Source organism: Solea solea, chromosome 18 (assembly GCF_958295425.1).
Source record: "Solea solea chromosome 18, fSolSol10.1, whole genome shotgun sequence".
NCBI classification, from domain to species: domain Eukaryota; kingdom Metazoa; phylum Chordata; class Actinopteri; order Pleuronectiformes; family Soleidae; genus Solea; species Solea solea.
In genome coordinates, this window is record NC_081151.1 from 3125103 (window position 1) to 3269281 (window position 144179).

At 42.8% G+C, this 144179-nt stretch overlaps 5 protein-coding genes and 1 long non-coding RNA gene across 12 annotated transcripts in view; 4 read left to right on the top strand and 2 right to left on the bottom strand.

Annotated features, from left to right (window-relative positions):
* Positions 1–1045: 1045 nt before the first annotated feature.
* On the bottom strand, positions 1046–7490 carry mocs3 (molybdenum cofactor synthesis 3). 2 transcript variants are annotated; one of them, XM_058614602.1, is made up of 13 exons: positions 7247–7490; positions 5895–6027; positions 5717–5809; positions 5001–5121; positions 4327–4405; positions 4117–4230; positions 3918–4026; positions 3770–3832; positions 2833–2996; positions 2682–2729; positions 2062–2158; positions 1865–1972; positions 1046–1308 (listed from the first exon to the last, which is right to left on the bottom strand). In XM_058614602.1, the coding sequence occupies exons 1-13, from the start codon at positions 7340–7342 to the stop codon at positions 1151–1153; spliced, it is 1383 nt and encodes a 460-aa protein (XP_058470585.1). In that variant the 5' UTR covers positions 7343–7490; the 3' UTR covers positions 1046–1150. The 2 variants fall into 2 exon arrangements, with proteins under 2 accessions (XP_058470585.1, XP_058470584.1); XM_058614601.1 differs by having other exon boundaries at positions 5895–6030.
* A 1340-nt stretch (positions 7491–8830) lies between these two features.
* Positions 8831–15092, top strand: qpct (glutaminyl-peptide cyclotransferase). The gene is made up of 7 exons (XM_058615444.1): positions 8831–9009; positions 10593–10739; positions 10950–11231; positions 12606–12773; positions 13125–13224; positions 14530–14646; positions 14733–15092. The coding sequence occupies exons 1-7, from the start codon at positions 8881–8883 to the stop codon at positions 14936–14938; spliced, it is 1149 nt and encodes a 382-aa protein (XP_058471427.1). The 5' UTR covers positions 8831–8880; the 3' UTR covers positions 14939–15092.
* Positions 15093–17874: 2782 nt separating this feature from the next.
* Positions 17875–63188, top strand: LOC131444470 (connector enhancer of kinase suppressor of ras 3-like). Of its 4 annotated transcripts, XM_058614803.1 has the most exons (25): positions 17875–18165; positions 31774–31937; positions 36711–36913; positions 38322–38409; positions 41721–41762; positions 43212–43331; positions 43485–43544; positions 44728–44796; positions 44901–45047; positions 46202–46326; positions 46857–47044; positions 47125–47211; positions 48365–48621; positions 50450–50487; positions 52335–52377; positions 57764–57817; positions 58256–58295; positions 58726–58895; positions 59968–60041; positions 60220–60291; positions 60383–60447; positions 60546–60670; positions 60768–61131; positions 61797–61987; positions 62065–63188. In XM_058614803.1, exons 1-25 carry the CDS (start codon positions 18114–18116, stop codon positions 62263–62265), a joined length of 3039 nt encoding a protein of 1012 aa, XP_058470786.1. In that variant the 5' UTR covers positions 17875–18113; the 3' UTR covers positions 62266–63188. The 4 variants fall into 4 exon arrangements, with proteins under 4 accessions (XP_058470786.1, XP_058470787.1, XP_058470788.1 ...); XM_058614804.1 differs by lacking the exons at positions 50450–50487; positions 52335–52377; positions 57764–57817; ... (7 more) ...; positions 61797–61987; positions 62065–63188 and having other exon boundaries at positions 17881–18165; positions 48365–48881; XM_058614805.1 differs by lacking the exons at positions 17875–18165; positions 31774–31937; positions 36711–36913; ... (10 more) ...; positions 50450–50487; positions 52335–52377 and adding an exon at positions 55635–56055.
* Positions 63143–66745, bottom strand: LOC131444471 (uncharacterized). The gene is made up of 3 exons (XR_009233733.1): positions 66509–66745; positions 63680–63827; positions 63143–63420 (listed from the first exon to the last, which is right to left on the bottom strand). It is a non-coding gene; the product is annotated as an uncharacterized LOC131444471 (long non-coding RNA).
* On the top strand, positions 64462–85747 carry scaf8 (SR-related CTD-associated factor 8). The gene is made up of 20 exons (XM_058614802.1): positions 64462–64619; positions 65462–65545; positions 77052–77096; positions 77284–77445; positions 77568–77724; positions 77816–77943; positions 78028–78204; positions 78295–78374; positions 78464–78584; positions 79159–79287; positions 79410–79519; positions 79863–80056; positions 80148–80248; positions 80538–80651; positions 80820–80976; positions 81247–81377; positions 81506–81647; positions 81727–81759; positions 81900–82121; positions 82219–85747. The coding sequence occupies exons 1-20, from the start codon at positions 64590–64592 to the stop codon at positions 84243–84245; spliced, it is 4344 nt and encodes a 1447-aa protein (XP_058470785.1). The 5' UTR covers positions 64462–64589; the 3' UTR covers positions 84246–85747.
* Positions 85748–101827: 16080 nt separating this feature from the next.
* The window catches only part of tiam2a (TIAM Rac1 associated GEF 2a), a 64746-nt gene continuing 22394 nt past the window's right edge, over positions 101828–144179 (top strand). The window contains exons 1-14 of one of the 3 annotated variants that reach the window (XM_058614799.1): positions 101829–102039; positions 122853–122947; positions 123539–124723; positions 128216–128681; positions 128828–129000; positions 129633–129857; positions 132815–133000; positions 133205–133348; positions 137749–137805; positions 142352–142531; positions 143627–143731; positions 143832–143910; positions 143997–144086; positions 144178–144179. The exon at positions 144178–144179 is cut by the window's right edge and continues 214 nt beyond it. In XM_058614799.1, the coding sequence (XP_058470782.1) occupies positions 123545–124723; positions 128216–128681; positions 128828–129000; positions 129633–129857; positions 132815–133000; positions 133205–133348; positions 137749–137805; positions 142352–142531; positions 143627–143731; positions 143832–143910; positions 143997–144086; positions 144178–144179 (2886 nt within the window). In that variant the 5' untranslated portion in view covers positions 101829–102039; positions 122853–122947; positions 123539–123544. Of the gene's footprint in view, positions 102040–119065; positions 119387–122852; positions 122948–123538; positions 124724–128215; positions 128682–128827; positions 129001–129632; positions 129858–132814; positions 133001–133204; positions 133349–137748; positions 137806–142351; positions 142532–143626; positions 143732–143831; positions 143911–143996; positions 144087–144177 lie in introns of those variants that run through there. The other 2 variants (XM_058614800.1, XM_058614801.1) reach the window with 2 other exon arrangements.

Consider the following 144179-nt stretch of genomic DNA (forward strand, 5'->3'; position numbering starts at 1 on the left):
ATTTACCACATTTTAAAAACATAATATTCCACCTGTATAACACATATTTTATACTGTGTTGAATACATTTAGATTTTTACTTATTTTAGACCGATATCGATAACGAGTATCAGCTGAATTATTTGTTTTACTGTTAAAACATCTTGTTACTTTGGTTTGAAAGGTGCAATATAATGTCTATAATGTACAATAAACATTCTATTTCAACTTTTTTCTATAGTCTTAGTGTTAATATTGTTATATATTGTACTTTTTTTGGTAATGCATGTTTATTATTTATTATCTTTACTGTCTTTGCTGCTTTAACAATGTAAATGTCCTATCTTATGTGCATTAAAACCACAGTGTATAATAAAGGTGCTACTGTATGTAGATTATTATATATGTATGTTTTGTTTCTACTCGTTCTCCTTTTCAGATATTTTTAAAAACAGTTTCCAGTATTTATCCTGTTCTAATTAAACCTATGTGCGCTCCTTTGTGCTCCCTCTGGAAACTGAACGACCTCTCCCCAAGTTTGGTCTGCTTAAGATCGTTTAATAGTGCCTTCATTGAGGGTATTTGAACTGTTTTTTGCATCACATGTGCTGGTTCTGCGAGCACAAAAGCACGTTCTCAGGGAAAATAGTAAACACTGCCAACAAGCTCTTACGATAACAACCTTAGGCACCGATCTGGGTAGCCTAGAAGTCAAAGCAGAGAAAATTCTTTCCGATCCCTGGCACCAACTCTTTGACTACCTACAGGCTGCAGGTAACTTTGTCCAGAAAACAGTCGATTACCTCCTTACATAAATACCTGAAGGGCAACATTAGATGGTGATTTCTGTGTGTGTGTGTGTGTGTCTTTGTGTCTGAACCTGAACAGTGACAGTTTAGTCCAACGAGTTAATCAGGAACAAATGTAATTTGTTTTTATTGTATTTATTTACAAAATTCAAGGCCTCCCCGTGCAACACTGTGACATGTGAGAGGAGTGAGTCGGGTTTAATTGTGTCTACTTTAAAAAGTGTAGGTGTAATGCATGAGATACAGATGACTCAACATGTTTTAAAGCTGCTTTATTGTTACATATAATGCGTGCGGTACATTGTACAGACGAGAACTCTGCACTCGAAACAAAGACGCTGAACAGAACCCAGTGTTCTGCTCTAATACTGTGGGAATTTGGGATCGATTAGCCTTGCCCACGCCATCAGTCCTCCGCAGATGTCTTTGACTGTGATACCGTCCAACTCGGATCCGCTCATCTCCTCCAGAACCTGCACCGCCTTCTGAGAGTCATTGCCCAGCTTACAGATCACGTACACTGCAGGGAACCGCAGAGAAGAAAGCACACACGACGAGGGACTCAATATTCAACCGAGCTTTAGATTTTACATGTTTGAACGAACACACGGACAACGAGAGTTAGGCACACGAGAAGAAGTTCAGTGGCACTGTCGGATAAATGTTTACGACGACGCAGCCTTGAGTGTGCAAGAGTGAAAGATAGTAGTCGATCAAGGCTGCAACGAGATAAAAACTCACCGGGAAAGAAAAGAATTGCTGACGGGCTTAAGTTTACCACATTCATTCATTAATGAAGCATTTACCATACAAATAAAGGCTTGCTAGTATAGAAAGAATAGTTTCTCTGTGCCTAAAACTCACCAAATCTATATTTAATCCAGTTGACCACCGAAACAAAGTTGTGACTATTAATTGCTCTAAAGCAGGGCCAGCTGCTCCGGTTGACCGTTCTATGTTTTGGAAAAAAGATGTTACCTAGCAACGTCATTACAACCTTCTACTAGGTGTCCTGAATATGCACAAGCGGCTCTTCCTCTGTGTTCCTGGATGCTGGTGGTTTTCTGACAGATTACCTGGAGGCCTGCGGTCGCCTGGCATCTGCTGTCGTAGCCGAGCGATCGTCTCCCGAAACGACCGGATGTCTTCGCTCTTTCTCTCCTCCAGACGTGAGAGTGGGACGTCTGGCACCAGCATAAGGACAAGAATCAAACTAAGGCTGGACAAAGAGAGAGTGAGACTGCGTTTGTGTCTCCATCGACAAAAAGGATACTGAGAGAGGAGGGCAGGTGGCATATGTCAACCTCCACAAGAGGGCGCACGTCCAGCAAAAGATGGGGCTCTTTCTTAGCCAGTATAATTTGATAATCCTGGAAATATAATAAAAAACAGCACTTAATGCACTTACACAATCTTTGATTTATGTCCACAGTTTGACAGGAAAACCAAAATTACCCAAATGCTGCTTGGATTCCAACTCTATTTTTTTTAGAATAACACGACCATTTCGACTGCTTTTCCTTAAATCACAGGAAACAACGCCGTTTCTATCCGGAGACCTTTTACACAATCTCTACAGCCCAATCAATCATGATCCCCATCTCTGCGCTTAATGACTCAGCGGGGTTTTGAAAGCGCCAATGCTGCAGAAATATAAACAGATGCAATCCACTGCCACTTGCTCGCCGTGCCAAACAGAACGTGTTATTCTTTCCCATAGAAAATCTACAGGAACATTTTAAGTCATTTCCCGTTCGGGGCTGGGTCGGCACCGAGATGTAATCACGTAGTTTATGAATGCACATAAAAGAACTGAGAAAATTGTGAGCAATCGGCACTAAATACGGGGAGTCACGCAGTGGCCGAGTGTTCTGGAGGACATGTAGGGCCTACCTGCACTGAGATCCTCTGATCCCTGGAGAGGAGGTTGAGTCTGCGGCACTGAAACGCACAAGAAATCAGGCAATAAGAACATTTTCCCACATCCAGTTGATGTAGGAAATACTTCAAAAAAGAGAAAAGAGGTTCATCTATAACAACCAACCTTATCTGTGGCAGCAGAGCCACAAAACCTCTCGTAGTCCACCAGCGTAGTAACACTGGGGTTCTCTCCACACACGGCACAGTTTGCCTGCTTGGGCCGCAGCTTGATGGACCTAAATCTGGCGTCCTGAGCGTCAAACATCAGCAGCTGCTGGCCAAAGGACGCTGGAACGATCAAAGTCAAGGAAAAGCTTGGATGGATGGATGGTGCAAAATACAGCAAAATTCCAAATACTTCATCTTCAGAAAAGTTGTGACACATTCTCCAAATACTAAATGGAATTTGTTGCATTAATGAACCTTAATTTAACAGATCAAAGTACAAAGAAAAGATTTTCAGTGTTTTCACTGTATTTTGCAAGTATATAAAAACAAATTTGTGCCAAACTGCACGACAGAATTCACATTTAGTTAAAAAACAATGTTTCTCAACGCAAGACTGCAAATAATACAGGTCTTCCACCATCTACAGACCAAGATATTAGAAAATATTCAGGTAGTCGAGGGAAAAACTACATGGATATATAAATATGTGTGTGTGGAATCCAGGCCCTCAGGAGGTGCTATAAGAGAAACTGCTCTGCTATTATGTGATGGATGTAAACACATGGGCACACTTTGAAGTACTTAAGAAAATCCTTGCCACTTTACATAGTCCATCACTGCATCAGGAAATGAAACCTGAAAATGAAATACACAAAGAGGAAGTCCATATGTTAACAGTCCAGATCTGTCCGCTGCTGAAAATGTACAACGACCACAGAAACAACAACGACCACAGACCGTTGAGTAGCTGCAACAATTATATCTTCAATTCTCAAACAATTCAAATTCTAATAAAAGAAAGCGATGATGTGACCTTGTGATCATGTGACCTTGTGATCATGGCAGCTACTGCATGTAACGTGGTGGCTAAACACTGCAAAGAAAAAGGATACTTCCTTGTCCAGATGCAATCTTGATGACTTCCAAAGCTTGCAAGCAGCCCATTATCCCTGGAACTAAAGGAAAAACGGACGACATTACAAAGAAACCGTCATTTACAAAGACTCGTCGTCTGTATAACGTTACAGAAAAAGGACTCACCCACTCCTAACACCCCTCCGTCAGAGCAGTTGGTCACTGTCTCTGGAGGTGGCGGCACTGGGTACAGACATCTATAGCAGGGGCCTCCGTGATAATTATACACCGTCAGCTACAAACACACACACACACAAATCATTTCTTTACTGGAAACTGGAAACAGCGACGAGGGCAACAAACAAGGGCTCTCTTACTTACTTACCTGACCCTCCATCCTAAGTGCACTCGCCGACACCAGAGGTTTGTCACTGAGGACGCAGGCGTCGTTCACAAGGTAGCGAGTGGGCACATTGTCGGAACAATCGGCCACAATGTCATACATGAGGTCAGCGGGGTTAAGGCGTCAACACAGAGTTTATGATGGGCAACGATGAGCTGCACTGAGGGAATATTCATGACTTTTTGTGGCAGGATACTGTTGAATGAGCTGCAGGGCATTTCCTGGCGATAGCTGCAGGTGGTAGGGAATACACTCCACAGTGGAGTTCAACCTGCACCCAAAAATAAATATAACTCATGGCAGAATCATGCTGGTGTTTTATTTAAACCGAAAGCAAATCACAAAACAACAACATGAAAGCCTTGAATGTGACATTGGGTCTGGGTCACATGTCTCTCCTCTCTCCCCCTCTAACTTCCTGCTCTGTGTCTGTGATATAACAAATAAATAACAAGTGTGTAATGTGTACACAGAAAGACTCATGAATGAAAAAATGAACAATAAGAAAAGAAAGAGGATGTGTACTGTATGTCATAAGTCAGTGAAATGGCGCCCCCATGTGGCCGCTGCTCTACACTGCACTGTGTGTGCTAACCACAGTAGGCCCCACTGTGAGGGAGAGAAGCCGCCTCTGAAATAGCATGTTTACACAATATTTGCAGACTGAGGAGAAATACACGACCAAATATACGCTGCGGTGAGACTGGAGTGCGCCAGCATGCATTGCACAGCAAACCGCCGTGCATATAAATGCAGCTGTGTGAAGAGAAATTAATCTCTCAAGTGATCTCCAACACAGGATATATAAGAATACAATTACCCCTGAGCTGTGTGCACTGTATAGTCTGAAACGACATGTGGTGTACCTTCTTAATGCAGTGGCTGCAGACAGAGCCTTGGCCCAGCCCTTGTTCTCCTCGCCATGCAGCACCTGTCTGTGCAGGTTACTGAGCTCCACCTCGTCATAGTCGAGCAGACCCAGGCGTCCTGGAGAGACAGTGATGAACAGGTCAGTCTGAAGCCATTTACAGCTAAACTGATTTTGTCATTTTCTCCCAAAGGTGTTATAATAAACACGGCTGCTCCCTTTTCCTTTCATTTTTCCACTTATCCCCACTTAGTTATGCAGTAATCAAAAAAGAAAAGCAGTCATAAAATAAATATAGCTTCTGAATACACTGAACAAGTAGATGTACTATATATGTACTTTATTTACAAGCATCTGGAAGTCAGACTGTTAATTTTAGATAAACTTGGCCTCTCACACCTAATGTCTAAATATTGTTTAAAGCAGGGGCCTCAAACTGAAACCACTGAATGTCTAGTCTGGTCAGGAAGGGGTCGATCAAATGAAAAAAAGTCTAACTTTTTGACATGAAAGTGTTTATTTTGAAATGGAATGAAATACAGTTCACAATAAAAAGCGTATTTATGATGCAAAATTAATCTGTAGATGAAGAAATATTTAGATATAAATGGTCGGTCCACATAAAATCAATTGGGAGACCTATGGTTTAAAGGCATTTATAGAAGATTTAATAAGTTGTTTCATTTATCACAAGGTCATGATTAGGTCACCTACCGATGCCCGCTGCAGCGAGATACAGTGCCAGCGGGCAGCCTAGACCTCCACAGCCAACAACCAGCACGGATGTCTTGGATAAGTTGAGTTGACCTGTGGAACGGTCAAGACGTTACTCCGATGTGTTCAGTGACACAGAACAGAATGTTTAGACTTACTGACTCTACATCAGCCGTACCTTGAACACCGAGCTCCGGTAGAAGCAGTTGTCTGCTGTAGCGCATGATGTCGTCATTGCTGAGGGCCTGTGTGGCTTTCAGCCGGGATAGAGGCGTCACTTTTTTGTGCAGCTCCAGAACTGAGGCACGACTCTGCTGATACCAAACCATGGATAATTATTATTTCAAACAAAATACTGTAGTTTGTAGACTTGAGCTATTAGACCCACATTATTATGTCTGTAGCTGTTTATAAACATACATAATAAGACACAACTTGATAAGCTTCACAGTTCCTTTGACTTTTGCGATGGATGGAGGGATATGATTATATAATGATATGATATAGAATTGTATACATTCATATAGTATAATAAAGACTCATTAAAATAGCTATTGTTTGGGCTACAGTGTAAAACCCACTGATTTGTAAATTTGACGATTACACTAGCTTTTTTCACTTTGTGTGGACATTTTTACTGCACATTTTAAGAGAAATTTTAAGTTAAAAGTCCCACATGTGCACTTTTTAATTGAAAAAATTGTGACTTTGAGATGCAGTAAAAACATACATTACTCACTACTAGCACTAGTGCATCTATGATTACTAGCATGCTGTAAATCAAACATTTTAGCTGTACAGGTTGAGAAATTTCAAATTAAATGTCCCACATTTGCACATCTACAGGTTGAGAATATTTGTTTTCAATTAAAAAGTGCCAATGTGGGACTTTTAACTTTAAATTTCTCTAAAACTGCACAGTAAACTTTCCAATACACTAGTAGTCATAGATGTCCAGAGCACAACTTTGTCAGTCTTTTCCAAAACTTTTCTGTTTTTATTACATATTAGAGTTTAGAGTGTTTTTGATTAAAAGGTGCCAATTTTAACTTAAAACTGCACAGTAAAAATGTCTGATTTCCAGTACACAAGTTGATATCAATGGGCTGAACACACACTTTATCAGTCTTGTTTAGAACGTATAGAGAACTCTCTTTATACTGTTGCTCCAAGTCCAGTTAATAGGGGTATTTGTATGTGGGTATTCATTATTTTCCCATTCAAACGTGCTATTAAACGTGCAGACAGACATACAGACAGACAGACAGACAGTACTTATCCTAACAAATCAGCTTGATTCATTGGTTCACAAGCTTTTCACAGTAAAAGCCTTTGCAAAGAGGCGTTCAAATTCAACGTCAGACAGTTTGAGCACAGAGGAACGAGTGTTAGACAGACTGAGAGAGACCGTGTAATACTACTACCGTTCTGAAAGTAGGTGGTTTATATATAATATAATATATAATATACATGTAAACTGCTGTTTAAATAAACGCCAATTTGACATGAAACGTAAAAGAACGTTCAGACCTCTTCCAGTTGAGCCAGTTTACTCTTCAGAGCAGCGATCTCCTTCTCTTGCTCTTTGAGCTTCGCTTTCAGAAAACAAACCTCCTCCTGAGACATGGCTGCCGGAGAGCGCAGACACACGAAACAACCGCAATAAATGCACGAAAAATAATAATAATAACGCAGACTGTCAAAAAATAGAAGACACTACTTTCTTCGGAACCGGATGTTTACAAGCGTCGCATGAGGCAGCGCACTTCCGGGTTGACCAAGTGAAACGTAACCACGTGGTAGATGACGTAGAAGCGCTGATCATACTCTGGTATTGAATAAATTAAGGAATAAAATAAAGATAAATAATATTTATTCATTAAAATGTATATAAATCATCATCATTAAATAAATATGTGTTTATATGATTTACTCACTAACCCATTGATCATGTAGACACAATTAAAGTTAGACATCTGTAACAGGTACTTGTAGCAACACTGAGAACCAATAAATATGCTAAAATTAGGATTAGATGAGATTATTCCAGGTAAAAATGTATGGGGACCAGCATTGAAAGCATGTGATGCGTTCATTTAGATTAAATTAGATTATAGCGTCATGTGATGTGGCCCTCAAATGTTGGTTAGTATGTAGGTATTATATTCTTTGTGTGGACACTCATAGACATAATGCATTCCCTATCCCCTAACCCTAACCTTAACCATCACAACTAAATGCCTAACCCTAACCTAAACCTACTTCTAACCAAACCCTAAAACCAGGTCTTAATCCTTTAAAGCTGTTAAAAGATGTGTGGACCAGGCAAATGTCCTCACAAAGTCTAAATGTCCTCACAAAACAACCACAAAGGTTGTTAGGTTTGTTTGACAGTTGGTCCTCACATCATGTGTAAACAAATCCAGGTCCCCACAACATGTGAAATACCAGCAACACACACACTTGTTTTTATACCTTAGTGAGGACACAACGTGGACATAATGCATTCCCTAGCGCCCTAAACTAACCTTAACTATCACAACTAAGTGCCTCATCTGAACCCTTACCCTAACACTAACCTACACCTAATTCTAACCATAACCCTAGAATTAGGTCTTAACCCTGAAAAAGCCCTTTAAAGATATGAAACACATACTCATAGTCTGGTTTCCATTACTTCAGAGGACATTGCTGTACATTAATTTCCTGGAGTTTTACTCTAACCTTAACTCCAACCCAAAACCACACTTAACCTTAACCCTTACCTCACCCTAATCATACAGCATGTCTTCAACTTTAATGTACAAATGAACGTTAAGGGGTCTTTACTTGTTTGTCGCCATACAGAATTCAAGTCCTGTTTAAACAGACTTAGGTCCCCACAACATGAGAAATACCTGCACACACACACACACACACACACACACACAGCTTAATGCCTCTGCATTGACTTCATTAATTTGCCTTGACAAAGCTTTATTTAACCAATTGCATGAGGATTTTTATGAGTGTTTAAGCCAGATGAGGTCCCGAGGAGGTAACACACACACACACACACACACACACACGGTGACGTGTTGTTGAGACCTGCCTCCTGCATTCACATGGTCAGAATCAGATGCTCCTTGCACGGCAGACGAGAGACTACTCACACACACACAGGAATGTGGAGAGCAGCCATGGCTGAGCGGAGCCGCTACTTCTCCTTCTCCTCAGTGCGCGTGCTTTCCGCCGTGGCCGCCTGCGTGACACTCATCCACTTCTCCGACGCCATTCCCTGGACTCAAGAAAAGGTAAATAAATGAATGGAGAGAGAGTGTGTGTGTGTGTGTGTGTGTGTGTGTGTTGCTGTACACGCTGTGTGTTTGTGAATCATGGTGTGGCTGAGCCTCTCTGCCTGGCTCACATGATTGCTTTGCTTTAAGTCACAATTATTTTTGGAATACCAGTATGAATGAGTGCACACATATCCACACTTTTATTTTTAAATAGAAATATAATGAATTGTTTGAAAACTTTGTTGTGATCTCTGCACGTTTCCTTTTTAAAAATATTTCTTTATAAAATACAGTGCAGTCTCCATATTCAGCTCCTATACAGTGTATAGGTGTATATGATGAATGTCATATAGCGCTGTGTATAGTATATACAGCGCTATATGATGACATCCATGGTGTTCAATCCATCCTCTGCACAGTTCTTGTTGTGTACAATCTCCTGGGATGCACCTGGGTATGCCTGACCACTAATGTCCCTCATTTATGTTCATCTTACTTACCCCTCTCTTCTCCTTTCCCCGTTGCTATGGCAGCACAGCCATCATCATCATTGGTCCTCCAATTGCAGAGCTTGATATTTATAGTCCTTTAAGTGGACCCCCCCAACCCCATAACCCTCTCTGAGCTCAGTGGAGCCCCAGCTCTTTAAAGGACCGCCGCGTACTTGTGACCACATAATGATAACCGTTGTGTGCACTGCTGTAATTACATGAGTCAGCCAATAGTGGTATGTTGTTGTCTCATATTTTCTGAAACAGGAATTCATTTGAAATGAACAGACGTTTTAGACATTACTTCTGCGATTTCCCTCGATGATAAAGTTCCTTCTGAAAACTTACCCCCCACTCCTCTGGAGTAGCTCGTGATCACTGTCTAACACAGGCGTTACCATTGTAGTCGTTTATGAAGCAAAAATGCTAAATATATCGCGGTAACTTCAGTATCTTGTGGATCTGGACTTAAATAAGTGTTTTTTTAAAGGAGGTCTGGGCTTAATAGAAAAAACATGAATTGATGAATTGAAAAAACCTGGATTTATAATGAAAATAGCTCAACCTTTGATTCTTATTTTGACCACGTCCATGTTTAAGCACTGTACAGCGAAATAGACACACACACATGCATTGACTTGTTGTTACCACGACAGCAGCTGACCTTTGAGACCAAATAGGGGGAAAAAAAGAGCCATGGTATAGCGATGGATCAATATGTTTGTTTTTCATGAGCACACCGGACTGACACACACACACACACACAGCTCCTCCAGCTATGAATCCAAATCCATAGTGCGTTGCCCGAATCGCACAATCAAGCTGCTTCTTCTTCCCACAGCAAAAGTGAAAGCATGTTAATGTTAAATAAGGTAACGCTCTCTTCAGGTGTGCAACTGAAAGCAGCTCAATCACCGTCACTTCACCACAAGCCCATGTGTCTCTCACTGAGGATGAGGAGGTGACTTCAGTAAAACACCAGATTATCACAAGATTTGAATGAAAATACTGGGTTCTGTGCATTACTACTGCATGTGGGTGAAACACAGTACAGAAACCATGTCATGGCAGACACTGAAGACAGACTCTGTGTGTGTTCCTGTTCAGCTCCAGCACCGAGCCATCACGCTAACACAGGATGAAATCCGCACGGCGCTGTCTCACACCGATCTGGACACGATGTGGCAGAGCTACCTGAGGCCGCTCCTGATCACCAGGTACCCGGGCTCTGAGGGCAGCCGCACTGTGCAGGAGGTGAGAGTTTCTTTATAAGAACCTGCAAAGAAAAATGTTAAAAAGCAAAATAACGTGTTTTAGTTGCAGCATCATGGCATTTTAATTCATTTATATATTCAAAAAGCTCATTCTTTTCTTGATTTGCTACTGTGAATCATAAAAGAAAAATAGATGTGTGCAGAAGTCTTCAGTAATATGTTTATGTCTGTGTTCATCTCGCCTCTCCAGCATATCAAAACCACCCTCGGTTCCCTCGGAGCAGGCTGGGAAGTCACCGAGGACAAGTTCATGTCACAAACGCCCTACGGCAGTCGGCCCTTCACCAACATAATCGCCACCCTCAACCCGTCGGCCAAGCGCCGCCTGGTTCTGGCCTGTCACCACGACAGCAAATATTACCCGCCACAGTGGCACGGGGTGGAGTTCCTCGGTGCCACAGACTCCGCAGTTCCCTGTGCCATGATGCTGGAGTTGGCACGAGCTCTGGATGAAGAGCTGAAGGATCAGAAGGTAGCAGTGACGTCGTTATATATACTACAACTGAGCCTATGTGTGTTTCTGTTAGGAGTGTGTGTGTGTGTCTTAGTTAAAGGTAGCCTCTGTGTGGTTGTGGATCACAGCTGAAGCATACGACAGCAAGCTGTGGAACAGCAAAGCCAAACGTGTGGTAGGCTGGATCTAGAAGCAATCATTTTAAGCTGAGGGGAAATGAGATGGTACCTATGGAGCATATTTCTCTGACTGGTTATTCTATAGGAAGAAATCAATGATTGGATTTTGGTGGCGATCTGGAGCCATAAACTGAGCAGCCTTGGTGGAGGCCTACTCAGTCTCAGTGTTTTGTTTTGATCCAAATGACTCGCGAAAACACAGGTCGTTTGTGTTAGTCATATTCTGTGGTGCAATGATCCTTTAAGTTTTTTATCAATGGGTGACATTTTAAAAAGTACACAAGGAAGTTAGTTATGAGGAGATTGTTTTCAGCAGTGGATAGGAAAGTCTTCATGTCAGGAGGATGTATAATTTAATTCGATTTTACATTCGATTTTGACCAGTATCGTATTGATACCAATACTGACCGATACTGATTCCCATCCTTAGTCTGTTTGATCTACACATGATAGTTGTTACATCTTCCCCACTTTTTATTGAAACAAAATTGCCATGGTTTAAAACACTTAGTATTCACAGAGCTTGCTCCCCTGAACGCTCCCTGTGTGACAGCAGGAAGACAATGACAGGGCGTGAGACAGGCGACTTCAGCTGTCTGTCACAATGCTCGCAGCCGGAAGAGTAGGAATCCCTCTGAATACAAATACACGAGTTACAGTCCTGTACTGAATGAAACTCATATTTCATGTGACGCCACCCAGGGTTCTCCAGTTTACTTCCACATGTGCAAAAACAGGCAGAGGTTAATTAGACTCTCTAAATCAGGCATGATCCTTTATTATGTTATTATGACTATATCTGAGTCCAGATGTGATAGATAGGCAGATTTTTGTCATTTTTTTAACTCCTATGTGACTTAGATTTGGTTACATTTGTATGTAACTATTAGTGTTTAAAGAACCGTTTGCCCCGGAAATCTTCACATTATCAAATGTGGCCCTCACTAAGGTTAAGGTTTGAGTGAATGTTTGTTCTGTCTGTATGTTGCCCTTTTGCCCTGTCAGCTGATTGGTTAGCCTCATGTAGAGGATAAAGTGGTCGACAGTGAATGGATGAATTTGTGGTTTTCTTTTCCCTGTTACCCTAATGCCACTGGAGGGCAGCAAAACCCTTGGATTGAAAGTGGCACAGTAACAGTTCATCACTCACTCACTCACTCACTCACTCACTCATCCTCTACCTATCGTTTTCTATTTTCCCTCCCAAAAACAGAGCTCCAGCTCCAAACTGACCCTGCAGTTGATCTTCTTTGATGGAGAGGAGGCTTTTTTCCACTGGAGCCCCATAGATTCCTTGTACGGCTCTCGCCACCTGGCCCATAAGATGGAACACACCCCTCACCCAGCCGGGGCCACAGACACCAACCAACTCCACGGCATAGTATGCAGTATATCACTTCTACTCATCCTTAAACTATAGCTGACATTAGTTGAATCACACTGAAGATTTATACAGATGTTGCTATAGGAGCTTTTGGTGTCACGATATCAAACACTGTTTATTTTACAGTCTATGATAACAAGGTGTCTAGGTGTTAATTGGGATATACAGTGTTTCCCCATCCTAGTCAGACTGAGATAGTGCAACAGCTTATCAACACACGGAGACATTCCCGCGTGGACAGGCACAGATAAATCAGACGGTATCTAGTGTCGGTTTATCATAACGATGTGAGACAGCTCGGCAGCATCATTCACACCCTTCTTCCCTCTTCTTCTTCTTCTTCTTCAGGATCTGTTTGTGTTGTTGGACCTGATTGGAGCTGCTGAGCCACGCTTTGGCTCTTATTTCCCCAACACAAAAGTCTGGCTCTCCAAACTGCAGAACATTGGTAGACGAGCAAACATTTTTACTGTTACTGTAAAGACTGTGTGGGTCTTTTTGCTTGTATGCCATCGTACCTACATTAGTCACATTACAGACAGTTATCATTGAGTGAAGGTCATTGTACCAAATGTGCTGACAGTCGTGTTGTGACTGCACTGTAGACCACACAACATCTGTGTTTATTTCAATATTATCTCCATATTGAAATGTCTAAACACTGGACTTGTGTTACACATTTTGCCAACTCTATATTTAGATTATCCTTAACAATGATTTAAACTTCAAGCGCACGGTCCATGTTATTTCTGTCCTCCACAAGACGAATGTGGCAACTTTTCAACACTTTAGATAGATATTGTTATTATTTAAGATTAAAAAGGAAAACTCCAGACATTAGAAACAAACACGGGAGAACGTCACGTTTGTGCACTCTCAGAAATGATTATTCACGGCTGTAATAATGCAGTGGACAAATAACCCAGACAGAGTCTTATAAGTGCTGTTACTCAAATTAGTAAAATTAAGAAGTGTCAGTACTGTGCTCACTAGAGACACTTGATTAAAGACTCTTAATACCCCTTTATAAAAATTGGCTGCTTCAATAATACACACCAAAAAAACAAAAACTAAACAAAGGCAACATCTGAATATAAATATTTCATCAAATTTGGCTGCTAGTTCACGTTATCACCACTTTCTGTCCAAATTTTTAGTTTTTTTTACATTAGAACAGAAATAGGATAGATTATCTTTGTTGCCATTGTAATATAAAGGGGAAGGTACACATTTGTTAGCTTCTTCCTTCTCCTTTTTGAACATGTAGGGAACTTTCATTTATCTAATTCAATTATTTTCTATGAGCAATTTCATGTGAAAAATGCTTTATCTGTGATTCTCATGTTCAAAATAAATTTCATTTCATTCATTCATATCCATCCATCCATCCATAGATTTTCTCCACATTTATCCGTACAAGATAAAAGGCAGTAAAAATATATCCTAAAACATAAAATGTCTTGCTAAATATAACAATAAAAATACAAATAGACTCTAAATAAAAAGGTTAGAAATGAAACACATGAACAGTCAGGCATCAATATTCAGTATTATTGCAATATTGCACAATCAGTTTCTTTAAAACAAGAGATAACACAGTATCTAGTAGAACTGAATACTTCTTTTTAAGTTATCTTTGATTAGAAGGCAAACAAAAAGAAATGGTGTGTTACCATGAATAGAAATGTGTATTTCTTTGGATTTTAAGAACGTCTTGGCTAATGTCTTTGTTCTCCTTCCAATGCAATCTCAGAAATACGTCTTCACTTAATGAACCAGCTGGAGAATCATCCTGACCGAGTGCAGTATTTCTGGCCTGAACATTCCCTTGGCCGCGTAGAAGACGATCACATACCATTCCTAAAAAAAGGTACACACATACACACACGTGTAGAAACGACAACGTGTAACGCATCAAGTCTGTTGTCTGATTCCCACTCTGTGCGTCTCTGTCAGGCGTGCGCGTCGTCCACCTCATCCCCTCCCCCTTCCCGTCAGTGTGGCACACGTTCGATGACAACGAGCGGAACCTGGACCGCTCCTCCATCCAGAACCTCAACAAGATCGTACAGGTCTTTGTCCTGGAATACCTCAACACAAGACCGGCCGTCCCTCCAGACCCCTCAGACCCCTCAGACCCACCGCCCCCTTCACACCCATAAAGAGTCCTGTTCATTCCCAGCATGCAACTCTGTGTCTGTTAACGTCTCACTGTAATAATATTAGTGATATTTTATAGACTGGCATTTAAATACCAGCAAAAAAAAAATCATATGAAATATGTTTCATTTTGATTAAAAAAGATGTTTAAGTTAAGATTTGTCCTATGTGAGTACATATATACATTATATATATATATAAGCATTTTCTAGTGTGAACAGCAAACAGGATCATCTGTGTGTGTGTGGTTTCTTTTTTAATTACACTGCTTTCAGTATATCAGTCGATAAATCATGACCACGAGCTGTTCAAGCGCTACTCTGTCCTTTGTATTCACTATTCTCCGAGCATTCGGGCACGTGTTCTATACGAGTTGCAATAGGAACACAATCTTAAAACTGACTGTTACCAGAACGTGCTGCAAAACAAAGGTGGCAACACTGTCTACCACAGTAAATCTGTTCAATGTATAAAAAAAGTAAACCTGTCAGTGGCAGGAAGTGGGTGTATTTGTATTATCACAACATATTTAGGCACTTCATATCCTGTCATCTAAGATAGTGAAGTGGATAACTTCCTGTGCTGATGTTTCACATGCCTGCCTTTGTTTATACGTCTGCAGCGGCCCGATCTTAACGCAGAGCCCAGAATAATACACAAGGCCAAAGCTGGACTTCCTGGATTTGGGAGCAGAATAAATGTCAGCTCGGAATACAAAGCAGGAAAATGAAGCTTGGGCGCTGTGACAAAGAAAGGTGACCTTTTTGTATGAGGAAGTGTGGACGTTTCTTTTCTCTGATTGATCTCATACTAAAGCAAAAATGGCTAATGCCATTCGTCCACCTTCCTCCTTTAGCTCTCAACCCCCTCTCTTGTTGCTCTCAGCCTTGAAGCTCGGGCCCTCTCCTCCTAAGTAGACCAAACAATCCCTCCATCCCTCCGCCTCACCTCAACAACAATCCCATGATTCATTTAATCCCACCAGAGAGGACCTCCCCTGAATTCCACACCACGCAAATCCTATTCACTCGCATGAGAAGTGAACGTCTGCTGGGGTCAGAAATGTTTATAGCGTACCGTGTTCCTCTGTTTTTGATAGAGACTAAAGGTTTTACTTCTTCAAAGCCCCATTAGTCAAGACAGGTATGTGCTGTTTGCACATTTTTCCACTCAACTGAACCGAAGTGAACTGAACTGCATCTCAGCAACAGTTTCCCCCGCTGATTTCTTTATTTAATACCACACAGTTTTTTTTGTTTTCCGTCTCTGCCAAGTCAAAGTGCCGTGTTACCGAGCTCCTGTCAACCTGTCAGTTATCATTAAACCGGCTCAGGCTCAGACGTTAAGTCTCATTTAAGTTGTTGAGTTGAAATGATTAAATGACTTTAATTCGGCAAAGTGGAGGAAAGCGGCATGTTGGAACAAGGGGGGGGTGGGGGGGGGTATTCATATTTTTTTTTTTTTGTTTTGTTTAGCCTGAAAGCAAAGTGATGCATCACCCAAGACGTTTAATAACAGCTGAGCTTTAATCTGCAGCTGATTACAGTGCGGCGTGTGTATAGTACAACAGCCTCCAGCTGAGTCATGGGAATGGTTGGGACTCTCCAGTGAAAGGTATGTTTCAGACTGTTGAAAAAACAACAAACAAGGAAGGCTTCATGTAAAACAAAAATAATAAAGGCATGAAGCTAATACTGAGCACAATTGCAACACCTAAACAGTGTTAAAAAGCCCCATAGTAAAGTAGATGTTTTACTTTATTTACCTTTCTTTTCTTTTCTGAAACATTTTAATAAACATTGTAACAGATGTGCTTGTTTTAATGGTTTTCACTTAATAGTATTTAAATGACAATATCATTGTTATTGTCATATATCGCCAGTATTGTAACTTTAATACAAAATTCACAGAGGACACATAGAGACTAGCAGAGCCAGGAATTTAACCTGTTGAAAGACAGCTCATCCTACCACTAATCCACCATGACTCAATCCTTACTCTTCACTTTTTTTTTAATACTTTTACTTCTAAAACTTGAATATATTTTACATCAGAAAATTACTTTTGACACTTAAGTACAGTAAATGTCATATATTTATACAGAAAGTGATTTTCTGGTTACATACTTGTACTTTTACTCAAGTATCACCTTTCAGGTACTTTACACAAGACTGGATATCGCATGACGATAACAACAAGGAAAGTATACTTCATCCAGTTAGTTATGTTGTTGTCCAGCTATATTCTAGTTTCATTATTAAACTGGTGGATTAGATAAAATCAGCAAGTCACGAGTCCCCGAGGAATGTGACCTCTCAGCCTACTACTACACCAAAGCACCAACAGAGGGCAGTGTTCAGTCACTGTCAGTCAAATGGACAGGGGGAGAAAAAGTTGACATTAAGCTATTAACACTGCAAATATAATAATAAAAATATATTGATTTTATCTAAGTTTTAAATATCATCACTGCCCATCCATGTATTTTAATTACTAGCATTTACAGGCTACAAAAGTACGAACTGATATTGAAATGTCAGTTTATAATGATTAAAATCGTGCTGACAGGCTGAGTGTATATTAATCCATGTGTATCCATATTTTTTCAGGAGTGACTAAACACAGTGTTGAGTTTACACGCCTCCAGTTTCAAACGAGGGCGGCGAACACACAGAAACTACCTACTAGCTTACGCTGCCTTCAAGTGCTCCATGTAAATCCATACGTGTTATGCACATACAATTGTTAAAAACCACTAAACACTTACATTTTGGTGTAATATTAATAAAAAGGAAAACAACAAACTATATCAACCACTATGTGTTGTTTTAACTGAGCTGAAAAGCAGGTTCTTTCAGTGTGTGCTAGCTCAGGGCTAACTAAATCTGGTTTTCCGAGGGTAACCGGCAGCACGTGAAGGCAGCACGGATCTCGGACCGGGAGCTGGGTGGGTGAGGAGCTGCGTCCGTGGGGGATTTCACTTCACATCCACCTCCACTCCAGTCATGCGTGTACACAGTCGTGGAGTGAGTGGACACGAACAGGCGAGCGGCACCGAGCAGTTACGAAGAATGTGACAGCACTTTTTCCTCTTTTTTTCCCATTCCTTACGTGAAAGTTTAGCGCAGCTTTTTCTTTCTTCTTTTGTCTGTTAAAAATATTGTGTTGGAAGAAACCATGGAGCCGATAACGAAGTGGACGCCGACCCTAGTAGTGGAGTGGATGAAAGGTAGGCTGTTCGGTGGAAGTTTCTTATTTTTGACATTAGCACAGTAGCAGCACAGTAGTTCCTCTCGCTTTTTCTCCAGCTAGTTTCGTAGAAACTGCTCCTGTGTGTCAACACGCATACCTCCTCCACAACAATAGGATTCTGCGTGTACGTCTACTCTCACTTTACTAAGTTAATTACACTCAGCTGTGTTGTCTTTTCTTTAATATCACTATCACTGCTGCTCTATGTCACTCGTTTATTTTAAAAACTATCTTTATTCGTGTTTGAACTAGTGAAGAATGACAGCGTTACTCTGGCTGATTTGACCTTTTTTAATGAAGCAATGCTGATATATAATTAGGTTTAATGACTACATTCTGAATCAGATATTCAGATGACGGTGTTTCACACGAGTTGTTATCAGAAAATGCCATACTTGTTCTTGTTTACATGTTTGAAATGTGACATAAAGTGCTGTGTATGGTTAACCTTTCACCATTTGATAACATAAGTAATGTTGTTGTTTTGTAGTTAGATACACATATATGGAGTATGGGCAGAAGACTCCATCATTCCCATTTACTAATCTAAAAATAAATAATAAGCATGTTTTGCAATAGTTTTTTTTGCTTCGTATACATACCTTTTTTTTTGTTAAACCCAGAAAACTCCACATATACTATGTGATTATTTATTTATTTATTAAGGTAATGAGAAGATGCTGCTCACATTACTATCGGTCCATAATGTAGGAAGTCATGAGATATATAATTTGATTAACACGGTTCACTGTACAGTCAGACCTGTGTTTTGGTGTATTTCAGGGTTTGACACCCCATAACAACCCACGCCTGACATGTATGCTCACTATGTTAATGGCCTTGTTACTCTTTGAACCCAGGTTCAGTCACAGCATAGGTATGTCTAGTGAGGTAGTGAGGGACACCAAATGGTATTTGAAGTATGAAGTCGTCGCAGCGCTATCATTCCCCAACATAAGCCGGTGAAGTGTGTCTGTATTCGACTACAGAGGCTTTTAGTTTATGTGTGTGACTAAGCGGTTTGTCTTAACTCTACTGTCACATGCATTTGTGACTCCTCCCGAAACAAATCATAGGTGATTTCCTTTTAGAGTATTTATGTCATGGCAAGCACCTCTGTTGTTGTTTGGCACTGTGACAGGGTTGGTGTTCCTGCTGATTGAGGCATGCCCCCCCCCCCAGGTGCGTGTCTATAGTTCAGAGCTAAAGGGGATTGTGGAGGGGTTAGTGTCAGTGTGTGCAGGGACAGCAGCTCAGCCGAGGCGTGTTTGGATGGAGGATCAGTTGTCTACACGGGCCCCAATGCCATCCGTGTCCTGAAAAACTGACTCGGCAGATTTCTTTGCAGCCACTGGATTTGCAGACCCCTGTCAGACTGACATAATAGGAGTGAACTCGCTGAAATGACAGTAGAACATTCGCGGGATTTAGAGATGAGCCCTTGCGACACTCCGTACCATATTGTGGTTAACGGCTTAGTAGTTTAAGAGATGTGGAACGACTGTATTGACTGATGTTGGTGAGGACTCGAGGTTGTAATATCTGTGTCAGACACGAGAAGTGGTTTTGAGCCATTGCTAATGGGATGGTTTCCTATATCCTCATCACATAAACTTGCTTCATGGACATTCTGAACACAAGGTTAGCTTGCAGTGAAACATCCATTGCTTTCATTAGTGTGTTACAGTGGATATTCAGCAAAGTGGACGATGCGTCATGACACGGTCATCCCCGCTGAAACTTAACTTTCCTTACTGTGATCCAGGAAAGCTGAATAGTCATTTGCTTCACTTAGAGACGCCGTCTATGGGTGTACACCACAATTGCTTTGCGAAGAATTTGACCTGCAGACACGGCAACAAAACGGATGGAGCTTCCAAATGAATTTCAAAGTGCAGTAGTTCTTTATGACATCAGAAACGAAACTGTTTTACATATCACACTGATCGGTGCAGCTCTGTGCAAGGCTAATGTAATTATTTTCTTTATTTGGAGTGTGTTTATGCCATAAACAAGAGGATCAACAGTTGCTAACTCCATGTCCATGGAAGGAAAAAGACCTTGTTGTGTCCTTGGTGAACACTGTACAGCACAGAACCCAAACATGGCATATAAGAAGCCACAGATGTTGTGTGATTGAAGATTAAATGTGTAATCCTCCTTCCTCCTTACCCAAGACAAGAAGATCAAAAACCCTTGTTGAGAATAGGGTCATGGCCTCATGTTGACCTATTCACACCAATGGTAAACATGGGTGTTTCCAGAGATGTTGCCCCCACGTCCTAGTAACTACCCTGTGTGGAATCATGCTCTCATTTGCCTCAGGTTGTTTTTACCAGTAGGACAGGGACTTTTTGTGTATTGGGACAGTTGTTAATCATGTGCATTGTTCAAGGGGATCAAGCAGTGGTTGGGGGAGGCCTATTGCTGGTGAAAGGCCTCTTGGTTCTTGTACTGTTGTAGATTGTTTGGAGATTGGAGATGCCCTCAAGCACATTTCCGAAAACCACAAGCTTGAATCTTTGAGCTGGACCTGTGGTGTGTCGCATGATTAGTGTGCCATATGTCATGTGTGTGTGGTGACTTGCCTTTAGGGAAACATGCACTTTCTGAAAGAGAGTTAAGATGTCACAGCACAATAGGTTTCCAGTAATTTAATGTAGTTTTCAGTTTGTGTTGATGACAAATTAAGCACAAGTTTTGAGGTTGAATTAAAAGAGCAGTGACATTAATACATTGACCTACATACCCGTGTTCACCAAGTCAAAAGTCATTTTCCAAATATAGTCCTGAATCCACATGAGCAGAGCTTCAGCTGAGATGTGCTGGCACTGACCAGGGAATGTTTAGCCTCAGCTCAGCCAAATAACTTCTCATTTACAAATGCGCTTCCTTTTTTTCCCCCTCTGCTTATCCACTTTGTAGTAACTGGCAGTGAGACTGCCAAGTTTTAACAACAAGGCATCACAAACATGCAAACCTACACGACTACTGTCTGACTGAATGGGTTTTTTTTCATGCTAAGGCTATGTACAGTTCACTACAAACTGGACACACATTTTTTTAAACACTGGTTAATCAAGTTTCAAAGCCACATATATGGTAGGGAATCAGGAGCATGAGGTCACAAGTCCGGCTTCTGTCCGGCATCTGTTTCAAGCCGTTTAAGTTATGATCATTTGAATGACGCTCCGATTGCACGCGTCTCCCCCATGAATGGGCATTCCTGATAACCAGTTGTCTGCTGTAGATGGTCAGCTAGTTGGGTGTTTATTTGATGTCATGTTGGTGGAAGCATATGACTTGTAGCACGAGTTGTCTGTGGCTGTATCCTGCTTCTTAAGAAGGTTGTCAGAGTGTAAACTCATTCAGTACCTGGAGTAGGACTGCACCATACTGCAGTGAGTGGGGTACTTTCTCTGTGGATGTGATGAATGGCTCTTCTGTCAAATGGTTCCTCCTTCCTCAAGAAGATTTTGTTTGTCAGTGTCCATCTGCCAGTTGGTTTGTGAGCAGGATTATGGAAAATTTGTTTTTGTGAAAACCTTGTGGAGGACTGGGGTATTAGATTTTGGCGAATGCTGATATATTTTGGTCTGAATAATGGGAACGATCCAGTAGTTCTCTTAAGCCTTGATTGGATTCAATTGGGGAGCTCTACTGAATGTACATAATGAGTATGTTTTATCTACAGAAATGATAGTGAAGTGTGGGAAATGACAGCCCGTGATCCTTACCTGACCTAAACTGCAGTGTGAACCGACATTGTGCAGACACCTCACCCTCATTAAGACATCCATTGCCTCCGTTTTAGTGCTGGCTCCATTGAACAAGTGGAGGTCTATGTTTGGATAACCACCACAGGGATCATTAATCCAGTTTAGCAAACCCTTATGCTGCACAAGCTGTATGTATGCATCACATAGTACTTGTGTTATGTTATTTCAGACGTGGATTTAGGACCGGTGGAAATCTTTTACGCCCCTTTTGGTGGCCTCATGTGTACAAAGACGTAACCAGGTTCAATCATTTGTTCAAATGAAAATAAATCTGTTCTCAAAGTTAAAACTCCTGTCTTTGTCGTTTACCAGTGGTAAGCCATCCAGCCATTCATCCTTTAAAATTGACCTTTTGTGTTCTAACTGTGTTACTTTTCCATAGAAAATGGCCTGTCCTGTTCTGGGGAAGTGCTGTAAGAGGATTCCCCCTGGGGAGAGATAACTAAAAGGGACTGCCATGGTTTTGTTCCTGTCGGCCCCTTCGCGGCCTGTTTCTCACACGGCCCCACTGTCTCAGCCTCATAGCCTCAGGGGTCTCAACATATGTTAACTTCTAGAGAAACCCTCAATAGTTATTATCACTGTTGCAAGTGACAAAGGCAAAACAGGAGAATGTTTTTGATCAGTGGTTTTATATAATGGCTAAACGTTGAGCTGCAGTTGTTGCAGCTTTAGTTCTGTTTGCACAGTACACAGTAATGGTCCTTCATGGGTATAGCACTTTATCAGACTTAGGACTTTTATCAGTTAACAGCATCAGGCTGCATTTGCCTGCGTATCCAACGGTTCTTCTCCCTGTGCCAATGGAGGAGACCAAGCCCCACTCCGGCTAACCCCTTCCAACCTGCGATAGACCTGTTTGCTTTTCATTCAAATCGAAAATATGCATTGCAAATCTCCCTGGTAATCTCAGCTTAGCAGGGCCTGTGAGCTATTTGGCCCCGCTCTGCCATAAGAGCATTGTCCTGTGCAGCAGTGTGACGTTGAAGCTGTGGGTGTAAAAGCTTCAATCTGAGGTGACACGGCGAGAGTAAATACGGGTCACATGCTTCCTGACCCCGCTTGCAGGGACGGGAAGTGCGTGCACCTGTCTATGTCCACTAGTTTTTGAGCTTGCCTGTCATTTTTACTTAAAGACAAAGTGTCACAGTCCTGTGCTTAGAGGTATTCGGTGCTGTGAAGTCTCAAATTGCTGCCGCAGCAGTTTTATGCTGGTGTTAGTATTGCCCATCGAAGCACTGCTAATGCAGTTATGCTCAAATAATCACAGGACACGAGAGGAATGTAGTCAACTGGTGTTTTATTTTCTTACTGAGCTGCACGGGGAACGAGCAGTCAAAACAGGTCACATTCGTCCTTTGTTGCATTCGGGACCACCAGTTGCTTTTAACGGATTTAAAATGCTGAACCCAGTCGGAATGATGGTTCCCCCCCCGAGCCGACCAAATAAACACAAAGCTCTTTCATCCTGCGACCAGCTTACACTGTAATGGACTGCAATGTCATTATGATTATGAACTGATCTGTACGTTTATGAACTGCTACCCACTTGTGGGTTACGCCGGGCAGTTGGGAGTGTGCCAGAGTAGAGCCTGTTCTGAACATGCCCAGACTAGTTCATATTTTCCCAGTCCTCCACAGAGACCGACTGAATTCCTGTCTGGTTGTTAACCCATTTTTTTAAAATTCCAATCCTGTGGTTAAACTTTAACACAACTCTCGGACTTTCATTTTAGATTGCATTTTCCTGATATGGTGCTTGTATCACATTAGAGCTGTGTTCACGGTTTCACTCGCTTGTGAAATGTGTTTAAATCTGCCAACTCTTTTGTTGACTGGTTGCACAATTAAATTGATGGACACGGCAGCGCGTAATGGGCCGGATTTATGTTTCACATCATTGATGAACTCATGAGCCCGAGGCTCACCATCAGAAAGGCTTCATGTAGCCCAAGTACATGGAAGTATGAAGGTGGTTGGAATTAACAAGGAAACTATAAAACATCTGGAAGATTAAACAAAGCTTTATTCCCTTTTTGTGGTCATATGTATATTTGGTTTTCCAAAGCACACAAAGGCAAATATTAATCTATTGTGAAGAGGCCATAAAACAGACGAGTGAAGCACCTGTGCCAGGTGTCAGTTTTCATTTGGTTACATTTGAAAATCTCGTTGGGATTTCAGTGAAGTCACACACACTGTTCGAATCTGGAAAAACTACCCCACCGCTTGCATATTTTCTAATTTTCTCTCAACAGTCATATCATTAAGCCTCGCGGGTTAATAAAGGTTAGCTGTGACTGATCCACCCCGACATGTTTTGTTGGAATTTGTTGTGAAACCTTTTAAACTCACTGAACTTAGAATCATCTGCTGGCTGCAATGTTGCCAGAGGCTAAAACCTGACAAGCCTCATGTCATTTTTCAGCTAAGTTGGACTCAGGGAGTTTAAAATAAAACATACTGTATTTTTTTGTTCCAGGGATCTCTCCTCAAATAGTTTGTACAAAGGACATTGGAGCGATATGTTGGTTTTGAATTTGTTCAAGCAGGGAGTGGCTCTACAATTGTTGGAGATTCTATAGAATCCCCGCTTTTGTTTTTGTCAGTGTAGACACCTGGGAAAGCCTCCCTCCTGCCCTTAATCGCTGCCTGTTTGTGGCACATTTGTCATAGGAATATGACTGTCCCTTTCTTAATATGTCATGGCTGCAAGGGAGAACAACAGGTGCCGGCGAGAATACAAACAAACCTCATGACGCGTCATGTCAACAGCATCCCTTTCCACAACAAGCAGTGTGTGTCCGTCCATGTGGCTGCGTCGTGGCCTGCAGGTGAACCACTGTCGCTCACCACTAGCTTTCATCGGAGATGACTCACCCTTCCCCCCACCTGTGGTCTTCTCACAGCAGGGAGAACAGGATCAGCTGCCCACGGCCAGTCGGCTGCTGCCTCGTTGTGTTTGACGCGATTCATTCAAGTGTGCGTTCCATTCGTTCCCCCTCTGTGATATTAAAAGGAATTAGTCACTGAAAAGCTGTGTGGAAAGTGAACGACTTGTTGCTTTAATGTAGTGAATGTGTTTATTATTATTTTAAGGCCAGCATATGTTGGTTTTTTGGAGGATGGACAGACCAATGATGCTCTCAGTCTTTTTGACCCTGTTCCCATGCCCTTAAATCGTCTTCAAATATTTGGATTTAGGTCACTCACTCCTCCACTTTATCATCATCCAACTTCCCCCAACCTCTTCATGCCTAAAATGCAGACATAATCTGCAGGATCTGTCCTTTTTGCCTTGCAGCTCGTACTTTTTTTTTTTTAACAACATTTGAAGACTGATTTGCCCTGTGGGGATTTTTATGGCCATTAGCAGCTTCTTATCCAAATATGCTCACAGGAAATCCACATGAGGAACAGAGAAAGTAGAACTGTCTGCTTGCCTGTCTGTCATGTGTTGTCTTTTTTGGTAAAAGCCATAAATAAAGCATTGTCATACCACACGATATGAGAACTGATGACAAAGTTTTGAGATCGCTGCGTCTACTTCAATCTTCCCATGGCAAACTAAATGAGCGGGGCTTATTTCCTCCCCGAAACCTAGTTCATCTTTATTGTGGTTTCCATAGGCAGCTATTATGGTGTTGGTAAATTGGTCTGTAATCAGCTTGCAGGGCCACCCTGCTTATGTGCCATACATGTGATGGGATGAAACCACTAAAGAGTTCCCCTGCTTTTTCTTCCTCAACCTGTTTGTGTCTTAGTGGCTGTGACTTTGAACCCAGGTTTAGATGCCACTTCTTAAAAAGTGGTAATTTTCCATTCTCGTTTTTCCTTGTCTTTTTCTGACTCTGCCCTTTGTTCTTCCTCTCCTTGTCTCGTTCCCTCCATCGCTGTCTCTTTGCAACAACCCCTTAATTATAGTTTTGTCTTCAGCAAATCAAGCAGAGTGAGTGTTTTAGATGTCCTGTTGACACACGAGCGGCACTGTCAGTTACACAACACCCCATCTTCGGCGGCAGCAGCATCTCCCAGGCCCACACAGAGCGAATGTCATTTTTACTCTCTGGTTTCATTGGGAATAGAACCGGAAACTTCAAGACCACTCCTGAATTCCTGCAGCCTCTGTGCTGAGATTTCAAGACACAAAAACTGTGACTATCTTTGGACACTTGTCAACAGGCGGAACCACAACAATATGAGCATTGGAGGGGCCAGGAAAGACGGAAGATTGTGGTGGGTGGGGATGTAGACACAGGGCTGGGAAGACAAGGGAGGAGGAGGAGGGGGTAGATTGAGACATTTTTAGGGCTTTGTTGTGCGTTTGTGTTGATGGTCACAAGCTGCACTGTGACCGGGCAGAACACTGATTGGAAAGTGATGGGTGTTTACATTACAGAGGTGAATGCTGCAACCCCTGCTAGACCCCAAGGCTGTGGCCGCACAAATCGGACACTCTTGCCCAACCATATATGAAAAAAGTTTGACAGAGACAGAGATAGAGAGATTGTCTTTCATTTTCACAACTGTCATGGTTGCTTATTTACTCATGTGCCTGCAGCAGTTTGTTTCATCTCCTCATGGTCTTGTTTTCCGCTGTTTGTTCTCATTTTGTGCATGACCAGAAGTCATCATGTATCATCAGGTGTCATGTGACTAGAGCCACAACTAACTTACTTATTTTCATAATCGATTAATCTGTCGATTATTTTCTCAGTTCATCGTTTGGTGCATAAAATATCAGAAAACCTTAAAAAATGTTGATTGGTGTTCGTCAAACCTGGAGATGACGATGTTCTCAAATGTCTTGTTTTGTCCACAAACCAAAATGATTAACCTTTAATGATTTCTTTGTTATCCCGAGCAAAGAAATGAAGAAACTGCTCATTTAACATTTAAAATTTACATACATTTAAGGAAGCTTAAACAATCGGAAATCTTGTTTTAATCATGGAAAAAGCTTTCAGCCGATTAATTTGTTCTCAAAATAGTTGTCGATTCATTTAGTAATCGTTGAAAAATTCACAAGTTTGATGAGGCGCCAAACAATGTGCCTGAGGTTGTGTGCTGCTGTAGGTGAGGATTAACTGAATCCTAGTTGCCGGTGTGCTTCAACCGCAGCCGCCCTGCAAACTTTGACCCCTGCTTCTCTCATCAGTCGTCATCCATCACTCTGTAAGAGACAGAGCTGCTTTTGTCCGCCCGTGGAAGGACTGGCCTCAGCTGCTTTTTCTCTCACTCAGGAAGCCCCCACGTGGGACATGTCATTGACATTTTGTAGTCTGTCCATGTTTCAGATTAGGGTATGTGAACTGAAACACTCTTTGTTAGCCAGAGGAAGCAATGATAAGATTAAAACGTGGATCACACGGGGCCGTTCGGCAGACGAGTGCGACAGAAGTGATCCTTATGCCGTCCAGTAAAATGCTGAGTCATCTGCATACATCCTGATTCAATAACAAGTAGTGAATTTAGCATTCTATATATTATTGCAAAGCCTGTTTGAACTACAATACACGTAGATTGTTTCTTTTTCTTTGCCTTAGAGCTTACCATAGAAGTAGATAATGTTTTGGTGTTGTAATTATTTTATTTCAGCATTTTTTCTCTAAATATACGCAGCCGTGCACAGTTTACTCAAATCCCACCTCATACTTTGGCTTGGCAGAGAAATGAGAAGACACTTATGCTGCATAACCGCAACGAGACATTGCAGTTAAATAGTTACCATAACATTTTAAGAGATTTTCATGTATTTATGTGTAGTGGGGTATGTTTTTGTTTAGAAATGCAGTAAAGATTTTATAGGGGACATTAAGATGTTCATAAAAATCAGCATCTTAATGCATTTCATGTTTCTTTTTCTGCGTCGACTCGGCGTCTCACTGTCTGCGTGTATGTTTGCAGCAGCACATCTGAAATTGTTGTTTATCACAAGTCGTATCATCGTGGCGATAGTCAACAGCATTTTCACTCACAATGACACTTTTAAAGAAGAAGACGATGGAAATCTGTAAGACTCCACTGTACACGGAACACAACACGCTGATTGAGGAGATGTAGAGCAGCATTGTGTAAACTCCTATCCTCCCTTCCCATTGGAAGGGCTTGGCCGACTGTGTGTACAGGCTTTGTTGTTGTCCTGTGAAGTCATGCATTATTAGAGGATAGCTCAGCAGTTGCCGAGAGGAGCTTTTTCTTTCTAATTACAACACGGCCTGGTCCAGCCAGGAACCATTGTGCCCAAGTGCTGCGAGTTCCCACAATGGTGCAGCTCAGGCGGAGAACAATGAGTCAAATTCCTGACCATTCCCCACAGGTTCAGAGGCCAGGCTGACAAATAAAGACAGTGGAGTTACAGTGGCTTTGCCATTCTACACCCAGCCGCTCTCCCACTGGCCACCCCAGTGGGGATATTGTTTACGTTTGTGCCCATGTTTGTGTGAGTGTTTGTTGCAGGGTTGCCACAGCTCCCACGGGGGAGTAAAGTTGGGGGGGAGGAGAGAGAGGAAGAAGGAGCTCTCTCGCTCTTTTTGTAAGAGGTGTAAGACTGATCACTCTTTTTCTAATGTAATCAAAACTCTGAGAAAGAAAATTTGGCATCCGAGAGCACGGCACTACTGAGGGCATTGTTGACCTGCAGAGGACAGAACACTGAGCTTTTATAAGCTGTCGTTGTCCAAACCTGTGTGCTGGTTTTGAACAGATTTATTTAATAGTTGTTTGGTGATGTAGGCTGCACATCTTAAAGGTCTAGTTCCGCTTGTAGCATACATCCATGCTTGCTTTGCCAGCTGTCCAGAAATATGGCTGCGTCTATGACTACACACAGTTGTGTTGTTAACCTGTTTGACACATAATCACTGTTTGCTGAGTGCGCGACGCTGGGTGGTAAGAAAGACCTCACAGTGAACAGCAGGTGCCATACATCACCTGCTGCACTGTTTATTTATTGATCGCCGACGCTGATTATTCAGATATTATCTCTCATAGTGGGAGGAGCGGGGGTCTTTTTTACTCTACTGTTTCATTTTCTGCAGGTTAACTCTGATCTGGATCCAATTTGTAAGATTATTCCGCCTTTCAATGCGTACTTGATACATCTGAATTGATTCCTGTAAATTTGAATTTCTTCCCCTGTTAATCTGCTGTGAAAAATGTCAGCTGGCTTCAACCAATGTTTTTCCATCTTAAAGCCCATGTGACCACGGTGCTGTGTGTCTCTGTCACACTCACTTGCTCTGGTTTGAGGACATTTTGCCAAGTGGTTCACAGAGGCCATTAAACTCCTCCAAATGTGTTTCATCCTGTGCAGGCTTTTGAAAAGCATTCACACAGTCCTGCCCACCCCCGCCCCCCTTCTGAAGTCACAATAATGTGACACTCTATCTCTTTTATTACTTTCTCTCCCCTTAATGAAAATTGATAGTCTCACACACACATACACACACCCCAGAAGCCATTGATCAAGGCCCTATAAATGTTTTATAAGCCCAGTGGTAGGGACACCCCTCTTTTTTTTACAGAAGGTGTCGATGGTGTGGTCCACGGGGACACATTGCTGTGGTATGCTCCTCTGAGGGCCCCTCAAAGTCAAAGCATTTAGTCTCCAACACACCACCACACATTTACTCTTCTTCTCAGTCACCGCTGCCATCAGGATAGGTGGAGTTAGCAATTGTTCCATTTCAAAGCCAATGCAGATCAGTTTGGACCTGACATTTCTAAACTCACTGAGGCCGGACTTCTTGGATGAGGGATAGATGAAGACTGAGCTGGAAAGCAGCCCACAGGAAAGGAAAGGCCCTTCATTCATCAAAGATCCCCCCACTCACTCACTCTCTATGTTGTTTCTTTCCAGTGCTATTTTTCCATATTGACGTTGTGCGGTTTTACAGCAAGCTAATCTGAGAAACACACAGTTTTCAAGGCCCTGTGTGTTATATTAAAAGCTGTAATGTGCTCTTTCTAGTTTCTTCTTCTGTTTTTATTGAGTGTGGTGGCACCATTCCACAGGAAATGGCTTTTTTAACACAGCAGGATGTAGAGACTCTGTCCCTTCTGGGGTCCAAGTCTTTGTTTTCATCTATAATTGCATTAAGTGACTTGCGCGGTGTTTGAATTTGGCTTGTGTTTTGTGTTGTTGTGGTGTGAGTTTGGGCCAACACTCGTTCGTTCCCTTTCCTGCGATCCACAGTGAATTCATCTGCAGGCTGCCCGGCTAGTCAGTGGTTAACTTTAGAATTATCTGAAGTCCAGCGTATGAATTAGCATACCAAGGAATGAGAAAAATCCAACAAACCTAACTGGACTTGACTTGTGTAGCAGCTAATGTTTAACGAGCCGTGATGGATTTTCCGCTAAGATTCAGCAGAGCTCTCACATAAAATGCTGTCATATTATGTGAACTTTTTAATAGATTCAAAGGGAAAAGTCTAAAGTAGTCGAATTTTAAGTAATTATAAAACAAGTTTTTAATAAAATTACAACTCTACAGCCTCTTACCCCAGACATTTTAAAGGTTATTACTGTTACTGACTTAAATTAACCCATAACTTAAAGTTTGATTGTCATTTTTGTAAAGTTACACCCCCTCAAACTCAGCTAATTTGCCAATTTAAGTTAAGTTAAGTTAAAACAGTTTGATTCAGGTTGGATTGGCAGCAACTAACTGCCTTTGGATTCTGATTCAACTGTCGATGCAGCAGAGGATTCAACCAACGATTGTTCTACAGCTTTAAGTTAGATTCTGTTTTGAATTGAAGGTGACTTGTAAATAACATGTTGAGTCAGTCATGTTTACACATGCCGTGCAAACTCGTTTTGTCAGCGGTTTTACTCGACTCACACACATACAGTGTCTCCCTTTTTTTTCCTCTTTTTGAAACCTATGCACAGACAAGTATCAGACAAGTAAAAATATCCAACATACAATGCCTTTTTATATGGATGCTGTTAAGTTAAGTTACTTATTCCTTAAGAAATCACATTTTCTCATTAGATTTTGTCTGTGATCCTGATATGGAGACTGAGCAGCCTTGGTGGAGCTCTAATTTGTTGTTGTGTGTGTGTGTGTTGTGCAGCTGACAGGTTTTTCAGCAGTGCAGGGCACAGGGCCATGTCCCTGCAGCTGCCCCTTCTCTGTGCACTCTTTGACTGGGAGAATGATGGCACTAACTTGTGCACCCGCAGCACGACGCACACATAAACACACACACAAAGGCTCGTTATTCGCACTGTTGTCTGGACACTGGGTTGAATGGACTAGCGAGTGGTCAGGAGGACACACACACACACAGACAGCCTGCGCGTTTGTGAGCTTGTTTAATGCGGTGTGTGTGTTGTTCATAACTCATTCTATAGGATCAGAAGAGGAGTTGCTGTAGTGCATTACTAAATATATATGTTCCAAAGCAGTTGGAGTTAACACAACTTTCCCGACACGTTTGTTGCTGCAGTTGCTACGCCCCTGACACACACACACACACACACACACAAATATAGCCCTCCATTGTTTAACCAGTCTAACAGTCTTAGAAGTCTCAACCGTTACTCTGTTTATAGTCTGTTGATCTAGCTAGGAGCAAAGATAGAGGACCCACCTGTTCCTTATCTCCACTGTGTCTACACACTCACTCACACACTATTGGGGCCACAAGCTAATTAGACTGACAGATACAGTAATTGAGCTGAAGTTAGCGCCGTGTTTATGTTTGAAATGGGAGCTTTCTTTCAGAAATGCGAATGTTAAACATTTGTCTACTGGATTTCCTCTCACTTCGTCTTCCCCCTCTTTGCATATCCAGGTTTGGACGACAGCCTGCAGCAGTATGTCAGCAACTTTGAGCGGGAGAAGATCAGCGGGGAGCAGCTACTGAAGATCACGCACCAAGACTTGGAGGAGCTCGGCGTGGCCAGGATCGGACACCAGGAGCTGGTGCTGGAGGCGGTCGATCTGCTCTGCGCTCTGGTCAGTGGAGTCCATGTGGCTGTTTTTGTAATGTCTTTACATCCTCCCTGCCCTCCCCCCTCTCTCCCTCTCCCTCTCTCTCTCTCTGTCCCTGTCTGTGTCAACTTTCTGGTTCGGCAGCTAAAAGACGTAGTGATGCATCTAAGGGCTCATCTTTCCACACACAGCTCAGCAGGGTGTGGAGGCTCCATGACACGCGGAGCTGCCTGAGGACATTGGGGAGAAAGGAGTGTCATTTAAGCACCATTTCTACTAAGCAGTGGAGTTTGGGTGGGTTTGATACCCACAGCCATTCCTTATTGTCCCTCTTTTGGGGTTACGTAGCAGCACAGTGGTAGAGACACACTGGATCCTGTTAAATGATTGACAGGAGATTCATCACTCACTGTCAACATTCCACATTCTCAACAAGCGGAGTGGAATGGGAGAAGCGCAAAATGTGCCGTTATTAAAAATATGGCTCATTACGATGGTGAGGATTCAAAGCCATTTGTGCTTCTGTTGTAACGTATAATGTGGGCGTGCAGTAGAGATTACCGAGAGGCTACACTGTGACGCGCACTGTTTACATAGCTGATGGAGCTATCGTCTTACACACCACGTCAAGCTGAACTGTAGCCTACTATACCTCTAGAAGAGGAGCGATCAGGCCAGGCCAGTGAAAGTTAATGGTGATTATTATGCAGTGATCACTGACAGTTTGGTCTGTTTAGATTAGATTAGATTACAACTCTTCCTTTGTGAATATAACGATTCTGAATAAATATCTAATGGCGCTTATTTTTGACAATATTCAGACACTTAAGCTTAAACAATCGGAAATCTTGTTTTAGTCATTAAAAAAGCTTCAAACCGATTATTTGATGATCAAAATAGTTGTCAATTAATTAAGTAATCGATTAATCTTTTCAGCTCTACTCATTTTCATTAAAAAAAAACATATTTAAAAGGATTAAGGTGTGATATTTGTGCAGCTCTGTGTTCTCTTCAGTCGGTAAAATAAGATGTATAATAATAATTCATCTAAAATGATATTTTGACACACATTTTGGATATTGCGTCCCCTGCGATTTGAAAATTGCAGTAAGCTGTGTGTGCGATTTAGATAAAATTTTGATTAACTGTTCAGTCCTACTCCGTACACATGAAACACATTTATTTTTAAAGATGTATTTATTCTTTAGCCTCCGTCCTCTTTAGTGAAATGATGGTCAGTTTCGTGCCTTCTCCTCACAAAGTTCCGCTCTCATTAGTCCCTCTAGGAGCAAACCGACAAATGATCTGTCCGTCATCGCAGCGCTGCCAACACAAATCTCTCTCTCTCTCTCTCTCTCTCTCTCTCTCTCTCTCTCTCTCTCTCTCTCTCTCTCTCTCTCTCTCTCTCCCTCCCTCTCCCTCTCTCTCTCTCTCTGCGTTCAACTGGTGAGCGTGAAAAGAGCAATGAAAACCGTCCATGCTTCAGCTGACAGGGAACCAGGTTTCAAGCAGATGGGATCGATTTGGAGTTTTATCACATCCTGTGCCATAAACGTCCCAGATTGTGGTCGCGGTGTCAGCGTTTCTCTCTCTTTAATGCTCGCTTAAGCTGCTTTACATTAATCCTTGAGGGGCACGGGTATTTTTACCCCGGAGAAACTTTTGTCCACCTAAAGACCCACAATGTTTGATACCACTAATTGTAAAGATTTCATTTAATTTGCGGCCATTTAAATGGGTTTGCTCGGATGTTTAACGAAGCACCCACAGATTTGATGGACTCCCTTTGACCTAACTGTAATAACACACGTCCACTATCTAACCTCCTTACCTGTTCCAAAACGGACACCTGGAAGCACTTGGGTGTCTTCTTTATATCGAATATATACCATAATGTACATCATGTGGGCCGTAACCTCTTTTATCATCCCAGTAATCGGGCCCAGATTTGTGTTCACCCCAAAAACCTTTATATCTCACGTTACATTTTATCTTGTGATGTTATTTTAAGAAAATCCCTGCATGTGAATTCTATTCTCTTTATTCAAATATTTGCTGCTGCTTTGTCATACATACTGTAATGTGTGTTTTTATATTTTATAGTATTGTGCAATTTAATAAGATGCCTATCAGGTACATTGCACTTTCTTGAAGCTTTTAGGAATGTTGGACTCTCTGCGACCTTTCACCTCTGATTGAAGCTGTGTGGTAAAATGTTTTTTTTGCCCGTTTTGGAGCCGCCATATTAAGAGCGAGGACTCAGCCTTCCTCAGACCCCTTGAGAGGAAGTTGAGGCCCCCGATTCAATTAGCTTTAACTGTGGCAAGGTCACTGCTACTGCCAGGACAAAGAAAACCTCCCACTCCACTTGCACTATCTGCCCCGACCCCCACTACGTTTGTCCCTCTTTGTCTTATTTACCTTTAGTTCCTGCTGACACAGTACATGTACATCTGTTTTTGCCCTTGACTTAAATATCATTTCAATATTTAAACACAAGTGTGCACGAAATAAAGATTTCACCTTCACGGAAACGTTAACGTCCTGTTTGCAGATCTCAACCTAAATCATCATGATCGGTGGCTTCACTTACAGCCCCACAGCACTTTAGGAGGAATTTATACTCCTGCTTCTCTTTGACTCAACAGCTTTCAAGACCAAACTGCTGTCCTGGGACAAAGAAAGAACATTTCAATTAATTTTACTGGGAGGCTTTGATGCCTTCTGCAGAGTCAGTGTTGAAACCCAACACTTCCTTATTTGCTCTCAGACCCCAGTGGGCGCACTCATGATAGTCCAGCATGCATGTGAACACACAGTATTATGTCAGATCTGTAAATGTACTTTACTTTTGGGGTAGAATCGTCTTTACATGGTGCTTTTTTAGCAGATGCACACACTCTCTCTGTCCAGTCAGATCCATGAGAGCCTGTGGCAGGGGCAGAGAGTGCTGTGTTGTGGTAACTAGTATCCATTTCCCCTGCAGACACTTATATCAATGCATGGCCTCTCTAAAAAGCCTCTTGTCATCTTGATTCTAGATTAACTCGCGTCTATTAAAAGGCATGTAAATTTGGCTTAAAAAATGGTCTTATTTTATTGCAACCACAGATTTGACTCGGGCGTGGGTTTCACTTCAGCTGGCAGTGTGGGACAAAGACTCGCTGGACATCTGTGGGCCCGTCGGAGCTGCTGTGACTGTGTGATTAGCCTGTTAATGAAAAAGCCAGTGGAGACGTTTGATTTGGGGAAAAATGCTCCCAGTGCGCAGTGTGAGCTAACGGCTGGACGAGAAACCAAAACCGTCAAATGACTTCCCCTCTCGTCTTTTTCCCGTTTATCCTCTGATCATGTTTGATTCTCTTTTATGGTGTTGATGTGAACGTGGGGCAGGGGCAAGACTGCAGCCTACGGCTACCGTTTGACTCATTCACTGATTCCTTGGCAGCTGCAGTGAAATGATTTGTATGTTTTTGGGCACACATTGGCAAGAGGCAGTAAGATAAACATACACACTAAAAACAGTTGCAGATTTACTTTGTTTTTTGCCAAGCTACTGTAACATTACATCACACGTGAAGCAACCAAGTAACCTCACAAGTGCAAGGCCACCCCTTTTCTGCTTACCTTAAAGCAGAACATCAGTTTTAAAACTGTTAAATAATCTCTTTGTGGCCACAGGGGTGTGACGAGACATTCAGCTCTGCGACAACACTGTAACCGTTCAAAGTAATGTATGACTTTTTTTAAAAAACGGCCTTGAAGTGCATGTTTTCCAAGTATAAGTAACTATGCGTGCTATGGCAGAGAAAAGAAAGAAGCCAAAACAACGAGCAAGCACTTGGCGAGCATCAGTGGAGAAGAAACAAACTCCTTTCCCTCCCGGCAAGAAATCTCTGGCAGAACCAGACATGGAGAGGTGCCCTATAAGCCTCGGCCGGTCGGAGTGAAAGGGAAAAATGGGGGGCAGGGGAGAGGTGGGGGAAAATGGGGGGAGAGGCCAGCAGCAATTAAGGAACTAAAGCCTAAAAATGATGAGTGGGAATCTTAATCTAAATATGTACAGCCATTTGTTCCCAAAACCTTTCAAGAACAATGTTTTTAGACTAAATAAGGGTACGGATGTAATTTGTCTGAGGTCACGAGGGAGACTCTCTCCCCAAGTGTTGGAGCTCTAATAGCAAACTCAACTGTGACTCCAGACTCCAGATCTTTTAACCGTGCATTTGTTGGGAGCATCTTCTACTGGAACTTCACTGCCGTGCCGTGGGACCCTTCTCATTTCGAGATACGGCCAATCTGATGTGGCCGTGTGCAGTCGCAGACACGACTTTACTGTGTGTATCTTGTAATAGCTCAGTACTCAGTACTGCGACAGCTGGGCTGCACTTTACCTAGAGAGAGAGAGAGCTTGTGCTGCCCTTTGCATATGAATAACCTATAAAGTGCAGGAATGCAGAAGCAGGAAACAACCCGGCCTCAAGAATGCAAACTTTGCTCTGCTTGATAGGAGTCAGGTGATGGCACATGTGCACCCTTGTACAAATCCATAGAGTGAGGGGGAATGTTCATGCCTGTTGCAGTCTCGTAGAGTCAAGTGCATTTAAATCACGTCTGTCAAAGGAAAAAAATTACAGCCATTCATTACACAGGAAAAAACACGCTTTTGTCCTTAGGGACAAAAAGCAGGTACCTCCCAGATTTAGACAGTAAAAATGCGGCTGTTTGTGTGGTTTTTAAGTTTGATTAGAGCGACGTGTCCGTTTTAAACTGTTTACCTTCGTTTATCTTTTTCAGAACTATGGAGTGGAGACGGACAACTTAAAGAATCTGGTGGTGAGGATGAGAGCTGCCACCAACACTCTACACATGGCCACGTGTGACAGACGAAAAAGCCCGGCGTACGACGGCAGCACCTCGCGCAAGCCACCCAACGACTTCCTCACCTCGGTGGTGGAGCTCATCGGAGCCGCGAAGAGCCTCCTGGCTTGGCTCGACAGGTAATTAGACTGTGCCTGTACCTGTCTTTTCATCACTGTTGTCAGTAATGTGTGCATAGTTACTGAATGTAGACTTGGAAGGGGTGGAATTAATCCTTCTTTGTTTGGATATGATGTCTGTATCCCTTCTGCTCTTCTGATGACCTGTTCTAAAACACATTATACATGAATAATTATCATTTTTATTAAATGAATGATATTTGTTTAAAAACCTTTTACGCCTATCTCTCTGACCTGAAAATAAATAAATAAATCATATTATTTACCGAAACGTAATGGCAGTCATTCTTATACAGTTTTTCTTTCAACCGATACTGCCTTTTTAAAAACATAATTCACATTTTACATGGTTTTATAGAGAAATTATATCGTAAATATTCATTTTTTTTGTTAACTCTCTCATTTTAGTACTTAGTCAGTGTTAAAAAGTTAATATGAGGTGCTAATAAGTTTGTATGTTGGCACATTACTGGCACACAGGCTTAGTAAGCAAAACGTGAGGTATGACTGATGCTGACAATGCAGTATGAGGTCATTTTTTATTATTATTAGTGCACCAAGTGGGACATAATCAAGATTACATCCCATGCATTCCCATGATTTTATAGCTTGAATCCTTGACTATGAGAATACAGCAAAGGAAACTCTCCAGGAAATTCACAGCAGGTGCAGCAACTTTCCTGCCTCCTGCCTCCTGCATGCCGGACCCAGGCACCGCCCCCTTTTTGCCAGATCATTCCAGGAAAATGTGAACGTGTTTGACACGCACGACTCCTGTTGTGTTCGTTCAATGTGAACGGAAAACTCTCTGTCTGGAAAAATTGGGTCTGTGCAGTAGTTTTAAATCGATCCACCTTACATATGTAGTAAGAAACAAGTTATAGTCTCCATGCAACATTTAGTCGGCCCCCCCTGCCCTTCCCACATCGGCCCCCGCCACTCTGCTCAACGTTTACTCAGTTTTAATCTAATGCGCAGAGGCACATGTTGATATGTTGGTTTAGGGCCTGATGTTTGGGGGGAGCTATTTTAGAGTATGTGTGTTTTTATATGGAGTCGGGGGAGAGAGAAAAAAAGGGGGGGGGGGGCACCAGAATGGTGACATTCTTGAATTACAACCAAGTCTGTCTGTGGCTAGTCACCCACACACAGTCATCAGAGAGAGGTTCACTGCATCTGCTGTGAAGCTCAGTATTATCGCTGACTCCACGTTACTGCACCATTATTTTTATATATATATATATCCAGTTTCTCTGTTTTATGAGTGAAGGATGTGATTAATATCAAACTATTTTTTTTATACATAGATACTGAAATTGTGCAGTGAAACAAAGTTCAACGCGGCTCCACCGCAGTCCATCACTGGACCCTAATGTTCTCTCTTTCCCCCTCTTCTGTCCGCTCGCAGGACGCCTCTTACAGGGATCAGTGACTTCACAGCCACCAAGAACAAGATCATTCAGCTGTGCCTGGAGCTCACCACCACAGTTCAACAGGTCTGCACGCTCGTTAGTTCAACAACACACATGTAGACAGCCCCGGGGACACACACACACACACACACACACACACAAAAACAGCTTTTTCCACCACTGAGCTCGGGGGCAGAGACACGCAGGATAAAGTGTAGGAGAAGAGAGTTATGGGAAATGTGGTCTGGCAGCACGGCGTAAACCTGAAGCCAGAAGTCTGAGCACATTATTGCACATGCTGTTGTTTTTCTTGGGTTATTTTCCTCCCCTGTGCTTTTTAATAAGGAAGAACCCCCTCAGTGCTGGGGCACTTAATGGTTAACGTCGCTTTTGTGTCTCCATTTTCATAAAAAAAAAAACAAAAAAAAAAACCCACTGGTGTTCTTTTAACAGTGGCTGCCAACATTCCCCAGGCTGCCGTTCTTCTTCTTCTTCTTCTCCCTCCATAGCCATGTGGTTTCTGTTCTTGCCTCTCCTCCAAGATGCTCACAGTGGGAGACCAAACTGTCTGAGGAGCACTTCCTGCGTGTAGGTTTTAGCGCCGCAGTGAGGAGGTGGTCCATCTGACGGCCAGATAGATCACTAAAACAGTTAAAACAGAGCATCAGCAAACATCCACGATGCAGTGTTTTCAAAGTCTCCTGCAGACAGTTGCTCCAGCGTTGCATCACGGCTGAGTTGGTATTTCTTTCGTCAGTTTTTACTCAACCAGTAGATATTTATTCTTCTTTCTTCTTTTTTTTTTTTTTTAAAGGCAGCTGGCGAGCGGCTTTTCCCTTCACAGTTCAGTATGTACAGTTTTCATCTCACCGTCTCGAGGCTTTGTCGTAAGCACCGCCGGTGAAAGTGGCCGGTCAGACCGCAGGTGTCATTTTGTGGAGGCTTATTACATCAAAATAAATTCCTTTCCCAGAGTGCCTGTTTCCCCCGCTAGAGTCTGGGATTTCACCACCTCTGGTGATTTACTATGGGCGTCTCGGTCATGGTCATCCAGCCGGGTGTGGGGTATACATTTCCCACACTGCCATGTGAGATAGGGAGGTTATGGCGGAGAATAAACAATCGTGAGGTGCTGAAAGAGTCTTGTATAGCTGGAGCGATTGGTTTTCCTCCTGCAGCTGGAGAAGATATGGAAGTTTGGTGTGTGTGTGTGTGTGTGTGTGTGTGTGTGTCCCCCGCCATTAGTTTTAAATCAACTCGTAAAATCTAACCAAAGCTGCCATTAAAGCATTTGAACTCTCACAGAAAGTTACAAGATATTTGACCCTTTTTAATGAAACCAGTCGGACCCCCGTCTTTGTTTTTTAATAAGAAGCAGGCAAGCACATGAGCTACTGGTTATTATAGTAGGCTGCAGAGGAGACTGTATCACCACGGCGATTCATTTAATAAAGGGGGAGAGGGGGGAGCACAGGGTTCACTCGACTCGTTCATGAACTTCAGACAAAAATTAGGGCTTTTTTAGATCGCACAATTTATGTGTTCTGCATGAATGAAGCCTGTGTCTACACACAATGTGACGCCGCAACAGAACTCCAGGCACATCGCAAATCCCGTCTGTATTGAGGTCAGTCTCTTTCAAAGAATACATATTTCAGTGATCTCCTCGTGGCGTTTGTGTGTTCCAGAATGTTTGGACGTGTTTGTTTTTCTCTTTTTATTGTGAAGGGGGAAAAAACACTGACAGAGATTCCGTTATTGAGGCCAAACGTGGAACTATAATGATAATATTTGCATCATTTATTGATAGAGTAGATCAAACAGGGGTGTTGGAGGACCAGGTATATGCACGTATTCTTCTCTAGGTTAAAAGGCACTCTGCTACTTCATTGCTCAACCATGTAAATCCACTCTGGTGGAAGATCAAAGGCTCTTTGAGCAGCACACACACACACACACAGAGTCATCTGATCCACACTGTCTGTGAGATCCAGTTCATAACGTGCCGGATCAGTACACCCAGGGAATTGTCCCTTCAACCTGTCTCGGTGCTTAGTTGTGATCTGGCTCCAGTCGTCGTAGAAGATACGGGATTATTATTTTTCCACATCACAAAGCAGATCTCTGAAGGATTAGATCTGTTTCACATGATTTGACGAAACGACGCTTAAACAAAAGAGAAACCTTGTATAAATGGCGGTGCATTGAAATGTGTATTTTTAGCTCACCGCCGTGGGCTCAGTCAAGTCATCCAAACACTGAAATATGTAGTTGCCTGTCGATGCTCACAAAACCTAATTCACCCTGAAACCACCGTGTGTTTTTGGCTGACTGTAGAAAACATATTATTGTATGGAAACATTGCGAGAGAGCGTTACAAATGATGTGAAATAAAAAACCTTTTCCTGCGTTTAAGTAAAAGCAAATATGGAAAAGTTAAGTTTGTATTAAAAGAGCTTTGTCCTTCAATTAAGCTCTCAAACATGGACTAGACAGAAGAAGCCTTTTATGGGAAGTCATCGCTCATGGCCTCAGACGTTCATGCAAATCGTGTCATTACATACAAACCCCGACAGCAGGATAAACAAAGTGTGTTTGAAAAGAGACGCTCCATTTCAGTGCAAGCTGCGGAAACATGGGAGAACTTGCTCGACGTCGCAGTTGATGTCCGCTCGGTGGATTCACAAAGAGCAACAGAGCGGGCTTTGTGCAGACGGCACAGGCACATGCTCATGCACGCCCCTGACAATGTGATGTGAGGGCCACAACACCAGTTTTCCCTTTATTTAGTGTCACAAAGGCTTGTGGCTGGTGAGGGCCCCTGCAGAAATGAGAGTTTTGACAGAAGCATTTCACCTGTGTTTTGATGGATTGGCTTCCCTTGGGCTTTTCCCATCCCAAATAACAACACACCTACCGTAGACTGCCCCCCCTTCCCCCCCCCAGCCCCTTTTAACCACCAACAACAACACAGTTGTTGCCTCAGCTGTGTCTGAACGTCCCGTGTTTGTGATGGTGGTCAGTCTCCCCGGCTGACTGTGCACATTTCTTTTATCAGCTAGACCACAGCTACTGTGCTTTATCTGCAGCCTTTTTATTCCATGTTTCCCACCATTATGATGCTTCATATGGTGTTTAAGCTCCGGTATATTTTACTGAACCACACTATGCAATTATAGCATCCCCCCAGAATGTAGGCAAAGAGGTGATTTAAAAGTAAAAGCTGTGTATTTGTGGCTCTTCCCCATTTTCCTCAGTTCTATATCCGGAGTCCTGATTGCATCGTATTTAGCCGACCCCTATACTTTTTTCTCTGTGTAGCCATTGAACAACTTTCCTCCCTGTTGTTTGCTACTCTCTGGTCTAATCTGTCATCACTTTCTTATGTGCCACAGGACTGCAGTGTTTACGAGATGGAGGAGAAGATCCTGGAAGTTGTAAGTACACTGTATAATCTCTCATTGTTTGCCAAATATAAACTTGAAGGGAGACCTCGGACTTCTTATGTAGTGGTGTCTTGTATAGGTTAATGTCATGAGTGTGTAACAAGCAGCTCGGGCAGTTTTCTATGTGAATAGAGCACACAGGTTTATAGGATTGCCAGCAGAGGAGGCCATCAGTCACTCTTTCCTGTTTCTGACACTCTCCAGACTTCTTCGGTGGACACTGGGCTTCCTTTAGCACTTTGTCTCTCTCTCTCTGTAATGCCGAGATCACACTACACACTAGGACCACAATTATAAGCCGTCACCCCTAAAAAATCAGTCCTTTTATCCCATGAATGACGACCAAGGCCATGTCTGAGAAGCCTTACAAGTGTCCAGACGTCTGGCTGATGTGGTCTGTTAGATTAGGGAACACATATTCACCATTATTTACTTGCTTATTAGCAGCATGCAAATTAGTAACATATTGGCTCTTAATTAGTCATTATTAAGTACTTATTAATGAACTTATACTGCATGGCCTCATTATACAACCCGTAAGCCGTTAACTAAGAGTTTTCCATCAATGACCTCAGAATTATTGCTTATTAGAAGTAAGTAAGTAAGTAATTAAGTCTTTGTTACTTAGAATATGTTCCCCATATTAAAGTGGCATCTTGATCTCTTCCTTTTCTTGTGATATTACTACCTTATAAAGTCCGTACTAAGCAAAGCATACTGAGATCGTAACTCATATATAACAACTTCCGAGATTCTTCTGAACTTCTGAGATTATTGAGGGAAAACTCTTAGTTAATGGCTTACCAGTTGCAGAATAAGGCATTAATAAGTACTTAGTAATGACTAATTAAGAGCAAATTTATTACCAATTTGCATGCTGCTAATAAGCAACTAATTAATGGTGAATATGTGTTCCCTAATCTAAATCTGATCGTCTAATCTGAGTTCAGTCGCCATTGTAACGATTAATTGCTTCTCTTTTTTGCTGCATCCTGTTTTGCTCCAGTTTCTGAGTTCATCCACATAAAATGTTCTAAAAGTCGAGGGAAAACAAAACACGTGCCACCGTGACGATGCGTCTGATGGTGACAAATTAGAGTTTTTTGTTCTAGAACGAGCAAGGCGGTGTGCACAGGACTGATTTTAGTGCTTTATTATGTGTGCACGAGTGCACTAATGGTGCCCTTTAGCCCTTTAAACCTGCTCTAAACATGAACAAACACACTCAGTCAGCAAACACGACAACAAACTGACGAGGGACGAGAGCTTTATGTTACGATATTCGGGCGAAGCGGTGTGACCTGACATGTTCTAACCTGTGCGTGTGCAGCTCATTAGAAGCGTCGTCAGAGGATTTCACACACCAGTTATGATCAAAGCGAGTCTTGTGCTTCTTGTTTTCCTCATGAGAGTGTTTTGTTTTTGTCTGTTCCGCCGCAGTCTAAGATTCTGAACAGCATCTGTGATCAGACTGTGAGAACCACCTCTGACCCCCTGATGAGCCAGTCGGCCTGTTTGGACGAAGTCCAGCTGACCAATATCAAACCAGGAGAGGGTTTGGTAAGGCATAACTTTTTACCCCCTAGTCCTAATCTGAGTGTCTGCTTCTTCAAGAATCCCTGTCAAAGCATGGCCCCTCACGTACTCTCGTCTTAATCTGAGAATATTATATTTTTACCCACAAAAAAGTGAAGTTGTCTTGTTTTTTTTTAGGGGATGTACATCAAGTCTACTTACGATGGATTGCATGTCATCACAGGAACCACGGAACATGTAAGTTTATCAATATGCAGACACACAACAATAATATAGTCAGCCTCTATCTGTGCTGGAATTTAATTTATTATAGCAAAAACAAACACAATGTGAAGCCATTTTGATCAGGTTTAGACATTTTCCATATTTCGTCATTTGGCATATGTGGGATTAAATGGCAGGAAAAGTTCATTAAGGAACGTTTCCAGATAATCCAGGCAAGGGGATGGTGCACAATTTATATATGTATATGCTTTAAACCAGATGTGTCAAACTCAAATGACCTGGGGGCTAATGAGCATCTAGTCTGGTCAAGAGGGGGCCGGTCTAGAGAAAAAAAGTGGAGAAAAACAACTGTTCAGTAGCGAGTGGGCAATATAAGATATTCATGATGATATTAGACAGGATTTCAAAGTAAAATGTGCTTGTTTTGATATAAAATGATGTATACTTCACAATAAAAACACATGTTATGATGCACATTCTGTTTAGTTTGTCATGATGTATTCTCATGTTGACTCACTCGGATAAACCTGGCACTAAATGTCCAGAAAACACAAAAAGAAAATGTCTGGGCTTCAGTTTATGTCTGAAAGCAACTTGATTGTATCAGAACTGCGTCTTTTTATCTAATTTCTATGACCATAGCTCATATTTTTTGGCAGCGTATCTGATAAACGGGTTGAAAAAAAAGCATTCTCATCCTCCTCCATCTTCCACAAATAATGCTGGGGGTATAAATGAGTAACTGGGGGGTTAAAGTTAAGAATTACTCATCTATAAAGGGACTCGTTCCTTTACTTACGATACCATCACAAGCAGCGACCACAAAAAAAAGATGTCCCTACCTGTTTCCCAACACTGAGACAACCGGTCTGTGACTCATGCTGCAGCATCACTGCCACGGTTGGATCTTCACACGTATCCGGTTGTTAATTGTGATTCAGGACCTGAATCATCGGCATTAATCACCGGTTAATCTCGTGTGACATCTGTGTGACATGAGGACGAATTGAATTGGTATTTGCCGGAGTGGAACTTGTTGAGTTGTCCGCTTATATCAGATTATTTTGCTTGTGGAGTGGAAATGCAAAAACAAACAAAGTTATTTACACCATGGTTTCGTTGGATAGAACAGTTGTGCTGGCTGTAAATGTTGTCTGTCAGGATTTGAAGTCATAAGTGTGTGTTTGTTGTTTAGTCGCCTGCAGACCTGAGCAGGAAGATACACGCAGGGGATGAGGTGATCCAGGTTAACCAGCAGACAGTGGTGAGAACTTTATTTATTTTCCTTTTTTTTTGGATTATTATTAAAAAAACTTTTGATTGAAACTGACTCGGCTTGTGTCTGTGTGTCCTCTTCTTGTTCACCAGGTGGGCTGGCAGCTGAAAAACCTGGTCATTAAGCTGAGGGAGGACCCCAAAGGCGTGGTGCTCCTTCTTAAGAAGAGGCCATCAGGCACGACAGGTTTCACCCCCGCCCCACTCAAAAACATGCGCTGGAAACCTCCAGTGCCTCAGGTACACACACACACACACAAGTACACATTCGAAACATCAGCAGCCTTTGTCATTGTCAAACAATTATCAGATTTTTAGGGAGTTGGTTTCCTGAAACAACAAGTTGAGGCAAGTGTCACAGAGCCACGTTAGAGGGGTGATGTCATTCAGCTGAGGAGATAAAGCTGTGCCGGCTTATAGTGTTAGTCTGGTTAGACTCTACCCGGGTTATTATACAAACAAACAAACGGTGGTTTAGATATTTGGACATTTGATGAAGAGGAAAACGGCTTAAGTGTGTATTGTTTGGAAAAAGAGTCGCGAGCAGCTGGTAAATATCGTGACTCTAATCCAATTTGCTCCTCTTCCTCAATGTGAACACATTAGAATTAGTTTTCAACCATGACAGACAATGGAGCCCGTTGTAAGCCAAACTGTGACAATGTCTCGTCCGTATGAGGCCGTTTATTTTGTTTCATAGCCCGAGAAAGGAAAGATGAGCGTGTATCAGATAAGAGTTGAGTTTCTCCAAACAACAAAAGAGCCTCTCAACACAGAGGTGGCCAATGTCAACATGTCCACCAGCATCTTGTTTAAACAAGCGCTGAGAGGTATCAGCGTTGGCCATCTGAGTTCTCTGTGAAAATAAGGATGCAGAAGGAAAAACAGAGATGAATCACTCACACTGGCACTGGCTTTGTAATATTATATCATTTGTGCACATACGAGCTATTTGAAGAATAATGATTCACTAGATCCCAGATCGGATGTTCAGTACGTGCCGCTGTACAATCACATGTATTCTTTAGGTCTGATGACAACGGCGGGGGAATCAAAGTCAAGGCCACAGTGTTGTTAAGTGTTTGGAGACATAACTGTGGTCAATGAATACAGTTTTAAGTGCACGTCTCGCAGCCTATTTTGGACCTCACTTACAATCTTTCCGTACCTCAAACAAGAAGGTTTATACCCGAGGAGACGCACAAGCACTTACATGTCTCACCACATCTAGTAAACTCCACCCATTTAAAAGCCATATTTAAAAAAAGGAAAATGCAGACGAGGTCCTGAATGTGAAAAACAAACAAACATAAACGGAAGTGAGGTTTTCAATCACCGATTCTTAAATGTTGCGTGAAGTTTTAACGTGATGAACTGTGCTGTATTTTCCCCAGAACAACTCCTCGCTGATCAGAGCTCAGTCTCCCTACGGCTCGGCTAACGGATCGACCAAAAAAGAGAAGCCAGCTATTGTGGACTTGTACATCCCCCCTCCCCCGCCGATGCCATACACCCCGAGGTGAGCTGTCGTGTTTCATCTGCCAAATCTAGATTATCAAGTTTCATTCATTCATCAGTGAATGCCAGTGAAAGTTAAGGCATTAAATATAAGCTGTAAAAACAAGGGTGGAAGCCCAACCTCCACACCACAGTAAGCAATCCAAGAGCCCACTCAGACGACTTTTGCCACACTTCATCACCCCAGCGTTTGAGGCTGGTGAATAATGACTGTGTCCTGGGCCTATTATGGTCTCACATCTCTCTCCTACTGTACTTTCTGTTCCGCTTGTCGTCAGCCCACTCTGCTCTGACCACTTCCACCGCAGCAATCGCTGCTTCCTCTTCGTCTCCGGGAGAAAGACAGAATGTGCTCAAAAAAACAAACATGTGCAGCCTTGTCACATTTTATATAATTCCAAGGCTGCTATTGTGACATCACTTGATCTCAAATGATCCTAATTATGGGTGTTCTGGCTCCTAATTAAACCCAGTGGATTGGCATGTTGTGCCGTGACAAATGACTGAGTTTGGTTTGTTCGTCCCCCGCAGAGAGTTGAGAACAGAATCCCTCTCCAGCATCAGCAAAAGACCAAAGGGCTCCGAGTCACCAAACTACTATCTGGACCAGGAGAGCAGGAGACGCTGCACCGTCTCAGACTACGACAAGCTCAGAGTTGGCTGTCCCATCGAGGCCAACGTCATCCTGCCCAGGATGAGAGAGCACAAGCATTCACGTGGTCAGTACACTGTGAGCAGGGGATCCTGTGGATGTTCTACCACTAAAATAAATATTAATGATGCTGCTCTGTGCCTCTAGGTAAGCCGCGGCCCCTGTCAATGCCAGTGGATACTTGTGTTGGAGTGGTCGATCCCTACGCCAAGCCTTGGGCACAGGGAAGGAAAGGTATGTACAATGGTCCTTTTAAACCTTCTGTAATTCCAATTTCAACTCAGGCCCTTTGTGGGTTTGCAGTCCTGTTGCTTGTGCAACCAAAATAAAGACAGTGGAGTGTCTTGGTGCATCCTTTCCTTCAAATGTGGAGAACTTACACCAACTGATTCAGGAGTTTTGACTGCATGATAGAAGGTTCAAAGCCACTTGTGTGGAGTGGACACAGACCAGTTTGACCTCGACAAAAGACACAGTGGAATGTAAGCTGCATCCTGTACACACTCGGAAAAACAAAGTTCCTCGATGTTAAAAATAAATTCTCTGCCGGTTTCTGTTCTGCAGCATTGTAAATTTTTTGCTATAGTAAGTAAGTAAGTAAACTTTATTTCTATAGCACCTTTCACGGATAAAATCACAAAGTGCAGAGTGGCATTTAAAGTAACATGTAATATAATACATCTAATATACATATAATACATAATGTAATACATCACATTAAAATATAATATGAAAATGTACCAAAAAATAGTATAACTAAGGTATCCAGTCAACTAAAAGCTGTGTCTTTAGCTGTTTTTTAAAAGCACCAGATAGCGAGTCACTGTTCCACAGCTGAGGAGCGAGAGACTTGAAAGCAAGGTCACCTCTTGGTCTGTAGTTTTAGGCACAAACAAAAGCTTTTGAGTGCTCGTCCTGAGGAGTAAGGGGTTAAAAGAGCTTGTCCATGAAATGCTCTAAAAGTCAAAGTCTAAATTTTAGGATTTTGACAAAATTGGGATAATGTGATCCCACTTTCGCGCACCTGAACGACCTGCAGACGATTCAAGGAGCCCGTGTTCAAACACGTAAAAAGAGTTGAATTACTAATCCAAACGAGATGAAACAAAAGCAGGTGTACTGTCATCAGCTCCAGGTCAGAGTTTGAGACAATGTTCTCATTTGTGTGCTTGTCACATGTCACATGTTCTCACATTGAAAATAACGAGTGTAGAACCTGTTTTTACGGATTTCTCTTGTATTTCTCATCCAAACAATGTCAGAGTCAGACAAACGGAAGTCCCTTGCATCTATAAATGCAAGGGCGTGGCATGTTTGACACACAGATGTTTGTGGACGTTTATGTCGTGTCGACTCACCTGCTCCTTGTCTCTTGTTGTTGCTTCAGGTGACGACCTCCTCTACAGATACCTGAGCAACGAGAGGATCCCCACCATCGCGGAGGAGGTCCCCTCTGTGTCGTCGCCCTACCGGCCCACAGGCGGCGAGCGCCACCTCATCCGCGTGGACCACATCCGCGGCAGCCGCTACTACTCCAACTCAGACCTCCACAACAGCGCCACCATCCCCTACCCGGAGGACACGAAGAAGGCCCCCGCGGCGCAGCCGGTCTCCAAGCGCGCCACCGCCGAGCGCTCACTACTGGTCAGTTGGATCACGCGGCTTAAGCTATTGACTCACTGATGATGCGCTTCCTGTCCGGGGCTTCCTGTTCCTGTCTTGTGCCTTTGATGTTTTTTAACGTCCGGGCCGTGTTTTTTTCGGCAGCTTCGGGCTTTCTCACACTCCTGTCTCCCCCTGACCTCCATATTTCCCTGGTGTCACTACCACTACTGTCAACTACTACTCCTCCTCAACCAAACTTGCTTTTGTAGCACTCACTACATTGCGTCATCACCCCCCCCCCCCCTCTGCCTCAAGAGGACACGCTCTGTTCAGCTTTAGAACACTCCTGGACTCCTTGTACATAAGTGATAAAAGTGATATTTGGGTTGAAATGCTCTCTGGTACCATTATTTAAAAATCTCAGAACACTCACATATCACGTCATCTGCTTTGTTTGATTTTGATTATATCTGCACAAGTAAGTTATAAGAATTAAAACAAAGTGTTATTACATTTTCTTCTATTGTGAACAGTTACATTACCTTCTGCCAATGGTTGCCTCCTGTAAGCTATGCATTTAAAAAAAAAAATAAGAATTTAAAAGTCCCTTTATCTGATAATGCTGCTTTGGTTTGGTGAAGGGGATTTTTTTATTTTTTTTGTCATTAGCAAATATTTGTGCTGGTTTAAAGCTATGCACTATGTTCACAAAACTCTGCAATTACGCGGCTGAAGGGGCCTGTACATACAGCTGGTTGACTGTAATGACTAAGTCTTCTAAAAACCAGTGTTTTTACAACCAATCATTTAGGGTTAACACAGGTTAAATGGCCTCCTGTTAGCTAATGCTATGGAAAGACCTCCTATCACAAAATGACAGTATTATTATTATTATTATTTAAGACAGTTCGGAGAAGAAGTGTCTGTTGTTGGGGTTTTTTTTTTTGTTTTTGTTTTGCCTTTTGTAAAATTTGAATAGCGTTTATTAAAAATGTCAGTTATTTCTCTGATATTTTGTATTGTCTTTCTTTCTCCATTGGGTGTGGAGTTTTTGTCGATGTAGCATGTTGCGCTAATGACACAGCAGGCGGCGGCGCTCGCTAACCTGCTTTGACCTTTTTAAAGGTGAACTCTTCACGCTTCTGTTTTTAAGCCTGCACCGAAACCAGAGAGCTCGTATCGGGATACGTGTCCGATGTGTCTCAGCTGATGACGTTTAGGTAACCGCTCGTCCCTCAAAATCCCAGCTGTGGGCACCATATGGTCAAAGAAACCTTATTCCTGCACATATGTTGTCTTTTTAAAACATTTAAAAGTCAGGTGTAGGATTACTGCGCCTGAAAGCTTTTGCCGTTTCCATCGATTGCAAGCGTTTGCCTGGGGAAGGATCGACACCTTTCATCACCGAGCTGAAGATCTGACGGCCGTTAAGGAAGACCCGCCGCCACTCTCACCTCTTTTCCCCCTGTGTGTCTTTGTGCATGACTTTACCGCTTTGAGATGGGCCTCTTTTCTTATCTCCTCCTCCTCTTCTTCTTCTTCTTCCTCATGTCTTGCTCTGCCCAAGCTTGCCAAGCTCTAGTCGCCTGCGGTCCTCACTAATTTGCACTTTCTGAAAAACCTGTGGTCTGCTAAAATACCACCTGCACTCTGCTCAGCCCACTGCTAAGCTCGCTAACCGCTAACATGGTGTGTGCCTGCACGTCCAAAATGTTTGCACAGGAATGAATTACTGGTCCGGATGGACTGACTGTGCATGTGGAATCATTTGTTGTTAATGAATCGCAAACATCGTAATGGTGGTCGTCGAGAAAAGAAAAACGAGAGCAGCTCCATGTGCAACATGTGTTTTCTTTATGTATCACAGGGGCCTGACTGGTACTCCAGCAGTGACTTCCTCAATCGGTGAGTTGCTCTTCCTCCTCCCACTCTCTCACACACACACACACATAAACTCTATAGGTCACAAGAGAGGTGTAAGAGCAGGGTGGGTCTGCTGCTCATGCAGGGAGTGACAGTAAGCTGTGGAATCTTTACTGTCACAGAGTGCAGGGTCAGCGGCAGTGGGTGGGCCCGCTTTTATGATCATGAAGACACAAACACATGGTGACAGCTGTGAGGTCAAAACAATGGAGTTATTGTCCGTGTGTAAAGGACTGCAAGTGTAACCCGTGGACCAGTTTGCAGCGATGTCTTTAATCACTGATTTCAGAAAAATATATACAAAAGACACAACGGGAGAGGTCAAGACAATATTTACACACAATAACCCACAAAGAATAAATAAAAGGGAGGGGCAACACGTAATACACATACATTAAAATCAGGTATTACACATATAAAGAAGATAAATTGAATATAAAAAGAAATATTTTGAGTAATTATAGGTTCATTAAGGGATGACACATCTATACATTAATCAATCTTAAATCAATTAACATTAAGGGACGACCGACTTAAATAAGCAGCTTCTGCTAACGGTACCCTTTAAATCAGGGGTGTCAGGAGGGCCGGATTTGATGTAAACATTACATACAGATGCACTGTTCTCTAATAATTAAAGTTTTTAATTTTAAGCTTTGAAATACAAAACAAACACTCTGGCTGGCTGACAAGATAGAAAAGGCTTATTCTTAAGCTACAAAAACCATATGATTACTCACTTATACAAACATGCATAGTCTTTTCTGCCATTAAAGTAGACAAATTAAAACAAAGATTTTGCAGTCATTATTTTTTTTTAGAAGACATTACTTCTCATGTGTGACCATCTCTCGCTACCCACACCCCCATGATGATTCACATTTACAAGAATCTCCAGAAATGTCACTACCGTGACAAAACCCTCATTCTTCTGCGCGTCCAAACCAACTATAAATAACTCCACCCATCCGCTGTGAAATATGACGACATGAGGGTTGCCATTCAACCTGAGGAGGTGTGACTCCCCACGTTAACGCCATGATCGATGACTCAATGCCGGCCATTCTATTCCAAGAGCCTCACACACACACACACACACATGCATCACATCCGGTGTTGTTTTGTTTTTTCTCTCCACGCTTGATCAAAACATGTTTAGAGTACATGGAAGAGATGCTGTGGTGAATCCTGTGGATGCAGCTGTTGACTCATCTGCGGCGTGTAACGGTGTCACGACGCCAGTGGAATTTGACTGACGGTGAATTTAATCGAGTGCCATATCGATTAAACATCCCCCCCCCCACGTGACAAAGCATAAAGAGCAAAACTGTGTGTCGTATTTTCAGAGTTGCAAAACACGACAACGGCAAACTAGCAATTTGACCAGCAGACAATGACGTGAAGATTTATGGATGACAGGAGGAGGAGAACATAGAAAAATGTCAGCAATCAAGAGGCAGGAAAAAAAAAAAACTACCCAGAGACAATTTCATACCCTGAAATTGCAGGGTGAGGCCCCAGCTGAGGTGAATCGAGTATTTTGAGCATTGGGAACAAGCTTCTTGTCTGCCCATGCTGCTGGGGCTGGTTTCCAAATGTATTATCAGAGCAGTGACTTAATGCCAACAGCATTACTGTCGCCATGGGATCCATTTAGTTTCCAGCCAAATCAAAGTGAGACGGATTGGAACGTAGATAAAGATAATGAACGGTTATGAATAAGCTGTTGTAAGTCATGTGTCAGAATTTTTACTGTAATAGCACTGCTACTGTTCCCTTTTAAAGTAGCCGTCTGTTGACTTGCATTGTCTCTGCTGTGTTTTCCACAGGTATAATCAGCCACATGTACGATCCTGGACCTTCTCGCAAGCAGTAAGTCACTATCAAGTGTAAAAAAAAAGAAAAATGTATGCAGTAATCCAGTGCGTGACAGCATCTGCACATGCTGCAATGTGAAGAATGCCACTGCAGGCCTCGGCTTTGGCAGGCGCAGATGAAATTAAAACCCACAGTTGCAGGCCACTTACATTTCACACTCAAATATAACAGCATCTGACTTTCACAATTTCAGTTTGCAGCCAAATAACTGGAAAACTACTACTACTATCAGGCTCCATAGACAAATGATGATTTTTTTTATGTCGTATTTAGATTATATTCAGGCTCATAAGGAGTAAAGTTCTCCTTCTCTTCCCTGATGAGTGTAACGTCCCAGATTAGTTGGATAGAGTTTAACGGCAGTTGGCGTTTAGCGGCATTTGGCATCCGCAAGAGTCTTGAAGTCTGGAGGAAAGCAGCCAACATCCATTAAATCAAAGCAGCTCTAGATACTTGGGCTCAGCTCGTGTGCTGTGTTTGGTGCCAGTGGTTCACATGCTAACCTGAACTTTCAAGTTGTTACATGTAACTTTCATTCAGAGCGCTGCCTCACTGAGCGGCTGCACGGTCTCACCTGATCTGCTCCTCATCGAGTCAGCCCAAGGCATAAACCAGCTATGCAAAAACATTTTAATAACATGTTAGATAAATCTATATATTACAGAAAGATATTAGGGCCACGTGTAAAAAAAAATGAAACACCATGAATTGAGATTAAAGTCCGAATTCTGAGATTAAAGCCAGAATCTCAGATTAAAGAATTCTGACTTTAATCTCAGAATTATGATTTTTAATCTCAGAATTTAATCTCAGAATTCTGACTTTAATCTCAGAATATAAAATCATAATTCTGATTTGAATATCAGATTATAATCTCAGAATACTGTCTTTAATCTCAGAATTCTGATTTTAATATCAGATTATAATCTCAGAATACTGTCTTTAATCTCAGAATTATGATTTTAATCTCAGAATAATTGTTTTTCCTGTCATAATACTGAGATTAAAGTCAGAATCTCTAAGAAAATGTTAGAATTCTGAGATTAAAAATTAAACTTTTGACTTTAATCTCAGAATCCATGCTGTTTTATTTATTTTCTTACATGTGTCCTTAATACTCTTCCGTAATATAGCTTGTTGATCTTAAGTTATTTGGTTTTATTTTGAAGTTGAAAATGTGCTCATGTGCTGCAATTTGCATTTTTAAACACCAAAGTCATTAAACCGGTTTAGGTGTTCAAGTTCCCCATCACCGTATGAAAGTGCAAATTAATACTAGGCCACTTTTGTGATTCTACTGCCCTCTAAAGTACAACAATTACAGCAAATTTAAAGTGTTACATTGATATCAATAATAGTCAAACTGGTGGGAGAGGGGCCCCCAAAATCAAATGAACCCTAACCACTGTGCTAGGAAACAAATGGAAGTACAATGATTACTGGGGTAAACAGAGTGTTGCACTCCTGACTGTACATACTGAGACGCTACACCATGAGCTAACGTCAATCCCTCAGTGACACAAACCACACATGCACCTCCACAAAGGTCAGATGCATTAAGCTCATTCTCATCAACAGTGACAAGTGGACAAATCACATTCATGCTGATTTATGGCCCGGTGCTAACTTGTTGTTGCACCAAACAAAAAAAACCTTGACCTTGACCTTGTCAACATTTATACAGGACAAAACATGTTTGTATGGAATAGTATATGACATTTGTTCTTTGGAATGTGTCTTTATACCGTCTTCTTCTACACTGGATATTGATTCATTTTGTCCTATAATGACGATGATCTAAACTGAGGTGACGAGAATCAGATATCATTTCCAGCCCTGCTGCACCCTCCTCCCCCATTTACACTCTGTGAGTTTCCCCCACTGAATAATAGCCTCTCTGTCTGCCCCCCCCCACACTTTCACTCCTCTTCTTCATACACACACAGTTTCTGGGAGGGGGGTGGTTGTAAAGGACATTAGCTAAGTGCCATAACAATTCTCAGCATGGCTCGTGATGGGAGATTGAGTGCTACAATGGTGTGACCAATCCGCATTCCAGTGAATCCTTCAGGCCTTTGACACAAGTCGCAGGCGAGATTACCTCACATAGACCCACCTTCACTGGAACTGCCCCTTTAAATCACCCTAAAGTGGCACGCTGAGGCTTTTTTTCCCCCTTAGTACTGAAATGAGAAGGAAAGTGTTTCACTTAATTCAACGCATTTAATTGAAATGTGAAGGGAGGAGCGGCTCTTTTGCTGGAGGAAGTTACTTAATATGGATGAGAAGGACAAATGAGAGGGGAGGCAGAGAGGAAGCTACGGTGTGAGAATAAAAGGAGGGGTGGTGGGGGTCTCCCCCATTCTCTCCACAGCACAATAGCAAGTGGAAAGAGAGAGAGAGAGAGAGGAGGCCCCTGTTTATTTCAGTAAAAATGCAATGCAGACTATAATAACGCAGGGCTCAGGAATGTGTCTGCTGGTTTTTACCGCTTTCCTGGCACAGATTCACGCAGGCCCGAGCATCCAGGCCTCATCTCTGCTTCCTCACAGCCATGTTGTTATGGCTGCAAGCTGAGACAGCGGAGAGCGTTGATAGCCAGGCCGCAGCTTCCCCGCAGCTACGAGTGGCCCCTGTAACATGAGACACTTGTGTTTTTGTCTCCTTTACACAGAAAAATCAAGACTTATTTCAAGTGATGTCAGTGAATAGAACATTCAGTGTAAGTTCTGTGAAAGTTATTTAAGCATAAACTCAAATTTACCAGTGCTGTAATGTAACAAAGTTACTGTACTTAAGTACAAAAGTCACATATGTTTACTTTATAAATTTGTTATTTATATTTCTAGCAACTTTTTCTGCACTACATTTCCCCTAACAACCTCTTATACTCGTAACTACCAAATAAAATCAGAAGAAGAAGAGTTGGTATTATGGTCTGTATTTATATAGCACTTTTTTCAGTCTTGATGAGCTTCTTTATTATCACACATTCACACGCTGCAACATGGCGTTAAGTGTCTTTGCTCAAGGACACATATAGACTAGCAGGGCCTGGAATTGAACCCCACAACCTTCCAGATGAAAGACAACTCGTCCTACCACTGAACCACCATGGCTCAATCCATCCAAACTCCTCACTTTTACTTCTAAAACTAAAGTACATTTCATATCAGAAAATTACTTTTGATACTTAAGTACGGTACATGTCCTATACTTTGAGACTTTTACTTAAGTAATGTCTATATTTCTTTTTTTAAAAGTCACTTTCTGGTAACATACTTTTACTTTTAGTCAAGTATCCCTTTTAGTGCAACTCCATCAAGTCTTTGTTGTGGCTCAGACTGAGGCAGGGACTACGGTGACATCTAGTGGATATGTTTGGTAACTGCAAATACTCTCGTAAAAAACCTAAATTTAGTCAAAAATACACACACACAAAAGTACCACACAGTTTTAGAGCTGCCTTAAATTTAGTAACACTTTGTGTTTGACCTACTTTGGAGTAACGGGGTAAAGAATAACCCACCTGGTTCCTGGTTTCGTGGTTTCGTGAACGCACCTGGGTTTCTTCTTCTTCGTTTTTTTTTAACCGACATGTTCGCGAAAGTTTGGTCAGACTTTGAGCAGAACCTTCGGTCCAAGCTCCTTTCGTTACGTTTATGGTGGAAGGTAAAGTGACCGTATAAAACATTATGTTTTAGTTTATTTATTTATTTATTTATTTTACCATGGGGTCAGTTTAAACTAATTGTTCTCTGATGGTAGTTGTTGTTAATTTGTATGCGTTTTGCTGCTAGCTTACCCTGTTTTGGCTAAAACCAAATCGTAAAAAATAAATAAATAAAAGGTTATATACAAATTAGTATTCATTTATATTTACTTGAAAGGGTTGTTGTGCTTCTGTTGTTACTATAATAACTGCTGAACTTTTAATGAAGAGGGTACAAAATAAAAAAAAAGGGAAAGATAATATGCTGATAGCATAATGGCCGCCATCTGCAATGATGGCTATCAAAGTGTTTTTATCACAATTTTATTTTGAATATAGTGTCAGTACACACCAGTTGACACTGACATGTAAATGTGCCATATTTGCTCATTTCCATAAAAAGAACCAATGTAAATCTCAGTTTAAAAACAAAACAAACAAAAAAACCACTTTTATGTCTGCAAATACAATTAAAAAAAAAATCCAACAGGAAGTAGGTTACTAAAAACAGGCTCCCTCACAGTCGCACTTGTGCTGAGGTTGATGTGGTGATCAACACACGCAGTCACATCACTCACAATCATGCATGTGATGTGTCTGGGTTGTGCAACACACACACAGATGTGCAGTGATGCACAGATGAAGCTTTAGACAGACGTCTTCTGCTGTCTCTGTGTGAACTCTTGGGGAGTCATAGAGGATAACAAGGTGAAACCGTGGAGCTTCAGAGAAGCAGGTATGGGTGTTCTCGTTCTTCTTTTCCTGTTCTCACTACACTGCGGACTTGTGCACTGGCCTTGTGGCGAATGTGAATGTGAAACAACCGCAGCAGCATTTGAACTCCGGATTCTTGTTACCAGACCACCACCACCATCTGTGCTTTCATATCTTCTGAGACTGATGTTGAGTTGTGTTAACTGGCATAAACACTGACCTTGTGTCAGGACCAGTAGACCTCATAAAAACCAGAACTCGTGCAGAAACTCATTTCTGAGGAACTGAGCAAAGATTTAAATTGTGGTTAGGTTGATGTTAGGTATTAATTGGACATGGTTAAGGTTAGGGATGAAACTGTGTGTTGGCTGTCCAAGTGATTGGAAGTCAATGAAATGTAAGAAAAACAGACCTGGAATCTTTTATCACAACATACTTGGTTGGTGTCTGTAATATTCCCTGTGCTTCTCGAGTTCTGTGAGTTTACAAATCAGGAACTAAAGCACACAGGGGAAGTTAGTCAATAATGGCAACTTGGATTTCACAATTTCTTTTATGTCACAGTTCATTGACGATACATTTCAAAATATAAGATGTTTTTTTTATTATTAAGTGCAGAAGAATCCTGTCCTCCTCATTAATAGGATTACTTTATGTACGGTACGTGTCATGGGTTGGTTAAAACTGCTGACAGTGACCTTTGTGTCTTATTTACTGTGTTGCTCATCCACATTAACTCTCCGTTGTCTTCAACCTTCTTTTCTTGAGAAGAGGAAGAACAAAAAAGAGCAAATCTAGAAACCTTGTGTCAGTCCATGACGTCACTTCCTTTTTTTTCTCATTGTGGAGCAAAAAATAAATCACTCAGGCATTTTCTCAGCATTCATCTGTGGGTAGTAATATTGTCAACCCACACATTTGCTCCTAAGTTTTATCTTTATTTTCTTTCAACAGGCTGCCTTCCCCATATCTGTGTCCCCTTCTATGGCCGCCGATGATTACAACCCTGTAAGTGTTTCTTCTGCTTTTTGTGTTTTTTAACATTTGCTAATCAGGTGGCTAAAATGTTCTTGCTGATATTGAGACACCCAACGGTCCTCTATTCTTTATTTTTTCTTTTATGTAAAAGTTCAATATTAGTAGTTTGTAGTTGCTTTCTCTTTATTTTTGTTTGTTAATTGAGATTCACAAGGCCAAGGGAGATCAAAAACAAGGCAGAAAGTCAGACATGAGACTGTTGAAGAGGTGTTAATGAGAGCATCTGTAGAGACATAGAAAGAACAGCAGCGAGGAGAGAGTGAGAGAGTGAGAAACAGGATGTTCCCGACAGCCTTTTGTTCTTCATCGTCTTCTCTGCTGTGGGGCTTTGAGATGACTTGTGTGATGCCTATCCTTTCTGTGAGTCCTCTGACCTGACGTTGTCATCTCCTGTCCCTTCTTCCACAGGTCTCCCTCCGACACAAGTCCAAGAGGAAGAGCAGAGGAGGTAAGCTGCCACCTCGTGAGCACGTCTCATCACTTTGTGTGTGTGTGTGTGTGAGTGGTTTTGACCCTCCTGTGGGCGCGCGCGTGTGTGTATGTACATCTGGCCCCTCTGTGGGCGTGTGTGAAATGGCAGGGCAATTAGCATGTGAAGGGGTTGTAGACAACGCTTAGTTAGTTTCACTTCAGGCGCTTCATCTACTTGAGCTCTGTGTGTCTGTGCTCTTGTAGAAAGCAGTTGTGAATCTTTGTGTTATTGTGGATGGATTTGTGATAATTCCAGGTAGGTTAAATATAACACAGCTCCTCTGAATTGATTGATTGATTGATTGATTGATTGATTGAGATTTTTTTGCTTTGCTGTAGCTTCACTTTCCTGATGGACAAAAAAAGGGGGGGCGAGGTCCTTATGCATTTTGTGTTTTCTGCTTTAGGAAATGGTACGATGAGCCGAAGACGAATATCGGTCAAAGAGCTGGGTCAGCCGGACCACCAGGGCTGGCTGTACAGGAAGAAGGAGAGCAAAGGCTTCCTGGGCATCAAATGGAGGAAATACTGGTTTGTGCTGAAGAAGACCGCTCTCTACTGGTACTCCAACCAGCTGGTGAGTGTCCTCTCTGTGTTTCAACCACTTTCTCATCAGCAGAAGCCATTTATCATGTAGAAGTGGTCAGCCAGGGTGTCAAATAAAAAAAACAACTTCCTTTACAACACTCTCTCTCTCTCTCACACACACTCTTTCTCTCACTCTTTCTCACTTGCTCTCAAATTCAAATTTCCTTTACCCCCACGAACAGAAGTGTATTTTAAGCACATTTTTTCAGTTGATACTGAACGCCGCTCAGTAAATTGTGCGGGCGAATCTGAAATGTTCAATTTAATCAGGACATTTCTGAGTCGTTCAGCAGCTGATCACACTTGTGGGATTGTGACCACTTTTAATTTGCTTTCACCTTCTGTTTCTCTCTGACCTGCTGCTGCTGATTCTCTCTCACACACACTTGTGATGTACTTCAACAACAAAGTACAACCTACAGTACAGCATGGGCCTAATTATGCCTCAGAGATGGTTTACATTCATTTTTTTAACGCTTTCTTTGCATCTATTGCTGCAGTCAGTCAGAGTTTTCACTTATTTTATTTCACTTTAAACAGATTACATTTTACCTTTTATATCATCTGACTTCATTCACTGGACTTGGTTGCTTCAATGATTAATTAAGTGTTATAAAAACATTTAAACACAGCTTGAAAAAACTCTGTCAGTCTGAACGGGTTGTGATTCAGCTTGTTTTGCAGCAGGTTGGTTGATGCAGTTAATCATAATTATTTGAACTCGGAGAACAGTTTCTTGAACGTGCTACAGTGACTTACTGGCATTTAACACATTACAACTGTAACACAGATGAGTCATACTTGGTTTTCACAGCTGTCTCCAAGCAACCACCAGTGCTTCCTGAATGTGACAGTGTCACTAATCGCCCGTCATGCCCAGGCACGGGCAAACGTAGCTGACGTTGAATTTGATTTACGGGCACAGTGACTTCACTCTTATCTACCGTCTATGTCACAATGAGAGAAAATAGCAATCTGAGTGAAGGAGTTGATGTCAGGAAGTGGTTTGATCACGTGTCGCATGTTTTTTAACGCCCGCTGTTTTTCAATCTGTGTCGCAGGCAGAAAAAGCCGAGGGCTACATCGACCTCACCAACTTCATGATTGACAGAGCCATAGAGTGCAAGAAGAAACAGTAAGCTCGTCGTTATAGACTGTCCTGTAATAACTGTCGAGGTGTCTGATGGAAAAGAGCACAGTAAATAAAATCAGCCTCATGATTGTTTTGTTCCTCAGCAATCAGAAATATGAAAGGCTCACAGGTTTTTTCACAGCTCATCTAAACTGCTCTCCATTCACTTATTCCCCTGCAGTGCGTTCAAAGCTTGCCACCCACAAGTCATGATGTTCTACTTTGCTGCTGAAAGCCACGAGGAGATGAACCTGTAAGTCGCACAAAAGTGCAACACTGCATTTGTTCCCTTGTTTTTCCCGTTTGCTACTCAATAACTCAGTTGAATATTATTTTTCTTGCAGATGGTTAAATAAACTTGGGTTAGCCTCCATTCACTATGAGCCAGCAGAACCGAACCCAGCAGCCGGTGAGTACGCAGACATTTAAAGTTAGATTTTAAAAGTTTGTTTTCTCCATCAACAACAGTACAGATGTTTTCTGACACGCACACTTTTGGATGTGTAGAGTGTTACAGTGAAGCCAGTGACCATGAAGAGGCTGAAAGCACAGAGATCCCTCCTCCGCCATACTATGAACAGACCCTGCGGAACTCTGTGGATGCGTCCGGGCCGCTTGGCAGCACACATCAGGTGAGTCGTTTGTGTGTGTGTGTCAACACTGCACCTGTCATGCATTGAATACTGGATGTTGTTTTCATGCCAATCCTGTGTAATGTGTGTCTTTCAGGGAACCCTCCCTCCCCCGTACTCCGCTGCAGTCCCCAGCGAAGCCAACGGTTCGCTCTCGTCACCAGTCAGTACGATGACATCGCAGAGCTCCGCCTCCTCGCTGGCCAAGAACCGGCAGTCCTGGCTAGACCTGGTCTCGCAGGCGTCTCCTCCTGCCGTGGAAACAGTGGTGGTGGTGTGCTCGGCTCAGATACACACAAATCAGCCCCCGAAGGAGGAGATGGAGGAGGAGGAGGAGGAGGGAGTCTCGCAGGGTTTGGAGATCCTGGCTCCCCATGGCTCATCAGGGACAGGCTCTAATGAGGAAAGCCCCGCTGTGGAGGCGGAGCCACAGATAGTGGTTATAGGTGCACAAAATGAAGGTGAGATTTTCAAATATTTTGATTGTTTTTAAGGAATTAAAACAAGTTTCCTGATTTTTCAGCTCCTTTTTAAATGTGAATATCTTCTGGTTTTTTGCTCCAGAAATCATTAAAACTGAATAGTTTTTGGACAAAACGACACATTTGAGAACATCTTCCTTTTCCAGGTTTGACAAACCATCTGCAACGATTAAATGATTGTTAATCGATAAATTGGTTTGAGAATTTTTTTTTTGTTTTTTTTAAAGCTTTCTGATTTTTCAGCTTCTTAAAGATGAATATTTTCTGGTTTCTTTGCTCCATTTGACAAAAAAAAATCATTAAAACTGAAAAGACATTTGAGAACATCATGATTTCCAGGTTTGGAAAACACTGATGGGCATTTTCCTACATTTTATGGACAAAAGAATACTCGATTAATCGAGAAAATAATCGACAGATTAATGGATTATGAAAATAATCATTAGTTGCCGCTCTAAATCGAGGCTGATCTGACAGCCCAACCAATTTTTGGTTGGATTTTGATATCCGTTGATCCTGTTTTTGAGCAAATTTTTTCTTTCTTTTCCTTTATTCATCCGTGTGCATTTTGTTGTGTCTGTGACTAAGTGTAATCATTATGGTGTATTCATATGTGGTGATGACGCATTGTTACCTTGTTTCAGTGGATCGTGAAAGCGGCTCGGATGAGATGGAGAAGCTGTACATTCATCTGAAAGAGGCCAGTCTGTCGCCGATAGGACATCGCAAACCCTCCACTAAAAGGGAATTCAGGGCCTCCTTCGTTAAGCGCTGTAAAAACCACGCCGTCAATGATAAACTTCACCTTATCAGGACACTCAACAGCACATTAAAGGTATATATTTTTTATTTAATTCTGTTTTTCTGCTGCTTTTCCACCATTTTTACAATTGTTTCACTTTTCTGTATCAGTCGAAAGAGGCGGACCTTCACACACTCGAGCAGGTGCTGCTGGACCAGGAGCTTACCTCACACAGGTTCAGAGAGTGGAAGGAAGCCAACGCTCCCTTGGTGCAGGAGATCTGTGTCAAACAGGACCAGCAGGTGGCACCAGTGGCCACAAAAGCTGCAGCGTCAGCCGACGCCGCTCCTCTGGTGGAGACCAGTTTATAAAGTCTCCTCCTGACTGTTTATTCGTGCACATACTGATGTTTTCAGCTGAGACTACTGCTCCACATCCACATGGGACTGTTGTTCTGCTGAACGGCACCTGGATCAATGAAGAATTGTCTTTTTAGAGCCTAAACTGGGACTTGGTATGAAAAGCAGGTCGCATAGAAAAATGTGACTCGTGTTTTTAGTATTACTTTTACTGTGAGATGAGCTAATTTTAATTGTTTTTATGATGTCATTCTGTAGATGTATGCATAAACTGTTGTAATATTTTGAATGATGGACTATGATGAAATAATGGATCCATTGTTCTGTGCATGAAAAACCCTTTTGTTTGTTTTTTTACAGCTTGTTTCATCTTTTTTTATTTCCTCTGTAGTGAACACATTTGTTTTTTTAAAATTCTGTTTTTAGTGTCTTATTGGTGCCATGCACCATCACCGCATGTTACAGAGAAACTGTTGTGAATGATTGATGTGTGGTTGTGTGTGTGTGTGTGTGTGTTGTCCCACTTGCCATAAAGACTTTACAGACTGAACACCTTATTCTTAGAAGAAGGGGAGGGGAAAAAAATACAGTTTTCTATTCTACTAAACAATAACAAACTCTGAAGAATTTCAAACATGTTTTTAAACACAGGATGCATCATGGGTCATTTTGTTACAAACAGAATTTTGGGCCAGCAAACCCAAACTCTGCAGTAGTTACAGATAAGCAGATGGTCTCAGCAGGGCAAATGGACCACAATTGAAATCTGGGTTTTTCTTTTTTTGAAATAAGTCTCACCTGGTGTGCATGTTAATGATCAACTACTATATGTGTAAATAGTTACATTTTCATTTTCTCTGAGCTCTAGTCTGTCATAAAATGTCCATGTGATTGTTTGTATATAGGGAAATAAACACATGTCACGAGAGTGAAAATTTCCCTCTGGTTTTATTTTGATTCACACAGCTTTCAAGAATTTAGACTTCCTTTTACTTTCTACATTTTATGCTGCAGCTTTATACTAAACTGCAATAAAAACTGAATATTCAGAAAGAGAAATACCACACTGACTTGTTAAACCAGGCAGTTCAGGATCATGAATAACAGCACAGGTGCTTTGCATCTCTCTTGATGACCTTTGAGTTACTGCTACAGCTTGCCCACCACCTGTGGGGCATTAAATTGATTGAGCATGAGTTGAAAACACACGCACTTGCCTGTCCTCAGATCTGACAATGCCTACGAACACACAGACCATCAATGATTAAAATGAACTGTCATAGATATGAGGAAAGCTACTAAAATTTTAATTTCTTAAGGAAGGTATTGGGGAAAAGCTCTTGCTCATGGAGGGGAAGGTGAGAGAAGTGGCCTTGAACTCCACGGATCGTATGTGGACATGAAGGAACTGATCTTCACTCCTCACCTGTCCAGTATCATCTCAACTGCATGGAAAGCATGGTGGCAGCTGCTCGGTATGTGTTTTTTTTATCAGCTTGTCCTCCTGATTCCTTGGAGAGAGGCCTGATGATCCAATGTCCACCAAGAGTTCTCTTCATCCAACATGACGAGAGCTTGAGGAGAGCTTGAGGAGAGACGAACAGGGACTCACCGTCACAGAAGACATGAGGCCGAAGTAGCTGCTGAAAGTGCTTCAAGGAGGATTAAATGGCAAAGTGATATTCCAGGTTTTTATAGTTTTATTCAGTCTTTGCAATCTTGGCCTTATTTAACACCAATCTGGGTGAATTTAAATGATGTGTAGTACATTTGTTTTGGTCGTCAGCCCTTGAATCATGGTGTTATTTTACATTTGAGGAAGAAAATAATTCAGAATTTGTATTCAAATATAAAATGTTACGCTACACTTGCTTACGTTACATTTTTCCCTGTTATTTTCTTGGTTTTTTTACTTGGTTTTGCAGTTAAATTGGGTTGCCATTGTTAGGTTTTTTGCAGGTAATAATTTTTCCATTTATTTGGGGGTTTTCTGCAAATTTTGTGGAAATGATATGATTCTTACCTGTACAAAGCCCAAAGGATCAAAGGCAGTAGTGTAAATAATTGACACTTTCTGCAGTACATGCACATCATCTAATTTTTTTTTAAGTGTTTTCTCATTATTATGCAATGTATGCTCATGTTTGGTACAACTTGTAGTGTCCTAAAGTTGACACTAGGAGTCGCTGGTCCCTCTGCAGATTTCCCATTGAGGTGATGCGCCATATTGGCAATCTCCTCCATCTCGCCAAACGTCGAGCATGCATGCCTCTAACCGGTTACTGAGGAGACATCTATAAATATTTACAGCCACCTGTGAACCCACGCAACAAACCATGGAGGCTGTCAAAGCCTTTAACAACGAGGTTTGTTTGAAATTATCATTGTTTTCCTTCTGTAAAGTGACCGTTCTTTTCATGTTTTAACGCTGGCTAGTTAGCTCACGTTAGCATCATTAAAAGAGAAAGGGGGTCAGTTTCGTTGGAGGCCGCGTTTGTGCACAATAATACAGTGGATACAATACGTTTTAAAGTTGTTCGGTGTCTTTATTCGCGTAAACTATATAGACTATAGCTGTGAATAAAATGCTTTTCTTGGCATACACCGTATTTGGTTGCTAGGTGGCGAGTAAATATTAACTAGCTCGCTGTTTGGCTAGCGGCTAGGAGCTAGCCACATTGAGCTAAACCGCCCTAGTTGCGTGGTAACTTGGTGAGATAGTTAACATTACAGACGGGGGGGGGGGGGGGGGGGCAGTGTATGCACTAACACTGGTTATTTTAGTGCTTTGCCTGGCTTACTTAACTTCACTGTTGTGTGCAGTTGCAACGCGTGTGCATATCTCAAGATAACGTAGCATATTTAGGTGGAAATCTTAGCTAAAAGCTATGTCGGTAGCTCAGCTATTATTTGTCTGCAGTGGACATATCGGGACTTCAGGCATAGTCGTTGATGGCGCTGGCATCACTGTCCGCTCTCATTCAACACTCATTTATAGTATACAGTCGATAGAGATGATGGCTAATTGTAAATTACTAAAGAAAATAGCGAACTTAAGGTCTACCTGGTTAATTCTAAGTCAGTAGATGTTGGTAAATAAAAGGGGGGAGGATGCTCTGCACTTCTGTTCATGCACTCATTTGAATAAAAAGCCAGTGTTGTGTTATTGTGTGACAAGATGTCCTCTCGTCTCATTTCATCTCTACAGCTGTACTCGTTGAACGAGTACAAGCCGCCCATCTCCAAGGCCAAGATGACTCAGATCACCAAGTCTGGAATCAAGGCTATAAAAGTAAGTACTGTAAAATGATGGGGACTGTAATGGGGGGGGAATAAAGAAATGGTCATGAAAAGGGAAGTCTTCAATTCTTATGTTCAGATAATGGCTGCTATGTCTCCAAATGTGTCTTTTTTTCCTAAATCCTCAACAAGAAACTGTAAACAAATGTGCGATAGATGGACTATTTATTTATTTCCCCTATTTATTAATTCTATCAAATGGATAGGAAGATTTTAAACCTTTTTAAATACAATTTCATTAACAGTTTATTGGTGGTTGCTTAAATGAAATTATAAATAGAAATCAAAGTACATTTGCAAGTTTGTACTCTGTGGGCTGTTTATGAGTATAAAGTAATTCCAGTGGCTGTAATGCCATTAAAATGGCTTTTCTCAAGCTGATCATCGCCGTATGCTGCATTATATTCTAATACCTACAATATTTGTGCATATCGAGTCTTGTATGAGATTGTAAAGGGCCTGGTCTAACATTGTGACTCCCAGTCACTATCCTTTAGTTGATGAAATCTGTAAAGCTGTCACACAAGTATTGTAGGCAGCAAGAGAGTATTGTTAGTGGAAGGAATCTTAATGATACAGGCAAGCCAAAACACGTTTGCATAATGCATGAGAACATACCTAATATAGGTCTTTGGTAACTTCAAATTGATATATGGCACACATGGGCAGAGTATTGGCATGTTTTCGTACCTATCTTGTTCATAAACCGGGGGCATTTCTCCTCTAGATTGGTTTTAATGAGCTTGTGTGAATGCAGCAATCGTACACCCTTCCGAGGGTCTCAGCCCGGTCTTGCGATCGCTCCACAGAACGGTTTGTTTGCAGTAGTATCCAGCTGCATTTACCCACAAACATGTACGACCAAACGGCACTGTTTCTGGCAACAGTGCCAGAAACAGCTACACATTGAAAAGAGCCTCTGCTTATAAAGAGACTTTATAACCAAGCAGCTTACCTGATGCGTCGTCAGAATACAAAGTGTCCAGTGAATAGGTCATTATATGCCTCCAGAGCACGTCTCCTCTTTCTGCGGTGCCTAGATGCAGCAACAGTGCGTCTTATCGGATATATGGCATTGTTTTGTCTGCATAGTTTCTCATGAACATTTCCGGTGTTTACTGAACACTGGTATATCACCAACCAGAGAACGGCAAATGTCGCATAAAATTCTGTCCAATCACAAAACTCTAGACTGCTGTGTGAACATGAATTGAACTAAAGTTAATACAGATATGAAAGCACCGTTAGATTTAGAAACCAGAAATATGTGGTACAGAAAGTGGAGCCCATCATGTTGGCATCGCAGTGACATTTCTTACCAAGGGCAAATGAGGTAGACTGCTGCAGCAAAATTGAAAAACACTAGTGGTTACATTTTTTAATGCCTCTTATCAAAGTTCTGCTCAACTTTTTCTTGTCTACTGCAAAGTATATACTTAGCTTGTTTGTGAAAGCTGCCTTAACAATGGCATATTCATTTGCTGATTGGACAATATTCAATTTATTTGAGTTTGGTGGTAAATGACGATCTTTGTTTTGAACAAACACTTTGCAACATGAATATAAAAATATTATGTTAGCAGTACCGTTTTAACTTTTGTTGGAGAACAGTTTTGTATCAAAATAAGCCTTGATATTGACAGTAGGCTAGCTCTGCAAAATCCAAGCTGCTAAATGGATTTTCAGCCGTTGTTAATTGAATTAACACTTATGCTTTTCCTGTGGTGACATGTCAGATCTTAGTGTTTTCTAACACTTCACTTATCAAATCGTTATTGTTTAAAAAAACAAAAAAAAAAACGTTTGACTCCGCTGATGTGAAATTGATGGATTTGGAGGCCGTGCTGGAGACTTGGTCAGGGATGACATACAGGTCCATTTGTATAAGACCAATTAGGGGATTTGTTTGCAGGAAAGAATGATTTTAAAAAATCACCATAGAAGCTGTTGTCATATGAACAGACATAATCAATTACAGCACTGTCTGCAGCAGCTTCAGGCTGCTGTCAGTGCCAGGCTTGGATTCTCTTTAGCCTCTTTTAAAATATTTAATGTTGTTGACGCTACTTGCAAATTATCTTCATCTGAGGGAGAAATTTGTGTTCTAATGCTGATCTCTCCTGTCTACTTGTGTAGCAATAGCTGACCATGAATTTGATTTGTTCCTCCTGTCTTTTGTTATTTCCTATCAAATTCCTGGATGATAAGTACTGTGAGACTTATTTATGCAGTCAGAACCGGATCATTTGTTTGCCAATATGTTTCTGTTAAATCAGTTCAGCAGTGGATAATCTTGTAACACATTACGTGTAGTCTTAAAGAGATGAAACAATGTCTCGTGTTATTTAATTGACATTAAAGCCTGTCAGAAGCCTCTCGGAGAAAAAGACTGATCGGCAATCACTGTCTAAGTCTCATTGATTTTTTTTACTGGGATGATAGAAGACTGAGTGAATGATAACATTTTCAGTTTTACAAATTACTTTATTATTTGTTATTGTTTTTATAACTTGATAATTCACTACCACAACCAGCAGGGTCACTAGCCCGATAAATGTTCTTCTCATGTATATACATCCTTGTCCTGATTGCACTTTTGTTTCTAAAGGAACTGCTGTGCTTTTGGTGTTGCTGTACCTGTGAATAACACCTGTTTCCCCTTCCCTCAGCAGCTCTCCCAGCTCCCCCAAAGCACTGAAAGTGAAGCAGGAGGATGGGGTGGAGAGAGTTACAAAGAGATAAGAGAATCCCCTACCAGCTTAGGTAGGAGTATGGGTTGTTTCACTAGGAAGATGGAAGAAGACTAAAATTATAATTTAATTCCTTAATTTGCTCCCACACACCCAGAGATGCACAGCTATTTTCTGTTGCCACTGTGGGCGTCCCTCTCTGATTGTCATGTGCTGGTGTTTACAGTTTAAGGTTCAGCCATGTTCATTTTCTTGTTTGATTGTCTGAAGAGTATTTTTGTTTTGGTCTAGTTAAAAAAAGGTTTCTTTTTAAGGGTGGTATTTAGCAGAACATATGTTTCTGTGTTTCTATTGTATATTGGAGCTGGAGCAATCAGTAGTTGTTGTGGAGTTGTGAGAAGGCAATTTTCCACAAGCTTTTTTTAAATCTAGCAGGCATCACACACTCTCACAAACTACTCAGGATTTTCAGCTGGCTCCGGCTGGATTGTCTCAGTTGGATATTTTAAGGTGTTTTCCCCAACATGCCTTATGCAGAAACACCTGAGAGTCAGTCACAGTCCTCATTAACATGGAAGTGTTATAAATACCCCACATGGTTGTCTGCTGCACAGCTCATAAACCCAGAATGGTTGTTTTGACAGGGAAAAACAGTGATTCGTGACTCTGCACATTCAGTGTATCTAGGGGTGGGCGATTTGATGCTGTTAGATCATGAAGGATTAGAATGTGTTGATGTGCCAATGCAGAGAGGTCGTCTATAGGTCACATTCTATCCATTGCTGTTCTCTGCTCTTACACAGACACATCAGGTTTTTTTTTGTTCTTCAACCAAATCGCATTATTTGCTAGTCTGCTTCATGCCCGCCCTGGAGAAAGAGAGATCAACCAATCATAGAGAATTATGGGCAAACCAAAACAGAAGAGTTAATCCCTAAAAAGAGCTCCACCACTGTTATATGGAATATGGTTTGGCTTATCGACACAAACAGTTATTGCTGATGGTGATGGTGCAACTGATGTTCGCTGGTCAGAATCTTGAGGAAGAGATCTGTGCTTGTCTCCGTCTGTGCAGGGAACAGAAGAATGCTGATAATAGTCTTTGTCTGAAGTGCAACAAGACTGTTGCTTGTGTTAACATTGCTGCTTGGCTTGTAGACCGTGGTCAGAAATCACAGGGGAGATATTTCCTCCAGGACAGAAACTGTAGCTGCTTCAGGCGGACACTCTTACTTCGAAAGGCACCAAAGGCTTCTCGTTTACCTTTTTAAATTGAAAGCATTTTTTGTGTACTTCAAGTCTTACATACTTGTTAAATGGCAGAACTGCACAAACTGATTATAATCTGTTCAGAAATGGTCTTTGGCCTTTCTTGTAGGGCTGTGCTTTATCATAGGGAAATGGTTTGGTTGCACTGATCAGTAACTTGCTAAATAACTGATCACTGTTCTGATCTGGTATTTTACATTCATATTAGTTTACCCATTTTTTTTTTATCAGTCTTTAAAACATTTAAAAGTATCCAGGAAGCAAAGGGCTTTACTTTAATGGAGGTTTTTCATCAGTAGTGTTGAATTAGTTACGTGGCTTGATATCATAGGTGATCTGTTGCATTTATAGCCTGTTCATTCTGAACGTGCACAGTAATGTTGCTCTCTTCTCAAATCCGATTTTCCTGTCTACAATCAGCACATTCACGTACGTTTACGGAATTATTGTTAGTCTGACTAAAACCGGACTTTTAGAATACTTACCAACACCCCTAGATAATGGGATTTGGAGTCACTTCAGTCAGATACAAGCTTGACGTGGCGCCAAATGCATGCACCACCTCTGGTGTTAACCCAGGAATAATAGAAGAAGCTGGTAAAACAGTGACAAAATGTGGCAAAATTCAGGCTTGTACTTTTTTGGATTGACGAGGAGACAAATTTTACGCTCCCGTCAGGCTAAAAATAGGATATTTTCAACTGTATGGGTGGTTGGACTTCTCAGAAAATGTTCAACGAGCCACCAGCTAAAACATAAACTGCCTTATACTAACAAGCTGAAAGGGGCTGTACTGTCGTCTAGTGTAAATAGATCCCGCTAGTGCAGTAGTGCAGTAGAACACATCCATAGAGCGACTTAAAAAACAGAAAATGGACAGCGTAACTGAAAAATTAAGGTTTATTTCATTTTCACTGGCATAAGGAAGTCATCAGCAGCTTTTGAGAAAGATGTGAGTAAGGGGCACCTTATGTAGCAGGTTTGATTCCATCCTGTAGGCATTTGCTGCACGTATAGATATAATATTTGTCAAACTGAATGAATGTATGTAAACGTAGGCAGGGCTCCAGACTAACGTCCTACATTGGTTGCACTTGTGGTGTGAAATAAGATTAGGTGTCGGTAAATGTTTGTGTTAAATTGAAGTATTTGTTCTGTGTATAGATCAAGACAATAATTCATCTAAAATTTTCATTTTGACACACATTTTAGTTTTAACAAATATTGCGTCTCCTGCGATTTGAAAATTGCATGCTGTTTTTGCAGTTTAGATAAAATTTCGATTAATTGTTCAGCCCTAGTTTACTCACTCGACGGTGCTTTGCTTGTCAATAAACAGGAAGTGAGATATTGCTGATACAGTGCCATGTCTCGGTTTAGCTATAGAGGGGGGGTGGTAACAGGCTATTGCTATCTAGCAAACTTTCACACTGAGACGCACGCTTGTAGTAGAAAAATACTGTTGGCATCGTTTCCTTGCTTTATTCTTTGATAGAGGCTGCACGTGCTGTGTGTGGAGAGAAGAAGCAGAGGAATCATGTTAGTCTGTGTGTGTGTGAGAGAGAGAGCTGTGCGGCAGGGACATGAATGAACAGAATGAGCAAATTCATTCCATCTTCACGCATTGGTCAATGTATCGTACTCTGGAAATGTTAGGTGCACCAATGCAATCCAAAGAAGAAACTTAGTTGCACTCTTACTAGGGTAAGATGAGACTCTAGCACAATGAATAGTCGCTTTATAGCGGAGTCTTTGGCATGCTAAACATCAGCACTGCTGCTGACACACCAAAATGTTTATGTGCCTGAACTCTACGTTATACCCCACCACCTACGTCTGTGACAACCATAATGCTCAGGTTACATAGTATAGAAGATTATGACCTTGATCAAAGAGGTTAAGTTCTGTGGCTGTGTTACAGCAAAACTCAAAGTACTTAATTGTCAGATTGTGATGTACGGCAGTGTATTGTAGTGCTGTTGTACAGGTGTCCACAAGGATATCAGGCTGGCACAACCCATATTGATGCGAATCAAAGTAGTTACTAACCTCAGTGCCTCCATGGTCACAAACCTTGTTTCCCTCCCTAAAATTATATTTAAATTTTCAGATTTAACTGGTTATTGACTATGAAACTGTAGGTGTCCAACACAAGGGAGGAAGTAATATCCTATTCTGTATGTTATTCTATAACTGTCTTTTGTAGAATAGTAGCAAACGCATGTTGATACTGTAGTTGTTGTCCGTTCACCACTCGGCACGTGTTTCTAAAGTGATTCAACAGTAGGAAACCTGGTATTAAACAGGCCCTGGGGCTACATTTTGAAATACCGTAGTATCATTAAGTGCTGACGTTAACGGCGCTAGCTTCCTCCGTCTGTCTGTCTGTCTGTCTGTCTGTCTGTCTCACAAAGAACTCCTACAAGCAGCGAGAGCCAAGAGCATCATATCGAGAAAGAGACACTAAAATAGCACTGTATTAGAAAGAAGAGTTCTGTTAAAATACAGGATCAATGAGCAGTACTGGTGAAAGTAGTAGTATATAAGTTAAAATCTTAACAAATCCCATCCCTAACAGCGAAGTTACCAACACCACTATTCTGTTTTACTGTGGCATTTTGGCTTGTTGTTTATCGCTCAACTTAAAACATGTGCAACTGTTTTTATCAGTCACCAATGCAGCTTAACACAGCTTTGCTGTTTTCTCAGTTTTTCTTTTGTCTCATTGACCGACAAAGGAGATGGTGATTGATTGAAGATTACTGGTAACAAACATTAACAGATTTAACAACTAATTATGGAGTAGGACTTGGTAGATTTAATCAACGAGGTGGATTAAATCCATCAGCTCCACGTGACTCTTTCTGGAAAAGTCACAAGCCTATAACCACAAGTTAATTCGGAATGGCTTTTTTTTTAATGATAATTTCTTCATGTTTAAAAATGATACAACATGCTGAAAAGTTGTTCTCTTGGGAACAATGATCATTTGCCAAGAGGCTAATCCCCCACTGCAGCATCTTATGCAGTGGTCAGAAAAGCAATGAATAGTCATAAAAGTGAATAAGCCACAGCTGATAGACGTGATGCTTTTTGTGCCTTGCTGGGCATAACACCTTGAGATATTTGATTTAGGTTTCATTTGACTGCTAATCACTTTGTAACATTAAGTGCTATGTAAATAAAGATTATTATTACTAGTGTAATGAAAAGCAGTATAAAGTTATTGCTGAGGACACAGACCTGGCATTTAAATACAGGTAATTGTTGTGATTACACATGTTGACATGTGTAGACTTTAGTTTTGTGCTTCGGGACAAAACTCTAGATGTTTATGTTCTTTGTGCGTGCATGCATGTGTGTGTGTCAGAAAGTTGTGCCGCTATCTGTGCACGTACAAACAAACCTAACTTTGAAACGGTCTGATGTTCATTCAAAGGCATTATTGTATAACTTACAGAAAGTAAAACATACTACTGATATCATACAAAATGTTTTCATATGATCATTCTCTAAAATACAATACAATTTGTCTTGTTATTTACAAATTGTGACGATTTCTGAGAAGTAAGCGCAGAATTTTGAATGTGTACCCGAAATATAAATATATAAATATCATACACATATCTTCTTCTTCATTCCTGTAGGTTTGTTAGTGGGATTAAACATCTCTTATGCACCTCACAATTTGACTGGATTACTTATTATTCATGCGGCAACAATATAATTATTTAACGATTTAACGCACATCACAGGTCTTCTTTGAAAACATGGTGCAGGGATTTATAATTATTTAATTTGATTATTTAATGTCAATGTCATTGCATTATGTAGGGATGGTAAAAAAAATATAACCTTAATTAATACAACTGAAGTGACATTCTTATGGAAACCTGGAAAAGAAACAGTGTTCCTTTGACAACACAGTCTAAAACAGAATTAGCTGTTTCTAGCAGTAAAGCTATGCATCCTACTTTTGTAAGTCCCTGTAAAGCAAATATAGAGATACCCCCTTTATATGTCATGTGAGAAAATAGTGGCTTAGAATATGTGAAGGTGTGGATTTAAGAATTATGAAGTTATCATCTTCCTCATGCTTTCTGCTTCTCTATTATGGAATAAATGCTGAAAACTAACTCGATTGCTGTAACAATGTTGCTAGCAAGTGGAAAAGTATTTGTCTTGAAAATGTGTCTTCCCTGGATGCACACAGAAAAAGCTCTGCCACTTTATTACAATTCCTAAAAAATGAAATGAAGTAGAAAAGAAAGAAGACAGAGCGGATTTTTGCTGTGAGGCTACAGATAGCACCGATAAAGAGCTGTTAAATCACCTCTATGTTTGTTTATAGTGAGTCATTAAACTGTGACCAAATTATAATGTATTCTTCTTCAGTTAATAGAAATCGTTCATGTCTGAGAATCAGTTTCCCCCCACCCTGTTTGATGGTGGAGTTGTCACTGGTTGTCGTATTCTCAAGCTTTCAGTCGATTCAAAGCACCTTGCTTATAAATGAGAGGAGATGAGATGAGGTTCAACTTTATTGTCATTACTGAAATACAAGGTTTGGGTAACGAAATGAGGTTTGCATCTCACCAGAGTGCAACAAGCAGAAAGTGCAGAGTGTGAACATATATTTACAGAAGTAGATTTATTCTATGGATAAGTATAAATATAAAGAACAAATGTGAATATAAATGAGTGCTATAAATACAATTATATTGTGCAGATTATTATATACAGATAAAGTGCAGTGAATACGCTATATTAAGAGACATATGGATAAATGCTAATTTATCCATATGTCCAGAATATTTTACAGATTATGGACATATTTTACAGGTGGATATCTTATTGAGGTGGTATAAACATTCTACATAATAAATAAACAAGAGAGAATACATTCTCTCTTGTTGTATAAAGCACAAAGAGCCCACAGCTGACCTTTGCTTGCTGTTTAGTAAGCAAGTTTGCCATTTCTGCCTTCCTCTGTGGTTAATTACGAAAGTTGGTTTATAAGTGTTTAATTTGTGACGCAGTTCTTGTTCTAAATGCTCTGAATTATGGAATTTGAAATGGCAGATCAGATGATGCTCTGATCTTTGGAAAAAAAAACGTCATCATCGACCCTTGTTTGCATAATTTAGTTGACTCAGTGTGTGTGTGGGCTCCCTGGCTGCCAACATAACACAGCATATCTGGATGTGCTGGGCGGCTGACGATGTATTTGACATTTAATCCACCACAGACACTGCAACATGTTTCAGTAGGAAAAGCACACGTGATGCTGACAACACTAACGCTGGTTCTGTCCATATCAGCACAGTGTGCAAGTTAAGAAGCTAAATGGAACCCAGCCATTGTTGCTTTGACTTTGGCATCTGTCGTCTGCTATAAACGACGGTTAAACCTAACCACAGGTTACACACTTAGGATCTTTTTTAATTAGTACATGTCACAACATTTTAAATTTGCTGCTTTGATTATCAGGCTACTGCTTGGTTTTGAATATGACATGGTAATTTGTTAATGGTGACTTAATTGACTGTGTGCTTCACACACACGCGCACCTGCACTAACTCGCCATTAATGTCAGTGCAGAAAACCTGTCAAAGCTACAGTATCAAGTTCTTTACTTCCCTTAGTATCAGGCTGTTTTTTTCCTCTCTAAACTTCAATTAGATTGATTTAAAAAAAGAAAAGAAATGAAAAACGTTTAAAGTTATGGGCCTCATAGATTTTGTTTTGTTTTGACGTGTGTGCATGTGGCTGTGTAACCTGCACAGGTTTTTGTTTTTCTTTTTATTTTGTATTTTTTAGGTCTATTTCTTGATAGGGCAAGCTTTAAGATTCTACTCTGTGCAGCCGCTTTCAAAGTCACTCCTTTCCTGCATTCGTGAAGTTGGACATTTACTGTACGTGTAGTGTCTGCACAGGTTCTAGTCTGCAGCTTAAACTGCTAATAGTCTGCACCTAGACATTTCACTATAAACTAACTGACATGTTTAGGATGAGCATATGTGATGTTTGCTATTAAAATGTACCATAAGTCACCAAATTTGTGCATTTATAGAAATAAAATTCAGTTCTGCCCCTACTGTAAAAAAAAATTAATGTTAAATTATCTTAATTAATATCAGTGTTTGATTCTATGTCCGCTGTTATTAAGCAGTGTGATGTCTCTTTGCTATGAGTGTTTAATTTTCTTGATCATGTACACGCTCTTGACAGGAGACCTCTAATCTATTTTTCCTACTTGTTTTCCCCGTTGTTAAAAGCTTTTTATTGGGACTCCTGCAACATAAATGTAAATAACGGAGCATTGTGTTTTAGATTTGTTAATATCTCTTAACTGCCCCCTAAATGTGATTGCCACTCTTCTAACTGCCACCAGCTGCTTGACAGACATTTGCTCCGTCACATTTGACCAAATATTCCTCTATTTCATCCCCTGGGGCATTGAAAACATGAACTCTCAGCAGTTTCTTGTCCTTTGACTCCATCTACTGGATGGAAGTAGAACTTGAGCTTTAAATTGATAACTGTGACACTACAGTTTTGAGGCTTTTAACTCCATGTGGAAGGTGTTGTTTGTAAACAAGACAAGTTAGTATACACTGCAATTTCTGCATAATTGTGGCTCAAAACAACGGTAACATATTATTCACACTTGGTTTATTGTGTTGTTGATTTTGGGGCATTTAAACACCACCTTTTAAAACTACACTAGATTCTGCACAGGTTTATAGATTAAAAGTTTCCCCACTTCCTAGGCCACAAAGAAACATAATCTTGCAAAAGAGTTCAATAACAATTTCTCTTTTAGTGATAATCAACTTCCACTCCCTGTTATGACTCAGACTACACTATGTTCTAATGTTGTTAGTGTATTCTGTTATTCTACTACGGTTTGGTTGTTGAGTGATGGATGGGATGGATTTGTCATAAATAATTAAACGGTCAGAGATCCATCAATCATAACTCGGTGCCTGTAGTACATGAATTTACTGAAAATACTGCTGTGGTGTAATAGCCATCTACTCCTTTTGATAGATGTGTTGCCATTTTTGAGTTCTACTCAAAGTTTTCTGAACCTAGCAACAAGACTCTACCCTGAACAACATAAGAAGTTTATTTGTATTACGTTTGTCTGTCCATCTGGTTTTATTTTTGTAATTTGTTGTTTTCTACGTCGACACAATTGGATTGCTGAATGTTTTATGTAATGGCCCCTAAAAGGTTTGATGTTGTAGAATATTTATGCAACCACCAATGACACATTTCAAATTTAAGAAACCAATAGTTACAGCCTTTGCAATGCCAATTTACATCCACTGTTAAAGCCAGAGAGTCAGGGCCGACTCAGTCATCTCTACTTACTCTGTCTTTGCAATCAGTAATGTGTGTTGTTTGGGTTTAAAAAGTGTTTAAGTAACAAGGGTGTACAACCTACCCATGGTCTTCTGACCCTTATACACTTTAACTAAGGGTATCATTCAAGACATTTAAGTGATTCCCTTTCCTTTGCTTCTCTTTCAGTTCTACAAACATGTCGTCCAGAGTGTAGAGAAGTTCATACAAAAGGTGAGTTCTATTTTGTACATAATATTTTTAGAAAGCAGTCGCAAAGAACATGCAGATAAAGGCAGGATTATTTAATAGTTTTGTGTATTTTATATGAATGTGTGCGTTAACAGTTCCATGATTATGCATAAAAGGTCCTAGATAGTTTAGTTTTTTTTTCACCAGTGTCCCTGTTTGTGTGTCACAGTGCAAACCAGAATACAAGGTTCCGGGCTTGTACGTCATCGACTCAATCGTCAGGCAGTCACGACACCAGTTTGGCACAGAGAAGGACGTATTTGCCCCGCGCTTCAGCAAGAACATCATCCCTACATTCCAGCACCTCTACCGCTGCCCTTCAGATGATAAGGTCTGAACATTTGGAATCAATATATGTGGCATCTTAGACCTTCTTTTTTTTTTACGCCTCGTTATTGTGGGTTACATTTCGCTGTGTATTTATCCTCATCTTCCTTGTCGGTGTTTTCCCAGAGTAAGATTGTGCGAGTCCTCAACCTATGGCAAAAGAATGCCGTCTTCAAGAGTGACATCATCCAACCTCTGCTGGATATGGCAGCAGGGATCGCTCCCCCCAGTGTCACCCCCGTCATGCCGAGCAGTGCCGCCCCGGTCAACAACACTACACCTGGTCAGTCAAAGCACGCACATGTTCAGTGAAACACACACTCTCACTCATAAATGACGTCAAATAATTGAATTGATATCATCTGTGCGTTCAGGTACCCCGGCTACTCCGGCCACTCCGGCCAACTTAGTCCAGGGTCTGCCTGACTGGGCCTCCCAGATTACCAACACAGACACTGTTGCAGCTGTGGCGCAGATCCTCCAAAGCCCCCAGGGACAGCAGGTTAGCAAGCACGTCCACTCAACACCTCACTCACTAGGCTCTTGGTGAAAACTGGTTAAAGTGACACTGTATTGTCGCTTGCAGTTGCAGCAGCTGGTACAGAGTCTTCAGATGCAGCAGCAGAAACCTCAGCCGTCCCTGCTGCAGGCCTTGGACGCCGGCTTAGTGGTGCAGTTGCAAGCTCTGACCGCACAGCTCACCGCTGCTGCCACCGCCAACAGCCTCAACCCCCTGGAGCAGAGGGTCTCCTCTTTTAATAAAGTAAGATGGCTGGAAATCAGCAGCAGGTTTTCTCATCTCCCACGTCATTGAACGCCTCCTTATATGATTGTTTCTCTGTCTTTGCTGCAGAAGCTTTTGGGTCCGTTTGACTTTGGGAACGATAACGAACGTGGCGAAGAATCTAAGAAAGACAGTTCATCATCTCAGTTGTGAGTTTTGTATGTTCATTCATCAAAAGTTCGTTTGTTCAACATCTGCCAAAGTGCTTGTATCTTATCAAGGTGCTCATCATTTGCAGGCCGATGGTGTCAGAGCCCATCAACAGCTCCCTCTTCCACCAGTTAGCCGAGCAGCTCCAACAACAGAACCTGGAGCAGTTTCAGAAGCAGCTGCTCGAGCACCAACAGCACCAGCAGAAGGTAAACCTCACATATTCATTACAGTCGCCATTGCACTGCTGTTTGTTTTATATTTATCTGTAGATAATTATATATATTGTGCGTTTAATGCAATCATTGACAAAATAACGTTTATTAGGCCTTAACGATGCACACAGTGTGTGCCTTCAGTGAATGTAAACATGTTTTTTTTAAATTAGCTATCAATGGCTACATTCATACATGTCTTGATGTGATTCATAATGGCTCTTACACAGTTTATGTGTATTGTACTAAAGCAGAATAGGCTGTCTTTTGAAAGCCCAGTGGGTTGTTGCAGCACTTATTTTGAAGGACTTTGTCCTCAACAGCTTTTTACGGATAATAAAACAAAGGACGGACACATTTCGGAGTGGCGTGTGAGGGGGTTGTCCTCGCATAAATGACACTACTTTGAAAATGAAGTGGTACTCGGGTGATTTTTGGATGACAGTAAATCAGAAAATAAATATTTTAATGCACAAGAGATACTCTTTCTAATTCTGATTCCAAATCTCCATAGTCAAAAAATGCTATCTCATAAAAGACAAGTGACAAAACATGTTACCCTTTTCAGGCTATGAGCATTGAAGGGCAGGACTCGATGTATGGGCAGGAAAACTCTGTGACTGCTCAGAGCAGCAGCCAGCCGCAGCTTCCTGAGCCAGAGAACAAGATGGACGACTCCATAGATAACCAGCAGCAGGTATAAAACCCCAAACTTTTATAAATATGTAACTTGACAGTGTTTGATAAAAACTCTATTCCCAGGTCTAATGGTAATCACTGCTGTTCTCACTGCATTGCCTTCCATTGCCTTTTTTTTAGGACATGGACCTGGATGAGGGCCCTGATGGAATGGAGGAGGAGAGCTTTGAGGCTGAGGAAAAGAAAACTGCTAGCAAACGCTCCAGAACACGCTCAAGGTCACACTCGAGGTCAGTCCCACTTATTTCTGAAATCTCATTTTGTCATACATTACTTTGTGTGCCTGAAATTTAAATCATGAAAGAGACTGAGATTCTCTTCAGTCAGATATTACTGATTGTGTGGCCCTAAAGGTCACATGAGTCAGTATTGTAGCACCAGATAACTGTTAATAATACGTCTTATTTATTTATTTATTTATTTATTTATTTATTCCCTTATATTTACTTGTGTTGTCTGTTGACACTTTAAATACCACTACAAACAGAAAAATGTGTAACATAGAGTATTATAAAAGAAACACCGTTAAGTCTTGGAAGTATTTCTAAATTTTTTCGGTTGTCCCGTCTGCAGGTCTCCCAAGAGGAGGCGGTCCAGGTCCCGCTCTGGCTCACGGAAACGCAAGCACCGCAAACGCTCGCGCTCACGCTCCAGAGATCGCAAGAGGAAGTCGTCGCGCTCTTACTCGAGCGAGAGGCGCGCCAGAGAGCGAGAGAAGGAGCGGCAGAAGAAAGGCCTGCCCCCCATAAGGTCCAAGACTCTAAGTGGTAAGTGGCCGTTTTTACGCAGATAGTTTTTTTTTAATATTTAATTTGCTAGAATCACGCCAGTAATATTTTCTTCCTCCACTTGTCCTAGTGTGCAGTACAACTCTGTGGGTGGGCCAGGTGGACAAAAAAGCCACTCAGCAAGATCTTACCAATCTGTTTGAAGAATTTGGCCAGATTGAATCCATCAATGTAAGTAGGCCTCTCCCACTGCTAAGCCTCTAATTTAGCTTTGGCATGTTTACCAGCTCTTTCATCTCCAAAAGACTAATAAGCCTCAGTCTGTCGTTACCATACTGTGACCTTAAGCTCTAGTTAATCTTTGACTTGTACTCCACAGTTTTCATTTCTTTTGTCTTCATTTTATTTTACATATACTCCCTAACTCCCTTTCTTATTATACACTTCTCATTAATTACGCATTTCTAGTCGACTCAACATGGCCGTGTCCTGTTGTTCACCATTCCCTTGTCCCTTGCAGATGATCCCTCCCAGAGGCTGTGCCTACATCTGTATGGTCCACAGACAGGATGCGTACCGTGCTCGCCAGAAGCTCAGCACCGGCTCCTTTAAGATCGGCTCCAAAGTCATTAAGGTGCGTTTAGAATTTGATTTATTGTATTTTCATCTTCCTTGTAATGTAATTTTCCATTCAACCTCAGAGAAGGCTTAGCTTTCCTGGCACACAGATCCTCGTCTGTGCCCAGAAATTTAACAAAAAGGCCGTTGGTTGTTGACCCGTGACTGTGTGTCTGATTTTTAGATTGCGTGGGCTCTAAACAAGGGCGTAAAACAGGAGTACAAGCAGTTTTGGGACGTGGACCTGGGTGTTACCTACATACCTTGGGAGAAGGTGAAGCTGGATGATCTGGATGGTTTCGCTGAAGGAGGAATCATTGACCAGGAGACCGTGAATGATGGTGAAAAGAAACAATTACTCTTTTTAATCTATGCACATTTCATTTAGGAACAACACAGGGACAGGTGTGTGCACATATATATGATGCGATGCAGATATCCCTACACATACAATGATTGGCATTTGATCACATGTCTGCTTTCGTTTAACAATCCCTGTGAGGAACCCCCTTCTCCTTCCCCAATAGGAAGATGAAGACAAAGATTGAGTGAAGCTTATCTTAACTCTCGAGTCCAAAACATGGTGTGAACAGTTGGTGTTGTTTCTGCAGAGTGGGAAGCAGCCAAGAACGCTGAGCCAGTGAAGGAAGTCGCAAGTCAGCCAGTAAGCGCAGAGACTACAGCTGTGTCCAACACTCAGACTGAGACCTACAGCCAGCAGGTTACCATGATGCCTGTGCAGGTATTGCAAACTGCAAAATGTGGATTCTTGTCATCTTTTTCCATAAATAATTAATTAATATACTATGCATGTATAGCTTGTACCTGTGTCTTACATGTACACCCCCTCTCTCTCATATCTAAATCCAGCTGCCGGTGGCACAGGCTGTTCCCAGTGCAGTAGGTTTGGTGCCCCCGAATTTCCCCGTCACCATGAGCATACCTCCGCCAGGCTACGGGCCGCCACCGCCCTTCATAAGAGCCGGCTTCAATGCCACGCAGCCTCCGCCAGGTAAATGATGCAAACAGTGTCAATAATGGAGAAGAAAAATCCAGAGAAATTCACAAATCTAACTTTTCATGTCCTGCAGGTTTTATGCAGGCAGCACAGGCGGTTACTACTTGTAAGTATTTATAACGTTATTCTCCTATAAGAAACATTTTTGAAAATAGCAAAGTGTCATTTTTCCATCATTTACTTTGAGTTTGTCTTCTTTTATTTTGGATTAAATGTGTTGTTTCTCTTTTTTACTCTCTTTTTTAGCTCTGGTGCAGCCTTCATTGGTGAACAGCCAGGAAGCTGTCAAGGAATCCCCGTTTAGCGCTATGATCCCTCCGACCAGCACCATCCCTGGCAGCTTCATGCCCTCGGCCATCCCCGGGGCTGGTGTATTCAACCCAGTGGGAGTCCAACCTCAGCAAGTTGGTCATGAGAAAACAGCTCAGTCTGCAGATGGGTTGGATGCCGCAGAGCTCACACTGCAAGGTGAGGAAGTGCTACACATTTAATCTGTATGGTGTAAAAAAAGGGTGCTTGAGTGCAGATTTAAAACAAGTATTTCTTGTTGTTTTTGAATTCCCAGGCATGCAGAACGCAGTCCGCAGTGGGATGGGTCTTCTTGGCATGCACCCGTCTGCTTCCCTCACCCACCCGCTGCATCAGTCCGCTCTGAGCGCGCAGAGAATGCCCGGCCTGTTGCCTCTCGACGTGCGACCTAACCTCCTTCAGGCGGGGGCCGCAGCCCGCTTCCCTCTCCTCATGCAGCACGGCCCTGCTGCTGGCCTCCTCGAAGCCTCCCTCCAGGCTCAGGCACGTGCCCGGGCTCCTTTCCCTCAGATGGACCCCTTCAACCGGGCCCCGAATCTCACCAATGAGAACGTAGCCAAGAAAGAAGAAGAGTCTTCTTCTGGGGCTGACGAGGGCAAAGACCAGGACTATCGCTTTCCCCCGATGGAAAAGCAGAGCACAGGCCTACTGAGGACCCCTCCACCAGATCACAGGGACTCCCTCGGAGGTGGAGCAGCAGGCCGGCCCCCTTTGCTCCAGACTCCGGGGGCAGCCAGGTCCAGCCTGGTAGGACGTCTGCAAGCTCTCGCAGGCTTTACTCCTGATAATCGCTGGAACCAAGCCAGGGGGGACTTCGACGAGCGAGATGGCATGCGAGTTGGCCCGCAAGCTCCTGGTGGTCCTAAAGGCTTCCAGGAGGAGCGACCCACACCTGGGCAGAATTTTCCCAACCGCTTTGACAGCCGTCCTGGGACAGCGGGAGCTGCCGGGGCTCCTGGAAATGCAGGAGCTGCTGCGGGGCCACAGACCTGGAACCGAGGAGGCAGCGGAGGAGGAGGAGGTGGCGGTGGCGGCGGCGGTGGTGGTGGTGGTGGTGGTGCTGCTGCCCCGGCACCTTTTGACAGTGAACTACATCAAGACCTAGACGAGCGAAGACGCCCGTGGGACAGGCAGAGAGACAGAGATGAAAGAGATTTTGACTTCAGAAGGGAGATGAACGGGAACCGTCACAGCCGTGAGAGGGAGCGCGAGCGCGAGAGGGAGCGTGAGAGGGAAAGAGACAGAGATCGAGGCAGAGATCGCAGCAGGGACTTTGAACGTGACAGAGACCGCGACAAAGAGAGAGACCGCGAGAGGGAACGTGAACGTGGTGGTTGGACACCTCTTCTTCCACTCCCCACTCCCCTTCTTCCAACGCCGACTCTCAATCCTAATCTGACCCTGAACCAAGGCAAATTACTCTCACCACTCAAATTAAACCCCCAGATGCAGTCACGTTTCCAGTCTCCCCTCCTGCCTCAGCTTCAGGGCAAACCTTCCCTCATGGGTTTGAACCAGCCTCTCCCTCCAGTTCAGATCAAGACTCCGCCTCCCTCACAGAGCTCTGCTGCTGCACCAGAGCCCCAGTCAGAAACTGCAGCTCCGGCGTCTGAGACACCTGAGGCGCAGTCGCCGCCCTCGACCCACTCACCTGACCTGTCACCTGACCTGTCACCTGACCTGTCACCTGACCAGTCACCTGACCAATCACCTGATAACAAGAGTCAGAGCCCAGTGACTGAGGCTCCCATCCAGGCCCAGTCATCACCATCATCATCATCATCATCATCACCACCACAGTCAGAGACCCCTCCCCAATCAGAATCACAATTCCAGCCCACAGTCCAGTCCCCCTCCAAATCCGTCTCCTCTCCAGACACTGAGACCCCAAACCAAGCCTCACCCCTGGTTGAGGCGTCATCCCAGGACTCACCCGTGGCCTTCACATTAACCCCCGTCAGCCCCCGCGAGGAGACGACCCCCTCTCCGGAGGAGCGGGAAAGCTCGCCGAAGAACGATGACGAGTCGCAAGACTCCAGAGAATTCTCGGTCCAACAGCAGTGGCTCAACGGACCCGGGCTGGACAATAGCAATGTGGCTGATCCCACACCAGAGGGCTCCCCCGAGCCCTCCCCAGTCCCCTTCTCTGATTCTGTGCGCCCAGAAAGTGAACCGGAGCAGCTTGCTTCGCCCAAGGACGTAGACAATGAACAGAGTGAGCCCGCGGAGGAAGCTGCGAGTCAGCCAGTGGTAGACACTGTCACAGACACTGAGGGGACATAATCATCACTCAGTAGGTAAAAGATCATTTTGTAAAGTTGTCTCTTCTTCTCTGTACTCATGTCAGCAAACCCAACACCACCACTACCACACGGGACATGATGAATACTGACTCCCACCAGTTACTGTCTTGATAACCAATAACACATGATTTTATCTCTCACAAATACCAGTGTACTTAACTAGAAGGCTCGTTTAGCTGATTTATTGGTAGAACTTTTGTTTGTATTTTATTTCCTTTCCTTTTTTTAAGTTGTAATGCCACCCCACCCATCCTCCTCCTCTTTCTCCTCCTTCCCTTTTTAATAATTTTATCAGATTTTAATCAATTTTATCAAGTTGCCTGCCAAAATGTTTTAATTGTATATGGTGAAAAATAAGCTTTGACCTTCCTATGGAAGAGAGGAACCAAAATCCTGGCTGTTCATTAATGGATAAAACACAGTTCAACACAGTACTTGAAAAATGACCGTCGCTGGGCCCCGTTTCTGTCTTCTCTCATTTTAAAAAATGCTGCCGCGATCGTTTTCAGTGAATGCTTCTCCGGTGTCCTACAGTGCTTTCACTTTTCCTTAGCAGAACAAGTAGCCCGCGTTCAGTCAGTGAGACGAGTACAGCTGCTTTTAATTGGGAAGAAATGATCCTTTTTTTTATAAAACATGAAAATGTTGTATCCTCCAGAATAAATGTCTGCAATTTGTTCCTAATAATGCTGCAAACACACACACACACACACACACACACACACACACAGAAAAAGGACATGCCAGGAGGAAGAAAAAGAAACTGAACAGAGGGATGTTCTCATGTTGGGTGCATATTGTTTTAGTTTGAAATAAACATACTTTGTCTGTTTTAAAAACACATGCTTTAGGACTGTTTTCTGATCCAGGACCAGTGGGGGGGTGGGGGGGGCTGGGGAAACACAGACAGACTTAAACACAGTGTGTGCTGTTTGTTCTCTGCAGTCGATTTGATGTTCTCGTGACTCGAGTTGCTGCTGTACCATCCATCCACAGAGCACGTTGTGTAGTTCTCTCGTAGTGACTCATGACTTCTTCAGCCTGTATTATGTCTCCCCTCAGTGACTGTTGAGGATGGGATTGTGCCTTCTTTTTGAATGGATTTTGTCATTCATGACGCGACCCAACACTACTGTGTGACGCACGCCAGACTGCGCGTGCAACTCGGTGTCAGTCAGCTTTATGAACAGAATGCTACCTGCACAGAAATTGACCCGGTCTACCCTTTTGAATGGTAGCCGGGCATTTTGTTCAGCGCTCCGCCTCCTAGTTAAAGAACAAATATTTACTCTTACACTGTTCTGTGCATGCAGGCCTGTCGCCATTTAACCTTCCTTGTCTCTCTCTCTCTCTTGTTCATTTCATACTTGTAGTTCTTTTCTGTCGAGACATGCTTTCTAGAACATCCACAGTCTGCTGTTTTCCTCACACCCACATGTCTTATACAGGAGTTGTGATGTTGAAATAAAAATTGAAGGTTCATCCGATTTTTTTTTTTTTCCTAATTGTCATGAATCACAGTTCAGGCCACACTGTATCAAAGTTTCAAATGTAGAGATGCTCCGACCAACGTTTCTCCCAATCCCTTAGTATTCGTTCTAATAAAAAAACACATTTAAACTTGTATCCAACTGTAGAGTCCACCTTAACACCTGTATACAGACTGCACTTTAAATCCCTGCACAAATATTTAATTTACACCTAAAAATAAAGAAGCCGTCGACTTGTTCTCTCATCTAAACGCACATTTCTCACAGGAGGTAGTTCTCGGGCATAAAAAGCGTAACCATCTGGTGCTTGCGTCGGCAAAACAAGAGGAGGGAAAGTGAAGTGGGGTGAAAACAGATGAGGGGAGAGGAGGATACCTTTAACTGCCCCCTCCACACACACACACTTTTCCACCCTGCACTGCCAGGGAACCTGTTTGCTGCAGCTGGGGAAAGTGCACACTCGGCACAAAACGGCACACTTACTCACTGCTGCGCTCGCTTATGGCCGAGCTCGTGTTCCCAAAATACAAAACCAGGCGATTCATTTGCGATGTGGTGTCTGTTCCAAGTATTATTAACAAACCCAGCGTTGCATCCATCGAGAAAAATGTCTTAACTCTCTCCCACCTGCCTCACAGAGGCCCAGGCTGCCCCCTTTCACCTCCCCTCAGAAAAGATTTGACAGAATCAACCACTATCTGCCCTGAAACACACAAACGCTTGGCTTTGGCTCCCGTGGACAGCAATAAAAAGAAATCCTCCAGACCCCCTTCACTTATTTACCGCTGGCAGACAACGACAGAGTATAACCACATTTTAAAATGATTTTTTAAAGTGGGTTCAGGGAAAAATAGCCACAAACCTGACCTTATGTCTAACGGAGCTTCTCTGCCGAGCCGTTTGATCACTGTCCGTTATTATTTAATAACAAAGCCCCCATATCCAGGCCCGTGGGAACCTTCAAAAGCCTGACCTGACCTTTTTAGGTGAGGATTATCTCAGCATGGGCTGGAAATAAAAAGAGAATCTAAACCTTTAAAGCAGCGTGGAATAATCACACACTGCTGCAGCTGCAGGTGGAAGTCAATTAGCCGCTGTTGTTCAAAAGAAAATCATGAAACCAGAGGCTGAAGCATTTGTGAAGACTGGCCGTTTGTCTCCACGGTGTAATGTCAGTACCGTCTGTGGCCATCGGAGGTCAGTGTTGCACTGCAGCGCTCACTGCTGTGTGCAGACTTGATTTCTTGGAGTGCAGCATCTTTAAAAATCTGCAGTGCTCACCTCTGTTGCCACCTGTGCTTCACTCTCTGTGAAGGAAAACAAATCAACAGGCTCGAGGAAAAAGGAAAGAAAAGGAACGGGCACAAACGATTGCTCTTCACGGTGTCGCCCACCGCAGATACGTGGAGTGGGAGATTTGGCCGCTCTGGTCTCTGCAGATTCTCCCTTTGCTGCATTCTTAATTGATTGTGGTTTATTGACGGCGGCCTCCTCTTCCTCCTCCTCCTCCTGCTGCTGAAGCCTTTAGACTCAAATCAGCCTCTTGTCTGCAGATATCATATATGCTCACAGAATTAAGAGGACTATGTATCTTTGGTACACCTACAGTCATGCAGGAGGAAGGAGAGAGTCCCCTGTAATGGCTCGCTCTCGGCAGCCGCGGTAATTAATCACAACTATAGCTTGAGCGTGAAGCCAAAGTCTGCATGGCTGCGTCGTGTTATCAGGGCCGGCAGATTGTTCAGGGCTCGTCTTGAGGTGAAGCCCGAGGTGTCACCCCCCCCCCCCCCTCAGGCTGGAACTCACTCAGCCTGGTGTCAGGAGCTTAACCCACAAGAGGCAACAAGGTCACGAGAGTGTAGGGAGTTGGAGGAGAAGTTTTTGAAACTGTTTTCAGACAAGAACTCTGGAACTCCCCCCCCCCCCCTGAGTTTTCCATTTACATATGATAAATGTGGCAGGATGTAGACAGGGTGATGATTCACAACAGCAGGAGAATCTTCAGCCCATCCAGGTGTGTGTGTGTGGGGGGGTGGGGTGGCCTTTATGGCGCCCTAAGCCTCAAACCATCGCGCAGTAGCCGGTGCTTGACTATTATTGATACCAACACTTTAAATTGCATTAATAATAGTTTTGTTTTTTAAAATCATAAACCTTTGTGTTTAACTTTGAATGAAACAAGTAAACCTTTGGTAAAGGACTTTTTTACAACGTAGAACAGACGTCAAAATAAAACTCGACACTATTTAAATCCCTAAACATAACTTTATATTTGTTTAATGGTAAAATGTCTTGTGTTTTGGCCTCAGCTGTGGCTGTCAGTAATCCAGATTATCACCTGTTGCGTTCTCACTTGCTTTTTTAATTCCAGAGCTTACTTAAGTCCACTTAATGTCATAAACTTTAAGTAATATTATTAAAAAGTCACTTCAACTTCTACCAGAGTCATTTTCTTGTACTTTTACTCAAGTTTCCCTCTTTTTCAACCAGTGGAGTCGCCCCCTAGTGGTTCGCTGCTACTTCCCTCCTACTTTATAATACGCCAGGCTTCACTTTACAAACTGGAAGACTGAAAGTCACACGTTTTGTATTATTTATTATTTCTCTACCGTGTTTTTCAAGGCGCTCGTGACTCGTAACATTTCATACGAGCAATTTGTTTGTTCCTCTCTCGGGGGTCAATAATAAAATAGTCGCTGACGAGCGTTTACTGTGGAGCAGGAGAGACACGAGGAAGAGAGAGAGTGTGTGTGTGTGTGTGTGTTATCAGTGGTCAACATGCGTGTCACTGCACACACACACATAAGTAATTGTGTTGTGTATTGGCAGCGAGTCAAAGGCGTCACATTGACACCAGCATCACGCCAATTAGTGCAGAATGGTTTACAGAGGCCGAGGCCGAGCAGTTACCAATACACTCTTTGCCCCTTATCTTTTTTTTTTTGAACACACGTCGTCGTCTGTTTACATGTGACGACGCGAAAGGCCTGTTTACTCACTGCCGTCGCCTAGGCAACAGAAGACAGAGGGGGCTGCTGCTTCTGCTTCTCGTCTCAAAGTGTCCACACTCACTAAAAGGTTGAGTGTGTGGGGGGGGGGGGTCATAGGGGGTGAAAGGTCACGGCTGTTGGAGTCACAGGGAGGTGTCTGGGGAAAAGGAGGGGAGGTGTCGATGAGTAATGAGCGCGAGTGTTTTCATTTGTTGTTTTAAAAAAAAAAAGAGAATCCAGTTGTGATTCACAGCAGGTGGTGAGTGAGTGTGTGTGTGTGTGTAATCTCAGTGGCAGTGGGAAGCTTTTTAAGGAAGTGTGTGGTGTGTATGAGGAGTGATGTTGCAGTGAGGAGAGGCAGGTACAGACTGCAGCTGAACCTGAACCAAAACTCCAGGAAGTTTCTCTGAATCGCCTCGTATTGGTTTCAGATTTCTTATCTTCAGCGAATAAGCATCGTCTTTGACACGTGTCTGTGTGTGTGTGTGTGTGTGTGTGGTCTTTAAAGAACGAGGGTTAGGTCGAGAGAATCTAAAGTGCGTGGAATAAATGTCAGAAGAAGATGACTGTGCTAGCTAATTGTTGTTTTATTGATAAAACATTCATTCGTTCATCGTCCTCTGCTTTATCCTCCACATGCAAACTCATAATTAATGATTTATTTTGTTTTACGGAGCAAAGAAACAAAGGAAATATTCACATTTAAGAAGCTAAAACAATCAGAAATCTTGTTTTAATCATGGAAAAAAAGCTTCAAACCGATGAATCGATGATGAGAAAAGTTGACGATTCATTTAGTAATCGATTAATCGAGTAATCGTGCCATCACTATATTTTTATAACCCCCCTATTTTTTACCACATCCAGGCCTCCAATAAACATTATTGAGCAATGGGGATTGGGTGCCTTGCTCAGGGGTACTCTGCTTACCCTTGAACCTGACGGGGAATCGAACTGGCAACAGTTTGGTCTGCTGCTTATTAGAATCTGTTACCAGAAATCCATATAAACACAATAAAAATACTCATTATTTCTGGCGTTTAGCTCATAAGAGGGCAGTGAAGGCATCAGTGTATTTAAGCAGCGGCTTCACTCTCACATCATGTGCACCAACATCACTCCATTATTCCTCCTCTTCTGTTTCATCCTCAGCAGCTACACAACAGAAAGTGTGTAGCACACACACACACACACACACACACAGCGCCCTAATACACTGCTGCAGAGATTTTACGACCTCTTTGTTCTAACTCAGTCTGCGTCGCCTCTGCTCGCTCTTCATCGTCGTGTTTCTCGTCAGAGACAGAGAGAGAGAGAGGACCTTACAAAAGCCGCTTATTAAAGGCTGAGTCAGCGTCTTCCTGCAGATGTGACACCTGGTTCATCATCAGCCGCCTGCACAGCAGCAGCAGCACAGGCCTCATTGTTTCATTAAGGACTGCAGTGAGTCTGTAGTACGGTATCGTACCTTCCCACACACGCTCTCTGTCAGCGGCAGCAGTGACTGTAGCTCTGGTAATTAGCCCTGAAGGCCTCCTCCTTGTCTGTGTGTTTGTTTGTGATGGCGCGGAGCAGATCTCTCTCTACCTCCCCCCCCCCCCCCACACACCACCACCACCAACCCTCCTGAGAGTCTTTAGAAGTGTGCACTGACTGTGCACACGAGACGCGGAGCAGACGGTGTCAAATTGAAGGAGATACGGAAATTCCTGAGTCACCAGACGTGTACGACTGAGCGGGGGGTTGAAAGGATGAAAGGATGAAGCATTTAGAACAACAGAAAAACATCAGATTATTCAGGGGTTAAAGAGACAGAACGCGGATGATATTTTAGCCGTTAAGTTTTAAGGGTAAATTAAAAGTGATTGACTTCCATTACATCCACGAATCGCCATGACGGACGCCAAAATGCAAAATGGCTGACTTCCTGTCGAGTTTAAGCCGTGGTCCCAATGGACTTTTTTGTCCGTCTCGGTCTATTACACGTTCCCACCAAGTTTCGTGAAATTCGGTGCAAGTTAATCTCGGCGTGCTCCATTCACGTTTCACCTTAGGGGGGCGCTGTAGAGCCCTGGTGCAACGCGCAGGTCAGACCTGAGTTTCAAGAGTTTTTATACACGTTAACCGCCTCAAAAATGACCGGAAAGCCACAGATATAATAATAATAATAATAATAATCTGAAGGATATTATTAGAAAACGTGATTAGAAAACATTCCTCACCTTCAGTTTCTTACAAATAATGTCCCGATGACCTTTTATAGCTCAAAGAAAACACTTTAGTAGAAAGTAGTTTAAATGAACATTGTTCAGTGCTGAGCGTGAGCTGTGTTTTGACATTTAGGCAAAAAAAAGGTCAAAATGATTCCGGACACGAGGCAAAAAAGTGTGTGCGCGGCAAATCTCGTACTAAATAAATGGGCGTGGTCACGTTTATTTAACCTGGAACTGGAATGAATTGAGTGTAGTCCACGGTGTCAGGAGAACAGTGTCACATACTCTCAATGTGAGACAAATGTTGGAAAATAATCCTTCATCATTCCTTCAATCCACTTCTCTTTTCTCGTCCTGTGTTTGAACGTGATGTAAGAGAATTCCTCGGATTTCATGGAAATCACGCTGGAATGATCCCGCCCCCCGCCCGCCCCCCAGGCCCATGTGTGTCCTCTCACAGAAGATATCTGTCGATCGTACGAACCCTTAATGATGAATATGTTCTTTCAACTTAACAATATTAAGTGCAGATGCGCGTTGAGATGGATTCCAAGGTTCCGACAGAAGGGGGAAAATTCTGCTTCCACTTCTCGCGACGAGTCTCAGACTTCCCTCCTGCTGCTCGTCCAATCTGTCCGCTGTGACTGTGTGTGTGTGACTTTGTCAATATCACCCACGACGAGGGTTCCCCTGCCTCCCCGCTGATGGGGATTAAACATTCATGATCATGTTTATTAATGACCAGCAGGCATCAGGGATTCCAGGCTCTCACACACACACACACACACACACACACACATACACACACTTTTTAAACCACACATACTCCTACACAATCTCCCTCTCCTTCACACACACACACACACAGAACCTCTTTCTATTCTCCCACCCACTCATATGAGATACAGGGACTGTATGTGTGTGTGTGTGTGTGTGTGTGGAGCTGTGGATCCGTAAGCCTGTTAAATAGAGAAAAAAACAAGCAGATTTCCTGTCTCCGCGTCTCTGTGGACTCGTGCTGTGAACTCTCCCAAAGGGTTGGAGGCAGGATTGGACTGAGGACCTCACTGTGAACATCTGTGACAGCAGAGGCTGCAGTCACTGTCACAGCAGATGTCACAGCAGTGTGTGTGTGTGTGTGTGTGTGAGAGAAGTCCATGACCTGGAGCGGTGCTTCTCTCAAAACTTTTAATACCCAGCACCACCTGAGGAAATACTGGAGCAAAGTCAGCCACGGACTTTTCACAGGAGGCAGATTACTTCACACGCTGAGTGTAGTGAAACTGTGACTCAGATTATTACTGTTTATTATTAATTTATTCATTCCTTCATCTTCTGCCGCTTTATTGTCCACATCAGGGTCACGACAGTATCTTTCCTCCAAGATACCGCAGTTTGAGAACCAAAATCAGTTGAGCTGATACTGGTTTGATACTATTATTATTATAATAATAATAATAATAATAATAATTCATTTAATTTAAGGGCGCCTTTCAGAGCGATCAAGGTCACCTTACAGTACATGATTAAAAGAGCAGGAAATACAATAAAAATAAATAGAATACAGGCAGTTAAAAAAATATCATATAAAAAATAAAAATATAATACAATATTCAAAGCTGAAATTTTGTGAGCTAATAATAATCTTAATAATGGTGACATAGAGAAGGTGGGAAGCTGGTCAAAGTCACTGGAACGGATTATCAGCAAAAGAGCCGTCAAATCCGTTCTGATCAAAAAATATTAGGTGAATAAAAGGAGGAAAAAGAGTAAAAGTCATCATTTCATATCGTTACTATTGTCTCCCGCTGTATCTCTGATTTTCCTCTAAGTAGCATCAGAGGAAGCTCGCGCACCAATGGTGCTACATAGAGAACATATAACATATAACTCTCTCTCTTCCATCCTGTCATCACTCGTCTTCCCTGTTACCTATAAGAATTATCCTCTTTAATTATAAAGGAAGAAAGCTGTCAAATTCATTCTGAGGAATGATCCGGTTTAGATTTAGCATTTTTTTGATTCCATTAGGAAATAGATCGTTTTATTTCCGGCACCCTTCCCTTGGGGTACCAGAGGAAGTTGGTACGGTACAGTCCGGGGTGGAGGTGGACCAGCTCCACGTTTATGTAGCTCGCAGACGCTGACTCAGGACTTTACATTTCCAAAACCTACCATACTGTACCATGATGGAAACACGGGTATGGAACCCTTATCTCACCTTTATTCTTTTTCATCGTTCCCTGTAACTCAGACAAATTCCCCTCTCTGCTGATGTGATATAAATCCCCCAACATGCTTTGCACCACATCCTCCACCAATGAAATGACAAACAAGTGATGAGCGGCGGTTTCGCTGACGCTGCACTTTTCCCGTCCTCGTGTACGAGTCCACATCTGCTTTCCGTGGTTGCACTTCTCCCCTTTTCCCCCGTCGTGTTTTACCCTCATTAGTCTTCCACTCCCCTTCCTCTCTCCTTCATTCTCTTTTATTCTCCCGTCTCCTGCTCTGTGCTCTCCGTCGCCTCCGCGTTGCTTTTAAAGGAAAAGCTCCCCAGTGAAGCGTATCACAGACTGGTCAAATTCCTTGGCAACTGAGCCTCTCAGTGGGATCGACTGCCTGGATCATCACACTGACTAAAAATATAGTTTGAAACCAAAGGGTATTTTTAGATTTCATTTCCATCATGTCAGGAGGCCACAGAGCAGTAAATTACCTTTCAAATGAAGGGAATTCACCTCGCTCACGAGAAACAAGGAAGTCACCAGTGAGCCAGTCCTTTATAACTAACCTGCTCGGGTGAGAACATGGACTTTAAATCTATTTTTACCATCCAGCCTTTGGTTTCATGTTTCAGTCGCTGTTGTGCGATTTGCCAACGTTTTATTTCTGTCTTGAACTTTGTGTTTTTGTCTTCATGTGTGGATACATCTGGGTCACCTGAGTAGACGTGTCTGGGAATTAAAAATAAAACAGAAGAATCGTTTCCGTCAGTCGTCTCACGCTGGATATCGTCTCTCGTTCTCTGAAGAAAGATGATTCCAGATATAGTGACACATCAAAGACTCATCTCTCTCCCTTCCCTTTCTCGAACGACGTACATTTACGTTCTTTAAAAACACTTTCATTATAGTCGCTATCATTTACATTTGGAGCACTTTCAGGTCAATAACTACACACTCCTTGTGTACATGCTCGTCTACATGTAATTAAAAAATATTTTCATGTGCTATCGGCTCGAGCGGGAACATACCCTTCAGCTGAATTGTCAAAAGTCAAATTGAGACCATCTGGTCAGGTATTGTAGTGGATTTGTAATGAATATAATGACTAGACTCACTTGAGAGGGCGCTCGGGGCAAATACTGAGCAGTTAGAGCCTGTTAACACCCAGTCTCGGTGCAATGTTTGCACTTTTCTAGCCCCTGGGTTTTTAGTGAGGCAATTTGATGAAACACTATATGAATCTGCAAACATGAAACTCCTGCAAAAAGAAAATATAACAATCAAAGTCTTGAATGCAGACATTTTTGTATTTAAGCATTAAGCTTTTAATGCCACAGAGTTTAGCCCTCGGCCACTTTGTCCCGTTGGTAATTCCAACCTTGGTAGTTTCATAAAATGATGATCCACAGAGCTGAGCACGTTTAAGAGTAAATTGAACACTAGGATGAACTCGAAATGCTTCCCATGACCTGGAAAATGAGCAGATCACTGAAACGGTCTGGGATGCTCTGTGTTCAGGATTTGTGTTTCCTTGACGGGAGATTTAACTTCATCATATAAAATACATGCAAACCACTCCGTGGAAGTGGCTCATCATAACATATTGAGTTCAAGTACACACACACACACACACAGGAGAACTAATCCAATTTCACATGCCAAATGGAAAGACTCACATGAGTCTCACACATCCGATCCATTAGCTATTATTAGCTAAATAAGTTAATAGGTAAACACACTCACCCACACCCATAAAGTGCTGCTGTGGAGAACACAAACACTCTAACTGGGATTGTGTGTTTTTGTGTCCAAAAAACCCAACAATAAATCAGGATACAGAGTGTTTTAAATGGACCCAAAGAACAAAACATTAGCCGTAGCCTATCAGGACTAAACAGGTCATATTTACTGTGTTAAAGTGTCTTGGTGACCTACAGATACTGTAATTGTACAATTTATTCTTTTTTTTAAGTTGATAGTTGGTAATTAACTGTGTTAAATAATGCTGCTGTAATTAGCATACACTTTGTTAGCATCTGGTTAGCAGCCAGTGAGACCATATGCTAGTCCTGGACCTGTAACTCATGCTAACAGCTGTAGCTTACATTAAAGCAGAACAGCTGAACACTGTGTAAACCAGTAGTTATTCTTTTGAAGATGCTTTTTTCGAGGCAAAACAAAGACACCATTGTTCACTCTATTGACACAGAGTATTGATTTCCCTGCAGCACAAAGTCACACTCCTTAGCTTCCCGCTAAGTTGCTAAGCTATGACTGCACGCTCATTGTTTGGGAGGAGGTTTTTAGCAAATTAATTAAGTATTATGTGTAGCCACCTGGAACCCTAGATTTAGCATAATGAATTGTAATTCTGCTGCAGTTACCGGATTTATCCGTGGGAATAACTGAAGTTTAAGGAGACGTTTAAAAACTGTTTATGAGCCTTTGTCGTTGCCGTGGGCCCTGTAACCAAACCAGTCCAGACAGATTGAGGGGAAAGTATCAGCTTTCCATTAACAACTCCATGTCAATTATTTCCTACTTTGTTTAAAACCCCCCAGTTGCCTAACAGGCAGACAACCGTCTCGCTGGGGTTTGATGCTCTCCGTTACTCTGCGTCGCACTGGTAGGTGATGATTTTGTGGGAAAGACCCAGAGCAGCGTGAGTGTTTCTAATTAAGAAAGTGAAATGAGCAGATTTTAACAAGGCAACTTTAACAGCTGTATGCTCTACTTCCTTCACATGGGTGTGAAAGTGTTTCTCAGCGGGGAGTGAGGAGGTAATGGGTGTGGGAATGTGCCGGGCTGAGGGATAATCACGGTCCTAATGGAGCGGTGAGGGCACAGGTGGTTCCGAACCCTTTCGGTATCATCCGTCGAGTCCCACAGTCGTAGCCAATGCTTTGACAATTAGAAAATGTAATTAAAGAATGTAATTAACACATTTGTCTAGTCCAGCGGTCCAGCTCGCTGCTGAAAGTTGTTTGTGCCTGAGTTGTCGTGGTTTGTTTTCGGTCTGTTGCGTTTATTGAGTTAGATTGAGCAGAATTTGTCCTCGGTACAAACCACATTACACTTCAGAGTGAATGATTGCATTTAAGCTTATTGGAATCAGTTCTTAGCTATTTTCTTTTTCTGAGTAGAGCTTTTGAATTCTCATGTACGGTTAACTCTGATAAGTGAAGTGAAGTGTCCCTCTGTTTGCCGTGGATTCCCCTCCACTGGCCGCAGGGCTGTACTCATTTGACCGGGAGTGAAAATATTTGAAAGGGCTTAAACTGTCACGCCAGCCCAGAGCTACAGACTACTACAAGCCACTTCCTTATCCTCTTTCAATGAGTCCATAAAAACCAAAGCTCTCTCAATCATTTATATCCTTTCCTCTCTCACGTGAGTTATATTTTGCTTTTTACGTACTCTCAACTTTGTCATTGTCAAATCTGCCCTACATTCAGTGAACAATAATATATATAAAAAAGCAGATTGAGGTCATGTTGACCACACACTGAGCCGTCCAGTACCAGTCCATCCATCATATTTGGTGCCGTGCCGTCGTGTGCCAGACTGAAAATGGCCCTAATGGGATGTTGCTTTTTAGGGTGAGCAATTTTCTTGTCCATCACTCCAGAGTGACTCACTGTTGCAAAGAGTCTGGAGCTGAAGTTGTTTGATTTAACGTAGGAGGGGAAATGTTGCCTGACTGAGAGGAACAGGTGAAAGGTAGAAGCTCATTACAGAGAAGCAACGGAAACTAACGAGGATAAAGACAGAAGCTGCTGAAGGGATTTGTAAAAAACTGTGGAACAGATTCTACTTTTTCATAGCGACACTCAAATGTAGCCACAAAGCTGATCTAAGCACATAGTGTAAGCTGAATGTACTGTGTGGTGAGTCAACATATTCTGATGTGGGATTCAAACGCTCATTCCCACTGATTGTGGGAGACTTGTGTGGTATTAAACGTTCTTATTTACCCTGTTTTTATGTCTTTTCTTATGTAAGGTAACACCTGATTATTATTTCACGTTGAAATGCATCAGAAAAAAAGAAATGAAATCCCTAAAAAAGGGGTATTTCTGTTTTTGCTTTTCCAGTCGTTTACTTAATATTTTGTATAACTTGCATATAATTTATAAAAGGTGTGACAGAAATGGAAGTATATTATGCACAAATTTGCTCTTTACATGATTTATATTATGAATTTGGGTCACGTAGGTCCACATATTTCTGCAGAATTGGTTGAGAGGGTGCACTAAAGGCAGAAAAGCTAATTGTGAATTGCGACATTCCAAAAAAAAAAAGAATAATCTTCAGCGGTTCAGGCTAGTGGTACACAGATTTGCTGCTGTTGCAACCGTGACTAATCCCGTGTTAACATCCTGCAGCTAAGTATTGTTTATTTTGTTAAATACACAATTCAGAGCTTCTCTAAACCACCCAAACATCATGAACTCTTTTCTTTCTAATGATAATACTTGAATAGATTGGTCTGAAACGTGTTGATATCCTTTAAAATAAAAAAAAACCCTGCTCTCTTCTTCTGAAAGGATTCCTTTTAACTGCAAAATGTGTCTCAAACAAGTGATTACAAGCCACAAAGCAAACACACAAAAATGAGCCCATTAAATCACAGACTTTTCATTTACAGCCGATGTACTTTCTCTCCATGCGGCCACTTTCCTCTTCCTATTCCTTCACCGTTGTTTGATAATCCAGTTTCCCTGTTAATCAAAAGGCCGTCTCCAATCTTTTCTTCACATGTGGGCGCACAAATACCTCATTTGGGTGCTCACACCCTCGTGGTAGTTTCCGCACCTCGAACCCAAGTAATCAACAGCTGAGGCACATCCACCCCCCCCCCCCCCCCCCCCCCCCCCACACACAACCCTGCTCACTTTTGTTCAGTAATGACATATCCGTGTGGCAGACGGGCAGTCAGACGTCCATGTGATGCAGCGTGTGAGGGGCAGATTCATCACAAATCAACTGAGGGCTGTACTGTGTGTGTCCTGTGGTTGCAGCTCAGTCAGCTGCTCCATAGCCAGTGTTTTTGTTTGTCACCTACAGCTCATACTGCTGGATTCATGAGGTTTGTAGTTGTACTCCTTTTAGCACTTCAAGGAAGGAATTCACCCGTGGCTATTTTCCATGTTTGCCTATGCTAATGTGGTGAAAAATAAGAAGATAACCTTTGATTTGCTCCGTACATCTTAAGACTCCACAAGGCTCTCTCTGTGTGTGTTTCTCAGTATACTATTAAGATCTCGTGTGTCGCACACAGAAAGGGATCTGTTTCATGTCCAGACAGTAAACCAAGACTTCACAAACACAACACAAGAATAAAGATATAACTGAAGTTGGGAAGCACAATTTTTCAAAAATGCTACCCCTATTTTAAGTAATACAAAGCTAAATCGCTAATCGGTGACGTATTCCTTTAACATAGCAGATTAAAGTTGTAACAGAGACATAATGTTCCGTCATTTCTGTTCAAAGAGACGAAACAGAGGCAGAATAATAATGTCACAACTACACAAATCACCAAACGTTACACATTGCAGCTTTAAACTAAGACCTGAATAACACGGGCGTGAGAGGTTGGCTCCTGGGACCCACACTGTCATCATTGATATCTCATTAGTTTGGCCCTTAGAAACACTACAACACTGACCTGGTTTTATCATACAGTGCCTTATCTCCACCCAGGCCTTGTCTATCTCCTTTGTCTATTGTGCGAGCTGCTCAAGTCACCTGCTTGTGGTCGTGGATGCTTTAATGTCAGCTGCTGCATTTAGAAAACAAGGAATGAGTTGGTTCAGGGTGTGGCATGAAAGTGTCTTATTATAGCCCTCCCTCTCTTTATCTGTTTGTTTGTCTGTCTCTCTCTCTCTCACACACACACACACACACGTCCTCTTACAACTTCTGTTTTCTGGACTCTGTAGCATAACATCGTCCTGTCTGTGTCCACACCAGCCTGCGGGCCTTTGAAATCACCGTGCGAGACAATATTCAGGCCCATTAAAGATCCACATGACAAATGATTGGGGATGATTACATGTGGACACTGAGCAGCACAGCAGCGCCTCACACAGTGGTACTAACGGCGAGAGGAAGGCGAGAAAATGGCTTTGCTGCTCCTCTCCCAATCACATACACATGCAATTACTATGACAACTCTATTAAGAGTGGCCATAATGGCAGAAGAAACTGGTGAACGTGTTGAAAAGGCTAATTTAAGAGAAGCTGAGGTGTTGATATGCATGTATGAGCCCGTGTTTGTTTTGGGTCAGCACAAAAAGGAAAAAGAGCCAGCTGAGCTCTCAGTGTTTCTGCTGACAGTAGAAACATATCTGCTCCTCGAGCCCATTTCTCGGGTGAATTTCTGCGTAAGGTGCGGTCAGGGGGGCCGTGTTTGTGTCAGCCCAACACGGAGAACAGGAGGACGGGTGGCAGGATGTCTGTCAGAGTCAATTATATTTAATGATTTGCAGAGTGACCACAGCGACAGTCTCTCAGTGGGCGTGTCGTTTCCAGGCTGCTGCAGGGTGGGGATCTGTAGCTCGTCACTGGCACAAGACTCGTGACTTTTGCCCCACTGATCATTGCGGTAATCGCAGTTATCACAGACTCATTTGTAACACGGCTACAGGCGCACGGTGAGATACTGCAGATGGAACTTGAGTTGAAATCCCTGTGGCTAAATCTTGCCAAAGGGGAACTAGAGGCTGCTTGTAGTGTAGGATGTTGATGAGGAATTAAGCGTTACAGTAACAGGCTGCAGTCAGATAGGCATCTCCAATCTAACCTTACTGCTGCAGATATGCAGATGAGATAAATCTGGCCCTGGCTAAAGAGACACATTACGAAACACGAGGTTTTCACGAGATTGGCAAAAGGAGATCAGAGGAATACAGGCCTGCTCGCTGCAGCTGGGAGCAGTTTAAGGCATTTAAATGAGGAATGATAGAGCAAAGTGAATGGGGGGAATGTCCACTTTAGCGTGAGAATAACAATGGTCATTCCCTTCTCTCGCGTGACGTTTGATAATCTGAGGAGAACAAACCTGTTTCCTATCGCCGTGTTTATCAGATCAGTGGGCCATGTGACAGATTGACAGGTTTGTCTCAGGCTCACCTTGTTCACCTTTAATGTGAACCTAAGGGCAGGAAGCTTTCCAGTCCATGGGCTGTCAAAGAGATTCTCACTGGACTGGACACGTGAATCCAAGAGTCGATCGTGTAATATAAACTGTGTAGTTGGGAGGTATTTAACTGTGTAAATCTGTGTGTTGTATCATAAATTATTGGAAATTATTGTATATACATATACATTTTTTAGATTTGTAACCACAAAAATACCACATGTCGTTTTGTGTGAATAAATAATGATGACAAAACACTGTTTAAAGCTTGATTTATTTTCACACAACTGCATGTCTGTGGGTGTCTGCTGGGGTCATCTGTCCCTGCCTGCAGGGTCCACACGGGAACATATGGCCAGACAGACGTAAACACATTTGTTTAGCGGACACTTAAACACAACTGTGCGTGTCCAGGCTGCTGCTGCTGCTGCTGCTGCTGCTGGTGCTTTGCTCTAAACTGGGGTCCAAAGTGATTTAAATCGTACTTTCAACTATGACGTACATGGTACAGGGTTTAATTGAGGCAACACATGTTGAGATTTTACATCTTAAAAGCCATAAATTCTGCTCCTGACACACCTGTCGTTTACTCTACCCCAGTTTCTCGCACTCACTTCCTGCTTGGTCCTTATCACCGGTGTCATCTCTTACTTTTTTAGTTTTCACCTTAACCTGACCTTCTCTGGTCTCATAACAGAAATATTTGTTCTTATTTTCATGGACTGTTGTTGGCCAGGTTTACCCTGCCTTTCTACTCTTTTATGTCCAGGGGGCGACTGATGGTTGCAAAAAGAACTCAGTTTAAATGGAAGTCTATGGGGAAAATGAGGCTCAAGTCTCCCTTGATTTATAATGTCAGTAAACATTGTCCTGCTGGTCTCAATTGCTAGTTAGAGGGTCTTTAATAAAGGGACAATAAAGCGTGGACATATGAGTGTGATTGACAGCTGGTGTCGTCCAATAGTAGGCTGTTTGCTGGTGACATCAGTGATGTATGAAGTCGTGAATGTCGAGGTTTCACCAGTTGTTGTGACTTTGGCTTTTTTTTATGTTTTTGTGGTGTTCCTGGGAACTGACTGTTTTTTTTTTGTTTGTTTTTTCATGGCAAATCTGACCCATTAAAGTCAGTATTTTTAAAAAAAATAAAAAATAAAAATGAATGCAGGAATAATCATATGCACAATCCCTTTAAAAACACAGCTGTTAAATGCAGAATAAAATCAGTGCATTAGCCTGTATGTGAAACTAATTACACCTAATTAAAGTTTAATTAATTTCAGCTGGTCCACGAGCCACAGCTTTGGGAACTCCGGCTCTACCTGTTGTGAACCACATAATACGATTTACATGTCATGAATCGCCCAAAATACACCACCCTTCCCCCCCCCAGCTCCCAGCTCCCTGCTCCCTCCTTCCCTCTCCTCTCTTCACCTCACCTCCTCCCAGTGTCCGCGGCAAGAAGGAGGAGTTTAACCCCACATTGTCTGGGAGGAGCCCGCACTCTCTTGGCGCTCCGTCCCTGGGACATTTGCTAGTGTGTACACACACACACACACACACGGAGAAATTGTTGGGAAGTACGCGCTGAGAAAAGCCACGTTTGTTCTTATGTTTCCACGAAATGCAGTAGTATTATATTCCGCGGCTGTGAACGGGGGGGAAACACGGGAATAGTGACCCGGGTGTTGGTGTACGTGAGGAAACATTAGCCGGTAAGTTGTAAGCTAACTTAACTTCACGTTGTTTGGTTTTTTCTTATCTTTTCTTTAAAGGGACTCCGTTCACTTGTGTGCGCTTTGTCCGTGAACGCACCACGGCTCTCACTCAAAAACTCAAATCTGTTTAAGCGTAGAAAGAAAAGTTTTGAGGATATTTGTGTGTCTATTAATCTCAATAAGTCATGTTTTAATTGCTCGTTGTGTGCAGTTAATATCACATTTAGAAACATGTGGTTGTTCCCACTGTTTAATGATGCAGGGAGTTTATAGAAGTGTACTACCATTGAAATGTTTATTATCATCGGAAATTAAGCTTATTTCCTTATGATTATAATACAATAAATTGTATGTGGTCATTATTTGGAATTTAATAAGAAAAAGTCAGAAACTGAGGGAGTGTGGATTGTCACTTTCACTGTTCAACTTTTTGTCCACATTGCAGAGCTGCAACTCATTAATGTTTTCATTACTGCTTCATCTGGCAATTACTCTCTCGATTATTCATCGTTTGGGTCATAAAGTAGCAGACACATTGTGGAAAATGTCGATCAGTGTTGCCCAAAATGTCCTCTAATGTCTTGTTTTGTTCACTAATGGAGGTAGAAAGCTCACATTTAAGGAGCTGAAATCAGAGTAAGTGAAAATAGTCTGCGATTGACTTAGTGAGTGATTATTAATTGATTTAATCCATTAATTGCTGCAGCCAGCCCTTGTCCACAGCAGTATTATTGACACAGAGGCTGCCGATTTGCTGATTTCTAATTTATGAACTGAGAGATTGGGAATCATTGGCACTAAATGTTGCCATGTCCCACTGTTGTGTTTTGGATGTGATTTAGCCTCCATTTGTATTGTTGTGTGGCCGTGTGCTGGGGTGGAAGGACTCTCTGTCCACACACAGAAGCAACAAAAGGGCCCTGGTCCCCTGGAGTGGAGGGTCCTGCCCAGAGCAAACAGAGCCCCAGAGCAGCAGCAGCAGCATGCATTTTGGCTTGGTGGTCATGGAAACCCATGCAGGAAGGTGTCGGTGTTGCTCTCCTGCTACCTTTGCATGCTACTGGGGGGTTGTATTAACAAAAACACAGGCTAATGTTTGACTTAAAGAGGCTGGCCTGACCATTGATCTGTCTGGAGGCTGTCCGATATTCTCACAGCTCTATCTTCGCGTTAAGTTCAATGTGAGGAAACGTGATATTGTAATTGATTATAATTGATGTGTTTAATGATTATTGAATGATGGGCTTGGTTAAGAGGACACACTGTAAATCTTTATCAATTAAAACATCAGGGAACGGGAGTCGGGCTCAGCCCCAGACGAGCGGTTTCCCACAAATCTGTTTGTGTTTCTGGAGAGGGAAACATGCTGCGTGATTGGTTTATTTGTCATCAGGCATTTCGGGCCCCCCTGCTTGTTTAATGGACTCTGCAGAAATAGTCATTAACTTACATAATTGCTGTTGTACATGTAGTTTTTCCCCTTTTTATTCTGAGATCAGTGAGACAATCACTGGGTCAGAAGCCCCGGCTCTGTGTGGATATTTTGCCCGTTGTGGCTCACATTTTTGTGGCAAAGAAATACTCCACCACAAGGAACACTATGTTTTAATTATTCTGTTTTTCCTTGGGTTGGGAAGGGGTCTCGAACCAGAGCAATATTGATTTAGAGTGGCCCCATAATTTACTTTCAGTGGAAAATTTTGTGATTGCTTTGGCTGTTTCACTCTTTCCTTTTGTGCCACAAGTTGCATATCCTGCATGTCGGCTGGCAGGACAGTCCGTTGTCAAAGTTGTATGTTAGATGTAATGTTACTCCCTTCACTCGGCGGCACAGAGTTGCTTCACAACCAATCTGCAGCTCTAAATGATGACGATGGGCTAAGTAAAATCATCAGACGGTGACATAACTACCACAGTACTTTCCCCAAAACAGTTTAATTTGTTGTATGTGACTTTTGTCAAGTTGTGTAAAGAAGAACAGTCTGGCTTTTGTGAACAACTTGCTCTTCTCGTCGTGTTTCTTTGAGGCTCTGTGTAAACAGATACTTTACTTTTTTTCCGTGCACAAGTGCCCGTCACTTTTGATTTCTAAGTGCTAGCGCGCGCTGATCGAGAAACACTGATGTTTCATGTCTTCACTCCCCCCCGGCACATTTTTCTCCATATAAGGTGACGTGCATGTGATTTACCAGGCATGGGTAACATCTGTGCTGGTTGTCGTGCGGGAATAAAGGCCTTCTACTGTCTCTAGGTAGAGAGGTGCTGCAGGGGGAAACCACAGGGACTCGACATGACTGCTGCATCATCCAGAGAAAAAAAAGAATATGAATTGGGTCACAATGAGATCAACAAAAACTTTGAACTTCTACAACTACTACTTTTGTAGAAGTATTTCAGTTTAAACAGCTTAGTCAGGCAAGTATTATAGTGGCTTGTATGTTTCTGTTTTCTGCAGCTGCGGTGGTTGAGATTATATTTGCTGGTAGTGTGCAGCCAGCAGTGTCTGGTGTGTCTGCTATAAAAAGCAGGTTGGCTAAAAGCGGCTGTTGACAGCATCTTGGCTTTTCATTTGCTACTGCATTCTCTGAGAGACACACACATGGGTGGCTTTGACCCCTTTCCCGGTGCACACGACTACAGGTCAGAGAGCTATCGCCAACACAACGTTGACATTCCTCATCCTATTGTGATGTGGCAGTTTTGACAACAACAAAATATCAACTGAAACCCGTGACTCAAAATCAGCAGAAAATGACTTTCTACCGTAAGTCTGTGATGGATACTCGGCTGGTGGACACGCGCAGATCCGTCCACTTTGAAGGATTTGTTCCGTCAGATGTGCTTTGTGTACACAGTATAAACCTTCTGTCCAGCTCAGCATAGCAACATTGTGCCGTAACAGCCAGAGCTCCCTGGCCTTTTGAGAAGATTGATGTGTCAGCCTAAATTGGATTTAACACCGTGTGGGTCACCTGTTAGACAATAGCCTGTAAGGTGGATTTAAAATGAATGAAGATCAAATGGTGGCGGGGCTTTTGCAGCGTTTCGAACGAGGGATCAGATTAAGTGTTCCCAAGCGGATGATTGGGGTGTGGGCGAAACAAGGGGGTGAGACGGCTTCACTCGTGACTCACACTTACATTAACCCCTGAAGAAATAACTAGTAGACATGCCATTACCAGTTTTATTGATAGTCCTGTAAATCAGATGGCGATGGGTGTACAGCTGGTAAAAAGGACCCATGGTAGCAGTACATGTTATCACTGTAAGCAGACCAGACGCTGTGCAATATTTCAGCCTGGAAATGGTGCCGGGGTCAGCACTTTTAATTTCATCAAGACATTTAAAGGCATGACGAATTGCTTGGTTTTAAAATGTAGGAACAATTAGATGGAAAGGACTTAGAACAAAAGATGTTGGGCATCATACTCATCTTATAATGTCAAAGCAAAATTTCTTACAGCACATGATACACAGATAAATTCTGTATCGAGCCTTTTGCGTATGAGTCCAAGCTGGAAACACTCAGTTTAAATATTTGTCTGAGTTATCTCGTATTTCTGATGCCACGTGGCACCACATGCTTCTTACAATCCGCAGTCCTCTTTGTATGGAAATAACCCACTCTGCCCCCCCAACCCCCTTCTCTCTGGTCAATCCCTCGAACAAAAGAAAATGTGATTGATCCGCCTTAGGTAGATCCAGTTGCCATAAGGCCCCACTTACTATCCTTGTACTATTGGAAAGACAAACACAGCTGGCACTGCAGGCCAAAGTGCTCGGTGCTGGGATGTCATGTTGGTGCCATGTGTCTTGCATTGTCCTCCGTGATGGATGAAGTGAATTCTGGGTACACAATTACTCCCAACACATCCCACCTGCTCATCAGTGGGTGGAGATTGACTTTTTTAAAATTTTTGATGAAAGCTATCAACCTGTTATGACTGATCATGCTATGCACTAAGAAACATACAGTATGTCTTGTAAAAATCAAAGCAGTATTCGTCTTTTTGGGTCTGGTTTATCAAAAGGATTAGCTTGATATATTTAAATTGGATAACAACAGCACGATTACTGTCCCATCACAACCGAATCCAATCCTGGATGATGGATCCTAGTGCCACAAAGATGTAAAGAGCGGGTGGAAGAGAGTGGTGTGATGTGCACAAATCTATCGCTGGCCACACATGGATCCGGTGGTATCTAATAATCCATCCATCACTGTCTTATATTGAGCAGCCGCATATCAGACATCACTGAACAAAATCGCTATAACTCTTCAGTCTCATAAAATATTGATGTTGCTCATCCTTTTTTTTTTGCTTGCTCAGTATCTCGCTCCGTTGGACATGTGCCCTTATTTCCAGAGTGTCCTTGGTTTAGTCAGCCATTACATATTTTTAGTTATGTTGGAAGAACATATTCTGGCTCATTAGTACTACTCTCCCTTTCCAGCCCCACCCTGATTGAACAGTTTGTGGTTTGATCTCCAAACATGATAAGCTCTTTTCTCCCAACTTCAGTCTCGAGGCTTTTGTCTTGTTGGTTCAGTAATTTGGCATCTACCCAGGGTAAACAGAGGAACGGAGAACGAGTGCTGATTGCTTTAGGTCAACGGCAGCTCTGGCATCCACTCAGTGAGAATACTCAATTAAGGTTTTCATCAAAATCCCTTCCCTTCCGAAGAGGTAAATGTATCCAAATAACCCGTTTCTCCTGGCGATACCATTGCCAAGGCCTATTTGGCTCAGCAGTCAGAAGGAAAAGGATATGAGGGAGACGGATCTTACTGCAAAACACATTACCACAACTAAACAGGGATTGTGGGAGCGTTTATTCAGGCCGATCCGTTTGTGCAGTCTACGCCTTTCTGACGGCAGGGACATTCTGTGTAACATGCATCATGTCATCAATTTTTAGGGAAGTTGAGTGGTGTAACTGCCAGAGCCTGTGTGTGGGCTCACTCTGTGGGCCCAAGGATTGACTTGCATGTCTCTGTTTCTGCAGTAGACTGGGGTTTGTCTCATCTTCCAGAAACTACCGTGTTTACTTTTCTTCACCCTGCTTGTGCCAGTGCACGATCTCTGCTTGGCTGTTTAACCCAGGGAGGCTCACTCTCTCTGGGACCAAATTGCTCTCAATGTCTGGCCAGATCTCCATGCTCCATTGGGCTGCACAGTCCACAGCTTGGGTGCTTTATTTTTTCAACTGGACACAGGTGCAAAGGCAGGTGTAAAGATCTTCTAATTTTGAAGATCTTCTAATTGTTGAAGATGTTCTAATTTTTCTACCGACTTGTTTTGACGAGAAACACCGAGACAAACTAGAGCAAAATCACTGCTTTCGAATGAGCTCACCGTCATCAAACAGACACTGCATTCATACTAAATCAAGAACGTCACGCTACCACCATGGAGTTTTCTCCATGGGTTGATATCTAGTCGAGCAGATCACGCAAACCTGAGTATCCTGCAATATTAATACATCTCATTCCCGATGGCTCTCATAAATGCCACATCTTAAAAGTTCTCGCAGTCTAACCTTGCTTGGGTTCAAACCCATGTCAGACGGTTATTAAAAGTCTCTGTGCGACTCAGTCTGTGAACCTTGTGGCGTGTTATTGCAGAGGAGGTGAAGGCTTTCCACTCCACTGGGCTCCTGTACTCACAAGTGACGCCTGTTTGCTGTGTGCACAGGGGGTATCAGCACTCATTAACAGTATTTGACATTCAAATGTCATTGGAGACGCTCACTCCTCAATTGTCTGCGGCTTGATTCTCGTATGACCAAAGGTGTGTTGCTGGAGCCAAGAACGTGGACCGCCGGGTTTATACGCGACCCTCTGTCCAAGCATTACAATTCTGATCCCACCACCGTGAGGAACTAAGCAAAACAACGTGAGATTGAAGGAATGGTTTGGTAGTTTAAGAAATTCCTCGTGCAAAGCTAAGCTAACAACCTTGTGGCTCCTGCTTCTTATTTATCCAAACAGAAATAAGAGTCGTATCAGTTTTCTCATCCAAGTCTTGTCACGAAAGTGCAAAAATATTGAATAAAGCAAAGGGGCACAACACAACCTCTCCTTTTTCTCTTCAATTCCCTTTTTTATTGTACATTGCCAGACTTGCATTACATGGCCAGGAAACTGTAGCTCGTATGGTTTATCTCACCGAGCCTCCCTCCCTCCCTCCCTGTTTCCCTCCCTCGTTTGACTCACTCACCAGTTGGCGTATTCAGATGCATCTCTCTGGATGATGTGTGAAAGCACATGGTCTGAGGTTTGGTCTGTATCAGGGTGGTCAAGTAGGAATGACTGACTCACAGCTACAGGGGGATGTGCATGTGTTTGGACCTTTTTTTTATCCTAATGAGGTAGAACCTCGTTTCTGAGGAACTGGTTAAGTTTAGGGTTTGTATTGAGGTTAGATTAACCCTTCTGTTACCATCCCGTCACCACTGACAGGATTTGGCACGTGTACGTCTCATTACTCGTAACTCTTAGACCATTTGTGTCGACAACTATTTTGATAATCGATAATCGTTTTTTTTTCATGATTAAAACAAGATTTCTGATTGTTTAAGCTTCTTAAATGTGAATTTTTTCTTAATGTCTTTGCTCTGGATAACAAAGAAATCAGAAATCATTAAAAGTGAATAATTTTGATTTGTGGACAAAACATTTGAGAACATCATCATTTCCAGGTTTGACGAACACTGATTTTCTGATATTTTATGGACCAAACGATTCATTGAGAAAATAATCGACAGATGAATCGATTATGAAAATAATCGTTAGTTGCAGCTCTACTGCCAGATATCGAAAATGAAAGTTATCTCGGAAAAAGGGGCAGAAGCACTCGCTCACGACATTTTTTTGACAATGCTACCGTTGTGGTTAAGGTTAGAGTTGGGGGGGGGCGAGCGAATGCATTATGTCTATGAGAGTTCTCACGATGAATGCTCTGCAAGAATGTGTGCAGAGAATCACTGCTGCAGTATGTGGGGCCACTGTGGACCAAATGTCGAAGAGCACCTCGCCTGCTTGCATTCTTTATAGCTGAATAATCAAATCTCTGTTACACTGCACATCCCTCCCTCTCTTTCGTCTCCATCCGTGTTGATGGAGTAGCTGTGGTGTGAGCTGCCTGTTTTCACACAGTAGACATTTTTGATCTCATCGGCTTTCATGGTGGGAATCCTCCTCTGAGCATATCAAAGAAGATAAAAAAAAAAAGTGATGCTGCATTTTGCCACATGCATGGACCATCCTCCTTTTTTTTTTTTTTTTAAATACACTTGCTATTCGCACCACGCGTGTGACAGGATCTGGTGTAAAGTGAATGCGTTTGGCAGTGAAGTCATTCCTTATAAATCATTTACCCTTTTGGAGGGTGAAATCATTTATGCACAGTTTCACAAGATTACTGATCCAAGGAGCACACCCTGACTGCTGACTAATAGGTGGCTAATGTCGTGTCACTCAACCCACTGACACTCAGATAGTTGTGTTATTGCAAGTCCCTATTCTCAATGAACCCACCCAAACACTAGAGAGCTTAATTTCACTTTCTTTGCCTTGGTTGTCAGTGCCCAGACAGATTAGAGCAGACAGATACGGCGCGACAGCTTTCATCAGGGTTTGCCAAGTCTCATGTCTCTGCCTGGCACAGAGTCTGGGTGTCAGGGAACGACTTTTAATAATTGCACTACCCTCTTGAAGCTATTTTGAAAACCAGTCCTGTCATTTTAGGCGCTTGTCCTGCTCCTCAGTAGTAATTTTGTGTGTGTGTGTGTGTGTGTGCGAGTGAGCGGTTGTGTCTCCAGTGGCCGGCCCTGTGGTCTGCTCGCGTGGAGAAATCGGCCTCACTGGAAACTTGTGGTTGCCGTCTTTTTTTTTTTTTAAACACTAATAACGACATAATCCAGTCTATAGGTTGCTCCAGCTTAAACTAATAATAACAATGTTGAGGAACGCCAGGAACTGGGGTTTCCTGACAGTCAAGATGACTGTTAGCCGTACTTACAGTCATATTGTATTATTAGCCTCGTATATCATTTCACTCTGTATATTTTTGTGATTCGTGTGCACGTGTGCCTGCATCTGCGATTTATTTAAGTTGAAATCAACACATTTAAAACTAGATTTTCGTTGGCGTGCACAAATTGGACGTAAAGAGTGGCCCTGAAATGGCGTTAATGGCGTATGAGTTTGTGTGTGTTGGGGAGGCGTTCATGTTTGTTCCCAGACATGCCTGCTGCTTTTGGTAATCATGCTATCATACAGTGCCGCAGGCTCTTTGTCTTGTTCTAAGCCAGCCAAGTATTTTAACAAGCTGGGGATTTACACTCATTTTTTCCAATCTCTTACCAGCGTCCATATCATTGCATTTGATGCCTTGGCTTTTTTTTTGGCAAGCCGTGTCATACACGGTGGTTCAGCCACAGGAGACCAAGGCCAGGACTTGTTCACGCATAGTGTGAAAAATGTTGAGAAACTGCACGCTTCTTGCTGTTTCCAGGAGAACTTCAGAGGCACTTTCATGTCCTCTGAGACAAAACAGTCGCACAGACTCTGCAGACAAGTTAGATCAGGTTAGATTGTTTAAACCACGGTGTGCCTCTGTGGTCATTACTGCTTCTTTTCTGTTATTATCCAGGCGCTTTCTCTTGATCATTCACGAGTCGCATCGTCTGTGATTTACTTGTTTTGTTTTTAAACCGTTCCTGTCAACAGGAGTTGTAAAAGCAACCACACAGTCGCTGTTTCTCCGTCAGCAATTCTATAAACAGTGGATGACTTGTATTAAGTCGTTGCCTCAAGGGTTAAGTATCCATCTCCATTCCCCTCTAAAGCCCACCCCTGCTAAGGAGGAGAGGGCTGTGAATAAATACCACCCTTGTCCTCTCATAATGGAAAAGCTTGACCTTCTGTGACCTCTGCTGGTCAGAGCATCTGTCCGTCGATTCCTCCAGCCCGTCCTGTGGGACATCACCGGGCTGTCACCTCTGCCTGTGAGCACTAATCCAATTGGATGAGGAATTTATTTAGCAGGATAACCATTAAGAACACTTCGCCTGCAGAAGTAACAGAATAAACTTTTGTGTACCGGAACACAATGTTTGGTTTACTGTCAAACAGTGTGAAACAGCTTTCCTTGTCCTGTGCATGGTGACAGCTTAGTAACCATGGTTACCTCATTGGCGTTCTTCAGCCTCAATATATGGATTGCATAATAATGAGTTTGGCAGGAGCCTTAATTTAATCATGTCGGCAGAAGTGGTGCACATGTGGCACAGCTGCCAGCGCTCAGCCGCGTCGTGCCATGTGCTGAGAAGCGGCGCCGTTAGATGCCCACGCTGGCTTGTTTCTGTGTTATCGGGCTTTATGAGCCACATTCCGCCATGAAAAGGCTTTGCAGAGCAGGACAAAGGAGTTTGTTTAGCGGAGATTTGTCTCTGCAGCAAGAAAAATTATCTCCCGTGCCTCTGTGTTGTTGCGCGTGACTAGAGAAACTGGTTTAGGTGTTTTTCCCCCCATCTTTGCACAGGTCGGGCTTTGTCACCGCGTTTGTTTAACTTTCCCAGTCAAAGCACTGCGCTGATCGGGCGCTTTGGGGAGCACCTGTTCTGGATTAGAGGTCGATAGCGGCTCCCAGTTAATTTCTTGTAATAATTCAGCAGTGAAATCTAATCTTTTTGCTTGAGCTTCACAGTATTAATACAAATGTGCACACTCTCGCCTGTTTTACTGAGCACAAGAGGTTTGACACAAGGTTTTATAAATATATATACACTCCTGCCCATGTTAACCTCTGGCACAGATTTGGGTGCCGAAACTAGGTCATAGGTCGCTCACTGACTAAGTATATGATGGGAAAGTAGATATGCAGAATTGCTTTTTAGTAGGGGAGACACCCACACACACCCACACACACACACACACACACACTCTCCCTGCAGGTGTTTAAACCTGTTTGTAAATGTTGAACTCTCCAAAATAGGCTTTATTTCTTACTCTTGGAAAGAAGAAGAAAAATAATTTAGTCCATACTTTGGTTCTTGTCTCGTGCGCACGTGTGTGGTTTGAATTCCTCCAGGTGTGGCTGTGGCTTAATAAAGTCAACTTAATAAAGTTGGTTAATTCTATGGTATCTTGAGGTTTGTTTATCTAACATAATACTGTACTTATACTTTAATTTGGCTAAGACTCTGAGCTTAATATTATATTTTGTTGGTGTGAAACATTTGTTGCACAGATCATTCTGTATGTGCAGAGAAAACCCAGACACCCAGAGTTGGTGGATCTGTTGATGACTAAAGTTTCTCTCTCTGCATGTGTGGCTGGCTCCTCACCAGCTGTCTCACCCATCATCAGTGCTTGTGGGATGCTGAGCAGACAGTCTAGCTCAGATTTCTCTCCTGTGCTGTGGACAGTAGAGTATATGGTTGCAGATACTGTGTATCACCGCCTGCTCGGTTTAAAGCTGCAATAATGCAAAGCATTTGGCAATTAATATTATTATTATAATAATTATTATTATTTTTATTATTATTATTATTAGTAGTAGTAGTAATAATAATAATAATAATAATAATAAAAATATTGTTTATTATTATTATGATTATTATTGATGGTAATAATAATAATAATAATAATAATACTCATAATAATAATAGGAGCAATGAGGTTTCTGCTTTCCTCAAAAAAGCTATTTTATTGCTTTAAAAAAATCCACCCACCTTCATAGCAACAGCCACCTCAGCAAAGGCCGTGTTTCTTCTGTTCTCATCTGTTTTTCCTCAGCTGGTCACTCAACGGGAGGAATTAGCATTATGTCAGTGTGTGGTTACTCTAAGTAAGTGCACGGCTGTTTATTAAAGCTGCACTGTAAGCCTCACGCTGACTTATTAGAGGCTACAGGTCTGTTTTAAGAGCATTTATAAACTCTGTGTGTCTGAACATGCGTGTGTTTTGACCCCCACATCCAGCAAGCTATGTATCTAAACATCATTGATTTAATCTGATGGATGGTTTATTTAGGTGTGCACACTGTTGCCCTGTGTTTACAGGCCTCTGGTGTAGGTCCTCATCCTGACGCTGACAACGCCACTACACTTTATCCTACCATCTACAACCCCCCCCGGCACCACTTGGCCCAGCCAGACACAAGAATGTATGCTTGTCGCACACAGGTTGAGCAGCGCGACGAGAATACTAAAGCTTCTCTGGTGAATCGTCACATTATTTCATTTAAAACAGAAATGTGTTGGCAAATTCACAGCAGCTATTAAGCTCCATGCTCAAGCACCAAGTGTGTTGTGATTGTTTGTTGTGTCATCGTTCCGGCATAAATGTCCAGGGTTTTGAAACAAGGGAGAAAATGTTGGCGTATTCTTGCAGCTACAACTAACTGAGCTGCCACTTTGGATTTCGGCAGGTTGGCTTTCACCAGACGACTTGCATTAGTGCCCACTAATGTGGAAAAATCGGGGCTTTAATGTGGACAGTAATTGCCTCAGTTAATGACTTCTAATGGCTATGTAAACATCAGGCTCCTTTGTTATCCGTCTTAACCTTGATCACAATGAGCAAACCGATCGGACAAGCCCGGACTAGACCAGTCCAACCACCTTGAATAGATGTAGAGCGACATGTTGGCTTTGTCCTCTCACTTTACAGCTTCAGAAGACCTGACCTGTCATGTGTGAGTATCAGCTAAAGTGCTGAGCTTGCACCAACAATTACTCTGTGTATTTTGTATTTTTTATTGTTTATTTCTTGCCTACTTATCATTTTTATTGGTTAATTTTTCTTGGTCACTCACGTTTTTGCCATCAGTCAGATGCTCTTCTCACTTGCGTCGTCAAGAGAATTATGCTAATGAATTTGATCAGAACCAGCTGAGTGATTAATGTTCTGTTTAGCCCGACTTTACCCTTTGGCCCTTAATTGGCCATATTAGGATAGATGGTGCCAGTTAGGGCGCCAGAATACTATGAACATATGCCTGACTTGGCACAGGGAGGAAAACATTAGAATGACTATATCCATCAGTGGCAACCTCTCGCTGGCTTTCTTTCCAAGCTGGAAACACATGGTAGGGATCCGTGACTTCTGAATTAGGTTCTTGCTCTTGCAGAGGGGAAAACACGATGCCGTGAGTTGAGCTCTTCACTCTGGGTGGGAGAGGCCACAAGGGCAAACTCTTGTTGGCGTCAGAGCTCCTCAAGAATGCAGAGAGGGATTAATGCATGTCTGTGGCAGTGATGGATGGGACAAAGACCCACACACTCCTAATCTTATTTATATATATATATATGTATATATATATATATATATATATATCCTCTGAGCATCTGGAATCTGAATGCTGACTCTTTTGCCCTACGCTGCAGCAATATGTGCCAACCTAGGACCTAGCAGGTGTGTGTTTATGTATGTATGTGTGTGTGTGTGTGTGTTTGGAACAAATCCAGACCTACTACCCCAGATAGAGCTGCACTCATCAGCCCTATGTCATTATGATTTAAAGCCGCATCCTTTTATTGTGCCAGATCACGACTGGTGCACGTTTTGTTTTTTTTCTTCAAGAATCACTTTGTCCTTTCTCAAATTGCAGATGTATGAGTTTTTGCTTCTCTTTTGTTTCCCGTTGAGTGCCGTGATTGATGCTGCGTGTGTGTGTGTGTGTGTAGTTGCGTGACTTCCGCTACTGTACCGGGCCGATCCTCTACCTGGTCCCAAATCCCTTGTAACTCATTGTGTCCCTGGAACCTCTGGTGATTGTCAGTGACCTCTAGCAGCTGGCTCCCTATGACTGATATTGTGCTGCAGTTGTCAATGATCTGTGATGGATCACCTTAGGGATCCGGGAGTGTGTCTCACACGGCCGCCGCAGTACACTACAGTGGCTGTTGCTATGGTAATTAGTGAGTGAGTCGCGGTGTGATTGTATTAATCACCAGAGCTCACACCATGTAGTGTGTGACAGATGATCCCGCAGCGCACAGCTGACAGCCACAGCCAATTTCACTGGAGATAATACAGTTTGCAGATGAGTTTTGGCAACTGCATTATGCAGGGGAGTTTTTTTTGTTTTTTTTCGTAAATGTGCAAAATACATAAAGTCACTGTGAACCTTTCTCATGCTTGAAATTGAAACTGACATTCCCTGAAGGTTGGCAACTTATGTTCTTTTCCTTTTCTCCATCTCTTATCAGTGAACAGATAATTAAGTATCTGTCCTTCCTCTTTGTGCAAGGAAGCTGTCAGGCTTTCGCCCCCATCTTTCTGAGCGCGGTCGGGTGTGAGCTTGTTTTCCCAGGTGCCCCGGGTCTCTTATCTGACCCCATGGCTCCTATTCCATATGTTTCGTATGTACGGCCTGTCACTCTTTCTATGACTTTTACAATCACCTCGAGGCGTTTTCTCTACAAATGTGCAGCGTAGAGACGAGGGAGGGGCTCAAACTTTCCTCGATTTGCTCTCACCTCCCGTAGATGATGGAGTAAACCTGACCAAACAACTCAGCTGAGATGTTCTGCATGGAACGGTGAAATATAATCAATAAAGTTTGGAGCATCAGTCTGGAACAAGTTCAAGTACATGCTGTTTGATGCGTCTTCTGTCACATATTTAACCCTGAAGATGACCTTCCTTTGTCTGTCCATTAAGCTGCTTAATTAGCAGAGAAAAGCTGATGAGAACGCTGATTTGCACCTGCAGTTATGCAGCTGTTTTCTCAAGCTCTCACTTTCCATCTTTTTTTTCTTTTCTTTTTTTTACGAGGACTGTTAACCCGTTCCTCCCTCTGCCACTCACAGGCTTCATGCACATAAACATAAGGAGGTAGTCGGCAGATGGTGAGAAGAACCTCCGTGTAAACGTTACGAGTCGCTCAGTATGTTTTGAATTATTGTGTTAGTTTGACTAAAGACAGACTTATAATACGTGTGAGTCAGACCACGGTAGGACTCAATACATGGAAACAATAGAAGAACAAGACCACAACATAAACCTGGTGAATTTCAGGCAGGTACATTTATGTCCTGTCAGTTTATAGCAGTGGTGGACACTAGAGCTGCAACTAGTGATTATTTTCATTATCGAGTAATCGTGTGGTCCATAAAATGTCAGAAAATCTTAAAAAATGTTGATTGTGTTGGTCAAACCTGGAAATGATGATGTTCTCAAATGTCTTGTTTTGTCCACAAACCAAAATGATTCACTTTTAATGATTTTTTTGTTATCCAGAGCAAAGAAATTAAGAAAATATTCACATTAAAGAAGCTTAAAAGATCGTAAATCTTGTTTTAATCATGATAAAAGTTTTAAACCGTTTAATCGATTATAAAAATAGTCGTCTATTAATTTAGTAATCGATTAATAATCGATTCATCGATTAATTGTTTCAGCTCTAGTGGACACACTTCATTTAATAGATGGATTCTCCGCTTGTGCCGCCCTGTATTCAGGGACAAGGGCAATAGTGGAATGCGAATGGCGCCCAAACAATTAAACGTAACGCCACATCTCTGGTTTTAGATTTCCCTCACTGCTTCTGTCAGAGCAAACCCTCTGGCGTCGTCTTCGTCGTCCTCCTGTCCTCAAACACTTAACACACAGACACACATCACCCCCTCTTTTGTTTGCCTGCATGCGCTGACACATCCCTGGTTAATTTAAAGTTGTTGTCGGACTCTCTGTTGTGGGCTGTCACATCTGAGAGGAACTCCAATCTGTAGAGAATGAAGCGAGCCGACAGCGCGGGGAGGCTGGCACAAGATGAAGTGTTCACTGTAAGGGAGAGAAGGAGGATGAGGGATAGAGGAGAGGCAGTGGGAGGGGTAAACTTTTTTAAATTATGAGTGTCACAGAACAATACAGACACATTTATCATGTTTGTATTTCCCTCAGTTTTGAACCTTTTAAATTAACATGTAGGAAGTTTGTATGAAATCAGCCCTAATTATTGATATGCAAATAACGCAACGTTTTCAGAATATATTAAGGTTCCCGCTCAGTAGTTGAATTGTTTAAGGGGGCGGAGATGGATTGAGGGTGGAAGCCAGATGCCAAACAAAAGGCTCGACCTCTCACCCCAACTTAAGAAAAATTCCACCAGTCTACACCCTGAATTCCTGCAACCTTTGCACATGTATTTCTAGACCTTAGATGTTTTAGGTAAGGCAAAAGCACTAATCTCTGCTAAAATGAGCAATTACTATCATCCATTTCTGCCCCACGGATATTATGTTGACAAATTGCTGTGCGCTGCTGTCCCCAGTGAGCTGGATAATCAATGGCATGAAACTATAAACAGCCTCCAACCACGACAGTGGCTCCATCCATGCTGTCTCAGATGCTCGTGGGCATCTCTTGGCGAGTGCGAGACGGATGTTTCATCAGATGTTTGCGTAAATACACAGTGTGACAATAGCAATATCCTAAAGCTCTTCTGATAAACTCTTATTGCACTTTTCCAGTATACATTTCTAGCACTACTCGGCTCTACTGGACTCAACTCTACTCGGTTTGGGTATCAGGCATGTTGTTTTTCAGTACTTCTGAATCCGTTAATTAAAAAGATGTGTTCACCTAATCATCAAGTACTCCATCCGACGTACCTTTCCTTTGTATTCCAGTGTAAGGCCGACACAGGCCCACTGTCATCACTAATATTCTGTATTGGGCCATTATTATGATGTATTGCAGTGCTGCCTTCACCTTGCATTACCAGGTTTGGCATCAGTTCATGCGTTGACATGAATTAAAATGCTGAAGCGCATTTGAGAGTCAGAGGGTCTAAAGATTCTGGATATAAAGGGATTTCCTTTGGCTCCGGCTGCTCGTTGGACTCTTAATTGATCTTAATTAAGGGTCAGACTTTTGTCTCGATGAAATTAGACCCAGCACCTGCTCTGCATGAATATGCATCACAGAGGTCCTCCGTGCCTTTTTTCCTTCCCCGCCGTCTTATTGTGTCATGCCACTGGTTCTCTGTTGGCGTGTTTGTTGACCAGCCTTTTGGCTGCCTCCATCTACAGCCGGACAAAGGGCTTTGAGGGGAGCTCCGAATCGGCTACATGGACCATTGTGTTGTTAACAATGTTGTTTAGCCCTGGTGATATTGTGTCCTGCAGCTGATGAAAGACTATTCCACAGCTGCTCATGCAGCGTGGCAGGAACATGAGTGTGAATACCAAGATGCATTTCCAAAGGAGAACCCGGTTGAGAATTCTAGTTACACACAACCACTTATGTTTTTCTGTTTGTGTCCCTGAGCGCTAACGAAGTTGACAGTGAGAGTTGAGAGCAGCTTCTGGAGCTGCCTGGCACGCTCCCGTCCATTTCTGGTGCTGTGTTTTGTTCTGTTGTGGCTTTCTGAATGGGTCCAGTTTGACTGCGCCACCACAGTTATGTGAGCCATAGACAAATGAAGGCATGCCTGTGTTTTTAGGCCGACGGCGGTCTCCAGTTTGTCTCTGCCAGGATCAAGCTTAGTCACAACACATTTGAGTGCATTTCAGAAATTGTAATTGCAGGAGGAGATTTTTTGACTTGTTTTGTTGCTCCGCCTCGAAGTGAGATGATTCCTCTCGTCACCGTAACAATGTTAGAATCTCTGTTTGCTCCTGTGTAGTTTCACTTTCTTGAGTTTTTTCTAATTCCCTGACTCATACTCACTCACATATAAACACACTTTCTTTCTCCTTAGTAGCTGGCCGCCTCCCTGGCCTCCGTCTGGGGTCATTGTGGTATTTAGGGTCAGACAAGAGCTCCAGTCATTGAGCCCTCCCCACCGCCTCTCAGGCAGTGATGCAGCCATTATATGCCAGCTTGTCTCACTGACTGGCTGCAGACTGCTGTGGAAAACCGCCTTGGCTGTATCAAGCCCTGCATCCTTTTTTCCTAGCCAACGGAAAAGCAGGGATATAGGAAAAACAACACTGAGTGGAGTAGTGGAGACTTTGCAGTGGACACTCTAAATGGACGAGTGCTACAAAACATCCATACTTCCATTCCAGCGGGAGCTGTTCTGTTGAAAACTTTTCAGTTTTCCTCCCTGCTGTCCCTAGCGTTGCCTCTTGGCTCTCCGTTACCCAGGGTTACCCCAGGAGGACTGTGATTTGCTGCTGCTACGAAGCCGGGAGGGAGTTTCCACACGTCCTCTGGTGTGTCTGGGTGTGTGAGTCAGATGCAACGTGTGTGTACGTTGCTTTAAGGCTCAGCTAGCCTTCATGGGGAGAATCCACTTTGAGATCAGATCAGAGGACACCAGCGAGACTTCTCCTTTTGCAAGCTCTTCAAAGAGCTTTTAGATGAAAGTCCGGGGCCACTCAGGTAAGGGGCGTTTTGTGGTGCTGTGTTTTTATCTTTTTCTTCCTCTTTGTTTCTCCAATATTTCTGTAAGAAGAGGAGGTGTTTAGATGCACAGGTGTGGGTTACACTGTTTGCATGTCTGAGCACAGTTTATTCTCCACTCTGTACATGTGGCGTTGTGTTTAAGTTTCACTTCCACCCATAAGAATAACTGAGTTTGACGAGCACAGCGTCCTCGTCTAAAATGAGTAACTCACCCTGAGGTTTGCTGGGTGCACAGTTGTACACATTCACATACACATTTTATTTCCTTGGCATCACGCTTGCAAAATGGCAGTGGCATATGTGTATAAATCTTTCACAGCGGCTGCCATGTCATTTCTGGACAGGAGCCAGGTGCCGAGCTTTTAAATGTAGCCTGGAAAAGTGTAAAAGACACTTAACAAGCACTTAGATGGATGTTTGGTGGTTTTGGCTGAATCTCTGATAGAGTAATATGGGCTTTCGGCAAGTGATTCATAGGGATACATTTCTCCTCATGATCAAACAACTGCCAGATTTAAAAAAAAAAAAAAAAATCTGGTTCATATGATACAAACCCACCAGGAAGTCTTGGTCGTTGGTTCTAATATCACTTTTTTCTCCCTTCTTCCTCTCGTTGTTCTACGCTTAACTTTTTGGTCGGTTTTGCACGACTCGGTGTAAACGAGCGAAGCTCCTTTTCGAGCTCGCACAGCGCCAGAGGAAAGTGATAAGAGTCTCGCGGGGTGTGATTTTGACAGGAGGAAGGTAGTGCTATTGTTAACAGTCCCTACTAATAACAAATGACCTCATCATTTCTAGTTCACAGCCTAATAATTCAAAGAAAGCATCACCACCTCGATGAAAGCAGCCAGTTTGTTTGTTATTTGCATTTTTGATTGATGACTTTTTCTATTAAAACCACATTAACTAAACATTCTGTCATATCCTTCGTCCATATTTGAGAGTGATTGCTTGGTTAATGTTTTTCGGGAGATCCGTGAAGTCCAGACTTCTGTATCTTGGTAGAACACATGAAAAACTGCACTGATAGCATCATGCTACCTGTGGCTCAGTTCTCTGGGGGAATTATCGCAGTTTCACACTGCTGTGTCAATAGTTTTTTTTTTCTTCAAGCTTTGTTTCTCAAGTTTAAATAGAAGGACACAAGGGTCAGAAATGCAAGCACAGACTGTGTGTGTGTGTGAGGGAGAAGCTGTAGCTGCTGTTGCACAGATGCCAGTGTGGTCTACACGAAGGAAAGAGACGCTTACTTCCTTAATGCTCCACGTACCTGGCGTGTTTATATCACGCCGAGGTGTGGCCCATTCTTCACCGTTATCCTCCAGAGCTCCAGACTGGAGATGCAACCAGTGCCAGACTAAACATGGAGTTAACGTGGGAGTCACCCAGGGGCAGCGCAAGAAGAATGCCAGGTCACGGGGTGTGTCGACGAGGGACGGGGTGCCAGTGGTCCCCTGGCCCCTGAGCAGATGGCCTGTAGGAAACCTATTGATGAGAACAGAGGCTTGAAGGGGAAGAGGGAGGGTGAGTTCAGGCTGGGCGCAGTGGTTTCCAGCTAAAAGGAAGACTTGTCTTGTTGTTCTCCCAAACACAGGCGCACAATACTCCGTTTCAGCTCACAGCAGAAGGCAAACGTGTGCGTCTGTAGGTTTGTGTGTTAGCACGCCTTTCAGCCTTTCATACTCGCAGCACTGCTCTGCGTGAAAAGCATCAGTGGTAGACGCGAGAAGAAAGCAGTCACTGTGACAAGTTGGACAACCAGCTTTATGCAACCGACTTCTGGTGTTATTGGCAGCTGCTTTCTGCAGAAAGAGCATCGTTTATGTTATTTCCCACTCATGTAGAGGAAGTTGGAATCGGTTTTCCTTCGCTTTCCTTCGCTTTCTTGGTAAATTGTGACCTGCTGATGTTAATAGAAGTTGAGGCTTAGTTGGTGAGGGTTTCAGACGTGGGAGTCCATCACATTTTCTGGGCTTAATGAAGTGAACTCAAGCGTAGCGCTGAACAAGCCAACTGGTTTTTTTGGGCTGTACCCAAGAATCCGATGAAACCTCAGCTCACCTATCGTGACAGAAATGGAAATGGTTAGTTTGTCAAAGTTTGATCAGGTTACGTAGTTGTTCAGTCTTAGTGCTGCTTGTATTCAAAGCCCCACTCGTCACAAGAGACGCCAGTGTTGAGTTACTCCTCTGATCAGTTCATTGCAGGCCTACATATTTCTGGCCACCAAGTTTCCACTGCTCTTTTGAAGTGCTACTTTGTTCACACTCATTCTAAACAGTTTACATAATGAGAGAATAATTCCCTTGTGATGACTCCTTGATATGTTTTGATTTTTTTTTCACCTGGATATTTGACCTTTTGAACTTGCGGATTTAGTGCCACATGTGCTTAATACCTAAATCGTTCTCAGCGTCATCTATTAAACACACGCTTTTTTACAGTAGTCCATTTTGCCCAGTCAGCCAACGCTGTAATCTCACCTCACACAGTCATGGTGCATGCATGCAGGAGCTGATTAAACCCCTTAATTCTGCAGATCACTTAATCCTGAAGGTTAGGGCTTTAGGCGGTTGGCTGTTTACACTGTAACCTTACGCATGCTGTATGTGTGCGGTGAGGCTTAGGAGAGGTAGCACTGTTTGAAAGCCACCCTGGAGTGTGAGCTGATTGTATGTACTGTGTGAGTGGGTTATTTTACCCACCCACACACACACACACACACAGAGAACAGACTGAGTCACTCAGAAGATGCGCGGGTGCCTCTGTAGCCGTTTCTGGTTTTGGATCCTGCCCCGGGACAAATTTTGGTGGTGACAAAGTAAAAAAAAATCTAAAAAAAGAGGGCAGCACGTTAGGATTCCAAGGTTTAAAAATAAACAGACGGGGCAAACTGTAGCCAGATCCTTAAAAAACGGTTCTCAAAGACGACGTCATTTACTTGTGGGGAGGTGGAAAAATGTGACTAATGTTTAGTTTGGATGCCTGGTCGAGGAGAGTTAAATTTGTGGGGGTGGAGTTGAATTTTTTTAAACTAGTCATACGGAAGTGCCAGGGTGGCACTACTTCTACTGTGCTGGCTTGTACAGTACAACGTTGTTCATTGGGTCCTTCTTTATAATTTGGTGTGATATTGGTTTAGTCATTCTTTGAAAAACCTGCTAATAAGAACAATGCTGTTTTCCAGACACAGAAGCATTTCACATTCCTAAAAAGTAGGACAATGTCAGCCTTATTTTCCGCCTGTTTCAGCACGGCACTGACTTTGTTTGTCCCACGTAGAAACACAACAGTTTTATCCCAAATGCTGGGGGTGTGATTTGCATCTACTCTTTAGCGGGCACACCTGTTATCAAACACGGAGGTCATTGCACAAAGTAAATTATACAGTGCTGTGAAAGGCAGACTAAGCACTAAGTCTCTCTCTCTCTGTTCATTTCAGATGAGCCACATGACGGAGGAAGAAGTCTATTCTGAGAAATGAGGTGGAGAGAGCCGCGCATGGGAGCTCCAATCTGAGACCAGACATTCAGACAGGTGAGTCTGAGCGGTGCCTTCATAACTGTTGATTTCACTATTGTTCACTTAACTTACCCCTAACACCTTTTTAAAGTCTCCCAGTCCTCTTTTGTTGTATATATCGGTAGCCGATGTGTTTTAACCCTTATTCAAAGACTTGAGGACAGTTGAAAGTGTTTATGTGGACCCATAATTTAATCCTGTCACAATAGTTTATGTGCTGTAGCATCAGCCCTGCAATGAAATATCTCTCCGGTCACGGCTCTCTGTCCTTAAATGTAAAGCTGTTGTGGACACTGTCTGGGAGCGTTTTTTTTCTGAACTCTGTCTCACATAACAACCGTGACGGCTGAATCCTGTTTGCCTGACGTGACTTTCGTTGATAGAGGTAAAAGAGCGATGTAGTCAATTGACAGAGGTAGAGCAAACAGGTTAATGACCAGGATTTCTCACAGTTATGCTCTTTGAAAACCATCAGGAAGACATTAGACCTGGTTTTATGTGTTAATTTTATGTCCCTGATGACCTGAAATTGCGTCACATCATGTCATCATATACCAGTGAATACCAGTGTGACACTGTGGTTTGTTTCTGTTTTTTCTCCCTCAGACAGAGATGGGAAATTCCGAGAGCCAGTACAGCATCCAAGGGCCCAAAGGCACCAGCTTTGTCTTCCTTGGGAAACCAAAGCCATATCCGCTGAAGCTCCGTTCAGCCAAAGATGACACTTTGTCACCGCGTACGTGGTGGAAAAGTGCTCCTGTAGGCTCAGGGTACAAGGCAAGGTGTATTGGCCGTGGCTGTTTGTCCCCTCCTAAAAGCAGACAGCCTTACTCCACGCGGCACTGTGACTTTATTTCTAAGGGACTCAAGGGCAGTCCAAGTGAGCACCGCTGGCACCGACCCCCCCCTGGATGTGGCACACGAAGGCGGCATATGTCGGATGAGTACGATAATCCTTACGGGGCCGAGCTCAACGTGAACACCCTGGAAAAACACGGTGATGAACAAGAAGTTTTAGAGGAACAAAGCAGTCCCCGCGTGGTGATAAAGAAGGACGGCAGTCTCAGGGTGGAGTTCACCAACACCTCGGGTAATCCCCTCATCCTGGATGAGGCCACTGGCCCCGTGCAGCTCCTCAAGTTCTCGCCCAATGTGGAGTCCGCCTCGACGTCCAGTCTGCCTGGTTCCAGTGGTAGCGGGCTGGACGGCCACCGCTGTGGTCCTCCGCCTGCCTCTACCTCGTCCACAGCCAGGACCAGCAAGGGGAGCTCTCTGAGCTCAGATGGTTCTTGGTATGACAGCCCCTGGGGGCCCAGCGCAGAGATGTGCGAGCAAGACCAACCCTCCTCTGCCGGCAGCACTCAAGTTCAGTCCCCAATCCACGAACCCGACTCATTCACCGAGCAATCTCCTCCCGTATCTATCACAGATTTCTACAGGGACTCCTCAATGGCTGCCACCTTCCCCACAACCGGCGACTTGTCGTCCCAGTTGCTGGAGCCACCGCCAGGCCGGAGGCCACACCGAGCCTCCTTTGCGTCTGTCCTGGATGCGCCCTTGGAGGAAGAGTGCTCCGAGGTCCGGCAGTACTCATCGTACACTCTGCCCTGCCGCAGGCCCAAAGCCCACACCATGAGTGAGGACCTGGACCAATACCCTGACCAGGAGCAGCACCAGGAGAAGAGTGTGCCCGAGTTTGGCTCTCATTACAAGAGAGACTCTATCAAAAACCGCATGAGACGCTTCAGTGACTGGACGGGCAGTCTAAGCCGCAAGAAGAGGAAGTCCCTGGTATGATATTTGGAATCACATTACATATAAATGTATTGCTTTATTTCATTAATCTCTACCTCTCACAGGGTCCAAAGTGTCTGTAGTCACTCTGCAACTTAAAATGTTGTACTTTAAAGCTGCAGAATATGGTGATTTTTGTTATTATGCCTTTCTTTTGGTCTTTTTGCAAATATTTTTTAACATTATTTGCATGCTGCGTTCATCGTCTGAATGCAGGCTTTCTCAAGCAATACTATCAGAGCAGATTGAGGGGAAAGTAGCTGTTTTTCCTGTCAAACTGCTGAATGATTGGATCATTTTAAGCAGTAGAATTCTGTTCTGAAATGTTCCGTGGACATTTCTTTGTGTTTTTAGTCATAATCCAACCTGCTTTACTAGTGCAGTTTCCTCTGTGTATGATGGAGCTGATAGACTTAATGAACATTGTGCTAATGTATAGACATTTGTTTTTATTTAAAAGTTGCTCACAGTAGTTAAAGTCATCAATTTTTATGTCGTCATGTTGCAGTTCTTTAATCATGAGCCCTGAGAGGAACGGCTTATTAAACAGGAGGACATCACTAAGAGTCATACACAGACATTCTGTTTGGCAAGGCTTTCATATTTTTTTTTTGATCATGAGCCACAGTGGTTGTCCTGGCATGGCCGGTAACCAACCACCGTCCTGTGGTCCTGAGCAGCACAATACCAGCTGTCTGAGGACAGGGCACAGCGGGGTGGCGCAAAATGAAATTTGTAAGGCAAACCAGTGCTGGGTCTTGTTATTTTAATGATGGTGGAACAAGGATGAGCAGTACTACCTGTTATTACACTTGCGAGGCACCTTACGATCATCTTCTGACGATGAGGAGGCGGGGGACGATGTGCAGATGTCATTTTGTCAACTTTACCTGGGTGGGTGCATTTCAGTTTTATTGTGGTGTGAAGTTGAGGGTGTTTAATGGCTGATCAAAGAGGCTTTAGTGAAATATGAACGTACGATACGCAGAGCAGGCAGCCGATGTGTATGTTTTCCTCTTTTTGTAAAATGACACGCGTTCCAGGCAGGGGTCAGAGGAGAAGCTGGAAATAACCACAATGTCGTCTGCATGTCGTTTACACGTGTTTTAAGAACAGCGTGACCTCGCTCTACAACCACCGCCGTCTTCATCGCTTTAATTTGACAAAAAAAAACCAAAAGAAAACCCAAACCCATTTGTTTAAATAGATCCTGAACTCCGTTTCTTGTTTCTGCATTAATTTGTTAAGCCAAGTTTTTAAGGAAACACTGTTTAGGCAGTGCCAGGAGAATAGCCGTAAGCCTCTGAAAGGCTCTGGTAGAGAGCAACTAAATCCCAGCTAAAGATTTAACTCCACCCCTCGTCTAATGTTAATGAATGACTCGAGGTTGTCCGGGGTGTTGTGTGCTGCAGATTTTCTGGGCTCTCCTCACCAGTCCTTAGAGTAAATCTGCTAATAAGGATTGGTGTTCAGTCACTTCTGACTCTGACAACAAACCAAAAGGACAGAATAGGAACAATCATTGCATTCAGATGGGTTTTTGTGAGCTCCTCCTTGTACCTAAATAGCTCTGGTGTTGCTGAGTGAAATGGACGAGACACTTTGCCTTGACACTGTCACCTGAGTGCGCAGTGAGAAAATACCGAGGAGGCCGACGGTAATCATTTTGAGTGTTCCACGGCTTTCACTTTGCATCAGTAATGTCCGCCTTTAAATCTCCTGCTTGACATAATGCCGTGCTAATCTATGGCCATGTGCAGGTACTTACCCGGTTTGGGGGCAGACTAGCATCCACATGTTTATGTTGGTCTGTTTCCTTATGGAGATATAAAGCTGGTAGAAGGCTGGAACATTTAAATTTAAAGTCCCTTTTAAAAGAGTGTGTTTCCTTTCACAATTTATGGTGCTTAATGTAAATAATAGAAAAGTAAATAACAAAATCGCATTAAAGTGAAATGCGATTTTGTCTGGTGTTGTATTTAGTAACGTTTCAGACTCCTCCAGCGACCTTTTGTCCCCCAAAAAGTTACTATTGACAAATCTAATAGCTTTTAGGTTCTAGCCAAGCCTTAGTTACTTTCCGAGGAATAAAATTTGCCAGTTTGTGTTGCACGAGTGCGCTGCATCTGTTCACTGTGGGCGGAGAACTGGTCTGGGTGTAGACAAGAGAGAGAGAGAGAAGCACCGTGACCACAGCAGCACAGAGTAACTAGACAAGAATGAGCTGCACATGTGCAGTGCAGCTGGCCGTTTGCAGACCAATCTCTGATCTGTATTGTTCATCCAAGTGAAGTAGTGTCTGTGAAGACACCTTAACGTCCATATAATCTCTATTACAGCTTGTCTCCAGACTAAATTTCTTCTGTTGTTTGGTAGTCATTTCGTTGACGGTCAAAGCTTTACGGCACATGTGTGTACAGCATATCTGAGGGTATGGTCACATTGCCTCTTGTCAGCAGGTCTTCCAAAATCAGCAGCATTTCCAGCTCTGGTTACCCTCCACTTGGCCTCTTGAATTTTGTTGAGGGTTTGAACTAAAGGTCACACTGTGACCCTGATGCCAAAGGCCAAGAAACCTGCCTAACCTAAATGAAAGTCAGCTGGAAGAGGGTGAGGGAGAGGGAGAGGGTGGATAAATTTGGGGCAGTGCCTGCCGAAGGAAAACGAGGGGAAGTGGCTGAAAATCCACTCGTACAGCTGCAGTATATAACTACTGGAGTGACAGTTGTACGTCATTGTCGAACAAAGGCTGTCCACTATGGGTTCACAGAGTTTATTGCCGCCTTGGAGCTAAACAGGATCTTTGTAAAGTCTGGTTTCAGGATGTGATAAGAAAAATTAGGAATTCCTCGCTAACTATTAGGGAAAGAGTAGAAATGGCTTAAAGCATGAACACAGACAGAGCTGAGTGAGAAACATGAGCAAACAAAGATGTAGAATGAGCTTAGACGTGATGGCACAAACTGTGTCTGCATGCTGAGAACACTCCACTCTGTAGCCAAGGGCAGAATTGATGCCGCAATCTACTCAAGTGTAGGTAGGGCTGTTATTAGACCGGAGAAGAGGCAATTCCATCAAGTGTTCATTTGAAGAAATGGGGAAGCTCAGGCAGACCTGTGATGACGTGACATTGTCTGAGCCTGGAGGGGGTCCAACCTCCAAGGTGCCATCACAGGAAATTGTCCCACTTTCTCAGCCTTGCAAAAGATTTGGGGACTGTAATGCAGACTTTGAAGTCGGTTTGAGTGGTTTGACTAGATTCTTTTTCAACAGTTTCTCTAGCAATTCTCCAGTGCCCCAGGGCTAATTGAAAGGCTCACTCCCAGTTTTGGTCTGTGTGAGTTTGTGGCCGCAAGTCCTTACTTTTTTAGAACTTTTCGGTTTACCGTGGTCCAAAAATCCCAGATATACCTGCTAATTTCAGTGTGAAAATCAAGCTCATCATGCCTTTATTTCTTTCCTTCCGACTTTTCTCACCTATTATCATAGGAAACCAGGTACAAGGAGATGAGTGACGCGTTTGACAGTGGAGTCGATGGCCTCACCGCAGACACCAGCTCTCCCTCCCAGGTCTCCAGCCTGGTCTGGTTCCCCGGTGCGTCCAGGACCCAATCTTCAGGAGCCATTCACCAAACAACCAGCGACGCCCTCCGCCAGAACATTTACGAGAACTTCATGAGGGAGCTGGACATGGGCATTGGACAGGGAGGAGGAGGAGGAGGAGGAGGAGCAGGTGATACAAAAGACCCATCTATCGGCACCGAAGAGGGCGAGAGTAGCAGTGAGTCGGCAGAGGGCTCTCTCGAGGAGCTCGATCTGCTGTTTGAAAAGGAACAGGGAGTGGTCCGACGGGCCGGCTGGCTTTCTTTTAAACCTCTCGTCACACTGCACAAAGACAGGAAGCTGGAGCTGGTCAGTCGCCGCAAGTGGAAGCAGTACTGGGTGACCCTTAAAGGTGAGGTTTGAGACTGTGGATGGAGGAACACAGGGAACATTACTTTTAATGTAACACAATATAAACGTAGTGATGCACATGAATTATTTAATACATTTGTGCCATTATCTGCCTTTTCATCTGTATCCCCACACTGTGTTTTTCAGGATGTACGTTGCTCTTCTATGAGACCTACGGGAAAGGCTCTTCAGAGCAGGAACTGTCTCCCCGCTACGCTCTCTTGGCCGAGGACAGTATCGTCCAGGCCGTTCCTGAACATCCCAAAAAGGAGAACGTCTTCTGCCTTAGCAACTCCTATGGAGACGTTTACCTCTTTCAGGTAAAACACAACGGCGGGTCGAGTTCTTCGTGTTTAACGTCCTCCTGGAATCCAATGCAAATAAATGAATAAAAAGTTACAGTACATAGTTCCATAGTCCTTCATGTGAGCGAAGCATATGAAATGGCCAATTTCAACCTTTTGAAGGACATGTTGGACATGTTGTGCTTACTGACCTTCATACTGCTACCAAATTCATGCAGAGCCCTGGCTTCTTCCATAGCAACTCCTACACTCAAAATAACAAGCTTCATAGGCTGCACTGGGATATAAAATAGTGACATAGCCCCAGAAGCAAGAGTGGAGAAAATAACCTCTGTGACATAAAGAGATTTGTCTTCACTCACCTTGGTTCAGCATGAGTCATTCTTTAAAAAAAAAAAAAAAAAAAAAAGGGTTCACAACATGTGTTCTGCTTACAAATGAGTCATCCTATAAAGAGGAATATGAGCATGAAATGTCTTTATTGAGAGTGAAAAACTATGTAAGTCTATTATAGTCTGATTGTCTTTTATTGATCCAGCAAAGCCTAAATTGTGATACACGATAGAATAACACAACAATATATATGTATAACAATGAATATTAGCCTTGCTACTTCAAATTAAGACCCTGTCTCTTTGGCCTTTCAGGCCAGCAACCAGACCGACCTGGAGAACTGGGTGACATCCATCCACTCTGCCAGCGCCTCACTGCTGGCTAAGCGTCAGGGGAAGGAGGACACCGTGCGTCTGCTGCGGAGCCAGGTCCGCGGTCTGCTGCAGAAGATCGACATGGATGGAAAGATGAAGAAAATGGCCGAGCTGCAGCTGACCGTAGTCAATGACCCGAAGAACCGCAGGGCTATCGAGAACCAGGTGAGACGATCACACACGTACATGAGTCGCTGAGAATATCGGCGGGGCCCCTGTTGGATTATTTGTTTTATGACTCCTGTGTCATTATGTCTGCGGGGCAAGTAAAGTGGCCTGAATGCATCAGGTCCCCCAAACGCATCACAAGGGGCCCAGGGGAGCAGCTTGCCTCCCCGAGCATCAAAATTGTGATTCCAGATGTTTCCCAGTAATGGTCTCTCAAAACGCATTATCCTCCTCCTCCCTCTCCTTCTCACAGCCTGGGGGAGAATCCAAAGCACCTAACACTGTGCTGTAGCCTACATTGAGAGTATAAAAAGCCCATAACCTGTAGCTTTGCCAGAAAACAAATACTTTAACAAGAAACAAGTGGTTGTTGTGGAATTGTGGGAAAAGCAGGCTGCACCTCAGGTAGTCTGAGACTATAAGAGTCTGTTAAATGTGATGCCAGTGGCCCGTGGTCCATGCACCCTTACTTGCATTTCAGTGCTAGAAAGGGGAGAAGAGTAACACTCTCCATATCAGTAGTGCTGTTGTTTGGTCTTGCGTTAAAACACCTCGAGTGGAGATGTCACTGCCTGCCTACGAGACCCGACCGTGAGCCTGGATCTGTTTCCATTTAGCCAGTTCTGCCAGTTCAGAGCAGACGAAGAGACAGACGGGATTGGAGTCAATGATAGGGTCAGAGGGGTACGGGACAAGACTCTGGTGCAGGCGCCCAGAGGCTGATGATAGATTTAAGGTTGCGGTGGGGTTGTCTCGCACCAACAGGGCACTACTTTGATGTTCCCACCCACCCCTCCACCCATGTCTACTGAAATCAGTGCCAGCTGACCTCTTTTGAAGTCTCTTTACACACACACACACATATACACTGCGATCAAGTTGCATTGAAAGACTTATTATACATTAGAGCTTTTACCGAGAGCATGGAGCAGATGTTAAAGAGGGGGGGAACAAGCAAAGATGAGAATCTGCTGAAAGATGGGCTCGTATCTGCCGAGGTTAATCGCTCTGAGATTGATGTAAATCAGAAGTGCACAGAGGCCAGATGGGTCTGAACGTGCCTTGCTTTTCACCGATATTGGGTGGTTGTCTTATTGCACTGAAAGAGTTCTGCCTCTCTTATAAAGCACTGAACTACATAAACCCAAAATCCCATTCGTCAGTGATACACCCTGGCGTGAATCATCAAATTGAATTTTCTGCCGCAGACTATTTTAGATATCTGACGTTTTTCCACAAACACATCCAGATTACGTGTGAATCACGCGCTTGGATCCTCTGGAATAGTTGTACATAGATGTGTGGTTTTTTTGGTTTTGTCTTTGCTTGTGAAGAAAGAGCTGATGCACTTGGTGATACCTCGCTCCTGTGTATAAAATGAGCCAAATATAGCAGGATCACAGGGTTTTAAGTAGGAGGTCTTTGAGTAACACCAAGAATTAGACCCGTCTGAGTGAAAATGTGAAGGGAATACACTTTTGTCACTTTACTAATAAAGAGATGAGAACACAGGCACCACAGTCATCCGTGTCTCTGTGATAAATCATTAGCTTTGGCGGGTCATGTTCATTGACTCTGTATGTAACCTTTATTCAAAATGATTGACCTTTTTTAAGTAGTTTTGTCGTATTTTATGTAAATTTGAGGTGAGTTAACTATAGTTGACTCCCCTATAATCCATTGAGACTGTGGCACTTCCTTACTCAGGGGCACAGACGCCAACAGTGAATATTATTGGATAATACCAAACGCTACGGTAGCACAAGAAGCAAAGGAGTCCTCAAATTATCAGTCTCTCTCTGTAATGGCCTTACTTCGCCTCTATTCACATCTAGAGCTAGAGCCAATAATAACCAAGGAAAGCTGCTGATCATAAAAGATCAAGTAGAGTCTGAGCTGTGAAACCATTTAATGTATGGAACAAGGGTGTGATTCCTTTTCAAACGTTAAAAGTGTTGGAGCAGCTGGTAGAAAATAACGTTCTACCAAAGGACACAACTCTAAAAAAGTTCAGTGCTTCTCTGATTTTAACTGCACTGGTTTCTTAGAGATAAAAATCTGCCGAATTAATCCCTCACTCCTCAATTATTAAACGCCAGAACACAAGGTCATTTGTATCCAGAATGTGAGCAGACCTCACAGTCAGGAAAGCGTCACTGTCTTCGTTAACCAACGCCGCTGCTACATACAGGGAGCCATTTTCACAGTGTTTAAGCACATCACAAAGCTCAGTTTGGTCCCGTGGCGATCGCTGCGCAAGGTCTTTTTGTTTAAGATGTTAGACTTTGTTTCGAGTCAGGGGTTCGTAAAACGCCGCTAACCCGCCCCCCGTCCCTCCTCGGCTCTGCTCCTCGTCCTAAAGAACGCCATTAATGTGAACGTGACCTAATGGGACGACGCCATAGGGTGTGTTATTGTGAATGAACTCGCAGCGCAGACGAGACCTATTAAAGTCAGTTGTTATAGAGGGTTGTTTAACTTGAGTGTTCTCATTAAAACAAGTCTCCAGCCAGCAGCATAAGCACCTTCTCATAGCTTACATAGTGCGCACAGGGATGGGGAGGGCAACTGTAAATTGTGTGTGTGTACTTGTAGGTTGTGTGTGGAGCAGAGTTTTTAACGGGTGGTCTGTGCAACATCGCAATCCTCTCTAGACTTACATAAAAATGGGCATTTAGATTTACTGCGCACATACTTGCTCAATACGCAGTCACCCCTCACTACCAAACCTCCCCCAATTCATGCCCTCACCCTTTTCCCAACATCTGCAAGCAATTGCATCTTGATGGAAAGCACTCAACTGACCCCGGATCTCTCTCTTTGACTCCCCCGTTTTCCCCCCTCCTCCCTTTCTAAAGCCATTACCTAGCCCTGAACAGTCTCTATTCTTGGTGACCAGCAGATTTATTGTGACTCTGTATAACATTCTTTTTATATATATAATATTTCTTCAGATCCAGCAGTGGGAGCAGAATCTGGAGAGGTTTAATATGGACCTCTTCAGGATGCGCTGCTACCTGGCCAGTCTTCAGGGCGGAGAGCTGCCCAACCCAAAGAGCCTGCTCGCTATTGCCAGCCGCCCCACCAAGAGCACTCTGGGACGCCTGGGGATCTTCTCCGTCTCCTCCTTCCACGCACTGGTGAGGAACCCCGGGATGAATATAACAAATCAGAGAACAGACCAAGTTTGTCTTGCTTGGTTTTTCTAGAGATGTTCCTTTACTTCGAACAATAACCTTGCAAACCTTCCAATCACTCTAAAACCAAAAATTAATACTTAAGAAGAACCTACAGTAATTTAGATGGTTTGTGATCATAGTCCTGATATTGTGAAATCTGTTCAGATCTGTTCCAGAGATGAAGCCACACTCAGGAGGCGCTCCTTCTCCCTGACCTGTAGACAGCGCAAGAGAGGTCTCTTCTCTTCGCTCAAAGGCCTCGACAACCTCACAAAACGAGGCCGGGACAAGAGGCCGTCTGTATCGCAGGTACATATAATATATTTGTTTTTTATTTCATACGTTTCAACCTTTTGACTCGGAATCTCATACACAACTTCAAGTATGTAAAACATTGCTGTAAAAACAGCAGTGCTGTTGGTGTTTTCTTTGTAATCAAACACACTGCAGATTTCTTGCCTTAGGCTAAAACTATGCAGCGCTCTGTAGCTTCATCTAAGATGTTGGTGCCCTTTGCTGCTATTTTCTTTTCACAAAAATTACCATGTTCTCTCTGTCATTTTCTGCCTGAAACAAAAAAGCAACAAAAAAGGAATGTGTGACTTGTAACAAGCCCATGGGGAGGCACTCGCATTATAAAACCGATGTGGTTGTAAGATGAAAGGCTGCATAACAAACGACACTCGTTTCTGTGTTTGTCTAAAGCCTGAACGCAGCTCTTAGACCTCGGGGTGACACTAATCTCATTTGAATTCCACAGTAACACAACTCTTCAGGTCGTCCGGATTAGTTAATTGCTATTGTACGATCACCCTCCTCATTCAGCGTCGAGTAGGGGACGCGGTGGTGTGGTTTGGCTTGGTACAGTGCAGTACATATTTCCATTAGGAAACCATACATCCTTTATCCTCCAACGGAGGGCCGCTGTGCCAATCCCAGCTGACATAGGGCGATAGGCGGGGTATACCTTGGACACTTCCCCAGTCCATTGCATGGACACAGAGACAAACACCCATTCACTCTTACTCTTACAATTCAGAGTGTCAAATTTACCTCATATTGGTAACTGTTCCATTCTTTACCCATGTTTTTGGACTGTGGGAGGAAGCTGGATATCCCGGAGAAGGCCCTTGTTCCAACTGGGGCTCGAACCCCAGGTCTTCTTGCTGCAAAGGCAAGAGTGCTAACCACTACACCAACTGTGTGACCCATTAGGAAACCAATAGTACCAAAATAACCGCCCCCAACCGTTCCATTCTTTGTTACCCTTTCCTTGGGTGTACCAAAGTGAAATGGTTGGGGGTATGGTTAGACCGGCTCCACCCGTGACAATCGGCTGATTGGGCGATGTCACTCCCTCTTGATTGGTGTAAATATTCAATGGAAGTCGAGGCAAACGCCCCCCAGTTTATTGTTATACCAAAAATTATTGTCTGTTGTGTCGCATCCAATGTCGTTGTTCGGCACGATGTCACGCTTCCAAGAAAACTGTGCTGTTCTCAGACGAAACGCAAGCCTGACCCAGGGCTTAACCTTCCTAAACCGTACCATTCTGTACCAAACCGCATTCATGAGCAGGTTCACCGTGCATGTGTGATGGTGCAGAGAAAAGCTGAACACCCTCGGTGCATATTCTGAACATTTGTTAGTCAAACAACCTGAAAACATGTCGTTTTATTGCTTACTCACATGTACAGTGTCTGACATGAAGGCAAGCATATTCTCATAGTCACATGCTGCTTATAGCACATTTTGCCCCCCCCCCTAAGGATAGTTTATTAATTAGATGCACATAAGCTCTCAACATCCTCCCCCCCTCTGCTTCGTGGTATGCTTGAGTGCAAACCTCCCATCATTGTAAACAACGGGGAGCATTCTTTACCCATACGCGGAGGGGGGGGGATCTGAAAATCCTCTTAGGTTAGTAATTAGACCCATGTAGTCTATTTATTTATTTACAGAAATCCACCTCTCCTGTACACTAAAGGTATGGCTTGAGGGAATGCTTTTCTCTTTGGTGGTCTATTTTAAGAATTGCTGCAGGAAATGCTCATTTGTGCACCAAGTCTTTTATGGACCTCTGTTCATTAGCGTGCGACTACAGGAAGTGAGAAGGAGCATGGTTTTGATCAACAGTCCCTTTTCGCAGTGATATCGTGTTGTTTATCCCAGTCGCGTTCTTTAACAAAATGTCCCCCCCCACCCCCCCGTCCCGTTCCACCTGCGCTCATCCAGTTCATCCACGCCACCTCCTGCTTTGTGATATTTATGTTGTGTGTGTGTGTGTGTTGTTATTTTTCTGGGGAAGTCCAGCCTGCCCGGCCTAATGAGGCTCAGTTACACTTCACAGCGCAGGAGGCGAAGAGGTGGCGCTGCAGCTCACACATGAATTATTAAAAGCCATATGTGGTAGATGGCATTCTCCACTCTTTCCCCTCGGCCCTGCAGTCATCGGCAGATGGTCGGTGTAAAGACTTTTAAATAATAAACAGCCTCTTTTTCTTTTCTTTTTTTACCTTTTTCCCCCCCTCGTCTTTGCTGTTTTTAGTGCATGGTCTTTCTTGTCTCTCCCTCTGCACATGGAGGCAAATAAGGAATATTTACTGGCTGTTGGTGATTTTCAGGAGTGCTGGGTTTTCCCCGGACATGTGCTGTTTTTGTGTTTGTGTTTGAGTGAGCCTGTCAGTTTCACTTTTCTTGTTGCTCTTTGTGAGAGATGTAGCCTTGGCCGTTTTTGAAAGATGACATCAGCTCCTTGGCGGGACATGTTTGCCGGAGCGGGATTTGGACGGTGAGGCCGTCCCACGAGCCAAACTTTTGTCCACGGACTTAATCTGTTGTTACCTTCTCAGGTTCTCAGACTGTGTTTTTCCTCCAAAGATCTCTCCCTCCACAAATCCACTGTGTTTTAGCTTCTTTATTTCCCTGTACATTTTATCTCTTAAGCCCAGAGATTCATCCCAATCTCTTCCCCATGTTCTCTCATTTTGTCTTCTCCTAACTCCTCTTTCTGACCCCCCCCCCCAGTTCTCAGAGCATAAACATCAGAGCGTTACCCGCCGGTCTTTCTCTCTCTCTTTCTTTCTTTCTCCCACAGTTTCCAAACTGACTCATCTGTGTTGACTAAACCTAAATCCCATTTACCACCGCGATGCTGCTCTTGACAACAAGTCATGCCTCCCCCCTCCCCCCCTCACTCCCCAATTTCCTCCCCTCTCCCCTCTCATCTCTCCTCCGTATTAGCAGTGCTATGTATACAGTAAAAGACTGGCCCAGCAGGCTGTGGGAAGTAGGCCAGAAAGGTCTGAGGATTTGTGGGAGAGTTTGTGGCGCTTTCTAAAAATAGCCGGTTACAGTGAAGCAGCACCGTTTACAGCCACTTTATAATGTGTTTGTGTTGGTGAGGTAGAGTTATAGTCTGCTGATTAACACTCGCGCAAGGACATTACCATTAGAAAGAAGTGTAATGTGTCGAGCCACCAGGGGGCGACACTGCTGGTTGCAAAACTGGGTTTGAATGTCAGTGCAATGTCTGTTAGATCCTCAACATATCATTTTAGATGAAACATCTCATTCTACACACTGAGAGGAACATCTTTGTTTCTCACAGATGTGCACCAGTATCACATGGTAATCATTTTAAATATGTTTTTTGAATGAAAATGAGAAGAATGATGTAAGAACTTCCATTCCCTTTGACATCGCAGATATTCATTGAAAATCGTTCAGCCCTACAACATTTAGGTCGTTTTAAAGTAGTTAATGTCTCAATCGTTCGTTCAAGGTCTTCTTCAATTGAGTATTTTGTCAAATTTATAAATTCTGTTCCCATAATAGAAGAAATTGGATGATGAAGCGTGACCCATGATTGGATACCATATGTTTGACAGGCGATACCTACCACCTTTCATGCAATTGGTGCCTGGATACAGGTGACATTTGTATCCACAGTGTTATTTTTATTTTATATGTGGCGTTAAAAGAGGACATTTTTGCAAGAAATTCAGCTTCAATTCAGTCACGGCAAAAAAAGGAACACCGGTGACATTGTGTCAGGATCTTTATTTTAGAACAAAAATGCTCCATTTCTGTCAGCAGCTGTGCCACCGATCACAATCCGCCCTGTCCAGTGACAAAGTATCTCAGCAAAACCTGATAACTGCAGCCATTTTGGACGAGGACTGGAAGTTACACCCTGACATAATGGATAAGTTCCTGTCACCACTGCGTTATAGAGTTGTTCAAACCTGCAGAGTCACCTCCAACTCCCGAGGGTTTAGCCAGACACAGAATCCTTTTAGAATCTCAAGGCAGGGAGAGGAGGAGGAGGAGGAGGAGGAGGTGGAGAGGACGATTGAGCGGATCAAGAAGTGAAAGATTTTCCTCTCTGTGGGGTGAATTATGAGATTTTGAGGCGAGAAGAGTTTGTCCTCTCCTTATCTGTTGCGGGACGACTTCCCTCCCTTTCATCTGCATGCAAAACAAAAACCACTTTGCGTCCACACATACACACACACTCACTACTGTTGCTTCAAAAGCGACAGCCTCTGTGTGGAATCAGTATCAAAGCACTGCTCTCGCCACACGTAGTTTTTAATTAACTATGTAATAGCTCCATAAACTACTAAATATTGTGTTGCCTGAGCAGCTGGGCACCTAATTGCCGGTGAGACGATCTCTTATCTATAGTTTCTGTTCCTTGATTTCAGATCTTTGAGGGCGACGCAGGAGGTCAAACATATGCGCTGCCTCCTCGGAACACTGAGGTAGGTCACAGCTTTCACTACCTTTGTCTGTACATTAAGATCATATATATATATATATATACATTTAAAAAAAAGAACTCTACAACCATCTGTCTCAGTGGCACAGACCACTTTATGTGCTGCTGAAATATCAGTTTCATTGTGAAATAGCCGTAGCTGAAACGGGTCAGCTGTTGCCCTGACCTTGGCCGTCTCTCATGGCTTTGACAGTGCGCTGTGTAAAGACTATTTGTCCAGGATCAAAGCAGAGATTCTTTCCATGTAGATGTGCAGGCTTCTGCAAGATAAACAGGCAAGAGGTTTTATTTTTTTTCTACATCAGTGGGACCTTGTTTTTACACCCTGTTGTGAACAAGAGTCCACACACACTGTGAATAAGTCAGTGGAGGTCCAAGGTGTTTGGACGTGTGTGTGAATTCCTGCTCATGTGACCAGCGAGACATTGGATCCGCGGCGTTTACAGCTCATTGGAGTGTTTACGCGTTCATCGAAGATGTGTGAAACACTGCTGAAAGCTTTACCTCCAAACAATGCTGCTGTCCTGATGTCTTTGTCCTCTTGGGTCATCTCCTATTTCAGCAGCTGGACAGTAACAACTGTGCTGGTGGGGTTATGGTGGGTACTGCCCTTTCAAGATAGTTGAGTCATATTAAATGACGTTGTTGTCTCCTAAAACCACTTCTTCCCAACGGACAGAGCCGTGCTAACACTTCCCCTCTTTCTACTCATTATGAAAAGCGAAGCATCAGCTGGAAGCATCTTCAATGTGAAAAGGAAGCTAGAAAATGTTAATTTACATATAATAATTTATTTATAGCTACCATTTATCCTTTTAAAATGTAATCTTACCAAAAAACCGCGCTGGAGGAAAAAGATGTCGCTGACAGATGAGCATAATGGACACTTTTAGCCGGAGCGGGAACGGGAGTGTTATGAAGACCACTGTTCCACAGGATGCAGTGATTCATCGTGTGAGCGTGTGGTGAATGTGGCGTGTGTTGAAACTGCGCTCATTAAGGGTTTAGAAACTCAGAGGAGGAAATGGTTTGGGGAAACAATAAAGGCCTTCATTGGGTCCGTGATTTAATTTAGCTTTAAATGTAGTGGCTTCCCATCGGCTCAGTGTGCGGATCTTCCCTGATGTTTTTGATAAGAGTGTGAAAAACAGCCTGTCACAAGGGTTCCCATTTTGATTTAATGTTTTTGAAGTAAGAAAACAGAGAGAGAACGAGGTTAACACGAGGTTAACTCGATTGCTCTATTGATTTTTTTTGCCGACACATACGTTTTCCCACTTCTGTCTTGATGATGACATTTCACCCCGCTGCACTTCCTGCATCACAAATCCTGTGAATTGCTCTAATAAGCAGTCATCTTCCTCTAATCTTTCAGGTGTGTGCCCTGGCTTTGTTGTGTAGCGTGTGTGTGACTGTCCACGTGTGTTTGTGTTCCGTTTGTGTGCTAACACTGAAGCTGTAGGTTGTGACTGAGAATAAACGTCTTTACGGGCCGTCATTACAGCAGCTGCCTTTGCCTCCGTATGAAGGTTAAAACCAAGGTCACACTGAGCGACTTGGTTTTTCCCTTTCTCACATTCTCCAGCTTCCTGCTCCTTATGTAAGCAGCAGAGAGACTGAGTGTGTTTCAACGGCTAAAATTGTTACCTGAACAACAATTTTACTAACTTAATGCTGCATGCTCCCCTGTCTGCTTCTGTTGAGGTTATTTATTTATTTATTTATTTATTTATTAGGAAACCCCTTAGCTCGCCTTCCTGGGATCCACCTTAAAAACAATACTATAATTAGACTTTGAAACCATAGAAGTACCACAGAAAAAACACAATACATTAAATAGTAATGAAAAACATACAGTCATAATAAGTTTATTCCATTAGAGCATATGTGTCAAACTGGTGGCCCTCCAATCGATTACATGTGGCCCCCCCCGGCCCGCCCACCACTGTACGAGGTGATGGAATAGAGACAGAATATAAGACTAAATGTACTTGCCGGCAATATTTTTATAATAGTAATATGACATTCGGTTGTAATCATTGCTTTATTAAATGTATTACACTCAACATTAAAATTACATATATTTAAGCTGTTTTAATCACAATTATCCTCGTCATTATTTGCTAACTCCGTTTTTGTGCATCATGAATATGTTTTTTTATGAATCATTTTCTATCAAAACAAGCCCTTTGACTTTGCAATTCTGTCTAATATCATAATGAATATCTAATATTGCCCACCGGCTACTAAATAGTTGTTTTTTTCCTCTATGTCGGCCCCCGCTTGACCAGACTAGATGCTCATTGGCCCCCAGGTCACTTGAGTTTGACACCCTTGCATTAGAGGGTTATGGTAATATTTTACTGGCTCTGGGTCTCCACCCTGCCGTCCACACCCCTGACACACTGATCCTCTTCATGTGTCACCACACTCCACTGCCCTCTAATACACATCTCCACTATGACTCTAAACTCACTGCCCTGGAACAGACACATAGTAGCCAGTCTGGGTGGCCATTATTGTCACCTTGTCTCTCTGTGTGTGTGTGTGTGAGAAGAGATGTGTATCACAGCAGTGGAAAGAGGAACCGTATTACGTATTAATACTATTTTAATGGGTGTAATAGAAGAAAATTGACTCTAATTATTTTCCTACTTCCTCTTCACTGTCACTATATCTATCTAAGGCGGTGCTGTCATATTTGTGTTGCCCGGTTGCTAAGTGGAACAGAAAAGGTTGCGTCGGTGCAGCGGCCACTAAACCGTCAGTAGCTTTCGCATGTGCCATCTTTAGAAGCTCCAGGGTGGAGGTCGTCTGCCTCGGAAAGGATTTCCACACTAGAGAGAGGGGAGGAAAAAACTGAACTTTTTCCGGGGCTGCATGCAAACATAAATAGCGTACGCACTCACCACACAGAGCACTTGTTGAAGTCCAGCGCGTGCCTGGGCTGTGCTCCTGGCAGCCGCTCACGGAACGTTGGCCAGGCAACCGTCGGCCCGTCACAGCCCTCTCTGACCATGAATGACTGCATAGTGTTAGTCAGCTGCAGCTCGGGTCAGCGCGAGCGACCAAATCATCTTACTTTTCCAGTCATGGCACATTGCCGGGGTACAAACACGACTCTTATGCAACCCGGTTGCCATGACATCTTGTTTTTTTAATTTCTTATTTTGTAAGCATGACTTCACGTCCCAGAGGAGGAGAAAGGTGGACGGTGAAGTGGCACCTTGTGTTCTACCGTCACCGTCAGTTTGTGGGAAACGTTTTCGGTCAGAAACAGTGGTGACCTTTATGTCCGCAGTGACTCTTGAAGCGGACGAGTCGAGGGAATGTTTGCATGAAAAATGAGGCAAACGTCTGTCTGCTTGCCAGTGTTTGTCTGAGTTTAGACTGCTGCTTGTGTCTGTTTTTGTTTGTGGAGCAAACTGGGGCTGTGAATCAGAGGCATTAGCTTAGGTGATTCATTAAGAGCAAGCATTCAGCTTCTGGAAAAAAAACACCCAGAAATCCCCCCCCCACCCAGCCCTAAACTTGAATAGTTCCTCAGAAATGAGGGTTCTGCCTCATTAGGATGAGGTTTTAGTCTCCATGAGGGCTACTGGTCCTGACAAGGTCAGCGTTTATGCCAGAAAAGGTCCTAAAGAGGCAGCACAACACACAGACAAAAAGCCCCTGACACACACCACTCATATTTTTTACGATCCCCCATAATGCTTTGCTTTATTCCCAGACCCATTCACTAAAGCATTTATTTCTGCAATTATTCCCCTCGGTCCCATATCTCATTTTATAATTTCTGTCCATGTCTGAACTCGAGCATCACTGGCGTTTTCACTACATTTGGTGTGATGATGGAGCTTTTCCTCATCATCTGTGCTCTTGATGGTTGTGGTCTGTTGCTGCGCTGTGGCCTATCCCACAGCCCCACAACGCACCAGTGGGGCTTTTCCCTCCAGAGACACACAGTCGCAACCAAAAACCCCCAAATAGCTGCCTGTGAGGCCGAGCGGTGGCCTTAATACACCATGTGAAACCCCACTGTTAATGCCACCAACAGATAGTTACCTCCTGTTTGACTGATTTTTTTTTTTTTTTTAAATAAATTGACCTTAAACATTACTGGAGTCAAAATTGTGCTTGTGGCTTTTCAAATCAAATCAGGCCCAGAGAAGTGCACAGATATCATCTGGACGTCTAGACCTCTTGCCAGCGTACACGGTCATTACAATGACGATTATGTGCAGCAACTGCCGTCGATGTTGTCAAATGAATTTCTGAAAAGGCTAATTGTATGACATCTTTGCTTTGCTGCTTGATCCAAAGCCAAGCATTTAGGCTAATGGAACTCTATTGATTTGTGTGCCGTTACTTCAACTCTCTTCTGCTCTCGTTCTTTCATCCACTGCCCACTTCTCTGTTGATCTTCTTCTCCTTTTTCTCTTTTCCTCTCTATACTCCACCCCATTGCTGCACTTATCCTCGCTCCCGTAGCTCATGTCTCGTTCTTTACTTTGTTTCCTCTCCCACAGAGGCTCGATGTGCTCAACAGTATTTACTCCATGTCGCCCCCCGAGGGAGGTGCATGGGACAGCGCCAGTTGTGCCACAGATGTCACGCTGTCATGCGTCTTCATGCCAGACGGCCTGACAGTCCGGGTTCCCCTCAGAAGAGAGCAGTCAGCCTCCGACCTTCTCTCCGCGGCGTGCAAGGTAGCAAAAAACATTCTTGTACAGCATTCTTAGGTAGGACACCCATCAACTAGCACCTAACCCTGACCATAACTAGCATAACTAAATGTCTAATCATGACCCTTAATCCACCGCCACCACCGTATTCATGAGGATATTTCACAAAAGTAAAAGTGCTTCACAATAATAGCATATTCATGATGTGAAATAAATATTTTAATGTCAAAAACGGAGCAATAAATCTAAACTGAAGTGAATAATAACATTATTGACTTGAATAAAAACACCAAACAATCTTATGTATACAGTACATACAGTACATGTACTTTAATGTTGAATATTATACATTTAATCACGTGATAATTAAAACTGAATGTCTTATTATTCCTATTATAAAAAAAATACTATAAAGTATTTAGCATTATATTCACACTGCCCATGTTCTCATTATAACATGATATTGTAGTTGTGGGCCACATGTAACTGATTCGGCGGCCGCATGTGGCCCGCGGACTGCCAGTTTGACACCTCTGTTTTAAGGTGTGACAGAACATGAGGACAAATTTTCCTCACTTTCAAAGAATTTCCTGCAGTTTATTTTTTGTATATGTACTGTGTATATTTATTTATTTATATATATATATATATATATATATATATATATATATATATATATATATATATATAACACACACACACTTATTTCATACTTACTGTATTGCAACATATCGTGTGATCACATCTGAATACAAAGCTGGACAATGTTGATGTTAGTGATACAAAGTTAATGTTCTACAAATTTCCAGTGACAGAAGGTGTTAGTAGTGTTGTGTCCCTTTCTCACACACACACACACACACACACACACACACACACACACATACATACAACCCACTCACAAACACCATACATGTTGTCCCTCGAGTAAGGCTTTTTGAATTAAATTTTTCGCTCACCACAAATGTGTTATCGTTGCGTGTAAAGTCACTGAATAATTCACGCTTTGGCCACGCAGCAGCTGTCGCACTAAGTGCAAGTGCATTAAAATATACTAGAGGATTTTTTTTTGTGCACGCACACTGATGATGAACACTGACGGACTCGTTTTGTAAACAGGTGAAACGTCTGGACCCGAGTGTGCACTGCCTGCGACGGCACAGACGCGTGGGTCAGGACGTGGAGGTTGGATTCGTGGCACCTGGAGAGCTCCTCAGCGATCTGGTAAATGTGTACACTCACACATGGATCCAGCTTTTGCGCTCATTGTCTCTAAACTTGATTTAATTGAATGTGTGTTGATGTGTTTGCTGTCGTCTTGTAGGTCAATGAACAGTTGGAGGTTTTCCCAGCGAATGTGTTTACGCTGCACATGAACAGGCCGAGCAGCACTGGGGACTTTGGTGAGTCTTGTTGGATAGAGTTTGTAATTATCTGTTTACCTCTCTCTTTCGCTCTTGTGTTTACGTGTGCGTTTGCATCCGTGCAGGATTTGCAGTCACAGGACACATCGACAGCCAGAAGAACAGCCGCATCTTTGTCAGCGAGGTGCTTCCCGAGGGACTCGCCTTTGACGGAGGTGCGCGCTGAGTTCAAAGCGAAACAGAAATAACTGTTAACACGATTATTACGAGCGCTCCATTTTCTGAACTGCGTGTTTATGTCGTCAGGT

Excerpts from the sequence above, each read along its gene's own strand:
- mocs3 (XM_058614601.1), bottom strand. The coding sequence starts at position 7,342 with ATGTCTCAGGAGGAGGTTTGTTTTCTGAAAGCGAAGCTCAAAGAGCAA. Across the intron at positions 5,810-5,894 it reads ACCGGAGCTCGGTGTTCAAG|GTCAACTCAACTTATCCAAG; the intron begins GTACGGCTGATG and ends ACCGTTCCACAG. Across the intron at positions 3,833-3,917 it reads CGGAGGGGTGTTAGGAGTGG|TTCCAGGGATAATGGGCTGC; the intron begins GTGAGTCCTTTT and ends TTTTTCCTTTAG.
- scaf8 (XM_058614802.1), top strand. The coding sequence starts at position 64,590 with ATGGAGGCTGTCAAAGCCTTTAACAACGAG. Across the intron at positions 77,944-78,027 it reads AAAGCCCCCAGGGACAGCAG|TTGCAGCAGCTGGTACAGAG; the intron begins GTTAGCAAGCAC and ends TGTCGCTTGCAG. Across the intron at positions 81,760-81,899 it reads AGCACAGGCGGTTACTACTT|CTCTGGTGCAGCCTTCATTG; the intron begins GTAAGTATTTAT and ends TCTCTTTTTTAG.
- qpct (XM_058615444.1), top strand. The coding sequence starts at position 8,881 with ATGTGGAGAGCAGCCATGGCTGAGCGGAGCCGCTACTTCTCCTTCTCC. Across the intron at positions 12,774-13,124 it reads CCAACCAACTCCACGGCATA|GATCTGTTTGTGTTGTTGGA; the intron begins GTATGCAGTATA and ends CTTCTTCTTCAG. Across the intron at positions 13,225-14,529 it reads CTCCAAACTGCAGAACATTG|AAATACGTCTTCACTTAATG; the intron begins GTAGACGAGCAA and ends ATGCAATCTCAG.
- LOC131444470 (XM_058614803.1), top strand. The coding sequence starts at position 18,114 with ATGGAGCCGATAACGAAGTGGACGCCGACCCTAGTAGTGGAGTGGATG. Across the intron at positions 48,622-50,449 it reads CCGCCGAGCGCTCACTACTG|GGGCCTGACTGGTACTCCAG; the intron begins GTCAGTTGGATC and ends TATGTATCACAG. Across the intron at positions 57,818-58,255 it reads CCGCCGATGATTACAACCCT|GTCTCCCTCCGACACAAGTC; the intron begins GTAAGTGTTTCT and ends CTTCTTCCACAG.